Consider the following 144,179-nt stretch of genomic DNA (forward strand, 5'->3'; position numbering starts at 1 on the left):
GTGATGCTTTACGAGCCCAGCATGGCAAGTATTTCAAATAAACACAAGAAATGTGGTGATGTGTGGACTGGGGTCCATAAGTCACCATTTAAATTACCGGACTGTGGTCGGTGCCCTAACTCCAGTCCCATTAATACCTCATCTCGGCTACAACGAGAATAAAGCAGCTCAAAGCCACGCTGGTAGCATGATATCAGCGTCTCCCTTCAGACAGTAACCAGCCCTTTCACAGATACAGTGGGTGGCTCTGAAAAGAGCCTTTACATCGAGTTGCATCGAAACTACGGCACAGAAACAGGCCATTCGGCCCAACTGGTCTGTGTTGCCGTTTATGCTCCACACGAGGCTGCTCCCTCCCTACTTCATCTAACTCTATCAGAATACCCTTCGATTCCTTCCTTCCTCATGTGTTTCTCTAGCTTCCCCTTAAATGCACCTGTGCTATTTGCCTGAGCTGCTCCTTGTGGTAGCATTTTCCACATTCTAACCACTCTTTGGGTAAAGCAGTTTCTCCTGAATTCCCTATTGGATTTATTAGCGACTATTTTATATTTATTATCTTTAGTTTTGGACTCCCCACAAGTGGAAACATTTTCTCTATGTCTACCCTATGAAACCCTATCATAAGACCTCTATCAAGTCACCCCTCAGCCTTCTCTTTTCGAGTGAAAAAACCCCCAGTCTGTTCAGCATTTCCCAATAAGAATATCCTCTCATTTCTCGTATCACGAGAATCTTGTTTGCACCTTCTAAGTCCTTTATATAATATGGAGACCAGAACTGTGCACAGTACTCCAAGTGTGGTCGAACCAAAGTTCCATACTATTTTAACATAACTTCTTTGATTTTCAATTCTATCTCTCTAGAATGAATCTCAGTGTTTGATTTGCCTTTTTGTGACCTTATTAACTTGCGTCGCTACTTTCAGTAATTTTTATATCTGTACCACGAGATCCATTTGCTCCTCCAGCCCGTTTAGACTCTTATTATCCAAGCAGTGTGTGACCTCCTTATTCTTCATTCTGCAACTTTATTAATGTCCTCTTGCATTTTGATGCATTCTTCCTTTGTATTAACTACATCGCCCAATTTGTTGTCGTCCACAAATTTTGAAATTGTACTTCCGATTCTCGAGTCCCGAATTGTTCATGTAAATTGTGAACGGTGGTCCTAACACCGATCCCTGTGGAACTCCACTTCCCACCTTTTTGACAATCTGAGTAACTACCCTTAACCTCTATTCTCTGTTTTCTGTTTTGATGCCAGCTTGCAAACCATTCTATCACCTGTCCCTGAACCCACGTGCTCTGAACTTAGCCATGAGTGGACAATGCATTACCTTATCGAAGGCCTTCGGAAAATCCAAATATATTGCATCAACTACATGAACCTTGCTCTCCTTGGGTCTCTCTCAGAGTGTTTACACTGCCCGCTCACCCTCACTGATATTCTATCTTTGAACTGCTGTAATATTGTCCTTTAGTAATATTGCTGCTCCTCCTCCTTTCCCTATTTCTCTGTCCTTTCTAACGATCTTATAGACTTGAATATGAAGCTGCCATTCGTGCCCAGCTGGTAGTCAGGTCTCCATAATGATTTCATGTAATTATCTAACTTTACTCAATGGCTGATGTGAGCTGCGGCAAAATGTATTTCCAGCCGGTCAAGTATTGCAGGTATCGACTGTCTCTTCAGTCCGATATCAGGTGAAGAATTACTGGCTGTTGTGTAATTTCCATTGATTGGGGGTTGGCGTCATCGACTGTGCGGAAACGGGAACTGCAACAGAGCGAGAAAGGATCCGTCAGAATCCAGTTTAAATGAAGAACAAAATCCAACAGCCTGCAGTGTCTGTTCAGGGTCTGATGTTTGAGAGCAATTTGATCATCCCTGATTGTCAGCGATGGTGGTATAGTGGTGAGCATAGCTGCCTTCCAAGCAGTTGACCCGGGTTCGATTCCCGGCCATCGCATTCCAGTATTCTTATTAAACTATTTACATCATTAAGTTTGCCATCGAATTTGTTGCAGTTCAGCTGGATATTGTTTCCAAAACATGAACTGGTATAATTACAGCAAAATGTTTTCAACGTTAATTTATTTTTCCTATAGAAGGAATAGATGACAAATATACTGGAAATAGTGAGCTACCAAGGGTCTAACCAGAGCGAGGAAGGCAAATGATATGTCAGCTTTTATTGCAACGGTGTTGCAATATAAGGGTAATAAGGACTTGCTGCAATTGTGCTATGAGGACATATTGTGTAAAATTGGCCTATATTCGCTGGAGTTTAGAAGAATGAGAGATGATCGCATTGAAACGTGTCAATTTTTTAGACGGCTTGACAGGGTAGATGCGGAGAGGCTGATTCCCCTGGCTGGAGAGTCAAGAACTTGAGGTCAGAGTATCAAGATCAGGGGTCGGCCATTTATCATCGACATGAGGAAAAAATTCTTCACTCAAAGGGTTGTGAATCTTTGGAATTCTCCACCCCAGAGGGCTGTGGATGCTCAGTCGTTGAATATATTCAAAGCTGAGATCGATAGATTTTTGGACGCTAATGGCATCAAGGTACATGGGGATGGGGCGAGAAAGTGGAGTTGAGGTCGAAGATCAGCCATGATCTGATTGAATGGCGGAGCAGGCTCGCGTATCGTATCGCCTACTCCTGCTCCTATTTCTTATATTCTTATGTAGAGAGCCTTATATCCAAGTGTGCTGATGACACTAAGTTAGGTAGCACCGTAAACATTATAGATTGGAGCAGAAAGTTGCAAAGGGACATTGATAGATTCAGTGAGTGGGCAAAACTGTGGCAGATGGAGTTCAACGTGGGGAAGTGTGAGATCATCCACTTTGGACCATAAAAAGATAGATCAGAGTATTTTCTAAAGGGCAAGAAACTAGGAACTGTGGATGAGCAGAGGGGTTAATGAGATCAAGTACAGAATTCACTAAAAGGTGCAAAAATAAGTTAAAATGGTAATGGTATTTTGATGTTTATTTCAAGGGACAGGAAATAAAAATGAGTGGCAGTTATGTCACAGTTATTCAGAGCTCTGGTTAGAGCTTATTTAGAGTATTGTGTTCAGTTCTGGGCACCGCACCTCTGGCAGGATAAGAACATAAGGAATATGAGCAGGAGTAGGCCTTACGGCCCCTCGAGCCTGCTCCGCCATTCAATAGATCATCTGCTCTTAACTGCCCGATCCCCATATCCCTTGATTGTCTTGTCCAAAAATCTATCAAACTCAATCTTGAATACACTAAACGACTGAACATCCACAACCCTCTGGGGTGGAGAGAACCGTATCGACGAAGATAAAGGGAATGAAATGAACTGTGTCATACAGTTACATTTCGCTGCTCTGTCTGAACATTTTAGTCACTACTTCCCTGCAGAGGGATTTGAAAATTCGATGCAAAAGCGTTGGGTGAAAGATCCTTTTGCTTTCGAAAATCCTGAATCTAGAATGAAGCTAAATTTGATGCCTGATCAAGAAAACGGGCTGGTGCGACTCTCCTGTGACAGCGCACTGAAAACACGCCTCAAGTCATTCAGTTTGTCTTATTTTTGGATCAGTGCTTTCACAGATGATCCACTGTAAGTAAGATTAGTGTTCCGTTGTTCCTGTCGTTCACAAAAACCTACATCTGCGAACTGGGATTTTCGACTTTGAGAAGGTTAAAAACAAGAGAAAGAAACCGAATCAACCGTGCCTGATATGCGTGGAGCGCTTTCATCTTGTGATCCAGATTGGAACGAGATCATGAACAACAGGCCGACCCATCCGTCACCTTAAGTAAGTGAAACTCAACCTGAACTTTTTTTTATTCTATTTGCACAATATTTCAAATGTTTTTCAAGTAACGTCGATGTTTAATTTTAGTTATTACTTGAAATGAAGTGAAGAGCATGGACTGGCCTTTATTGGGATTTGATGAAAACTCCAGCCGGAAGATATTATTGTTTTGGATCCCTGGGGGAAGTGTTTCCCTTCCACTGGGTCACGAGGAAAAATGTTTGTGAAACTGGAAAAATGTTTGTGAAACACAGTTCAGTGTCTGTTTAGCAAACCGACCCTCAATTCCTCAGTCCGTATTTCTAGAAACGCTTCTGTGCGCGACGTCGGCAAAAAAACACTGACCGACCCCCGGTGACTAATGGTGGCCGGAGGCCCCACAATCCCCCGCGCCCCAGAAACCCGTCTATCTCTCCAAGGCGCTGATTTCGTAATCAGACTGCGCATGCTCCACAGGCCTGCCCTGCATTCTGGGAGCGCTTCGGTCCTGCAGTTTGTCGCGAGTCGGACTCGGTGGAAACAGGAGAAGAAACCGGGAAGCGGCGGGTGGGACGAGGGAGGCGCTGGGTGAGGGGTTTAATGGTGCTAAGGGCACCCGGGCCGCCCGTCCGCCGGGCCCCCCGGCTCTGATTCGGGTTCTGAGCCGCACTCGGTGTTGCTGAGACTCCGCTCGGCCCCGCTCAGTGTCTCGGACCACAACCGCGCATGCTCTGGCCATGGGCCCTTCCCGCGGCTGCGCGCTGCTCCCCTTCGAATTGAGATAGACCGTATTCTACCACGCGGGGCATTTTGGGTAAGATTATCGCCATTGTAAAACCCTCTTGCCGATATTTCTGTGATGGGGTGTGAAAGGGCGAGGTTCACCAATCAAAAGCAAAATACTACGGATGCTGGAAATGTGAAACATAAAGAGAAAATGCTGGAAATCCTCAGCAAGTCAGGCAGCATCCGCGGAGAATGAAACAGTTAACGTTTCAGATTAGTGTTAAGGTTTTGTCAGAACTTGAAGAAGTGAAAGAATTAACAGTTTTTAAGCAAGGAGAGAGGCAGGGAAAGAGGGGGCGGGGAGGGAAAGAACAAAAGGGAAGGTCTGTGATAGGGTGGAGGGCAGGAGTGATGAAGCAAAAAAAGGGATGAAGCTGCAAGGCAAGGTGGGTGGCAATGGGTCAAGTCAATAAACAAAGGATGACTCCAGTCGAGCTTTAAAGGGCTGCAGTCAGCTGGATGCGTGAATGAGGCCGTGAGCCAAAGGAAGCGAATTTGAAGCGGAGAGAGAGGGACACGCTGTGTAACCGGGCGCAAACACTCATCCGCAGCCCAGACATCACTTCTTTCCCACTAGGCGTGAAAGGACTATATTAATTACAATAATCCATGTTCTTTGATTTTGAATAGTTTAGTTTCTAAATTGAATCATGTTTCTCCAATTATATTTCCCAACTCAGATTCAAGGCCTCCAACCCAACCCAAATGTTGGAGATGGTGCGATGGGTTTGGGTTCCAGCAGAGGGAGGAGGGTGAGTGTGTGAGACGGGGATTTACAGTCTGGGGGAATGAGCAGGAAGAATGTTCCATAGAAACTAGAATTGCCTGTTCTGAATTTCTATTCTGTATTCACAGTGAGGACTTTTGTAAACTCCAGTGCACTGATTGTGGAAAGAGCTTTAACCAGTTCCACAACCTGTAAAAACATCGCACCATTCACAGCGGGGAGAAACCGGACACATGTTCTGTGTGTGAACGAGGCTTCAACTGATCGTCCAACCTGGAGAGACACAAGGACACCCGTAGGATGGAGAAACCGTGGAAATGTGGGGACTGTGGGAAGGGATTCAATTACCCGTCCCAGCTGGAAACTCATCGACGCAGACACACTGGGGAGAGGCCGTTCACCTGCTCCGTGTGTGGGAAGGGATTCACTCAGTCATCCCACCTGCAGGCGCACCAGCGAGTTCACACTGGGGAGAGGCCATTCACCTGCTCCATGTGTGGGATGAGATTCACTCTCTCGTCCAGCCTCATTGAACATCAACTTGTTCACACTGATAAGAGACCTCTTAAATATTTTGACTGTGACAAGAGTTTAAAAAGCAGAAATGAGCTGCTGAAACTCCAACGCACTCACACTGGGGAGAGGCCGTTCACCTGCAATGAGTGTGGGAAGGGATTCACTCAGTCATCCAACCTGCTGACACACCAGCGAGTTCACACTGGGGAGAGGCCGTTCACATGCTCCGTGTGTGGGAAGGGATTCACTCAGTCATCCAGCCTTATTGAACATCAGCTTGTTCACACTGATAAGAGACTTTTCAAATGTTCTGACTGTGAGAAGAGCTTTAAAAGAAAAAGTGATCTGCTGACACACCAACGCACTCACACTGGGGAGAGGCCGTTCACCTGCTCCGTGTGTGGGAAGGGATTCACTCAGTCATCCAGTCTACTGATACACCAGCGAGTTCACACTGGGGAGAGGCCGTTCACCTGCTCCGTGTGTGGGAAGGGATTCACTCGATCATCCCACCGGCTGAGACACCAGCGAATTCACACTGGGGAGAGGCCGTTCACCTGCTCCGTGTGTGGGAAGGGATTCACTCATTCATCCAGCCTTCTGACACATCAACTTGTTCACACTGATAAAAGACCTTTTAAATGTTCTGACTGTGAGAAGAGCTTTAAAAGAAAAAAGGATCTACTGACACACCAACGTACTCACACTGGGGAGAGGCCGTTCACCTGCACTGAGTGTGGGAAGAGATTCAGTCAGTCATCCAACCTGCAAACACACCAACATATTCACAATGGGGAGAGGCTGTTCACCTGCTCCGTGTGTGGGAAGGGATTCACTCGTTCATCCTACCTCAGTGAACATCAACATGTTCACACTGATAAAAGACCCTTTCAATGTTCTGACTGTGAGAAGAGCTTTAAAAGAACAAGGGATCGACTGAGACACCAACGTATTCACACTGGGGAGAGGCCGTTCACCTGCTCCGTGTGTGGGAAGGGATTCACTCTGTCAACCAGCCTACTAATACACCAGCGAGTTCACATGTGACTGCATTGGTTGGATTCTGCTGTTATCACTGCTGTTAATCGCATTCAGGAGTAAACCGTGTTCATTCTGGCAGTTGGGGGCTGTTTCTGATGTTAATAATCCATTTCACTGGACTGCAGTATTAGAATTCTGTACAAATGTCAAATAAATCAGCTTTCTTTTAAACACAGTTTTTCTAGTCCTTGATAGCTCGATGATAAGACAAGCAGTTTGAGGACTTATGATGAAGTGAGTGGAATCCATCTTTGAACTGAGTTCCTCCACCTTTTTAAAAGATGGATCTACAAGATGTCCAAGTCTGACAGGACAGAATATTCTATTATATCACAGGGTCCACTTCAATCAGCCTGAGCAGATTTCCACTACCCTTGATTTAAGCTTATGCCCTCTTGTTCCGAAGCATCACTTCCTCCCCTTTGTATTCCAGTCCTCGAGATAAAGGCCAACATTCCATTAGTCTGTGATTTTTTATCTGTGCCCGAGCTTTTAGTGATTTGTGTACATGGACACCCAAATCCCTTTGCTTCTGCACCGTTCCCAGTCTCTCACTTTAAGAAAATACTCCAATGTTTCCTTTTTGCATCCAAAGTGAATGATCTCACACTTCCCCACATTGTACTCGATCTGCCACAGTTTGTTCATTCACTTAAACTGTCTCTTTGTAACTTCCTGCTCCCATCTACACCACTTACTGTGCCTCCTAACTTAGTGTCACCTGGAAACTTGGATCTACAACTCTCAATTCCTTCATCCAAGTTATTGATAAATATGGTGAAAAGCTGAGTACAGAACCCTGGGGATACGATTTTTAAAATTCGCCAATCAAAGAACATTCCCTTTATCCCTACTCTCTTCTCCGACCACCCAACCAATTCCAACCCAAGTCACAAAGCAACTTTCAATTTTGTGCACTTTTATTCATTCATCTCTTGTGCTGAACCTTATCAAATGCTTTCTGGAAGTCCATATAGACAACATCCATATTCAATCCCCTGTCCACCTTGTTAGTGAGCTCAGAACGTTCAACTAGATTACTCAGACATGAGCTGCCCTTCACAATCCATCTTCACTCTCTTTGAACAGCTCATTTTGTTTCTGATGATAGATTTCAGTAATTTCCCAACAACTGACTTTAAACTGACAGGTCTATATTTTCTTGATTTCTCCCTCCCTCCTTTCTTAAATAACGGAGTGACATTTTCAAATTTCATATCCAAAAGCACAATTCCTCAGTCGAGAGAGCGATGGGAAATTATGACTAATGCATCTGCAATTTCCCCACCCGTTTCCTTTAATACCGTGAGGTGGGAACCATCAGGTCCTGGAGATTTCATTCTTTTTTTCCAGTTATTTATTTATATGACTGTGTATAACAGGACTGAGTGTTTCAGCGCTGAGTGTGTGTATAACAGGACTGAATGGCCCAGCCCTGACTGTATAACAGGACTGATTGTCCCAGCACTGACTGTGTGTATAACAGGACTGAGTGTCCCAGCACTGACTGTGTGTATAACAGACATGAGTGTCCCAGCACTGACTGTGTGTATAACAAGACTGATTGTCCCAGCACTGACTGTGTGTTTAACAAGACTGAGTGTCCCAGCACTGACTGTGTGTATAACAGGACTGAGTGTCCCAGCACTGACTGTGTGTATAACAAGACTGAGTGTCCCAGCACTGACTGTGTGTATAACAGGACTGAGTGTCCCAGCACTGACTGTGTGTATAACAAGACTGAGTGTCCCAGCACTGACTGTGTGTATAACAAGACTGAGTGACCCAGCACTGACTGTGTGTATAACAAGACTGAGTGACCCAGCACTGACTGTGTGTATTAACAGGACTGAGTGTCCCAGCAATGATTGTGCGTCGAGTGTACATGGGCTGTGGGCGGAGATAAATGGGTGGGGTAGAATCCATGATAGGGTGAAGTGACATGGGGTTATCGGTGGAGATTAATTCGGTTGGAGGAGGTTACAGAGATAGGGAGGGGGCGAGGACCATGGAGGGATTTGAATACGAGGATGAGTGTCTTAAAATCGAAGCTTTGTCGGACCGGGAGCCAATGTAGTAACACACGAACAGAAACTTACGGTTCACTGCCCGGCAGACAGGTGGAGAAGACATTGATGTCCGCGGAGGAACAGTCAGGGTCACAGCAGCAGTCGAGTTCGCAGACTCCGCCAGTCAGGTCACAGGTACAAATGGGAACGGCTGGAACAAGACACACACAGTGAGATCTTACAACAGAGCACGGACGGTCTCAAAGACCACCTACCTCCCTTGTCTGAATCCACGATCACCGTCTTCACCATCTCCCAAAATCAATCTGCAGACTTATCCTCCCACTGCTTTCTACTCACCGAATTACAGCTTCCAGATACCCAGCACAACCCACTTAATAATAATAATAATTATGTGGAGAGAATAGAGAAGCTACGATTACTCTCTTTGGAGCAGAGAAGGTTCAGGGGAGATTTACCAGAATGGTCCCGGGGATGAGGGACTTCAGTTACCGGGATAGACTGGAGAAGCTGGGATTGTTCTCCTTAGAGCAGAGACGGTTAAGGGGAGATTTAATAGAGGGGTTGAAAATGAGGAGGGGTTTTGATGGAGTCGATGGGGAGAAACTGTTGCCACTGGCGGGAGGGTCGGTAACCAGAGGACACAGATTGAAGGGAATTGGGAAAAGAGCCAGAGGGAGATGAGGAGAATGTTTTTAGGCAGCGAGTTGTTCTGATCTGGAATTCACTGCCTGAAAGGGCGGTGGGAGCAGATTCAATAATAACTTTCAAAAGGGAATCGGGTCAATCCTTGAAGGGGGGAAATTTGCGGGACTGTGGGGAAAGAGCAGGGGGGAGTGGGACTAATGGGATCGCTAATTCACAGGGCCGGCACAGGTGCGATGGGCCGAGCGGCCTCTTTCACAGAGCCGGCACAGGCGCGATGGACCGAGCGGCCTCTTTCACAGAGCCGGCACAGGCGCGATGGGCCGAGCGGCCTCTCTCTGTGCTGTTTGATTCTCGCTCACTTTTGGGCTCCGACCCACGGCCCGTTTGACGGGGAGGCGGGAGAGTGACTCCCCCCCGAGCCCAGCTCGACACCGGGCGCTGCCAGAGTGGAGATTCAGGAGGCCCCGAGTAACTTCCCCCGTCACCCCACCCTCCCCTCTCAGGCCACTCCCGGGTGCGGGCCCTCCCTCTGTCGGCCTCGCCCCCGCCCACAGCACCGCCCGCCCGCCGTCATCTTCCCGGCGCCGGCCTGTTGCTGAGGGAACGCGGCACAGGAACCGCGCGGCGCATGTGCGGCATCCCTCTGGCCCGAGCGGCACATACGCCTCGTGACGTCAGCGCGCAAAGGTGGGTGACGCTTCAGAGTGTCACGTGGTGGAAGGTGTCAGCCCAGGAGACGGGGGGAGGAGAGAGCTGTCAATCAAAGGGCCCGGATTCAGCACTCACTGCGCACAGGGTTTGGAGAATTTGCTTAAAATGCAAAATGTGCAAGAATTAAATAAAATTAGAAATGTACCAAAAAAGGAAAAAAAAACTGCAAATACAATAATCTGAATTTAAAACAGAAATGTCTAAACTCACATAAGGCTGATGGTCTGGGTCCTCCCGCCACTATTAGTCTTATCTCCCTGGGGCATAGGATGAGCAGAATGCTTGACTATAACTTTTTTAATGCAGATGGTGCTGGATGGATGGAATGGACCAGCAAGTGAGGCAGTGGGGCCTGATTGTATCAGCAAATTCCAGAGAGTTGGCGAAGTACCTGACAGCGATACGTTGGGATGCGACAGCCTCGAAATTTCAAATTATTTTGGTACATGTGCACTGGTTTTTATTGATTGCTGTACCTGGACACCTAAACCCCTTTGCTCCTCTGCAGTCCCTAGTTTCTCACCATTAAGAAAATTCTCCTAATTCTCACTTGGTGCCAAGTGAATGTACAGAAGGCCGGTGTTTATGCTCCACATGAGCCTCCTGTCACCCTTCTTCATCTAACGCTATCAGCATATCTTTCTATTCCTTGGGATATGACAGCCTCGAAATTGGGATCTTCAATGTTGTTTTTGATACATGTGCACTAGATTTCCAATCTTCGCCATCCAATAATAACAGACTTTTACTGATTGGTGCAACTGGACACCAAAGCCCCTTTGCTCCTCGACAGTCCTTACAGATGCTCTTTGTATTACTCCCCGCATTTTTACAGTCTGGCAGTGTTTACTCTCTTCACTGTCCAATAACAACAGAGACGGCGAGACTGGAACTTTTTTTTATATTTCAAAATATAGTTTATTTCATAAAAACAATGGATACACACAGATCAATGTAAATATTCCAGTTACAATTCAAAACAATCAATACAGATCGTGCACACTACGATTCTATTTTTACAATTCAACACACAGTATATGTTTTCTAAGACATGATGTACAATACAAGGTGAAATAGCCTCACACTGTGGCCTTTCCCCATAGAGCCTTTACCTGGGCCGCACCTCGCTTCACTGTGTCCCACTGCTGTCGGGGGTGAACCCCTCTTCGACTCCATGGTATAGGGATCCTGTCTCTATGGAGGGGGGTTATCACCTTTTACCCGAATACATGGATCCATTCGCCCACATTCATGTTAGTGTTTAGCAAACACTGTCTGATGTCTTTCACACACCTGTAGAAGCTTGGGGTCAGAGACGTAGGGGGTAATTTCACCTTCACTGCTTGGGCGGTAAACTGACGGAGCAGAAATTAAAATCGGGCCGGTTCTTTCAGCGGGGGGAGGGGGGGTGATCCACTCCATCGGTTCAGCCCCCAGCGATGATGAAAATTTCCCTCCACGTGTTGTGAACCGGTGCAGTTTGAGACAATGGACCAGCTTATGGGCATCGAAGATTGATATTAGGGCGGAGGTCAGGTAAGGTGTGGCCGATTTTATGCATCCCCGCCGGGCGGAAATGGGGCGGTAGAGGCGAGTAAATGGTGTCAGGTCACTTACCGCCCCTTTGCGCTGGAGTTCCTGCCTCCACCACCGTGGGTCGGGTCCTGAGAAGAGCGGCCGGAGCAACACCCACCTGTTTCCGGTCAGGCCACGTGTAATATGTAAATCAGAGTATTATTACCTACACGGGACACCATTTAATGTCAGTTACAAATGGGAGGAGGAGCCGCCCTATCGATGGGCATTGAGTGATCCAGAACACTGAGAAGTTTTTATTAACATATATTTTGTGTGGCGAGGAGGAGCAGGAGAGCTTTCCATTGGCCTGCTGCGGCCGTGAGAAATCTCCCGCCTCCTGATCGTCTCAGAAATATATCAGGAGGTTTCCTTATAGATCTGTGTAACCAGGCCCAGCCTCATGTCCCATTAAACTCCCTGCAGTGAGTAAACATTGCTGAACAGCAGCTCAGAGAGGAAACGATCTCCGGAACTCCCCACTGGAGTTTGAAATTACATTAATATTTTACCAGTCAGTAACGGTCCGGGTGTTGGTCCATTATTATTCTGTTCTGGTCAAAACAAATGTCCCAATGAACAGGACCCTGACAGCTCAACCTCAGTCCATCCCACCGGGCAGTGTGTGTGATGGGAAATTCATATTTTATTCATTTCAGGATTAAACATTTAATATTGAAATTGTATTATTTCCAGACTAATAACAGCAAACCATTTCATGTTAGAATCACATCTTGTATCATTTCACAATACCGCATTTGTCGGGTAAAATATAATTCCTGTCCGCTGTTTCCAAATTTATTTGAAGTATTGGATTGATATCAGTTACTTTAGTGAGCTCATTGATGTCAATAGATAGTAAAATCAGGCGCAGTGAATAACAGGCGGCCGATCAGCTACCGCCGACTTACACCACCGCCAAACCGGAAAATCCACTCTCATTGACGTTTTATGCAATTTCGGATGAAAAGTCTTGAGACGTTTCTATGATTTAACTAATGTAACAATTAGATTCAGTGGGTATTTCACCCCGTTCTTCAGCTCCTCTCTGAATTTAGTCTGGGTCACAGCATAAATACACGTGTTGGTGCAGGAACTGAGAAGTTGAAGCATGAATCCGGCTGACTCAATGTCACTGGCCGTATAGTACTGGGCGTTTTTTGTATGCAGAGAGATAACATAAAAAACGAATGTGCTCCATAACAATATAAAACTGCCTGATATACTGAAGAGTAAAATGATGGATTTCCTTCGGTTCTCCATCTCTGGATCCTTGTGATTCTCTCCATTGCTGCGGCCCCGGAGTCCCCTGCGGACTCTACTGGCCGCTAAAATGTGCCTGGCGGTGAGAACATTGAACAGCAAAATCAGAATGAATGGGAGACAAGGCATTAACACAAGATGAAACAAGTCAAACGCTGTCCATGTGGGTGAAGTGAAAAAGGTCGGTTTCCAGACACAACCCCGGGGTACATTGTCCATTATATATTCCGGATCAAATACAAAGTACCAGGGAATGTTTAGTAAACAGCTCAGCGCACTCACCACCCCGATAACAACAGCCGCCGTTTTCTCGGTGCAATATTTAGTTTTCAGCTTCTGACAACAAATGGCCACAAATCGATCAAAGGTGAAAACCACTGTGAACCAGACAGAGGCGACTGTGGCTGAAAAAGTCATGGTGACAATAAGACGGCACACGGGGGTAATGGTCAAGAATGAAACTGGGAAATAAATCCTACCAATCACCCTCAATATCACATCAGTGACAATGACCAGGAGATCGGCCGCCGCCATTCCCACCAGGTAGCGAGTGACACATTTGGAGAGGCCGCACTTTCCTCGGGACAGGATCACAATCGCCACCAAGTTAACTGTAAGAGAGAGAAATGGAAGGAGAGAAATTACTGATCAGACCTGGAGACAAAGCAGCAGTTTGAGATGATCTGGGGTGAAATTTCCAGCTTTGTTGCTGCATCAAACGGTGGAAACTGATTCACTGACCTGGGCAGCGCTTTCGGGCAGAGAAATGTTTTTAAACACAATTATAAACAATGAATTGGGAAATTGATACAGAAAGTGAATAAAGTGAGCACCGGATCCACTCAAAGAGACGAGAGAGGGCGCAGAGCCGGTGGACAAGGGAGAAGGGGTTTTACGGACAGTGAATCCAATAGATTAAATCCGAATTTGGGCTCCAGATGGACGGGAAAGTGACTGAGAGCCTGGAAGGTGATGAGACAGGGGGAGGTACTGCTGGTTTGTTCCTCTGGGTGAAGAGAGCCGACAGGGGCTGGCACAAGACGGGGAAGACTGACATCCATGGCGGTGAGTTTGAGGCTTCGGATCGGATTGGAAGAGGCTGTTGGAGGCCGAGCCAGTAAGTGAGATTCGGAGGGAGACAAGGAAAATGGCATAAGAACTGGAGGGGAGACAGGAGCACGTGGTTTGGAAAAGCGGATAAAATGAAAGAATTAATAAGGAGGCAGAGAATTCATTGAAGCGGGAGGAGAGGCTGGGATTCACCGGGAGAGACTGCAGTTGGAGGAAATCTAATCTACTCGTCCCAGTAACACAAGGCAATTAATGAATTCAAATTTTATTTTTTGTGGTTATTGGTTGCATAATATTTCCAATAAATTCACTTTGCACATTCAATTAAAATTAAATTAAAATCCAATTATTAAATTAACCTCGTTCTTTGAAGCTGACACATGGCTTCTAGAATACAGCATCCTAATAATTCAATGCTATCAAGAAATCACTGATTTTATTCATAAAATACATTTCAGTTTTGTTTATTTATTCAGTCAGTAAACAAGTGAACGGAATATTCACATAAACAGACTGAGGACCTGATAGTGATAAACACACCCGGAGAGAGTACAATAAAACTCTCACAATCTGACAACATCATAATAACACCTTCAATTCACATTTCATTTTCATAATTGTACTGGATTTTTCAGTAATTCATTCCGGTGAATTATTCACATCGCTGTCGCTCTGTCTCTCTCCCCCTCTGTCCCATTCTGTGTGTGTGTATCTCTCTCTCTCTCTCCCTCATTCTCCATGCGTCTCTCTCTGTCTCTCTCTATTCCTCTCGATCCTTCTCTCCCCCTTTCGTTTTCCATCTCATTCGCGTTCTCTAACGCCCATCTCCAGCTCTCCGCACTCTCTCTACTCTCTCTCTATGCCGCTTTTCACATCCGAGTAAATCCTAACATCCTGCGCCTGCTTTCTCTTCACCAGCCCCGTGTTCCAACGAGCCTATTCTTAGTGTCAGTTTGTTAAATGGTGAAGTCTCTGTGAATGTTTCTTCAGACCATCCAAGTCGCCACCTGTTCACCTACACTGTTCACTTCATCTACAATGTATGGAATAAACAGAATCGAATGCCTGTTCCAGACACACCTCACAATGATTGAAATTCCTTCTCCTGTAATTATAAAGTACAGCGTTAGATGGCGGCATTGTTCAATTAACAAAACGCCAACATCACCGCTGCAATTTATAATCTACAGATAAATAGAAAGGCTCCTGATTCCAACAGATAAAGTTCAAACTGATACAACATAACTTCAAAACATTGCATTTTACAGTGAATTCATCCACAGTGAAGCAGATATTGAGATATGAAAGAATCAGCAGCAAACTCAGTTCAGCAGCCAGACATCTGGAGCTGGGACAGACACACACATAACGAAATATTTCATAACAGTGATAAACAATAAGTAGATTGAAATCCCAGTTAAACTGAAACATGTTATTGTGGAGGGAGGACATTGCACTGCCTCCTTGCAACACTGAGACCGTGAGCTGTCTCATTATCAATCACTGAAAACACATTTATGGAAATATATTTCACAACATGAAACTGTTCCAGCTCCTGATGGTCTGATACCAGCTCTTAGCCCACACACCTGATTGCAATACATTCAGTACAGAGAATAATCCAGTAACAATGCCAGGGTTGGATAAACAGTGTTCACGGCAGAAATAATGCAATTGCGACAGGACCGAAGGATGGACCGTTATTCCACAATAAATTCAGTGCAGCGAATAATCCAGTAACAATGACTGTGTTGGATATGTAAAGATCATAACAGATATAATTCAGCTGTTACAAGACTGAACGTTTTGAAGTTAAGGACATACCATTAATCAACAGTATATTCAGTACAAAGAAGAGTTCAGTAACAGTGCCAGGGTTGGAAATACAATGTTCATTACAGATATAACACAGCTCTTACAAGACCGAAAGAGCAGAGACTTTAAACAATCTATCATTCAACTGAAATAAGAGAACGGCTGGCTGTGTAAAACATGGTGGGAGAAAAAATAATTAACCAAGTACAGCAGCACAGTTAACACCGATTTACAATATTCACAGATGATATAACGGCTTACCTGGAACTCCAATGGCTGCAAGAACAGGATAGTAAATCCGTTCAATCTGAAAAATTGCTGAATATCCCATTTCTGTGAGAAGCAGTGACTTCTGTTGAACTGAAAACCGCAGCTCCGGCAGGCACTCTGAACTGATACATTGCAACAAGCCCTGATTTATACAGAGGATGAATCTCCACTGACACGGTTATACCCTGGATCATTGCTATTACTTACAGTCACCTGAACAAATACATTGCATCAGCAGCTTTGTCTCCAATGTAAATAATGACGTGGATATATCGCAAACATCTCAATGTCCAGAACATTATCTAAATGAGACATCTCTCAGGAATAAAGTTAAAAGCTGTGCTCAGAAAGGACTGGTCCAACAACAATGAGCGGCTACATTTACAGTTTTCATATAATTGTATTGATCATGTTCACTCCTGACGATTCATCTGTAAATTTTACCGATTTCTCTGAATGTACACTGAATCCAGGGGCACAAACAGACCCGTTTCACTGTTCCTGCAGATTCTCGGTCAAAATATGAATTTTGAGCCTCTGGCACAGGTACAATTAAAGGGCACGTTGAGGATTGTAGCCGAGAAATGACAGTGGGTGATATTGGGGGTTGGACACTGAACGAGCTTTATTGCCATTCCTCTCTCCGTTATTTTACTGCAGATGTTTACCCGTTTATTTTACATTGGTTGATGGCTCCAGTAAATTGGTCCGGTGTAAACCCGCTTCCCTCACCCGCCTTCATTCATTCCTCAGCCAATTGTCATTGAAACCCTCATCAATGCCTCTGTCCCCTCCAGACCCCATTCCTCCAGTTCACTCCTGGCGGCCACCCGCCCTCCACCTTCCAACCAGCAGCAGGTCCTGCTCGGCCTCACTGACCCTCACTGACTCCTAGTTCCTGATCGCCCAATAGTTCACATTTTCATCCATGGCCCACCTCTCCCAATCTCCGCCCTCTCCTCAACACCTACAGGAAACCCACCCGTCACCTCCTCATTCATCGATCGTTGGCCTCTTTTGGTGGGACATCCCTCGCTTGGTTCCACTCACCTATCTGATCATAGCCAGGAGAAGCTTCTCTTCCCACCCTATCACCGTTATATCTGATGTCTCCAAAGGTTCAATCCTTTGCTCCCTCCTCTTCCTCATCTACATGCTGCCCTTTGGTGACATTGTCCACAGACATGGACCAGTTTTCAGCTGGACTTCCAACTTCTTTGTGTTGTCAGAGCGACATTCTGTTTAGATGAGCCACGAATTCAGCCAGTAAAAAATTGGGAAGTCATGATCTTTGACCCCACAATCTCCACATCATTTCTACTGATTTCATCCATTCTCCTCTCTTTTTGATTGGAGAGTCCATCACTAATCATCCAAATCCTCAATTGCTTCCAGTCTCCTAAGCCTGTAGTTTATTTTTATTCTTTCATACACTTAAATCCACCGGGGCCTCACCCCTCCCTATCTCTGTAACCTCATCCAGCCCCGCAGCCCCTGCCAAAGACTCTGCTCCTCCACCTGTGGCCGCTTGTGCAGCCTCAGTCCATTTGCCCTACTTTTGACAGCCGTGCCTTCAGCCATATCCACGCTCCAGGATTCCCACTCTATGCCACTCTATCTCCCTCTCCACCTTTCAGGTTTCAGCCGTGGTTCACTGGCAGCAGTCTCGCTTCTGAGTTAGAAGGTTATGAGTTCAGTCACAGAGACTTGAACACATAATTCAGGCTGACATTGCAGTGCATCACTGAGGGAGCACTGGACTGTCGCAGGTGTTCACTTTCTTAGGACATGTTAAACGGAAAACCTATCTGCCCTCTCAAGTAGATGTAAAAGATTCCACAGAAGTATTGGAAAAAGAACAGGGGAGTTATCCTGCTTTCCTGGATAATATTTATCCCTTAACCAACATTACTAATCCCTTGCTTCATGATTTTGTTATCCCTCCTAATATCTCCTTCTTTGGCCGGGGGTCCATTTTTGTCCGATTATACTTCAGTAAATCGCCTTAGGATATTAATCTATGTTAAATCCGCTGTATAAATACAAGTAGTTATTGTTATATTTTACCATCCTCCACTCTCTTCATCTCACCATTGGCGGCCATTCCTTCAGACAACTAAATTCTACTTTCAAAAACCAACCTTATTCCCTCCGTCTGTCCATTTGCTTCTCTTCATTTTACACCCTCCTTACACCCACTCTTTGACCAAGGTTTTTTCACCAGTCCTCCTGATATCTTCTTATTCCTTTAGTGCCCGTTTTTACCCACCCCTCCGTGAAGCCCCCTGGGAATGTTTATTACATTAAAGGCGGTCTGTGAATGCGAGTTGTTGTTAACTTTCATTGGACTGTGTTCATTAGTTGTCCACTGAATGAACAAATGTAATTTCTGGGCTAATATTTTTGTACCAGAAAAAGATTTATATAATAGACGGACTTGTTGAGATAAATTAACATTGGCCATTACTTGTGGACACTGTATTGTTCGAACAACATAACTCGGTTTATCTACAACCATCGCATTGCAATAGAGGGCATTCTAGTGCATGGATATCGCTGAAGGCAGGGCTGTCAAAAATGGGACAAATGGACTGCGGAGGCAGCCTTTAGGGAGTCGTCTATGTATAATGAGACCAGTTACAGTGACCAGGGTGAAGGTTTATTAGTTATTTGTCTTTTCTCTCTTTGGTAAAACCTGGTTTACTTCTGGCTCGGGCTGATAGGAACATATAAACATAGAAAACAGGAGCAGGAGTAAGCCATTGGGCCCTTCGAGCCTGCTCCGCCATTCAATATGATCATGGCTGATCCTCTCTCTCAATACCATATACCCGCTCTCTCCCCATACCCCTTGATGCCTTTTGTGTCTAGAAATCTATCGAGCTCCTTCTTTAATATATTCAGTGACTTGGCCTCCACAGCCTTCTGTGGTAGAGAATTCTGCATGTTCACCAGCCTCTGAGTGAATAAATTTCTCCTCATCTCAGTCCTAAATGTCCTACCCCGTATCCTGAGACTGTGACCCCTCAGCCAGAGGAAACATCCTCCCTGCATTCAATCAGAACTTTATACCTTTCAATGAGATCCCCTCTCATTCTTCGAAACGCTCGTGAATACAGGCCTAGTTCACCCAATCTCTCCTCATGCGACGGTCCTGCCATCCCAGGAACCAGTCTGGTGAACCTTCTCTGCACTCCCTCTATGGCAAGTATATCCTTTCTTAGGTAAGGAAACCAAAACTGCACAGTATACTCCAGGTGTGGTCTCACCAAGGACGGGTAAAACTGCTGTAAGACATCCTCGATCCTGTACTCAAATCCTCTTGTAATGAAGGCCAACATACCATTCGCCTTCCGAACTGCTTGCTGCACCTGCATGTTTGCTTTCAGTGACTGTTGTACAAGGACACCCATGTCCCTTTGTACATCAACATTTCCCAATTGATCATCATTAACATAATACTGTGCCTTTCTGTTTTTGCTTCCGTCACGTTATACTGCATCTGCCATGTATTTGCCCATTCATTCAACTTGCCTAATTCGCCTTGAAGCCTCTTTGCATCCTCCTCACAACTCACAATCCCACCAAGTTTTGTGTCGTCAGAAAACTTGGAAATATTACATTTGGTTTCCTCACCCAAATGATTGATATATATTGTGAATAGTTGGGGCCTAAGCACTGATCCCTGGGGCACATCACCAGTCACCGCCTGCCACCCCGAAAAAGACCCATTTATTCCTGCGCTCTGTTTCAAAAGACCCATTTATTCCTACTCTCTTAATATGATGCAGCTTTATGAGTGACTCTCTTTGGTTAAAGCCCGTAGATCCAGAGTACAGTCTGCAGTTTTGACGGCCATTATAGAAACTGCACTCAACGCATAGAAAGCACAATGTTCATTGCCTCGAATGAGGCCAGGGAAGGGAAGCTGTATGAGGAAAGACGTGAAATTCCGGGAATTTTTCGATGGAAATGGAGGAGAGGAAACTTAAATTTCGAATCATGAAGTTGTTTGATAGAGTAATAGAGAATGATTGTATCCTCTGGTTGTGAGGATCAGTGATAGAGTAATAGAGAATTACTGTATCGCCTGGTTGTGAGGATCAGTGATAGAGTAATAGAGAATTACTGTATCCTCTAGTGTGAGGATCAGTGATAGAGTAACAGAGAATTACTGTATTCTCTGGTTGTGAGGATCAGTGATAGAGTAATAGAGAATTACTGTATCCTCTGGTTGTGAGGATCAGTGATAGAGTAATAGAGAATTATGTATCCTCTAGTGTGAGGATCAGTGATAGAGTAACAGAGAATTACTGTATCGCCTGGTTGTGAGGATCAGCGATAGAGTAATAGAGAATTACTGTATCCTCTGGTTGTGAGCATCACTGATAGAGTAAGAGAGAATTACTGCATCGCCTGGTTGTGAGGATCAGTGATAGAGTAATAGGGAATTATTGTATCCTCTGGTTGTGAGGATCAATGATAGAGTAATAGGGAATTACTGTATCCTCTGGTGTGAGGATCAGTGATAGAGCAATAGAGATTTACTGTATCCTCTGGTGTGAGGATCAGTGATAGAGTAATAGAGAATTACTGTATCCTCTGGTGTGAGGATCAGTGATAGAGAAATAGAGAATTACTGCATCGTCTGGTTGTGAGGAGCAGTGATAGAGTAATAGAGAATTACTGTATCCTCTGGTTGTGAGGATCAGTGATAGAGTAATAGAGAATTACTGTATCCTCTGGTTGTGAGGATCAGTGATAGAGTAATAGAGAATTACTGTATCCTCTGGTTGTGAGGATCAGTGATAACGTAATCGGGAATTACTGTATCCTCTGGTTGTGAGGATCAGTGATACAGTAATAGCGAATTACTGTATGGTCTGGTTGTGAGGATCAGTGATAGAGTAATAGAGAATTACTGTATCCTCTGGTTGTGAGGATCAATGATAGAGTAATGGGGAATTACTGTATCGTGTGGTCGTGAGGATCAGTGATAGAGTAATAGAGAATTACTGTATCCTCTGGTTGTGAGGATCAGTGATAGAGTAACAGACAATTACTTTATCCTCTGGTTGTTAGTATCAGTGACAAGAGGTCAACAATTCCAGCTCATCATGAAAGAGTTTAATTTTAAATTCTTCACGCAGAGATTTTTTGGAGCATGGAATATTTTACCATCGGGAATGGAATAACCAGAAAAGGTACAATAGCAATTTTTACCATTGTATCATTTAAGAGAAAATTGAATACATATTTGAAATTGATGAAGATAAAGGGCACTTGGGAGAAAGTTTGCCATTGCATACATTTTGAATTGCTTTAACCATGAGCTGGCACTGACACGATGGGCCCCTGTTCTGTAATCCTCTAAGCTTCATGTTTCTCCTAGATTGTGATTTGTGACGTGCTTGAATGATCCTGGAGGCCGGTGTGCTGCCCCGTGTCTAACAATATGACGGTGTAACCCAGGGATGTAACATTAGTTCCCCCTTCTAATCTAAACTGGATATTCATGTTCCTGCACTGCCCAATGTCTAACAATATGATCGTGTAATTCAAGGATGTAACAATAGTTCCCCTTATGATTGGAACTGAATATTCATGTTTCTGCACTGTCGAATATCTAACAATATGACAGTGTAAGCCAGGGCTGTAACAATAGTTCCCTCCTTATAATCTGAGCTGGACATTCATGTTTCTGCACTACCGAATACCTAACAACATGATAGTGTAGCCCAGTAATGTAACAATAATATCTCTTTATAATCTGAACAGGATATTCATGTTTCTGCACTCTCCAATACCTCACAATACTATAATGCAATCCACGAATGTAACAATAGCTCCCCCTCTATTCTGGCCTGAATATTCGTGGTTCTGCACTACCCAATATCTCACAACACGACCGTGTAACCCAGGGATGTAATTATAGTTCCCCCGTGTAATCTGAACTAGATAATCATATTCTGCACTGTCCACTTTCTAACAATATGACAGTGTAACGCAAGGATGCATCAACAGATTCCTTTTTAAACTGAACTGTACATTCGTGTTTCTGGACTGCCACATAACTAATAATAACACAGTATAACCCAGGGATGTGACAGTAATTCCCCATATAATCTGAACTGGATATTCGTGTTCTGCACTGCCCAATATCTAACGATGCGATAGTTTAACCCACGGATCTAACAGTAGTCACCCATGGGATTAAACGGACAGTGGCAGCGCGGATACAAAATTGACTAGGAGACAGAAAGCAGAGAGTAATGGTGAATGGTGTTTTTTCAGACTGGAAAAGAAGTATACAGTGGTGTTCCCCAGGGGTCACTATTAGCACCACTGCTCGATATGATATATATTAATATCCTGGACTTGGATATAGAGGGTATCATTTCAAAGTTTGCAGATGAAACAAAAGTCGCAAAAGTAGTAAATAATGTGGAGGATAGTAACAGTCTTCAGGAGGACATGGACAGACTGGTGAAATGGGAAATACATGGCAGATGAAATATAATCACAGAAGTGTGAAGTGATGCATTTTGGTAGGAAGAATGTGGAGAGGCGGCTCTTCTTTTCCCAGTGAGTAGTGAGCCTCTGCAATGCGTTGCTGGCTGATGTAGTGGGTGCTGACTCTCTGTCTGCCTTCTCCAGGGAACTGGACCGGTTTTTGGCTGGGGAAGAGGTCGCAACATATAAAAAGTAAGAGGATTTACTATTAACGTGCTTCTGATCCATATGATCTCCTGGACTGATTTCGATCACTTGAGGGGATCGGGGATGAATTTTCCAGTGTATTCTATCCCCGAAAGGCACAGGATTTTTTCTCAGGATCTTTGCCTCTTCCGGGAGATTCCATGGCTGCGGGCGGGGGGAGGGGGAGTAAGTGTCAGTAATGATGCTCCAGCCATCCGGAGTGAGGGGCAGGCTTGATGGACCAGCTGGTCTTTTACTGCCCGTCATTTCCGTTTGTTCGTGTGCGTCCCCAGCTCGTCAAGGTATTTTCAATGAAGCGATCGTCACACAAACCCACTCCTGCGGCATGTCCTGCGTCTGTCTTTAGTGAAACGAGACTCAATGTCTGTGCGTCTCACGTTATTCTCCTCTGAAGCTCAAGGGCTCGAAATATTCTTTCAGGCCTCTGCTGCAATGTGCCTGAGAATTTCTCGTCCCGCCCAACCGTCCGCTACGTGACTAGGTGGCTGTTGTCTGCTTGGAGCACAAGAGGAGATGATTTTAAGCCCAGTAAATCATTGGGTGGTCTTAAGACAGTGAACACCCAGTTCTTCTACCCTTGGTTATAGGTCTATTGGATTCGGGGTTGCAGCTCAGTGGTATAGCGCCTGCTTTGCGTGTATAAATTTCTGGGTTCAATATCTAACACCTCCACCATTTATTTTCACCAGAATGTCCAACAGAAAGACGAATCGTGCTTTCAGAGGGAAGCGAGTTCCAACTTCTGAGACAAACATTCAATTGTCCCGAAGCAGGATTTCATCTCACGGTCCCCTCAGCAGCTCAGCTCATAACAGCCGCCGACTGACCAGAATTCAAAAGGTAAAGTGTTTGGGCATAGAACCTGAGACCTCACACACGCGAAGCATGCGGTCTTTCACTGAGCTCCATCACCAGATAATAACGATCTCGAACCAAGTGTAAAAGGAATGAGTGCCTCACTTTCCTAAGGAAACCCGAGGATTTAATGTGCTGAAAAGCATTTCCTCTTTTCAGCTGCTTTGAGGTATGCGGACCTGATACAAGTATTTTAATTCCAGATTTTATTTAATTAATTAATGTTAAATTCCCCAGCTGCCGTGGCGGGATTCGAATTCATGACGCCACATTATTAGTTCAGGTCTCCAGATTGCTCGTCCAGTCACCTAACCACTATTCTACCGTACCCGGTGGGTAAACAGAAGAAACCAGGTCTCGTCACTCAGAGAAATGAGAAAGGGAGCGTTGCGAAGAAAGTCTGGGAGAGAGGAGAGTCTCCTCGGGCTGTGCCGACCAGCATTTCTGTTTCAGGTCGCCGTTCTTCGAACTGCTCGCTGGACATTGCACCGTCACACATTCCCATCAGTCGGTGGCTGTTTTGAGCTGAGCTGCTGAGCAGACCGTGAGATGAAATCCTGCTCAGGGGCAATTTGATGCTTGTGGAGCCTCAGAGGTTGGAATTCGCGGCACACCGAAACCAAGATTCGCCTTTCTGTGGGTAATTCTGGTGAAAAAATAGCTTTAGAGATGCTGGGGATTGAACCCAGGACTTCATAGATGCAAAGCACGCGCTCTCCCACTGAGCTACATCCCCAGATAGGAGCACATTCCAACGAAGAGCTGATCTCCTTCATTTTATGAGACCACAAAAGGTTTTTTTTGGGCTTCAATTCATCTCCTTTTCTGCTCCAAACAGACAATTAAACATGAAGTTTGCGGACCTGATATAATTGTGGGTGAACGGAAGAAACCAGGCCTCGGCACTCAGAGCAATGAGAAAGGGGGCATTGAGAAGAAAGGGTGGGAGAGGGGGAGAGACTCCTTTGGCTGTGCTGTCACCATCATTCCGATTTCAGGGCACATTTTTCGAACGCTCCCGTTATCAGTCACTTTGCTTACGGTTGGACGGGACTAGAAATCCTCAGGCACATTGTGGCAGAGTTCGGCAAGAATATTTCGAGTCCCCGAGCTTCAGAGGAGGGTAAGGTGAGACACAGACAGCATTGAGTATAATTTCACTATAGACGGATGCAGGACTTGCCCCAGGTGTGGTTTTGTGTTTAAAGATCACTTCACTGAAAACACCTTGTCCAGCTGGGGTTACAGACGGACATGATGGTCAGGAAAAGACCAGTTGGTTCATCAATCCTGCCCCACATGCCTGGAGCATCGTGACCAGACACTTCCTACCGACACCACCCGCCCCTCCCACCGGAAACATGTAATCTCCTGGGAGCGGCGACAAACCAGAAACAAATCCAGCGCCAATAAGGAGGGGAAATTCTGGGAAATTCCTCCCCGAATCCCTCCGGCGATCGAATCGAGTTCAGTGGATCACACTGACCATGTGTAGGTTAACTGTAAAACCACTCACCTTCTATATGATGCGATCTCTGCCTCAGTCAAGAACTGGTCAAGATCCATCCAGAAGGCAAAGAGAGAGTCAACACCCACCACACCAGCCTGCACTGCATTCCAGAGACTCAGTACTCTCTGGGAAAAGAAGAACCGCCGAACATCCAGACTATTCCTACCTCTCTGTAGTCTGAACGCCTGTCCGCTGCTCCTCCCCGATCTGTGAAACTGGGAATAATCTATTTCTTCACTCAGAGGGTGGTGAACGTGTCGAATTCTCCACCATAGGATACTGTGGAGGCCAAGTCACTGAATATATTTAAGAAAGACAAATTTGTCCACACAGAAGGCAACAAAGCGTATGGAGAGAGAGCGGAAATGTGGTATTGAGATAGAGGATCAGCCATGGTCATATCGAATGGCGGAGCAGGCTCGAAGGGCCCAATGGCCGACTCGTGATCCTATTTTCTCTGTTATTATTTCTGGGCATGCTCTCCAGCCCCGGGATGGGAGCCATTTCAAAGGCGCGTGCGTGCTTCCATTGAATTTTATCGTGTGCAGAGCGTTCGGTTTTTCTCGAGGTGAAGAAACCCTTTCCTGTCCTTGTGTGTGAAGGTGAGGTGAGAACAAGAGGGTCTTTTCAAAATTCGAAACATAAAGCGTTTGGAGATGCCGGGGATTGAACCCGGGACCTCATACATGCAAAGCATGCGGTCTTCCACTGAGCTACATCCCCTACCCACAACTACTTCAAATTTAGAATAACAAAAGTGGGCTTCCCGCTCTGTCTCTCCCGGACAACGCGATGCCCAGTCGTCACACGTGCTCACAATGTTCAACCTCTGCTTCATTTCACGGGGTTTCTGCTCCTCTTGACTTTGAACTTTCCAAAAACAATGTCAGCGGAAATAAAAAATATATATAATTGCCACTACTCAGTGACGAGGTTCACATCCAAATTCTGAATCATAAAGTGAGATGGATGAATGACACAGCGTCAAACAAGAGCTGGGACTGCTCGCTCGACATTGCACTGTCACACATTCCAGTCAGTCGGCGGCTGCTATGAGCTGAGCTGCTGAGGGGACCGTGAGATGAAGTCCTGCTCCGGGATAATTTAATGCTTGTGGAGCCTCAAAAGTTGGAACTCGCTGCGCTTCGAAAGCGCGTTTCGTCTTTCCGTGCGTAATTCTGATGAAAAATATTTTTGGAGATGCTGGGGATTGAACCCAGGACCTCATACATGCGAAGCATGCGCTCTACCACTGAGCTACATCCCCACACAAGAAACCAGTCTAACCAGGGAAAGAAGAGCTGATGCATTCCAGAGACTCACTACTCTCTGGGAAATGAAGATCCGACTAACATCCAGCCTATTCTTACCTCTGTGTCGTCTAAACGCCGTGCTCCGCCCCAATCTTTGAAACTGCAAATAATCTATCACGTGGCAGATCCACCTTGGACGGGCTCAGAAAATGAGAACGGTCAGTTCTTCTTTCCTTGGTTAGCTATTTATTGCATATGGGGATGTAGCTCAGTGGTAGAGCGCATGCTTCGCATGTATGAGGTCCTGGGTTCAATCCCCAGCATCTCCAAAAAATCTTTTTTCATCAGAATTACGCACGGAAAGGCGAATCGCGCTTTCTGAGCGCAGCAAGTTCCAACTTCTGAGGCTCCACAATTGTCCCGTCGCAGGAATTCATCTCACGGTCCCCTCAGCAGCTCAGCTCACAGCAGCCGCCGACTGACCGGAATGTGTGACGGTGCAATGTCGAGCGAGCAGTCCCAGCTCTTGTTTGACACTGTGTTATTCATCCATCTCAATTTATGATTCAGAGGTTGGATGTCAGCCTCGTCACTGACTATTGGCAATTGTATTTTTTAAAATTCTGCTGACTTTTTTTTTGGAAGGTTCAAAGTAAAGAGGAGCAGAAACCCCGTGAACTGAAGCAGAGGTTGAACATGGTGAGCACGTGGAACGACTGGGCATCGCATTGTCCGGGAGAGACAGAGCGGAAAGCCCACTTTTACTCTAAAGTGGAGGGCTTGTGCCCGTGGGGATGTAGCTCAGTGGTAGAGCGCATGCTTTGCATGTATGAGGTCCCGGGTTCAATCCCCGGCCTCTCCAAACGCTTTATATTTCGAATTTTGAAAAGAGCCTCTTGTCCTCACCTCACCTTCACACACAAGGACAGGAAAGGGTTTCTTCACCTCGAGAAAAACCGAACGCTCTGCACACGATAAAATTCAATGGAAGCACGCACGCGCATTTGAAATGGCTCCCATCCCGGGGCTGGAGATCGAGCCCAGTCATAATGACAGAAAAAATAGGATCACGAGTCGGCCATTCGGCCCTTCGAACCTGCTCCGCCACGATATATGATCATGGCTGATCCTCTATCTCAATACCATATTCCCGCTCTCTCTCCATACGCTTTGATGCCTTCTGTGTGGAGAAATCTCTCTTTCGTAAATATATTCAGTGACTTGGCCTCCACAGCCTTCTTTGATAGAGAATTCCACAGGTTCACCACCATCTGAGTGAAGAAATAGATTATTCCCAGTTTCACAGATTGGGGAGGAGCAGCGGACAGGCGTTCAGACTACACAGAGGTGGGAATAGGCTGGATGTTAGGCGGTTCATCTTTTCGCAGAGAGTACTGAGTCTCTGGAATGCATTGCCGGCTGGTGTGGTGGGTGCTGACTCTCTCTTTGCCTTCTGGATGGATCTGGACCAGTTCTTGACTGAGGCAGAGATCGCATCATATAGAAGGTGAGTGGTTTTACAGTTAACCCACGCATGATCAGTGTGATCCACTGAACTCGATTCGATCGCCTGAGGGAGTCGGGGAGGAATTTCCCAGAATTTCCCCTCCTTATTGGCGCTGGATTTGTTTCTAGTTTGTCGCCGCGCCCAGGAGATTACATGTTTCCGGTGGGTGGGGCGGGTGGTGTCGGTAGGAAGTGTCTGGTCACGATGCTCCAGGCATGTGGGGCAGGATTGATGAACCAACTGGTCTTTTCCTGACCATCATGTCCGTCTGTAACCCCAGATCGTCAAGATGTTTTCAGTGAAGTGATCGTTAAACACAAAATCACACCTGGGGCAAGTCCTGCATCCGTCTATAGTGAAATTATCCTCAATGCTGTCTGTGTCTTACCTTACCCTCCTCTCAAGCTCAGGGATTCGAAATATTTTTGCCGGCCTCTACCACAATGTGCCTGAGCATTTCCAGTCCTGTCCAACCGTAAGCAAAGTGACTGATAACGGGAGCGTTCGAAAAATGTGCCCTGAAATCGGGAGGATGGTTACAGCACAGCCAAAGGAGTCTCTCCCCATCTCCCACCCTTTCTTCTCACGTGGCAGACCCACCTTGGGTGGTCTCATAAAATGAGAACAATCAGCTCTTCTTTCCCTGGTTAGACTGAATTTTCATTTGGGGATGTTGCTCAGTGGTGGAGCGTATGCTTCTGCATGTATGAGAAAGTGGGTTTAATCCCCAGCATCTCCAGCAACATTTTTCATCAGAAGTCCGCACGGTAAGGCGTATCGCGCTTTCTGAGCGCAGCGAGTTCCAACTTCTGAGGCTCCACAAGCATTAAATTGTCTCGGAGCAGGACTTCATCTCACGGTCCCCTCAGCAGCTCAGCTCACAGCAGCCGCCGACATGACTGGAATGTGTGACGGTGCAATGTCGAGCGAGCAGTCCCAGCTCTTGTTTGACGTTGTGTCATTCATCCATCTCACTTTATGATTCAGAGGTTGGATGTCAGCCTCGTCACTGACTATTGGCAATTGTATTTTTTTATTTCCGCTGACTTTTTTTTTGGAAAGTTCGAAGTAAAGAGGAGGAGAAACCCCGTGAACTGAAGCAGAGGTTGAACATTGTGAGCACGTGGAACGACTGGGCATCGCGTTGTCCTGGAGAGACAGAGCGGAAAGTCCACTTTTTATTCGAAAGTGGAGGGCTTTTTTGCGTGGGGATGTAGCTCAGTGGAAGAGCGCATGCTTTGCATGTATGAGGTCCCGGGTTCAATCCCCGGTATCTCCAAACGCTTTATATTTCGAATTTTGAAAAGAGCCTCTTGTTCTCACCTCACCTTCACACACAAGGACAGGAAAGGGTTTCTTCACCTCGAGAAAAACCGAACGCTCCACACACGATAAAATTCAATGGAAACACGCACGCGCCTTTGAAATGGCTCCCATCCCGGGGCTGGAGAGCATGCCCAGGAATAATAACAGAGAAAATAGGATGACCATTCGGCCCTTCGAGCCTGCTCCGCCATTATATATGATCATGGCTGATTCTCCATCTCAATACCATATTCCCGCTCGCTCCCCATACCACTTGATGCCTTCTGTGTGTAGAAATCTCTTTCTTAAATATATTCAGTGACTTGGCCTCCACAGCCTTCTGTGGTCGAGAATTCCACAGGTTCACCACCCTCTGAGTGAAGAAATAGATTATTCCCACTTTCACAGATCGGGGAGGAGCAGCGGACAGGCGTTCAGACTACACAGAGGTAGGAATAGTCTGGATGTTGGGCGGTTCTTCTTTTCCCAGAGAGTACTGAGTCTCTGGAATGCATTGCCGGCTGGTGTGGTGGGTGCTGACTCTCTCTTTGCCTTCTGGATGGATCTGGACCAGTTCTTGACTGGTGCAGAGAACGCATCACATAGAAGGTGAGTGGTTTTACAGTTAAACTACACATGGTCAGTGTGATCCACTGAACTCGATTCGATCGCCTGAGAGATTCGGGGAGGAATTTCCCAGAATTTCCCCTCCTCATTGGCGCTGGATTTGTTTCTAGTTTGTCGCCGCTCCCAGGAGATTACATGTTTCCGGTGGGTGGGGCGGGTGGTGTCGGTGGGAAGTGTCCAGTCACGATGCTCCAGGCATGTGGGACAGGATTGATGAACCAACTGGTCTTTTCCTGACCATCATGTCCGTCTGTAGCCCCAGACCGTCAAGGTGTTTTCAGTGAAGTGATCTTTAAACACAAAACCACACCTGGGGCAAGTCCTGCATCCGTCTCCAGTGAAATTATCCTCAATGCTGTCTGTGTCTCACCTTACCCTCCTCTGAAGCTCAGGGACTCGAAATATTCTTGCCGGCCTCTGCCACAATGTGTCTGAGGATTTCTAGTCCCGTCCAACCGTAAGCAAAGTGACTGATAACGGGAGCGTTCGAAAAATGTGCCCTGAAATCGGGAGGATGGTGACAGCACATCCAAAGAGTCTCTCCCCCTCTCCCAGCCTTTCTTCTCAACGCCCCCATTCTCATTGCTCTGAGTGCTGAGGCCTGGTTTCTTCCGTTTACCAACAATTATATCAGGTCCGCAAACTTCATGTTTAATTGTCTGGTTGGAGCAGAAAAGCAGATGAATTGAAGCCCGAAAAAAATCCTTATGTGGCCTCATAAAATGAAGGAGATCAGCTCTTCGTTGTAATTTGCACATATCTGCGGATGTAAGCTCAGTGGTAGAGCCCGTGCTTTGCATGTGTGAGGTTTTGGTTTCAATCACCAGCATCTCCAAAGCTATTTTTTTCACCAGAATTACCCACAGAAAGGCGAATCTTGATTTCGATGTGCCGCGAATTCCAAACTCTGAGGATCCGCAAGCATTAAATTGTCTCGGAGCAGGACTTCATTTCACTTTCCCCTCAGCAGCTCAGCTCACAGCAGCCGCCGACATGACAGGAATGTGTGACGGTGCAATGTCGAGCGAGCAGTCCCAGCTCTTGTTTGACGCTGTGTCATTCATCCATCTCACTTTATGATTCAGAGGTTGGATGTCAGCCTCGTCACTGACTATTGGCAATTGTATTTTTTTATTTCCGCTGACTTTTTTTTTGGAAAGTTCGAAGTAAAGAGGAGGAGAAACCCCGTGAACTGAAGCAGAGGTTGAACATTGTGAGCACGTGGAACGACTGGGCATCGCGTTGTCCGGGAGAGACAGAGCGGAAAGTCCACTTTTTATTCGAAAGTGGAGGGCTTTTTTGCGTGGGGATGTAGCTCAGTGGAAGAGCGCATGCTTTGCATGTATGAGGTCCCGGGTTCAATCCCCGGCATCTCCAAACGCTTTATGTTTCGAATTTTGAAAAGACCCTCGTGTCCTCACCTCACCTTCACACACAAGGACAGGAAAGGGTTTCTTCACCTCGAGAAAAACCGAACGCTCTGCACACGATAAAATTCAATGGCAACACACACGCGCCTTTGAAATGGCTCCCATCCCGGGGCTGGAGAGCGGGCCCAGTAATAATAACAGAGAAAATAGGATCACGAGTCGGCCATTCGGCCCTTCGAGCCTGCTCCGCCATTTTTTATGATCATGGCTGATCCTCTATCTCAATACCATATTCCCCCTCCCTCCCCATACCCGTTGATGCCTTCTGTGTGTATAAATCTCTCTTTCTTAAATATATTCAGTGACTTGGCCTTCACAGCCTTCTGTGGTGGAGAATTCCACAGGTTCACCACCCTCTGAGTGAAGAAATAGATTATTTCCAGTTTCACAGATCGGGGAGGAGCAGCGGGCAGGCGTTCAGACTACACAGAGGTAGGAATAGTCTGGATGTTAGGCGGTTCTTCTTTTCCCAGAGAGTACTGAGTCTCTGGAATGCATTGCCGGCTGGTGTGGTGGGTGCTGACTCTCTCTTTGCCTTCTGGATGGATCTGGACCAGTTCTTGACTGGTGCAGAGATCGCATCACATAGAAGGTGAATGGTTTTACAGTTAAACTACACATGGTCAGTGTGATCCACCGAACTCGATTCGATCGCCTGAGAGATTCGGGGAGGAATTTCCCAGAATTTCCCCTCCTCATTGGCGCTGGATTTGTTTCTAGTTTGTCGCCGCTCCCAGGAGATTACATGTTTCCGGTGGGAGGGGCGGGTGGTGTCGGTAGGAAGTGTCCGGTCACGATGCTCCAGGCACGTGGGGCAGGATTGATGAACCAACTGGTCTTTTCCTGACCATCATGTCCGTCTGTAGCCCCAGACCGTCAAGGTGTTTTCAGTGAAGTGATCGTTAAACACAAAACCACACCTGGGGCAAGTCCTGCATCCGTCTATAGTGAAATTATCCTCAATGCTGTCTGTGCCTCACCTTACCCTCCTCTGAAGCTCAGGGACTCGAAATATTCTTGCCGGCCTCTGCCACAATGTGTCTGAGGATTTCTAGTCCCGTCCAACCGTAAGCAAAGTGACTGATAACGGGAGCGTTCGAAAAATGTGCCCTGAAATCGGGAGGATGGTGACAGCACATCCAAAGAGTCTCTCCCCCTCTCCCAGCCTTTCTTCTCAACGCCCCCTTTCTCATTGCTCTGAGTGCCGAGATCTGGTTTCTTCCGTTTACCAACAATTATATCAGGTCCACAAACTTCATGTTTAATTGTCTGGTTGGAGCAGAAAAGCAGATGAATTGAAGCCCGAAAAAAATCCTTATCTGGCCTCATAAAATGAAGGAGATCAGCTCTTCGTTGTAATTTGCACCTATCTGCGGATGTAAGCTCAGTGGTAGAGCCCGTGCTTTGCATGTGTGAGGTTTTGGTTTCAATCACCAGCATCTCCAAAGCTATTTTTTTCACCAGAATTACCCACAGAAAGGCGAATCTTGATTTCGATGTGCCGCGAATTCCAACCTCTGAGGCTCCACAAGCATCAAATTGTCCCTGAGCAGGATTTCATCTCACGGTCTCCTCAGCAGCTCAGTTCACAGCAGCCGCCGACTGATCGGAATGTGTGACGGTGCAATGTCCAGCGAGCATTTGGAAGAACAGCGACCTGAAACAAAAATGCTGGTCGGCACAGCCCGAGGAGACTCGCCTCTCTCCCAGACTTTCTTCGCAACGCTCCCTTTCTCATTTCTCTGAGTGACGAGACCTGGTTTCTTCTGTTTACCCAGCGGGTACAGTAGAATAGTGGTTAGTTTACTGGACTCGTAATCCAGAGGCCCGGACTAATAATCCCGCCACGGCAGCTGCGGAATTCAATTTCAATTGATTAAAAATTGAATTAATTAAATAAAAGCTGGAATTAAAATACTAGTATCAGGTCCGCAGACTTCAGGTATCTCCTATGCTTAAAAGAGGAAATGCTTTTCAGCACAGTAAATCCTCGGGTGGCCTTAGGAAAGTGAGGCACTCAGTCCTTTTACACTTATGATATGGAGATGCCGGTGATGGACTGGGGTTGACAATTGTAAACAATTTTACAACACCAAGTTATAGTCCAACACATTTAATTTAAATTCCACAAGATTTCGGAGGGTTCCTCCTTCCTCAGGTGGTGTGGAAATGAAATTTTCGAATCCTTCGCATTTGAAAATCACAGAACAATGCCAGGTGATTACTGCCCGTTGCCAAGGCAATCACAGTGAGCAGACAGAAAGGTGTCACCTAAAAGGCCAGCGAATACACAAACCCCCCCCCCCCAAAAAAAGAGAGAGAGAGAGAAGGAAGACAGTAAATGACCCGTTATATCAAAAACAGATAACATTTGTTTGCTGGTGGGGTAACGTATAGTGTGACATGAACCCAAGATCCCGGTTGAGGCCGTCCTCATGGGTGCGGAACTTGGCTATCAATTTCTGCTCGACGATTTTGCGTTGTCGTGTGTCTCGAAGGCCGCCTTGGAGTACGCTTACCCGAAGGTCGGTGGCTGAATGTCCATGACTGCTGAAGTGTTCCCCGACAGGGGGAGAACCCTCCTGTTTGGCGATTGTTGCGCGGTGTCCGTTCATCCGTTGTCGCAGCGTCTGCATGGTATCCCCAATGTACCATGCTCTGGGGCATCCTTTCCTGCAACGTATGAGGTAGACAACGTTGCCCGAGTCACAGGAGTATGAACCGTGCACCTGGTGGGTGGTGTCCTCTCGTGTGATGGTGGTATCTGTGTCGATGATCCGGCATGTCTTGCAGAGGTTACCGTGGCAGGTTTGTGTGGTGTCATAGACGCTGTTCTCCTGAAAGCTGGGTAATTTGCTGCGAACGATAGTCTGTTTGAGGTTGGGTGGCTGTTTAAAGGCGAGTAGTGGCGGTGTGGGGATGGCCATAGCGAGGTGTTCGTCATCATTGATGACATGTTGAAGGCTGCGGAGAACATGGTGTAGTTTCTCCGCTCCGGGGAAGTACTGGACGACAAAGGGTACTCTGTTGGTTGCGTCCCGTGTTAGTCTCCTGAGGAGGTCTACGCGATTTTTCGCTGTGGCCCATCGGAACTGTCGATCGATGAGTCGAGCATCATATCCCGTTCTTACTAGGGCGTCTTTCAGCGTCTGTAGCTGTCCATCGCGTTCCTCCTCGTCTGAGCAGACCCTGTGTATTCGCAGGGCCTGTCCATAGGGGATGGCCTCTTTGACGTGGTTAGGGTGGAAGCTGGAAAAATGGAGCATCGTGAGGTTGTCCGTGGGCTTGCGGTAGAGTGAGGTGCTGAGGTGCCCGTCTTTGATGGAGATTCGTGTGTCCAAGAAAGAAACTGATTCTGAGGAGTAGTTCATGGTGAGCTTGAAGGTGGGATGGAACTTGTTGATGTTATCGTGTAGTCTCTTCAGTGATTCCTCACCGTGGGTCCATAGAAAGAAAATGTCATCGATGTATCTGGTGTACAGTGTTGGTTGGAGGTCCTGTGCAGTGAAGAAGTCCTGCTCGAACTTGTGCATGAAAATATTGGCGTGCGAATTTGGTCCCCATGGCAGTTCTGTGTGTTTGGATAAAGAACTAGTTATTGAAGGTGAAGACATTGTGATCCAGGATGAAGCGGATGAGTTGTAGGATGGCGTCTGGAGATTGGCTGTTGTTGGTGTTGAGTATTGATGCTGTCGCAGCGATGCCGTCATCGTGGGGGATACTGGTGTAGAGTGCCGAGACGTCCATCGTGGTGAGAAGTGTTCCTGGTTCAACTGGTCCGTGGGTACTGAGTTTTTGTAGGAAGTCTGTAGTGTCACGACAGAAGCTGGGGGTTCCCTGCACGATGGGTTTCAGGATGCCCTCGATGTATCCAGAGAGGTTCTCACACGGGGTTCCGTTGCCTGATACGATGGGACGTCCGGGTGTGTTGGCTTTGTGTATCATTGGGAGGCAGTAGAAGTCTCCCACGCGGGGATTACGTGGGATGAGAGTGCGTTGGATGCTTTGAAGGTCTGGATCGAAGGTCTTGATCAGTTTGTTGAGCTGATGGGTGTGTTCTATGGTCGGGTCTGTGGGTAACTGTCTGTCTGTGTTCCTGGTTGTCCAGTTGTCGGTATGCTTCTTTGCAATCGTCCGTTCTGTTCTGTCTGACAATTTTCTCTGTTGTTGTCACTGGGCCCGCTCTCCAGCCCCGGGATGGGAGCCATTTCAAAGGCGCGTGCGTGCTTCCATTGAATTTTATCTGGTGCAGAGCGTTCGGTTTTTCTCGAGGTGAAGAAACCCTTTCCTGTGCTTGTGTGTGAAGGACAAGAGGGTCTTTTCAAAATTCGAAACATAAAGCGTTTGGAGATACCGGGAATTGAACCCGGGACCTCATACATGCAAAGCATGCGCTCTACCACTGAGCTATATCCCCTCAGCAAAACAGCTTCAACTTTAGAATAAAAAGTGGGCTTTCCGCTCTGTCTCTCCGGACAACGCGATGCCCAGTCATCACACGTGCTCACAATGTTCAACCTCTGCTTCAGTTCACGGGGTTTCTGCTCCTCTTTACTTTGAACTTCCCCAACAAATGTCAGCGGAAATAAAAAAAAATGCAATTGCCAATAGCCATTTGCGAGGCTGACATCCAACTTCTGAATCATACCGGGACTTGATGGTTTGACTTGCAGGGAGAGGTTAGACAGACTGGGACTTTTTTCCCTGGAGAGTGGGAGGTTAAGGGGTGATCTTATAGAAGTCTATAAAATAATGAGGGGCGTAGATAAGGTCGATCGTCAAAATCTTTTCCCAAAGATAGGGGAGTCTATAACGAGGGGGCATAGATTTAAGGTGAGAGGGGAGAGATACAAAAGGGTCCAGAGGGGCAATTTTTTCACCCAAAGGGTGGTGAGTGTCTGGAACGAGCTGCCAGAGGCAGTAGTAGAGGCGGGTACAATTTTGTCTTTTAAAAAGCATTTGGACAGTTACATGGGTAAGATGGGTATAGAGGGATATGGGCCAAGTGCAGGCAATTGGGACTAGCTTAGTGGTATAAACTGGGCGACATGGACATGTTGGGCCGAAGGGCCTGTTTCCGTGTTGTAACTTCTATGATTCTATGATACTATGATATGATAAAGTGAGATGGATGAATGACACAGCGTCAAACAAGAGCTGGGACTGCTCGCTCGACATTGCACTGTCTCACATTCCAGTCAGTCGGCGGCGGCTCTGAGCTGAGCTGCTGAGCGGACCGTGAGATTAAGTCCTGCTCCGGGATAATTTAATGCTTGTGGAGCCTCAAAAGTTGGAACTCGCTGCGCTTCGAAAGCGCGATTCGCCTTTCCGTGCGTAATTCTGATGAAAAATATTTTTGGAGATGCTGGGGATTGAACCCAGGGTGCTGACACTTGGTATACTTGGCTTAAAATCGTCTCGTTTTCCGCTGCAAGCAGACAATTAAAGATGAAGTATGCGGACCTGATAAAACTGTGGGTGAACGGAAGAAACCAGGCCTCGGCACTTAGTCTAATGAGAAAGGGGGAGTTGAGAAGAAAGGCTGGAAAAGGGGGGAGAGCCTGCTTTGGCTGTGCTATCAACATCCTTCCGATTTCAGGGCACATTTTTCGAACGCTCCCGTTATCAGTCACTTTGCTTACGGTTGGACGGGACTAGAAACCCTCAGGCACATTGTGGCAGAAGCCGGCAAGAATATTTCGAGTTCCAGAGCTTCAGAGGAGGGTAAGGTGAGACACAGACAGCATTGAGGATAATTTCACTGTGGACGGAGGCAGGACTTGCCCCAGGTGTGGTTTTGTACGAAAAGATCACTTCACTGAAAACACCTTGACGATCTGGGGTTACAGACGGACATGATGGTCAGGAAAAGACCAGTTGGTTCATCAATCCTGCCCCACATGCCAGGAGCATCGTGACTGGACACTTCCTACCGACACCACCCGCCCCACCCACCGGAAACATGTAATCTCCTGGGAGCGGTTACAAACTCGAAACAAATCCAGCGCCAATAAGGAGGGGAAATTCTGGGAAATTCCTCCCCGACTCCTTCAGGCGAACGAATCGAGTTCAGTGGATCACACTGACCATGTGTAGGTTAACTGTAAAACCTCTCACCTTCTATATGATGCGATCTCTGCCTCAGTCAAGAACTGGTCCCGATCCATCCAGAAGGCAGAGAGTCAGCACCCACCACACCAGCCGGCAATGCATTCCAGAGACTCAGTGCTCTCTGGGAAAAGAAGAACAGCCTAACGTCCAGACTATTCCTACCTCTGTGTAGTCTGAACGCCCGTCCGCTGCTCCTGTGAAACTAAGAATAATCTATTTCTTCACTCAGAGGGTGGTGAACCTGTGGAATTCTCTTCCCCAGAAGGCTGTGGAGGCCAAGTCACTGAATATATTTTAGAAAGACAGATTTCTACACACAGAAGGCATCAAGGGGTATTGAGAGAGAGCGGGAATATGGGGTATTGAGATAGAGGATCAGCCATGATCATGTCCAATGGCGGAGCAGGCTCGAAGGGCCGAATGTCCGACTCGTGATCCTATTTTCTCTGTTATTATTACTGGGCCCGCTCTCCAGCCCCGGGATGGGAGCCATTTCAAAGGCGCGTGCGTGCTTCCGTTGAATTTTATCGTGTGCAGAGCGTTCGGTTTTTCTCGAGGAAAATAAACCCTTTCCTGTCCTTCTGTGTGAAGGTGCAGTGAGGACAAGAGGGTCTTTTCAAAATGTGAAACATAAAGCGCTTGGAGATGCCGGGGATTGAACCCGGGACCTCATACATGCAAAGCATGCGCTCTTCCACTGAGCTACATCCCCTCATCAAAACTACTTCAAATTTAGAATAAAAATGTGGGCTTTCCGGTCTGTCTCTCACGGACAACGCGATGCCCAGTCGTTCCACGAGCTCACAATGTTCAACCTCTGCTTCAGTTCACGGGTTTCTGCTCCTCTTTACTTCGAACTTTCAAAAAAAAAAGTCAGCGGAAATAAAAAAATACAATTGCCAATCGTCAGTGACGAGGCTGACATCCAACCTCTGAATCATAAAGTGAGATGGATGAATGACACAGCGTCAAACAAGAGCTGGGACTGCTCGCTTGACATTGCACCGTCACACATTCCGGTCAACCAGCGGCTGCTGTGAGCTGAGCTGAGGGGACCGTGAGATGAAGTCCTGCTCCGGGACAATTTCATGCTTGTGGAGCCTCAGAAGTTGGAACTCGCTGCGCTCAGAAAGCGCGATTCGCCTTTCCGTGCGTAATTTTGATGAAAAATATTGTTGGAGATGCTGGGGATTGAACCCAGGACCTCATACATGCGAAGCATGCGCTCTACCACTGAGCTACATCCCCAGATAAAATAAATAGGTAACAAAGCAATGAAGAACTTATTGTTCTCATTTTATGAGACCACCCATGGTGGGACTGCCAGATGATAGATTATTTCCAGTTTCAAAGATTGGGGAGCAGCAGGGAACAGGCGTTTAGACCACACAGAGGGAAGAATAGTCTGGATGTTAGGCGGCTCTTCATTTCCCAGAGGATAGTGAGTCTCTGGAATGCATTGCCGGCTGGTGTGGTGGGTGCTGACACTTTGTATACTTGGCTTAAAATCATCTCGTTTTCTGCTCCAACCTGACAATTAAAGAGGAAATTTGCGGACCTGACACAACTGTGGGTGAACGGAAGAAACCAGGCCTCGGCACTTAGTCTAATGAGAAAGGGGGATTTGAGAAGAAAGGCTGGGAAACTGGGGAGAGACTCCTTGAACCGTGCTGAAACCATCCTTCCTATTTCAGGGCACATTTTTCGAACGCTCCCGATATCAGTCACTTTGCTTACGGTTGGACGGGACGAGAAATCCTCAGGCGCATTGTGGCAGAGGCTGGCAAGAATATTTCGAGTCCCTGAGTTTCAGAGGAGGGTAAGGTGAGACACAGACAGCATTGAGGATAATTTCACTATAAACGGATGCAGGACTTGCCCCAGGTGTGGTTTTGTGTTTGAAGATCACTTCACTGAAAACACCTTGACGATCTGGGGTTACAGACGGACATGATGGTCAGGAAATGACCAGTTGGTTCATCAATCCTGCCCCACATGCCTGGAGCATCGTGACTGGACACTTCCCACCGACACCACCCGCCCCGCCCACCGGAAACATGTAATCTCCTGGGAGCGGCGACAAATAGAAACAAATCCAGCGCCAATAAGGAGGTGGAATTCTGGGAAATTCCTCCCCGACTCCCTCAGGCGATCGAATCGAGTTCAGTGGATCACACTGACCATGTGTAGGTTAACTGTAAAACCACTCACCTTCTATATGATGCGATCTCTGCCTCAGTCAAGAACTGGTCCAGATCCATCCAGAAGGCAAAGAGAGGTTCAGCACCCACCACACCAGCCGGCAATGCATTCCAGAGACTCAGTACTCTCTGGGAAAAGAAGAACCGCCTAACATCCAGACTATTCCTACCTCTGTGTAGTCTGAACGCCGGTCCGCTGCTGCTCCCCGATCTGTGAAACTGGGAATAATCTATTTCTTCACTCAGAGGGTGGTGAACCTGTGGAATTCTCCACCACAGAAGGCTGTGGAGACCAAGTCACTGAATATATTTAAGAAAGATAGATTTATACGCACAGAAGGCATCAAATAGTATGGAGAGAGAGCGGGAATGTAGTCTTGCGATGGAGGATCAGCCATGATCATATATAATGGCGGAGCAGGGTCGAAGGGCCGAATGGCCGACACGTGATCCTATTTTCTCTGTTATTATTACCGGGCCCGCTCTCCAGCCCCGGGATGGGAGCCATTTCAAAGGCGCGTGCGTGCTTCCATTGAATTTCATCGAGAGCGTTCGGTTTTTCTCGAGGTGAAGAAACCCTTTCCTGTCCTTGTGTGTGAAGGTGAGGTGAGGACAAGAGGGTCTTTTCAAAATTCGAAACATAAAACGTTTGGAGAAACCGGGGATTGAACCCGGGACCTCATACATGCAAAGCATGCGCTCTACCACTGAGCTGTATCCCCTCAGGAAAAAACGCTGCAACTTTAGAATAAGAAAGTGGGCTTTCCGCTCCGTCTCCCCGGACAACGAGAGGCCCAGTCCTCACACGTGGTCCAAATGTTCAACCTCTGCTTCAGTTCACGGGGTTTCTCCTCCTCTTTCCTTTGAACTTTCCAAAAAAAAAGTCAGCGGAAATAAAAAAATACAATTGCCAATAGTCAGTGACGAGGTTGACATCCAACCTCTGAATCATAAAGTGAGATGGATGAATGACACAGTGTCAAACAAGAGCTGGGACTGCTCGCTCGACATTGCACCGTCACACATTCCAGTCAGTCGGCGGCGGCCATGAGCTGAGCTGCTGAGGGGACCGTGAGATGAAGTCCTGCTCCGGGGCAATTTAATGCTTGTGGAGCCTCAGAAGTTGGAACTCGCTGCGCTCAGAAAGCGCGATTCGCCTTTCCGTGCGTAATTCTGTTGAAACTTTTTTTGGAGATGCTGGGGATTGAACCCAGGACCTTGCGCTCCACCACTGAGCGATATCGCCAGATGAAATGCTTTTTTAAACAGGGAAAGAAGAACTGATTGTTCTCATTTTATGAGACCATCCAAGGTGGGTATGCCAGGTGGTAGATTATTTCCAGTTTCAAAGAAGTGGAAGTGTCCGGGGGTATGCTTCTGACAGGCAACATGTCAGAGTCCATGAGGAAAGGCATCATCATCCTAATCGACAAGCGGAAGGGCGAGACGGAAGAAATCAGAAATTAGGCACCCGTTTCCATGCTAAATGTTGACTACAAGATTCTGTCTGAGGTCCTCCCAACCGGTTCTGCTCTGGAGCTGCTGATCCACCCGGATCATACCTGTACTGTACCTGGCAGGAAGATGCCTGATAGCCTGGCACTACTCAGTGATACGATCGCCTACGTGCAGGATGCGGGGTGAACACCTGGCTCATCAGCCTGGACCAGCAGAAGGACTTCGACTGAATATCCCACATGTACATGATGGACGTGCTCTTTAAAATGTAGTTTGAGGAGGCAATCTGCGATTGGATCCGACCGCTCTACACAGAAATCTATAGCGCAGTCCTAATCAATGGTTGGGAGTCCGAGAGCTTTCCATTCACATCTGGAGTCAGGCAGGGCTGTTTCTCTCTGTGGTCTTGTTTGTGTGTTGTATCGATCCGTTTGCTGCATCCATCAGGAAGGTCGCAGGCATGGGGGAGGGGGGGGGGTGGGGTTGGTGACGATCCCAGGCAGTGGAGGCTCTCAGGTTAAAGGTTTCCGCTACATGGACGACGTCACCGTCTTCTTCTCTGATCAGCGGTCGGTTCACAGACTGATGGGCATCTGCGACCGTTTCGAGCTGCCCTCGGGGGCTAGAGTGAACCGAAATAAAAGCGAGGCCATCTTATTTGGCAAGTGGAGGCCAAGTCCTTTGTCCCCTTCACTGTTAGGTTCGACTATATGAAGGTGCTGGGCATGTGGTTCGGGGGGTCCCTGGCCTGCACCATGAAACGGGGAGAGCGGGTCGCCAAGTCCAAACAGAAGCTTGTTATGGAGGTGGGGCTCTCCCTCTCCATAACCGGCAGGGACCTGGTGATAAGGTGTGAGGTACTCGCAGTTTTGCTCCACGTGGCCAGGGTCTGGCCCATACCCCGCTGATCCGCCGTCACAGTCACCCGAGCTATCTTGCACTTTGTCTCGAGGTCCAAGGCAGAACTTGTCCGCAGGGACACCACGTCCAAGACCCCAGACAAAGGGGGGAAGACTGTCCCCAAAACTACTCTGATGCTGATTGCCACCTTTGTGTGTGGCTGCCTGGGGATATGTGTAGAGCCCCAGTACGCAAACACCAAGTGTCACTACGTGCTGCGTTTTTACCTGTCCCCCACACTGAGAAGGCTGGGTCTGGCCACGCTGGCCGAGCAGACGCAAGACGTCTCGGCCAACTGAACCGTAATCCCCCAACCCCACCTGTCCCAGGTGGAGAGGATCCTGACGACCACAAGGCCGCCAGACAGTGGGAGTCCTGCAGGTAAAGGAGAGGGCGGATCTGATCCAGCAGTTCCCCGACCAGACGGTCGATGCCATTTGGCAGAATGACTCATTGCCAGAACTGACCAACCGGCGCCAGGATGTAGCCTGGATGATGGTGAGAAGGGCCCTGCCACTGCGGTCCTTCCAAAACTCACGCAATCTCAGAACCACCGCGAGCTGCCCTCGAGACTGCAGCAAGGAGGAGACCATCGTCCATCTCCTGGTGGGCTGACCCTTGGTGCAGAAGATGTGGAGACAGATGTATTTTTATCTGTCCGGGTTCATCCCCAACACCTCAGTAACACAGGACATTGTGCTCTACGGGCAGTTCCCCAGGACGCACACCAAGACAGAAATCAACTGCTTCTGGAAAACCATCAAGTCGGTGAAGTTGGCCCTTTGGTCCGCCCGAAACCTGCTGGTCTTCCAGCTGAAGGAGCTGTCCATGATCGAGTGTTGCCGACTGGCACACTCCAAGTTCCAGGAGTACGTGCTGAGGGATGTAATGAAATGAGGTGCAGCCTACATAAATGCTCTATGGGGAAAGGCCACTGTATAAGGCCATTTCACATTGGATTGTACAGCATGTATTCGAAGATATGTACTGTGATTTGAATTATAATAATGAGGTCATTGTGTGAACGATCTGTATTGTTTTGAACGGTAATTGTGATTTACATTGAAATGTGTATATCCTTAAATTTTAAGAAATGAAGTATACTTTGAAATTTTAATAAAATCTTGGGGCACAAATACACAAATCACGAAAAGTAGCGACGCAGGTTAAAAAAAGGCAAATCAAGCACTGGGATTCAATTCTAGAGAAATAGAATTGATAAGCAAATAAGTTACGTTAAACCTGTATGAAGCCTTGGTTAGGCTACACTTGGAGTATTGTGCACAGTCTGGTCACCATATTATAGGAAGGATATAAAGGCATTGGAGATGGTGCAAAAAAGATTCACAAGGATGATGCCATAACTGAGAGGTTATCCTTATCAAGAAAGGCTGAACAGGATGGATCTCTTTTCTGTAGAAAAGAGAAGACGAGGGGTGACCTGATAGAGGTCATTAAGATGATGAGGGAGACGAAAATTAGAGGTCATAAATATAAGATAGTCTCGAATCAATCCAGGAATTCAGGTGAAACGTCTTTACCCAAAGAGTGGTTAGAACGTGGAACGCGCTACCACAGGGAGTGGTTGAGACAAATAACGTAGATGCATTTAAAGGGAAGCCACATAAGCACAAGAGGGAGAAAGAAATAGGGTGTCCTGAAAGGGTTAGATGAAGTAGGGAGGGAAGAGGCTCGTGTGGAGCATAAAAGCTGGCATAAACCAATTGGGCCGAATGGTCTGTTTCAGTGCTGTAGTTTCGATGTAACTCAATGTACTGTTTTGAGGACGGTGGAAGAGCAGTCGGACCTGGGGGTGCATATTCACAAATCTTTGAAAGTGGCAGGGCCAGTTGATAAGGTGGTTAAGCAAGCGTATGGGATACACGGGTTTGAACATAGGGGCATTGAATACACAAATAGGGAAGTCATGTGAAACCTTCACAAAAAGACTGGTTAGGCCTCAGCTGGAGTATTGTGTACAGCACTGAGCATCACACTTTAAGAAGGATGTAAAGGCCTTGGAGAGGGTACAGAGGAGACTTACCAGGGAGATGCCAGGGATGAGTGACTTCAGTTATGTGGAGGGATTGGAGAAGCTGGGATTGTCCTCCTTAGATCAGAGAAGGTTAAGGGGAGACCATGAGTGGTGTTCAAAATAATGAGGGTTTTTTATAGAGCAAGTAGTGGAAACTGCATACTCTGGCAACTGGATTGGTAATCAGAGGTAATAGGTTTAAAATAATTGCCAAAAGAATAGAGGGGAAATGTGGAGCATATTTTTTACACAGAGGGTTGTTAAGCACTGCCTGAAAGGATGGGGTCCCTTTTAGAGACTGTCTTCGTGTCAGAGACTCAAAATTCATACTTTAACTGGGGAACTGCAGGAACAGAGTGAAACGGGTTTACTTGTGTCCCTGGATTCAATGCACATTGTGGAGAAATCTGTAAAATTTATAATTGAATCGGCAGGAGTGAACATGGTCAATACAATTATATGAAAACTGTAAATGAAGCCGCTCATTGTTGTTGGACCAGTCCTTTCTGAGCACAGCTTTTAACTTTATTCCTGATGTGGAGATGCCGGTGATGGACTGGGGTTGACAATTGTAAACAATTTTACAACACCAAGTTATAGTCCAGCAATTTTATTTTAAATTCACAAGCTTTCGGAGATTTTCTCCTTCCTCAGGCAAATGTTTCAAGATCTCCTTGAAGCCTACGCATTTATACATATTGAACAATAATACATGGTGTTTACAGACTGCCCCTGCAACTGCCCGTTGCCAAGGCAATCACCGTGTTCAGACAGAGAGGTGTTACCTGCAGAACCTCCGAATACACATTCAACAAAAAAACAAACAGGGAAAAAAAACAGAGAAAAAAAAACACAGAGAGAGGCAGAAACATCCGGAAGGCAGAGAGAGCCAGCAAATGACCCATTATATTAAAAACAGATAACATTTGTTCGCTGGTGGGGTAACGTGTAGCGTGACATGAACCCAAGATCCCGGTTGAGGCCGTCCTCATGGGTGCGGAACTTGGCTATCAATTTCTGCTCGACGATTTTGCGTTGTCGTGTGTCTCGAAGGCCGCCTTGGAATACGCTTACCCGAAGGTCGGTGGATGAATGTCCATGACTGCTGAAGTGTTCCCCGACTGGGAGGGAACCCTCCTGTTTGGCGATTGTTGCGCGGTGTCCGTTCATCCGTTGTCGCAGCGTCTGCATGGTCTCGCCAATGTACCATGCTCTGGGGCATCCTTTCCTGCAACGTATGAGGTAGACAACGTTGGCTGAGTCACAGGAGTATGAACCATGCACCTGGTGGGTGGTGTCATCTCGTGTGATGGTGGTATCTGTGTCGATGATCTGGCATGTCTTGCAGAGGTTACCGTGGCAGGGTTGTGTGGCGTCGTGGACGCTGTTCTCTTGAAAGCTAGGTAGTTTGCTGCGAACGATGGTCTGTTTGAGGTTGGGTGGCTGTTTAAAGGCGAGTAGTGGAGGTGTGGGGATGGCCATAGCGAGGTGTTTGTCCTCATTGATGACATGTTGAAGGCTGCGGAGAACATGGCGTAGTTTATTCCTGAGAGAGGTCTCATTAAGACAAGGTTCTGAACTTTGAGATGTTTGTGATATATCCACGTCATCACTTACATTTGGGCAAAGCTGCTGAAGAAATTTGTTTGTTCAAATGACTGTAACTAATAGCAATGATCAGGGGTATAACCGTGTCAGTGGAGATTTACCCCCTGTATAAATCAGGGATCGCTGTAATGAATCCACACAGAGTGCCTGCCGGAGCTGCGGTTTCCAGGCCAACAGACATTACTGCTTCTCACAGAAATGGGATATTCAATAATGTATCAGATAGAATGTATTTATTATCCTGTCCTTGCAGCCGTTGGAGTTCCAGGTAAGCCATTATCTCAGCTGTTCATGGTCTAAATCGGTATTAACTCTGCTGCTGTACTTGGCATTATTTTTCTCCCATCGTGTATTACACAGTGGACTGTTCTGTTCTATCAGTTGATCGATTGTCCTAAGTCTCTGCTATTGTTGTCTTATAGCAGCTGCATTGTATGCCTTATGATCTTGTATATCTAACCCTGGCATTGTTACTGGATTATTCTCTGTACTGAATGTATTGGAATCAGGTGTCTGGGCTAAGAGCTGGTCTCAGACCATCAGGAGTTGTTCACAGTTTCATGTTGTGGAACTAACCTGTCCTGGAATATTTTGTCATCAATGTGTTTTCAGTGATTGATAATGAGACAGCTCACGGTCACTGTGTCACAAGGAGGCGGCGCAATGTCCTCCCTCCCCGATAACATGGTACGGTTTAACAGGGATTTCAATGTATTATTGGTTATCACTGTTATGAAAGATAATTTCATTGTGTGTGTATCTGACACCGCTTCAGATGTCTGGCTACTGAACTGAGTTTGTTGCTGATTCTTTCACATCTCATTCTCTGCTTCACTGTCGATGAATTCACTGTAAAATGCAATGTTTTGAGGTTATGTTGTATCAGTTTGCACTTTATCTGTTGGAATCAGGAGCCTTTCTATTTATCCGTGGATTATAAGTGGCAGCGGTGATGTCGGCGTTTTGTTCATTGAACAATGCCGCCATCTAACGCTGTACTTTAAAGTTACAGGAGAAGGAATTTCAATTGTTGTGAGCTGTGTCTGGAAGAGGGTTTCAATTCTGTTTATTCCATGCATTGTAGGTGAAGTGAACAGTGCAGGTGAACAGGTGGAGATTTGGATGATCTGTAGAAACATTAAACTGTTCACAGAGGCTTCACCATTTAACAAACTGACACTAAGAACAAAATCGTTTGAACACGGGGCTGGTGAAGGGAAAGCAGGCGCAGGATGTTCGGATTTACTCGGATGTGAAAAGGGGCATTGAGGAATAGAGTAGAGAGAGTGCGGAGAAATAGAGAGGAGCGATTGAGAAAGAAACTGAGCAGGAAAACGAGAGATAGGGGGAGAAGGAACAATAGAAAAAGAGAGACAAGGAGAGAGATACACAGTCAGAGAAGGAGAAAGAGGGGAGAGAGAGAGAGCAGCAGCGGTGTGAATAATTCATCGGAATGAACTGCTGAAACTTCCAGTACAATTATGAAGTGGAAATGTGACTTGAATTTTTTATCAGGATGTTGTCAGATTGTGAGAGTTTTATTGTACTCTCTCTGGGTGTGTTTATCACTATCAGCTCCTAGTTCTGTTTATGTGAATGTTCCTTTTACTTGTTTACTGATTGAATTCATAAACATAATTGAAATGTATTTAAAGAATAGGATCAGTGATTTCTTTATCGCTTTGAATTATGGGGATATTGTATTCCAGAAGCTATGTGTCAGTTTTATTCAATAAAGAACGAGGCGAATTCAATGATTGTGTTTTAATGTAATTTTAGTTGAATATGCAAAGTAAATTTATTGAACACATTATGTAACCAACGAACAGTTCATTGACACCAATAACCAAAGAAATTAATGGTTGAATTCATTAATTGGATTGTGTGAGCTGGACCTTTAGATTAGATTTCCTCCAACACCCTCCTGCAGTCTCTCCCTGTGAATCCCAGCCTCTCCTCCCACGGCATCGAATCCTGCATTTCCTCATCCGTTCCCTCAGTTCATTCGCTTTCCCAAACTATCAGCTACTGATTCCCCTCCAGCTCATACATGTCCTTTTCCTTGGTCTCCCGCCCAAACGCACTCGCTCGCTCGGCCTCCAGTTGCCTCTTCTAATCCAATCCGAAGCCTCAAACTCACCCCCACGGATCACGGTCTTTCCCGTTTTGTGCCAGCTCCAGTCGGCTCTCTCCACCCAGAGCAACAAACCTCCCCCTGTCCCCTCACCTTCTCGTCCCTCGCTCACTTTCCCGTCCATCTGGAGCCCAAATCCGGATTTAACCTGTTGGAATCCCGGTGTTTAAATCCCTCCTCCCTTCCCCACTGGCACTGCCCCCTCACTCGGCCCTTCCAGTGGATCTGGTGCTCACTTTATTCACTCTCTGTATCAATTTCCCAATTCATTATTGATTATTGTGTTTAAAAACATTTATCTGTCCGAAAGCGCTGCCCAGGTCAGTGAACCAGTTTCCACCGTTTGATGCAGCAACAAAGCTGGAAATTTTACACCAGATCCTGTCACACTGCCGCCTTGTCTCCAGGTCTGATCAGTAATTTCTCTCCTTCCGTTTCTCTCTCTTACAGTTAACTTGGTGGCGATTGTGATCCTGTCCCGAGGAAAGTGCGGACTCTCCAAATGTATCACTCGCTACCTGGTGGGAATGGCGGCGGCCGATCTCCTGGTCGTTATTACTGATGTCATAATGTCGCGCATTGTTGAGATTTATTTCCCAGTTTTATTCTTGAACATTACCCCCGTGTGTCGTCTCATTGAAATACTGAGTTTAATTAACACAGCGGCCTCTGTCTGGTTCACTGTCGCTTTCACCTTTGATCGATTTGTGGCCATTTGTTGTCAGAAGCTGAAAACAAAATATTGCACCGAGAAAACGGCGGCTGTTGTTATCGGGGTGGTGAGTGCGCTGAGCTGTTTACTAAACATTCCCTGGTACTTCGTATTTGACCCGGAATATATAATGGACAATATACCCCGGGGTTGTGTCTTTAAACCGACCTTTTTCACTTCACCCGCATGGGCAGCTTTTGACTTGTTTAATCTTGTGTTAATGCCTTGTCTCCCATTCATTCTGATTTTGCTTTTCAATGTTCTCACCGCCAGGCACATTTTAGCGGCCAGTAGAGTCCGCAGGGGACTCCGGGGCCGCAGCAATGGAGCGAATCACAAGGATCCAGAGACGGAGAACCGAAGGAAATCCATCATTTTACTCTTCAGTATATCAGGCAGTTTTATATTGTTATGGAGCGTAGCAGTTTTTTATGTTATCTGTCCACGTGTAACCAACGCCCAGTCCTATACGGTCAATGACATTGAGTCAGCCGGATTCATGCTTCAACTTCTCAGTTCCTGCACCAACACGTGTATTTATGCTGTGAACCAGACTAAATTCAGAGAGGAGTTGAAGAACGGGGTGAAATACCCACTGAATCTAATTGTTAGATTTGTTAAATCATAGAAGCACCTGATGACTATTCATTCGAAAATAAACAAAAGGTCTTTGAAAGAGATTCTCACGTTTGTCGATGTCGTAAGACGGACGGTAATGGATTAATTTACATCAATGAATTCACTAAAGTGACTGATATCAATCCAATATTTTAGATTAATTTGGAAACACCAGACAGGAATTATATTTTCCCCATCAAATGCGATGTTGTGAAATAATACAAGATGTGATTCTAACATGAAATGGTTTGCTGTTATTAATCTGGAAATAATATGTAAGGAATCTTACAAAACCAGGTTATAGTCCAACAGTTTTCTTTGAAAATCACAAGCTTTCGGAGGATTTCTCCTTCGTCAGGTGAAGTGTGGGATTCCTTGAAGGTTACCGCATATATAGTCAGAGAACAATGCCTGGTGATTACAAATAATCTTTCCATCTGCCCGTTGTAAAGGCAATCAAAGTGTTCAGACAGAGAGATATTACATACAGGACCACCGAATATACAAACGGCCAGAACAAATGACAGAGAGAGAGAGAAACATCCGAAAGGAACAGAAAGAGAGAGAATGACCCGTTATATTAAAAACAGATAACATTTGTTCGCTGGTGGGGTTACGTGTAGCGTGACATGAACCCAAGATCCCGGTTGAGGCCGTCCTCATGGGTGCGGAACTTGGCTATCAATTTCTGCTCGATGATTTTGCGTTGTCGTGTGCCTCAAAGGCCGCCTTGGAGAACCACCTTTGGAAAAGTTCTTGAAGGGGAACCCTTTCCATCATAAGGCCGTCAGACAGTGGACGGCACGGAATGTTCTGAGGCTCCTGCAGGTAAATGAGAGGGTGGATCCGATCGGGAAGTTCCCCCAAAAGGCGGGCGAAACCATTTAGTGGAACGTCACGTCACCGGAACTGACTAACAGGCACCAGAATGTAGCTTGGATGATGGTGAAAAGGGCCATCCCAATACAGTCTTTCCTGCACACAGCATCTCATCACCACCGTGAATTGCCCTCGAGGCTGCAGCAGAGACAAGGCCATCGTCCATCTCCTGGTGGACTTTCCCTTGGCACAGAAGGTGTGGAGAGAGATGCGTTGGTATCTGTCCCAGTTCATCCCCAACAGATTGGTAACACAGGACCCTGTGCCCTATGAGTAGTTCCCCAGGACGCACACCAAAACAGATATCAACTGCTGCTGGAAGACCATCAACTCGGTGAAGGAGGCCCTTTTGTCCGCCCGAAACTTGCTGGTCTTCCAACTGCAGGAGCTATCCACGACCGAGTGTTGCCGACTGGCACACTCCAAGGTCCAGGAGTACAAGCTGTGGGACGCACTGAGGCACGCTCCGGCTTAAACAAAGGCTCTATGGGGAAAGGCCACTGTGTAAGGCCATTTCACCTTGCATCGTACAGCACGTATTTGAAGATATCTACTGTGTTTTGGATTGTAATGGTGAGATCGTAGTGTGTACGATCTGTATTGTATTGTGTTGAATTGTAATAATGGAATGGTAGTGTGTATGATCTGTATTGTATTGTATTGTTTTGAATTGTCATGATGGAATGGTAGTGTGTCTGATCTGTATTGTATTGTTTTGAATTGTAACTGTGATATTTACATTGAACTGTGTGGATCCATAAATTTTATGCAATAAAGACTATTTTGAAATATCAAAAAAAAACTGTCTCACCGTGGCTGTTTGTACTGGACAGTTAACAGTGGAAATACAGCCGGACAGTAAAGATGTGGGGAGTTATACAAAGAGCATCTATTGCAGGCACCAGGTGAGAAATATGAGTATTTTCTTAATGGTGAAAATCTAGTGACCGTAGAAGAGTAAAGGGATTTGGGTGGCCAGGTACACCAATCACTAAAAACTAGTGCACATGTTAAAAAAAAAATTAAAGATCCCAATTTCTCGGCTGTCATATCCCAAAGTACCCGCTTTCAGGTGCTTCGCCAACTCTCTGGAATTTGCTGATACAATCAGGCCCCACTGCCTCCCTCGCTGGTCCATTCCATACATCCAGCACCCTCTGCATTAAAAAAGTGACATTCAAACATTCTGCTCATCCTGTGCCCCATGAAGAGAAGACTAATCGTGGCGGGAGGACCCAGACCATCAGCCTGATCTGAAATTGGACATTTCAGCTTTTAATTCCGAATTTTTCATTTACAGTTTTTTCCTTTTTTTGTTCAATTCTATTTTGATTTCATTCTTGCAGATTTTGCATTTTTAAACAAATTCTGTGCGCAGTGAGTGTTGAATCCGGGTCCTTTGATTGACAGCTCTCCCCTCCCCCCATGCTCCTGGGCTGATTCCTCCCATCACGTGACAGGCGGCGGCGTCATTCACATTTGCGCGCTGATGTCACGACGCGTACGTGCCGCACCGGCCCCAGGGACGCCGCGCATGCGCCGCGCTGTCGCTGTGCCGCGTTCCCCCAGCAACAGGCCGACGTCGGGAGAATGAGGATGGCGTCCTCGGGCCGTCGGGCGGGCGGGCGGTGCTGTGGGCGGAGGCAAGGCCGATAGAGGGAGGGCCCGCACCCGGGAGTGGCCTGGGAGGGGAGAGCAGGGGTAGAGGGGGGGGGGGTGCGGGGGAGACGGGCGGAGTTACTCGGGGCCTCCTGCGGGCCCCGTGAATCTCCACTCTGTCAGCGCCCGGTGTCGAGCTGGGCTCGGGGGGGAGTCACTCTCCCGCCTCCCCGTCAAACGGGCCGTGGGTCGGAGCCCGAAAGTGAGCGAGAATCAAACAGCACAGAAAGAGGCCGCTCGGCCCATCGCGCCTGTGCCGGCCCTGTGAAAGAGGCCGCTCGGCCCATCGCGCCTGTGCCGGCCCTGTGAAAGAGGCCGCTCGGCCCATCGCGCCTGTGCCGGCCCTGTGAAAGAGCGATCCCATTAGTCCCACTCCCCCTGCTCTTTCCCCACAGTCCCGCAAATTTCCGCCCTTCAAGGATTGACCCGATTCCCTTTTGAAAGTTATTATTGAATCTGCTCCCACCGCCCTTTCAGGCAGTGAATTCCAGATCAGAACAACTCGCTGCCGAAAAACATTCTCCTCATCTCCCTCTGGCTCTTTTCCCAATTCCCTTCAATCTGTGTCCTCTGGATACCGACCCTCCCGCCAGTGGCAACAGTTTCTCCCCATCGACTCCATCAAAACCCCTCCTCATTTTCAACCCCTCTATTAAATCTTCCCTTAACCCTCTCTGCTCCACCGGGAACAATCCCAGCTTCTCCAGTCTCTCCCGGGAACTGAAGTCCCTCATCCCCGGTACCATTCTGGTAAATCTCCCCTGAACCTTCTCTGCTCCAAAGAGAGTAATCGCAGCTTCTCTATTCTCTCCACATAATTATTATTATTTATTAAGTGGGTTGTGCTGGGTATCTGGAAGCTGTAATTCGGTGAGTAGAAAGCAGTGGGAGGATAAGCCTGAAGATTGATTTTGGGAGATGGTGAAGACGGCGATCGTGGATTCAGACAAGGGAGGGAGGTGGTCTTTGAGACCGTCCGTGCTCTGTTGTAAGATCTCACTGTGTGTGTCTTGTTCCAGCCGTTCCCATTTGAACCTGTGACCTGACTGGCGGAGTCTGCGAACTCGACTGCTGCTGTGACCCTGACTGTTCCTCCGCGGACATCAATGTCTTCTCCACCTGTCTGCCGGGCAGTGAACCGTAAGTTTCTGTTCGTGTGTTACTACATTGGCTCCTGGTCCGACAAATTCTCGCTTTTAAAATCCTCATCCTCGTTTTCAAATCCCTCCATGGTCCTCGCCCCCTCCCTATCTCTGTAACCTCCTCCAACCGATTTATTCTCCACCGACAACCCCAGGTCACTCCAACTTATCATGGATTCTGCACTATCCGTTTATCTCCTCCATAGCCCATGTACACTGGAAGAACAGTCAGTGCTGGGACACTCAGTCCTGTTATGTGCACAGTCGGTGCGGGGACAGCCAGTCCTGTTATGTACGCAGTCGGTGCTGAGACATTTTGTCCTGTAAGACACACAGTCAGTGCTGGGACAGTCAGTCCTGTTCTACACACAATCAGTGCTGGGATACAGATTCCTGTTATATAGTCAGTGCTGGGACACTCAGTCCTGTTATTCATACAGTCAGTGCTGGGACACTCAGTCCTGTTATGCACACAGTCGGTGCTGTGACGCTCAGTCCTGTTATACACACAGTCAGTGCTGGGACAGTCAGTCCTGTTATACACACAGTCAGTGCTGGGACACTCAGTCCTGTTATACACACAGTCAGTGCTGGGACACTCAGTCCTGTTATACACACAGTCAGTGCTGGGACACTCAGTCCTGTCATACACACAGTCAGTGCTGGGACACTCAGTCCTGTTATACACACAGTCCATGCTGGGACACTCAGTCCTGTTATACACACAGTCAGTGCTGGGACACTCAGTCCTGTTATACACACAGTCAGTGCTGGGACACTCAGTCCTGTTATACACACAGTCCATGCTGGGACACTCAGACCTGTTATACACACAGTCAGTGCTGGGACATTCAGTCTTGTTACGTACACAGTCGGTGCCGAGACACACAGTCCTGTTATGCACACAGTCGGTGCTGGGACACTCAGTCCTGTTATACATACTGTCAGTGCTGGGACACTCATTCCTGTTATGCACACAGTCAGTGCTGGGACATTCAGTCTTGTTATACACACAGTCGGTGCTGGAACACTCAGTCCCGTTATACACAATCGGATAAATAAGTCTATATGGACTTCCAGAAGGCATTTGATAACTTTCAGCGCAAGAAATTAAAAGAATAAATAAAAATGCACAGAATTGAAAGTGATCTTGTGACTTGGGTTGGAATTGGTTGGGAGGTCGGAGAAGAGAATAGGGATAAAGGGAACGTTCGTTGATTGGCGGGATGTGACCAGTGGTTTCCCCAGGGTTCTATACTGGAGCCTCAGCTTTTCACCATATTTATCAATAACTTGGATGAAGGAATAGAGAGTTGTAGATCCAAGTTTCCAGGTGACACTAAGTTAGGAGGCACAGTAAGTGGTGTAGATGGGAGCAGGAAGTTACAAAGAGACAGTTTAAGTGAATGGACAAACTGTGGCAGGTGGAGTTCAATGTGGGGAAGTGTGAGATCATTCACTTTGGATCCAAAAAGGAAACGTTGGGGTGAGAGACTGGGAACGGTGGAGGGGCAAAGGGATTTGGGTGTCCATGTACACAAATCACTAAAAGCTAGAGCACAGATACAAAAATTAACCACAGACTAATGGAATGTCACTCCGTTATTTAAGAAAAGAGGGAGGTCGAAACCAGGAAAATACAGACCTGTCAGTTCAACGTCAGTTGTGGGGATGTTACTGAAATCTATCATCAGAGTCAAAATTAGCTGGTCAAAGAGAGTCAACATGGATTTGTGAAGGTCTGACTAAGCTGGTTGAATTTTTTGAGGTCACTAACAAGGTGGACAGGGGAGTGTCTATGGATGTTGTCCATATGGACCTCCAGAAGGCAGTTGATAAGGTTCAGCACAAGAGATTGATAGAATGAATAAGAATGCACAAAATTGAAAGTGATCTTGTGAATTGGGTTGGAATTGGTTGGGAGGTCGGAGAAGAGAGTAGGGATAAAGGGAAAGTTCTTTGATTGGTTGGATATGACAAGTGGTATCCCCAGGGATCTGTACTCGCGCCTCAGCTTTTCACCATATTTACCAATAACTTGGATGAAGGAATAGAGAGTTGTAGATCCAAGTTTCCAAATGACATTAAGTTTGGAGGCACAGTTAGTTGTGTAGATGGGATCAGAAAGTTACAAAGGGAGAGTTTGAGTGAATGGGAAAACTGTGGCAGGTGGAGTTCAATGTGTGAGATCATTCACTCTGGATGCAAGAAGGAAACACTGGAGTATTTGCTTCAAGTGATAGACTGGGAGCAGTGGAGGAGCAAAGGGATTTGTGTGTCCATGTACACAAATCACTAAAAGCTAGTGCACAGATGCAAAAATTAATCACAGACTAATGGAATGTTGGCCTTTATCTCGAGGGCGGGAATTCAAAGGGGAGGAAGTGACGCTTCAGTTCTACAGAGCCTTGGTCAGAGCCCATCTGGAGTACTGATCCTCACCAAGGATATATTGGCCTTGGAGGGGGGACAGTGCAGATTCACCAGAATGATACTGGGGCTTGAAGGGCTCGATTATGAGGACCTGTTGCATAAACTTGGTTTACATTCCCTTGAGTTTCGAAGGTTGAGAGGTGATCTGATCCAGATATTTCAAATTATAAAGGGATTCGATAGGGTAGAAATAGAAATGCGCATTTTCCACCAGCGGGGTGTGGGTGGGGGGGGGGGGGAGTGGCTCCTATCTCTTAAAGGGAGGGTGTCTCTTAAAGTCTCTTAAAGGTAGCCGGTACCTGTTACTTGCTAATAATAAGTCTGCTGTCTGCACGGATATCAGACATCACACATGTAAAGCACAGATGCTTTACCCTATGTTACCCTAACCCTATGTTTACAAACTGATTAATTATGTAAAAACATTGAATAAAGGTTGTGCACTACTAAATCCCACATTCTCCAATCTGTATGACAGACCTCTCCGATCTGCCAATCTGAGCCTGCAAAGAGTGCGTGCACCAAGGCTCTCTGCTGATGCACCTTGGTGCAGGAGGTGGACAGAAGGAGGGACATCCTATATCCGCAGGACGGGGTGCAAGACGCCCTCTGGACAAATGCCCAAAAGGCAGTGGGAGGCAGCAGGGGATGAAGTCAATGCCAGGCGCACAGCACCACGAACATGGATGCCGTACAGGAAGAAGTTCAATACTTTGACACGAGTGGTCAAGTTGAGTGAGGTCAACGGTCAAGTGGCGTCTCCTACCAACTGCACCAGGCACTGCACCCCCCATCACCCACATACCAACAAATAATTTCAATCAGTACTCAACTCTTCCAGCCAGATGCTTCCTCTCACCCTTACACATTACCACTGTTGCAAGCCACAGGACACACATACTGGTAGCTATTCACCAATGACAGGCACATCACCCAGATACATGTCCCGCTTTCTCGCAGGAGAAGGTGGCGCAAACAGGAGGCAATAAGTGGCAGTGGCATTTAGCCCCTCGAGCCTGTTCCGCCATTCAATGAGATCATGGTGGACCTTTGACCTTACTCCATATACCTGCCTTAGCCCCATATCCGTAATACCCTTGGTTCACTGAAATCTATCAATCTCAGCATTAGAATTCACAATTGAGCTTGCATCAACTGCAGTTTGCAGAACAACGTTCCAAACTTCTCCCAACCTTTGTGTGTAGAAGTGTTTCCTTACTTCACTCCTGCAAATCCTGGCTCTAAATTTTAGATCATGTCCCCACGTCCTAGTATTCAAGCATAGGAGACCTCCAAAAACAGTCACAAATGCATCAGCCGCCAGATTCAATAATCCAGCCGCTCGGCTGTACATCCTGCATGGACCCTTTAAAAGCGTTGGTCGGGGGTCCTCCAAGCACTCTAAGCCATGTTCAGATGGTCATGGTTATGACTGCATTGAGTTGAGCCTTAATTTCCAAAATGGTGTCTATCACTTTAAATCAGCGTTGCACACTGATTGTATCCATTTTCTCCTTACTTTACAGGCTGCCGGCGTTCGGTATTTGCGCATGTGCGAATACCGAGTCCAAGACGGCGACCGGCGCACGTCACGCTGGGAATGTGCGCACGCAGCCTTGACGCTATCCTGGCACTTCGAGACGCCACGGAGCGCAGAAACAAGGGGCGCGACACGAGCCAATTTTGAGCCCATTGTGTTTAAAGGAAAGCTGATTTATTTGACACTTTTACAGAATACCAAACTCCAGCCCAGTTAAAGGGATTATTAACATCAGAAACAAACCCCAACCGTCAGAATGAACGTGGTTTAGTCCTGGATATGATTAACAGCAGAATCCAACCCCTGGACTCACTCATGAACTCTCTGGTGACTCAGCAGGTGGGATGATCGAGTGAATCCCTTCTCACACACGGAGCAGGTAAACGGCCTCTCCCCAGTGTGAGTGCGTTGATGTCTCAGCAGCTCCCCCATTCTTTTAAAACTCTTTTCACAGTCAGAACACGTAAAGGGTCTCCTATCAGTGTGAGCAATTTGGTGTTCAATGAGGTGGGATGACCGAGTGAATCGCTTCCCACACACAGAGCAGGTAAACGGCTTCTCTCCAGTGTGAGTACGTTGGTGTGATAGAAGATGTCTTTTACTTTTAAAACTCTTCTCACAGTCAGAACATTTAAAATGTCTCTCACCAGTGTGAACAAGTTGATGTTCAATGAGGTAGGATGAACGAGTGAATCTCTTCCCACATTTGGAGCAGGTGAACGGCCTCTCCCCAGTGTGAACTCGCTGGTGTGTCAGCAGGTGGGCTGACTTGGTGAATCTCATCCCGCACTCAGTGCAGGTGAACGGCTTCTCTCCAGTGTGAGTACGTTGATGTGTCAGCAGGTTGAATGTCAAAGTAAATCCCTTCCCACACTCAGTGCAGGTGAACGGCCTCTCCCCTGTGTGAATCCGTTGGTGTGCCAGTAGATCCTTGGTACTTTTAAAGCTCTTCTCACAGTCAGAACATTTAAAAGGTTTCTTATCAGTGTGAACAAGTTGATGTGTCAGAAGGCTGGATGAACAAGTGAATCCCTTCCCACACACAGAGCAGGTGAACGGCTTCTCCCCAGTGTGAACTCGTTGGTGTGTGAGCAGGTTGAATGACTGAGTGAATCCCTTCCCACACTCAGTGCAAGTGAACGGCCTCTCCCCGGTGTGAACTTGCTGGTGTGTTAGCAGGTGGGATGATCGAGTGAATCCCTTCCCACACTCATTGCAGGTGAACGGCCTCTTCCCATTGTGAACTCGTTGGTGTTTCAGTCGGCTGGATGACGCATTCAATCCCTTCCCACACACGGAGCCGGGGAACGACCTCTCTCCAGTGTGTCTGCGTCGATGAGTTTCCAGCTGGGACGGGTAATTGAATCCCTTCCCACAGTCCCCACATTTCCACGGTTTCTCCGTGGTGCGGGTGTCTTTGTCTCTCTCCAGGTTGGACGATCAGTGGAAGTCTCGTCCACACACACAACACGTGTATGGTTTCTCCCTGCTGTGAATGGTGTGATGCTTTTTTCAGGCTGTGTAACTGGTTAAAGCTCTTTCCACAGTCAGTGCACTGGAACACTCTCATTCGGGTGTGTGTTTCTCGGTGCTTTTCCAGTTAAACTGATTTATGAAATCTTTTCCCACAGACAGAACAGACAAACATTGCTCCTTCTATATTCAAAGCCCGATGATCTTCAGGTGCTGGTGAATTGAGTGACTGTCTTATCTTGACGTGATGTTTAGTTTGAGTTTCCTGTCTGCAAATCCTCCCCTTCTAATACCCTGTAAAAGGATTTACACTGTGAATACAGGATAGAAATTCAGAACAGGCAATTCTAGTTTCTATGGAACATTCTTCCCGCTCATTCCCCCAGAGTGTAAATCCCCGTCCCACACACTCAGCCTCCTCCCTCTGCTGAAATCCAAACCCATCGCACCATCTCCAACATTTTTCCTTCTATTTAAGCTTTTCTTCTCCCCTGAAAGCCTTGACTCTGACTGGGTTCCGTTCCACACTCACTGGTTCCCCTCCCTCTCCTCCCCTGAAGGTCCTGACTCTGGCTGGGTTCAGTTCTACACTCACTGGTTCCCCTCCCTCTCCTCCCCTGAAGGTCCTGATTCTGGCTGGGTTTAGTTCTGCACTCACTAGTTCTCCTCCCTCTCCTCTCCTGAAAGTGCTGGCTCTGTCTGGGTTCAGTTCCACACTCATTGGTTCCCCTCCCTCTCCTCCCCTGAAGGAGCTGACTCTGACTGTGTTCGGTTCTACACTCACTGGTTCACCTCCCTCTCCTCCCTTGAAGGTGCTGACTCTGACTGGGTTCAGTTCTACACTCACTGGTTCCTCTCCCTCTCCTCCCCTGAAGATGCTGACTCTAGCTGGGTGTCTATCCTCGACCCCTCATTTCGATACTATATCCCTCCCTAGTGCTGCCTGTCAGCAGTCCATCTGTGATATCTCCCAATTTTGGCGACGGACTCTCTCTGACCAGTCACCATTTCTCCTCCATTTAAAGACGGCCCCTGATCTGTCACTATTTCTCCTTCATTTGCAGATTCTCCCTGACCTGTAACTATTTCTGCTTCATTTACAGACACTCGCTGACCCGTCACCATTTCTCCTTCATTTACAGACACTCCCTGACCAGTCACCATTTCTCCTTCATTTACAAACACTCCCTGACTAATCACCATCCCTCTCAGCATCTCCCTCGTCCGTTCAATTGTGAACAAGGCCCTTGCCTCCCACAGTCTTATTGCGGATGGCTGCATTAACAATACTAGAACAGCAGTCGGCCATTCAACCCCAGGAGCCTGTTCCGTCTTTCAATTAGACCATGGCTGATCTGTATCTTAACTCTATCTACCCTCCTTGGTATCATAAACCTTAATACTCTGGCCAAACAAAAATCTATCAGTCTCAATTTTCAAATTTACAATTGACCCCCAGTTTCAACAGCTTTTTGGAGTGAAGAGAGTTCCAGATTTCCACTCCCCTTTGTGTGAAGAATTGCTTCCTGACATCACCCCTCAATGGCCAAGATTTAATTTTAAGGTGATCCCAGCATTGGTCCAGACTCTCGCACCAGAGTAAGTGGTTTACCTCCATCTACTCTATTAAATCCTTTAATCATCTTAAACACCTCAAATAGATCACCCCTTAATCTTGTATATTCAAGAGAATACAAGCCTTGTCTGTGCAATCTATCCTCATCATTTACGTAAGTGATCTATGTAAGCACGGGATAGAAATTCAGAACAGACAGTTCGAGTTTCTCTGAAACATTATTTCTCCTTTGACCATATTGCGCTGTAAATCCCCCATCGAACACACTCTCGCTCCTTGCCCTTATTAAACTGTAAATCCCCCGTCCCACACTCTCTCACTCCTTGCCCCTATTAAACTGAAAATCACCAGTCCCACACTCTCACTCCTTGCCCCTATTAAGCTGCAAATCCCCCGTCCCACTCTCTCCCTCCTTGCACCTAATAATCTGTAAATCCTCCGTCCCACACGCTCTCCCTCCTTGCTCCTATTAATCTGTGAATCCTCCGTCCCACACTCTCCCTCCTTGCCCCTATTAAGCTGTAAATCCCCCGTCCCACACACACTCCCTCCTTGCCCCTATTAAGCTGTAAATGCCCAGTCCCACACACTCTCCCTCTTTGCCCCTATTAATCTGTAAATCCCCAGTCCCACACACTCTCCCTCCTTGCCCCTATTAATCTGTAAATCCCCCTTCCCACACACACTCCCTCCTTGCCCCTATTAAGCTGTAAATGCCCAGTCCCACACACTCTCCCTCTTTGCCCCTATTAATCTGTAAATCCCCCGTCCCACACACTCTACCTCCTTGCCCCTATTAAGCTGTAAATCCCCCGTCCCACACACTCTCCCTCCTTGACACGTCCTTACTGTTTGAAATCCAGATTCATCGCAGCCTCTATTTTTCTCCCTTTCTCTCCTGAAGGTGCTGCGTGATGGTGGGGTTCGGGCCCAGTCACTGTTTACCCTCCAGTACCCGGCCAAGTGTTAATTCTGCACCTGTGAACCTATACACCGAGCTGTCGGTATTTCAACCATGGGGAGCAGCACAGCCAGAGTCCCTGTCTGATTCCGTCCGCCAAAGCTGAGGCCAATGGGAGCAGATCAACAACAACCTGCATTTGCACTGAGCGGAGTTTCAGCAACACCCAGTGCGGCTCAGGCCCCGAATCAGAGCCGGGGAACCGGGGGGACGGGCTGGCGGGCTCCCCGGGCTCCATCAAAACCCTCATCCAGCGCCTCGCCCGTCCTACCCGCCTTTTTCCGGTTTCTTCTCCGGTTTCCACCGAGTCCGACTCGCGACAAGCGACAGGGCCGAGGCGCTCTGGAATGCAAGGCGGGCCTTGGGAGCATGCGCAGTCTGATCAGGAAATGAGCGCCTTGTAGATATGGAGGGGTTCCTGGGGCGCGGGGGATTGTGGAGCATGCGGTCGCCATTACTCACCGGGTATTGGTCAGTGTTTTATTGCCGGCGTGGCCCACAGAACCGTGTGGAGAAATACAGACTGAGGGATTCAGAACCTGTTTGGTGAACAGACACTGACCGTGGAACAGTGTTTCTCAAATTGTTTTCCTCGCGACCCAGTGGAAGAAAAACACTTCTCCCAGGGTCCCAAAACAATAATATCTTCTGACTGGAGTTTTCATCAAATCCCAATAAAGGTGAATCCATGCTCGCTCTTCACTTCACTTAATTCAACTTAAAGTCATAACTTAAATTAAACATCGACGTTGCTTGAAAAACGTTTTAAATACAGTATAAATACAGTAAGAAAGAGGTCTGGTTGAGTTTCATTACTTAATGTGACGGATGGGTCTGCCTGTTGTTCATAATCTCGTTCCAATCTGGATCACAAGATGAAAGCGCTACACGCATATCAGGTGCGCTCTTCAGTCGGTTTCTTTCTCTTGTTCTCAAAGTCGACAATCCCAGTTCGCAGATGTAGGTTGTTGTGAGCAGCAGCAACAACAGAACACTAATCTTACTCAACAGAGGATATTCTTTGAAAGCACTGATCGAAAAAGATGACAAACTGAATGACTTGTGGCGTGTTTTCAGTGTGCTCACAGGTGAGTCGCATCAGCTCGTTTTCTTGCTCAGGCATCAAGTTTAGCTTCATTATGGATTCAGGATGTTCGAAAGCAAAAGGATCTTTCACCCAACGCTTTTCCATCGAATTTTCAAATCCCTCTGCAGGGAAGTAGCGATCAAAATGGTCAGACAGAACAGCGAGATGTAACTGTATGACACATTTCATTGCATTCCCTTTATCTTCGTCGAGGCTGTTCTCTCCACCCCAGAGGGCTGTGGATGTTCAGTCGTTTAGTGTATTCAAGCTTGAGTTTGATACATTTTTGGACAAGGCAATCAAGGGATATGGGGATAGGGCGGTAAAGTGGAGTTGAGTTAAAAAATCAGCCATGATCTATTGAATGGCACAGCAGGCTCGAGGGGCCGTATGGCCTACTCCTGCTCACATTTCATATGTTCTTATCCTGCCAGAGGTGCGGTGCCCAGAACTGAACACAGTACTCTAAATGAGGTCTATCCAGAGCTCTGTATAACTGTGACATAACTTCCACTCCTTTTTATTCCAGATCCCTTGAGATAAAGATCAAAATTCCATTACCATTTTAACTTTTTTTTGCACCTTTTCGTGAATTCTGTACTTGGTCCCATAAATTTCGCTGCTCATCCGCAGTTCCTAGTTTCTTGCCATTTAGAAAATACTCTGTCTATCTTTTTATGGTCCAAAGTGGATGACCTCACATTTCCCCACGTAGAACTCCATCTGCCACAGTTTCAATCACTCACTGAATCTATCAATGTCCGTTTTCAACTTTCTGCTTCCATCTATAATGCTTACTGTGCCACATAACTTAGTGTCGTCAGCACATTTGGATATAAGGCTCTCTACATAAGAACGTAAGAAATAGGAGCAGGAGGAGGCCATACGGCCCCACGAGCCCACTCTGCCATTCAATCAGATCATGGCTGATCTTCGACCTCAACTCCACTTTCCCTCCCGATCCCCATATCCCTTGATTCCCCGAGCGTCCAAAAATCTATCGATCTCAGCCTTGAATATCCTCAACGACTGAGCATCCACAGCCCTCTGGGGTAGAGACTTCGAAAGATTCACAACCCTTTGAGTGAAGAAATTTTTCCTCATGTCGATCCTAAATGGCCGACCCCTTATCTTGAGACTATGAGCTCCAGTTCTTGACTCTCCAGCCAGGGGAATCAGCCTCTCAGCAGCCACCCTGCCAAGCCGACTAAGAATGTGATACATTTCAATGAGAATACTTCTCATTTTTCTATCTCCACAGAATATAGGCCAATTTTACACAATATTTCCTCATACAGGAAGACCTCCTTACTCTGATATTGCAACACCCTTACAATAAAGGCTAACATATCATTTGCTTTCCTCACTCGCATTAGACCCTTTGTAGCTCACTATTTCCAGCATATTTTTCCTCTATTCCTTCTGCAGGGAAAAGAAATGAAGACTGAAATCATTTTACTATAATTACACCCGTTTATGTTTTGGAAACAATATCCAACTGAACTGCATCAAATTCGATTATAAACTTTAGAGTTTCTGAAGGAAACAAACTAATAAGAACACTTAATTGCGATGACCGGGAATCGAACCCGGGTCAACTGCTTGGAAAGCAGCTATGCTCACCACTATACCACCATCGCTGACAATGCACGTTACTAAAATAGTTGATAAACATCAGACCCTGAACAGACTGCAGGCTGTTGGATTTTGTTCTTCATTTAAACTGGTTTCTGACGGATCCTTTCTCGCTCTGTTGCAGTTCCCGTCTCCGCCCAGTCGATGTCGCCAACTCCCAATCAATGGAAATTACACAACAGCCAGTGAACCTTCACCTGATATCGGCCTCATCACCCATTCAGTGAGGTTAAATAATTACATTAAATCATTACAGAGACCTGACTACCAGTTGGCACGAATGGCTGCTTAATATTCAAGTCTATAAGATCTTTCGAAAGGACAGAGAAGTCGGGAAAGGAGGAGGAGCAGCAATATTGCTAAAGGACAATATTACAGCAGTTCAAAGATAGAATATCAGTGAGGGTGAGCGGGCAGTGTAAACACTCTGAGAGAGACCCATCACAAATGTCCCCACTGTACTACTCCAGAAGGTGTAAGAAGGGCGAGTGGGGGAGGATTTCTTCATTCTTTGTGAAAGTGTTTGTGAGATTGTGGAAATGTCTGGAAGAGGAAAAACCGGCGGTAAAGCTCGGGCCAAGGCCAAGTCTCGCTCATCCCGAGCCGGACTGCAGTTCCCTGTGGGCCGTATTCACAGGCTCCTGCGAAAGGGGAACTATGCTTAACGTGTGGGTGCCGGAGCCCCGGTCTATCTGGCTGCTGTGCTCGAGTATCTGACGGCTGAAATCCTCGAGCTGGCCGGCAACGCGGCCCGCGACAACAAGAAGACCCGCATCATCCCCAGACACCTGCAGCTGGCCATCCGCAACGACGAGGAGCTCAACAAGCTGCTGGGACGGGTGACCATTGCTCAGGGTGTTGCCTGATATCCAGGACGTGCTGCTGCAAAAGAAAACCAGCAATGTGAGCTCCAAGAGCAAGTAAAGCGGCCAAGAATTAATCTGATAACCCAAAGGACAGGACCAACTTTATAGAAATCTTTGTAGAAGGAAAAGAAATTGAATACGAGATTAATGCAGTAGATGCAATATATTTGGATTTTCCGAAGGCCTTCGATAAGATACCGCATTGTAGATTCATGGCTAAGTTCAGAGCACGTGGAGTCAGGGTCAGGTGGCAGAATGGATAGTCAGTTGGCTACAAAACAGGAAATTGAGAATGGAGGTTACGGGTCGCTACTGAGACTGGCAAAAGGTGGGAAGTGATGTTCCAGTTGCTGGGACCACTGTTGTTCACAATTTACATTAACAATTTGGATTCGGGAATCGGAAGAACAATTCCAAAAGTTGTGGACGATATCAAATTGGGGGATGTAGTTAATACAAAGGAAGATGCAAAGAGGACATTAATAAACTTGCAGAATGAAGAATAAGGAGGTCACACACTGCTTAGATAATAAGAGTCTGAACGGGATAGAGGAGCAAAGGGATCCAGTGGTACAGATATAAATATTACTAGAATTAGCGACGCAGCTCAAAAAGTTCATAAAAAGGAAACTCAAACACTAGGATTCACTTATTGAAAGATAGAATTGAAAAGCAAAGAAGTTATGTTAAACTTGTATGGGACCTTGGTTCGACCAAACTTGGAGTATTGTGCACAGTTCTGGTCTCCATATTATAGAAAGGACGGAGAGGGATTGGAGAAGGTGGAAAATGAATCTCATGATACGAGAAATGAGAGAATATTCTTATGAGGAAATGCTGATCAGACTGGGGGTGTTTTCTCTGGAAAAGAGAACACTGAGTGGTGACCTGATAGAGGTCTTACGATAGGGTTTCATAGGGTAGACATAGAGAAAATGTTTCCACTTGTGGGGAGTCCAAAACCAGAGGTAATAAATATAAAATAGTCGCTAATAAATCCAATAGGGAATTCAGGAGAAACTGCTTTACCCAAAGAGTGGTTAGAATGTGGAAAACGCTGCCACAAGGAGCAGCTCAGGCAAATAGCACAGGTGCATTTAAGGGGAAGCTAGATAAACACATGAGGAAGGAAATAATCAAAGGGTATCCTGATAGAGTTAGATGAAGTAGGGAGGGAGGAGGCTCGTGTGGAGCATAAACGCCGGCATTGACCAGTTGGGCCGAATGGCCTTTATCTGAGCCGTAGTTTCGATGTAACTCGATGTAAAGGCTCTTTTCAGAGCCACCCACCGCATGTGTGAAAGGACTGGTGACTGTCTGAAAGCAGACGCTGATATCATGCTACCAGTGTTGCTTTGAGCAGCTTTATTCTCGTTGTGGACGAGATGAGGTATTAATGGGACTGGAGTCGGGGCACCGACCACAGTCCGGTAATTTAAATGGTGACTTATGGACCCCAGTCTGCACATCACCAGATTTCTTGTATTTATTTAAACTACTTGCCATGCTGGTCTCTAAAAGCATCACCAGAACTGATCAACTAACCTTTCTACATCTGTGGAATTCAGCGCTTCGCTCCATTTCTGTTCTATTTTGTTGGATTATTTACATAACGCATCAAACTCACTGGGAATCACTGAAATGTAAATATGCACAGAAACAAATAACAGTGAATTGTCTGGTGCCCAGGAGATCAGAAACATTACTCGCCTTTCGTCCTGTTAACAAGTAAACCGTGTTTACAGTCCACCTACCCGCGTTGGTTCCATGTGGGGGATTAAACAGAGAAAGCGGGAGGGGAGGAGTCAGAGTGACGGACAGAGAGGAGAGCGGCTTCTGATCTGCCGGCTCCACCTCCAGCTTTCGCCACCCGCCAATTTCAAACCGTTTATCGATAATAGAACCGAAACACAGCGCCCCGCACAAACCCTTACAGACTCGGGCTTCATATTCAAGGATTCCCAGAAACCCGGAGCTTTTAAATAAACCCCGTTACAATTAACAGTCAGTAATATTCCTGCCTAAATACAGTCCCTTCTATAACAAGTCAACCCGCCTCCTTCCATTTCAGTCCCAGACCCGATTCGATCTCCCCACACATCCCCTCCCAGACGGGTTCAGCAGTTTACAAACACTTTATTCCAGCTGATTTGGAGAATCTCATGTGTCGGGGTTTGAGTTGTGACGCGGAGTTTCTCCGCCAGTGTTACCGTCTCACAGAGACGCTCACCCTGAATCTGTGAAAAGATAATGACCACGAACTGGAACTGGAGACGAACACACCCCCAGTTACAGTGAAGCCCGGCCCGGCTGTTTTATATCAGACAGAATCCCACCATCATTTCCAGCACAAGAGAGAGACACACACATTCTGTCAGTATTACACTTCCTATCAGTGTGCTCATATCACGCGCAATAGCAGTGTCATCCTTAATATATAGCACCAGAGAGAGAGGGGACGACAGACACGGTGAGAGAGAGCGGAGAGACACAGTGCCACAGTATCAGACTGACCTGCAAAGTTAAGCTTTATCCAGAAAAAAAAATTTGGAGAGAGAGAAGATGTAATCTAATCTCTCACTGATATTGTACCAGAGACAGAAACACTATTAAACCCACACTCAGGGACAGTGCAGAGAATGACAAAAACAATGGGCAACATTTAACCCTCTCTTGCCTCTTCTACTATATTCGGTTTTGCAGCACAGGGACGTTCGGTGTTACACTCAGTAATCGAGAGTTTCAGTCTGATTAAATTAATCTCGGACTGTTGCTGTCTGATATTAATCCTACACGGTACCAACAGACACACCGACTCACACTTTCCTCCCATGTTTCTCCAGGATTGGTTTGAGAAATCCTCCCTCCAGTTTCGTAGCCACGCGTGAGTTTGATCACGAAAGAGTCCAAGAATGAACAGAACCCATTGGCTCATTTCAGAGCCGCCCACTTTATCTCTGAAAGACTCTTTACCATCAAAAGATACCGAGAGAAACAGCAGGGATGGAAACATCTAGTTTAATAGTTAGAGATTGTAAAGTCAGTCTGGATTCCAGCGTTTGGCACTGGTGGAATCCCATCTGTTTTCCATTCTGGTGCCTGTTCCTGCACTGCCTGTGGACCCCATTCCCTCTGACCTTTCCCCCAGACCCACTTCCTTTGCTCAGACTCTGAAAAATTCCAATTGGGGAAAGTTTCCATCGATTTCTGTATTGGGAATTAAACCAGATATCTGCGCATGCGTGACTCAGCCCCGCCCCCAGCGCTGGCCGTTGGTGAGCAGAAGAGCGCATGCGCGCTCCCCTCCCCCAGCTCGGCCTGTGGACGCCATTCCCTCAGTGAGCGGAAGAAGATGGTTTAAAACAGCCGGGAATGGAGAGATCACGGCCCCCGGGGGAAGGGAGCAAAGAGCAGCCTCGTTACAGCAGCTCATCGCTTCGGGACCGTGTCCGCAGATGGGCTCAGAGATCGGCATTGAGTCCGGGGGAAGGTCAGGGGGAGTCCGGGGGCTGTTTGTAAGAGGCGGAGTGGATCAGGAACTGGTCCCGGAACATGGAGTGAGCGGGGGAAGGGAGAGGTCATTCTCGGGCTGTGTGTGTCCAGGGTGTGTCCAGGGTAAGGGAGACAGAATGGGAAGAACCTGCTATTTAAAATCATTGCTGCTTTCTCTCCCCAAACCAGAAGTGAATGTTCCTGGTTTAGTTCCAGTCTCACCCTGTTACTGGACAGTGAACAGTCAGGATGTGGGGAGTTTTTCAAGCAGTATCTATTGCAGGCGTCAAGTGAGAAGTGTGAAGGACACATTTTAAACAGCGGTTGTTTGGTTTCGGGTGAACGGTTAGTCCCATGGGAGAGGAGTTGAGAAACCTGACCGGTAAAAAGGTCCCTGCCCCATCGGGTGGTCCCATTCACGGACCAGTGCAGGGGTTGGGTTGTGTCTGGATGTCACTAAATTGTTTTAAAATCGTCCAGCACACCTGGTGTGCAGAAGCTGAGTGCTGCAGTGCTGCAGTGGAGTCAGACATTGACACCGTTTCTATCACTGGTTTTCATTTGTGGATATTCAAAATGATCATTAACAGAGATATTAAACTGATCACTTTTGTATTTTCTACCTCACCTGTTCCTGAGTAACAAGAGATAATTTTCTTTCTACAGGCAAATCCGAGAAGGATCCAGAATAAATGTGATGTTTCCTCCACCCGAGGCACTGGAAACAGTGCAGCCAGCTCCTTCTCACACACAGTAAGTACATTATCACTCACAGAGCACAGAGACACAGACAGGTCATCAGTTCCACAGTCTCAGAGAGCAGAAGTAGTCAGTCCCACAGTGATCTTAAATTCCAGAGACACATTTTCAATCCAACCATTAAACAGAGCAGGTGAAGTCGATACTGTTCCATTTCCCCCAAACTCAGTCCCGCTGACAGGGAAATACAAAAATCCCAGTCAAAATCACACTCTCAGATTGAAAGGCACTGTGTCAATCTCACAATAGGGCAACATTAAATACCAGATAGAAATCACACATGGTACCCGATTGAAAGGGACAGAATGAATCCCAATAATGTACCCTGAGATTCCAATTGAATACCACCCCACAACTCACACATGTGAGTTTAATACATGCAGTATCCATTCGATTAATGTATCATGAGGTACAAACTGCAGACATGTCCAGAACTCATGTCGAGTATCAGACTGAGAAATGCTGTGACAGTGCAACCTGAGAAACAAATTAGAAACCAGTTTATAATACACTCATAGTATGAGATGTAAAGATACAGTACCAATTCTATTGGTGCACACTGAGATACACATTACATACCAGTCCAAAAATCTCATACAATATTAGACTGAAAGACACAGTATCGATTACAATAGAACAGACTGAGCTACACATTATACACCAATTCAAAAATCACTATCAGTTTGAAATATATATTATCATTCACAATAGTACACAAAAAAATTGATTTAATATTAGTCCAAAAAGCACACAAATTATCTGATTAAAAACCTCCAGCACGAAATCCTAACGTTTATCCATATTTATCAATAAAATGAGAAAAACTATTTAAACATGAAGATATTAAAGCTACAGTATTGAACACCGTAATGTAATCTGAGAGAATAATTACAGACAGATACAGAATAAATCCCATCCTCATGTATGGTACCACAGTTGACAGAGAATGAATCCCACACTCACATAATGTACCAGAAACTGGCAGATAAAGTATGAATCCCACACTCACACAGCATCAGAGACTGCATATATCGAATGAATCGCAAACTCAAACACACTACTGACAAGATACACAATGAATCCCACACAGTATCACGGACTGAGAGATACAAAATGAATCTCACAGTCATCTACATTAGTGCAGGCTGAGTTACAAATTAGGGACCAGTCCACAAATCTCAGTGTCAGATTGAAAGATACAGTACCAATTCCATTAGTGCAGACTGAGCTACATATTAATTACCAATACAAAAGACCAATGCAGATTCAGACTGAAATATACAGTATTCCATTGATGCAGACTGAGCTGCACATTGTATATAAGTTCAAAAATGTCACCATATCAGTTTGGAAGATACACTAAATCACAATTGTGTTCACATTGATGCAGATTTAATAGTAGCCAAAAAGTGCAGTGATTCTCTGATTATAACCAACAGCCTCACATTTTAAAGTATATAATTATCTACCACTTAAACACTGGGAAAAATTATTTATACATTTAGGTATTAAAGATACAGGTTTGAACGCCATGCTGTAAACTGAGATACAAATTAGATACAGATAAAGAATGAATCTCATACTCAGATCCAGTGCCAGAGACTGACATACAGAATGAATCCCTCACTCACACAATGTACCACTGACTGACAGATACAGTATATATATATATCACTCATATACAGTATCAGAGATTGATGGAAATGGAATGAATGTCTCACTCACATACAGCACCAGACACTGACAGATATGGAATTAATCCCAAATTCACACACGGTGCCAGAGACTGACAGGAACAGAATGAACCTCATTCAGATACAGTACAAGGGACTGACATATATAGAATGAATCCCACACTCACACAAAGTACCACAGGCTGACAGAATCAGAATGAATCACTAAGTCAAATCACTGCAGACTGAGTTACACATAACATGCCAGTCCAAAAATCTTAGTGTCAGATTGAAAGATAATGTATCAATTTCATTAGTGCAGACTGAGCCAAACATTATATAGCAGTCCAACACTGTCAGACCTTATCAGACTCAAAGATACAACATCAATTCCATTAGCATGTACTGAGCTACATGTTACACACCAGTCCAAAAATCTCATACAGTAACAGACTGATAGATACATTATCAATTCTATTAGTGCAGGCTGAGCTATATATTACATTCCAGACCAAAAATCTCACAGTGTCAGACTGAGATACAGAATTAATTCCATTATTATAGACTGAGCTACACATTATATACCAGTTAAATAATTTCACCATGGACAGATTGAAAGGTACATTATCATTCACAACAGAGTTCAGAGATGAAGATGTAATACTACTCCAAAACTCACACACATTGTTTGATTAAAGAAAATCCAAAAGTGTATCAATATTTACAAATTAAACACTTGATAAAAAACTGTATATCCTTTAAAGTATTAAAGATATAGTTTCATATATAATAATATAAACTGAAATAAGAATACAGAATGAATCCAGACTTGCACATTGTCTCATAGACTGAATTATAGAATGAAACCCAGACTGAGATAAATTAGCTGAGACTGACAGATACAGAATGTATCCTAAACTCATATACAGTATCAGAGACTGACAGATACAGAATAAACCCCACATTTGCATGCAGCACCAGAGACAGACAGAAACAGAATGAATCCCACACTCACATACAGTACCAGAGACAGACAGATACAGAATAAACCCCATACTCATGTACAGTACCAGATACAGACAGGTACAGAATAAACCCCACACTTATATACAGCACCAGAGACAGACAGAAGCAGAATAAACCTGACATTCGCATACAGTACCCGTTACAGACCGATACAGAATAAACCTCACACACGTACAGTACCACAGACTGACAGGCACAGAATGAATCCCACAATCACACACAGTACCAGAGACTGACAGATACAGAATAACCCTCATTCATATACAGTACCAGAAACATTCAAATAAAGAATAAACCCCACACTCATTTGCAGTACCAGAGACAGACAGATACAGAATGAATCCCAAATTCACATACAGTACCAGAGACTGACAGATACAGAATGAATCCCAAATTCACACAAGGTACCAGAGACTGACATATACTGAATAAACCCCACATTCACATACAGTACCAGAGACAGACAGATACAGAATGAATCCCAAATTCATACACAGTACCAGAGACTGACATATACTGAATAGACCCCACATTCAAACAGTACCAGAGACAGAGAGACACAGAACAAAAAACACACTCATTTCCAGTATCAGAGACAGACAGATACTGAAAAACTCCAAACTCATGTACAGTGAGACTGACAGACACAGAATAAACCCCACACAGGTACAGTACCACAGACTGACAGGCACAGAATGAATCCCACACTCACACAGTACCAGAGACTGACAGATGCAGAATAAACCCCACACTCATGTACAGTATCTGAGACTGACAGAAACAGAATAAACCCCACACTCACACACAGCACCAGAGACTGATAGGCACAGAATGAATCCCACACTCACACACAGTACCAGAGACTGACAGATACAGAATAAACCCCACACTCATATGCAGCACCAGAGACTGACAGATGGAGAATAAACCCCACACTCACACACAGCACCAGAGACTGACAGATACAATATATACCCCCCACTCATATGCAGCACCAGAGACTGACAGATAGAGAATAAACCCCACACTCATATGCAGCACCAGAGACAGACAGATACAGTATATACCCCCCACTCATATGCAGCACCAGAGACTGACAGATACAGAATAAACCCCACACTCATATACAGTACCAGAGACTGACAGATACGGAATGTGTGAATTTGGGATTCACAGTATCAGAGACAGACAGATACAGAATAAACCCCAAACACATCTACAGTATCAGAGACACACAATTACAGAATAAACCCCACACTGACACACAGTTCCAGAGACTGACAGATACAGAATAAACCTCACACTCATGTACAGTATCAGAGACTGACTTATACAGAATGAATCTTATACTCACACACAGTACCAGAGACTGACAGATACAGAATAAAGCCCAACCTCATATACTGTACCAGAGACAGATAAATACAAGATAAACAACAAACACATCGACAGTATCGGAGATAGATGGATGCAGAATAAATCCCACACTGACACACAGTACCAGAGACAGACATAGACAGAATAAACCCCACACTCATATACAGTACCAGAGACTGATAAATACAGAATAAACCCCACACTCACACACAGTACCAGAGACAGACAGATACAGAATGAAAGCTGCACTCACACACAGTACCAGAGACAGACAGATACAGAATAAAACCTACACTCACACACAGTACCAGAGACTGACAGATACAGAATAAACCCCACACTCACACACAGTACCAGAGACAGACAGGCACAGAATAAACCCCACACTCATACACAGTACCAGAGACTGAAAAATACTGAATAAACACCAAACTTTTGTACAGTATCAGAGACTGACAGATACAGAATAAACCCCACAATCATGTAAAGTGCCAGGAAAAATTGTTTGGTTCGTGAGTGTCTGTAAATGAAGGAAACATGGTGTCTGGTAAGGGAGTGTCTATACATGAAGGAAAAACGGTGAAGGGTCAGGGAATATCTATAAATGAAAGAGAAATGGTGACAGGTCAGGGATTGTCCATGAATGAAGGTGAAATGGTTTCTGGTGAGGGAGTATTATAAATGGGAGAAGACATGGTGACAGGTCAGGGAGTGTCTAAAAATGAAGGCGAAATGGTGACGGGTTACGGAGTGTCCATAAAGGAGGGAGAAATGGTGACAGGAGGCAGAGTCTGTAAATGATGGAGAAATCGTGACTGGTCAGGGGGTGTCTGTAAATGGAGGAGGAATGTTGACTGGTCCGGGAGTGTCTGTAAATGAAGGAGAATTGTTGACAGGTCAGGTAGTGTCCATATCTGAAGGAGAAACAGTGATGGGTCAGGGAGCGTCTATTAATGAAGGGAAATGCTGACGGGTCAGGGAGAGTTTGTAAATGAAGGAGAAATGCTGAAGGGTCAGAGAGCGTCTATAAATGTAGGAGAAATTGTGTTTGATCAGAGAATGTCTGAAAATGAAGGCGAAATGGTGACTGGTCAGGGGGTTTCTGTAAATGAAGGAGGAATGGTGATTGGTCAGGGGGTGTCTGTAAATGAAGGCGAAATGGTGACTGGTCAGGGGGTGTCTGTAAATGAAGGAGGAATGATGATTGGTCAGGGAGTGTTGTAAATGAAGGCGAAATGGTGACTGGTCAGGGAGAGTCTGTAAATGAAGGAGGAATGGTGATTGGTCAGGGAGTGTCTGTAAATGAAGGCGAAATGGTGACTGGTCAGGGAGAGTCTGTAAATGAAGGAGAAATGGTGACTGGTCAGGGGGTGTCTGTAAATGAAGGAGGAATGGTGATTGGTCAGGGAGTGCTTGTAAATGAAGGCGAAATGGTGACTGGTCAGGGGGTGTCTGTAAATGTAGGAGAAATTGTGTTTGATCAGGGAGTGTCTGAAAATGAAGGAGAAATTGTGATAGGTCAAGGAAAATCTTTAAATGAAGGAGAAATGGTGACTGGTCAGGGAGAGTCTGTCGCCAAAATTGGGAGATATCACAGATGGACGGCATACAGGCAGCTATGGGGAGGGACATTGTGTGGAAATGAGGGGCAGAGCATATACACACAGCCAGAGTCAGCATATTCAGGAGAGGAGAGGGGAATCAGTGAGTGTAGAACTGAATCCAACCAGAGTCAGCAACTTCAGGGGAGGAGAGGGAGGGGAACCAGTGAGTGTAGAACTGAACCCAGTCAGAGTCAGCACCTTCAGGGGAGGAGAGGGAGGGGAACCACTGAGTGTAGAACTGAACCCAGTCACAGTCGGGATCTTCAGGAGAGAGAGAAAACTTAAATAGAAGGAAAAATGTTGGAGGTGGTGCGATGGGTTTGGGTTTCAGCAGAGGGAGGAGGGTGAGTGTGTGGGACGGGGATTTACAGTTTGGGGGAATGAGCGGGAAGAATGTTCTATTGAAACTAGAATTGCCTGTTCTGAATTTCTATCCTGTATTCACAGTGAGAACTTTTGTTATCTCCTATTACAGGGTATTAGAAGGGGCGGATTTGCAGACGAGAAACTCAAACCAAACATCACGTCAAGATCTGACTCCATTCACCAGCACCTGAAGATTATCGGCCTTAAAATGTCGGACAAATGTTGATCTGTTCTATCTGTGGGAAAAGATTTCAAACATCACTGTAATTGGAATAGCAGCGAGACACACACACCTGATTGAGAGTGTTCCAGTGCACTGACTGTGGGAAAAGCTTTCACCAGTTACACAGCGTGAAGAAACATCATACCATTCACAGTGGGGAGAAACGAGACACGTGTTCTCTGTGCAGACGAGACTTCCACTGATCTCCAACGTGGAGAGACATGAGGACACCCGCAACATGGAGAAACTGGGGAAATGTGGGGACTGTGGGAGGGGATTCAGTTACTCATCCCGGCTGGAAACTCATCGACGCAGACACACTGGAGAGAGGCCATTCACCTGCTCCGTGTGTGGGAGCGGATTCACTCAGTCATCTCACCTCATTGAACATCAACTTGTTCACACTGATAAGAGACTTTTTAAATGTTCTGTCTGTGAGAAGAGCTTTAAAAGAAAAAGTGATCTGCTGACACACCAACGCACTCACACTGGGGAGAGGCCGTTCACCTGCTCCGTGTGTGGGAGCGGATTCACTCAGTCATCCCACCTCATTGAACATCAACTTGTTCACACTGATAAGAGACTTTTTAAATGTTCTGTCTGTGAGAAGAGCTTTAAAAGAAAAAGTGATCTGCTGACACACCAACGCACTCACACTGGGGAGAGGCCGTTCACCTGCTCCGTGTGTGGGATGGGATTCACTCAGTCTTCCCACCTGCTGAGTCACCAGCGGGATCACATGTGATTCCAGGAGTTGGATTCTGCTGTTATTGCTGCTGTTAATCACATCCAGGACTGAACCGTGTTCATTCTGACAGTTGGGGTTTGTTTCTGATGTTAATAATCCCTTTAACTTGGCTGGAGTTTAGTATTCTGTACAAGTGTCAAATGAATCAGCTTTCTTTCAAACAAAGTGTTTCTAGTCCTTCATATCTTGATGATAAGAATCATAGAAGTTTGCAACATGGAAACAGGCCCTTCGGCCCAACATGTCCATGTCGCCCAGTTTATACCACTAAGCTAGTCCCAGATGCCTGCACTTGGCCCATATCCCTCTATACCCATCTTACCCATGTAACTGTCCAAATGCTTTTTAAAAGACAAATTTGTACCCGCCTCTACTACTGCCTCTGGCAGCTCGTTCCAGACACTCACCACCCTTTGAGTGAAAAAATTGCCCCTCTGGACCTTTTGTATCTCTCCCCTCTCACCTTAAATCTATGCGCCCTCGTTATAGACTCCCCTACCTTTGGGAATAGATTTTGACTATCTACCTTATCTATGCCCCTCATTATTTTATAGACTTCTGTAAGATCACCCCTAAACCTCCTACTCTCCAGGGAAAACAGTCTCAGTCTATCCAACCTCTCCCTATAAGTCAAACCATCAAGTCCCGGTAGCATCCTAGTAAATCTTTTCTGCACTCTTTCTAATTTGAGGACTTATGATGAAGTGTGTGGAATCCTGAGTTCCTTCACCTTTTCAAAAGATGGATCTACAAGATGTCCAAGTCTGACAGGACAGAAAATTGTATTATATCACAGGGTCCACTTCAATCAGCCTGAGCAGGTTTCCAATACACTTGTGTGAAAAAGAGATTCCTAATTTCAATCCGAGACGCCCTAGCTCTAAATTTAAGGTTATGTCCTCTTGTTCTGGATTCCCCCACTGGAGAAAATAGTTTCTATTTCTACCCTATCGAGCCCCTTTATAATTTTAAATCCCTGGATCAGATCACCCTTCAACCTTCTAAACTCAAGTGAATGCAAACCAAGTTTATCCAGCCCGAGTATCATTCTGGTGAATCTGCACTGTCCCCCCTCCAAGGCCAATATATCCTTGGTGAGGATCAGTACTCCAGAGGGGCTCTGACCAAGACTCTGTAGAATTGAAGCATCACTTCCTTCCCTTTGTATTCCAGCCCTGGAGATAAAGGCCATTAATCTGTGATTGCTTTTTGTATCTGTGCACTAGCCTTTAGTGATTTGTGTACAAGGACACCCAAATCTCTTTGCTCCTCCACCGTTCCCAATCTCTCACTTTAAGAAAATACTCCAATGTTTCCTTTTTGCATCCAAATTGAATGATCTCACTCTTCCCCACATTGAACTCCATCTGCCGCAGTTTGTCCATTCACTTAAACAGTCCCTTTGTAACTTCCTGCTCCCATCTGCATCACTTATTGTGCCTCATAACTTTGTGTCATCTGGAAACTTGGATCTACAACTCTCTATTCCTTCATCCAATTTATTGATAAATATGGTGAAAAGCTGAGGCCCCAGTGCAGATCCCTGGGAACACCACTTGTCATATCCCACCAATCAAAGAACTTTCCCTTTATCCCTACTCTCTTCTCCGACCTCCCAATCAATTACAACCCATGTCACAAGGTCACTTTCAATTGTGTGCATTTTATTTATTCTATTAATCTCTTGTGCTGAACCTTATCAAATGCCTTCTGGAAGTCCACATGGACAACATCCAGAGACACTCCCCTGTCCACCTTGTTGGTTTCCTCAACAAATCCAGCTAAATTAGTGAGACATGACCTACCCTTCACAAATCCAAGTTGACTCTCTTTGACCAGCTCAATTTGTGTCTCATGATAGATTTCAGTAAGTTCCCCACAACCGACGTTAAAATGACAGGTCTGTATTGTCCTGGTTTCTCCCTCCCTCCTTTTTTAAATAACGGAGTGACATTTTCAACATTTATATCCAAAGGCACAATTCCTGAGTCCAGAGAGCTTTGGGAAATTATAACTAATGCATCTCTAATTTCCCCAACTGTTTCCTTTAATACGATGGGGTGGATACCGTCAGGTCCGAGAGCAGTCTCCGTGGAGGGGGGTTATCACCTTTTACCTGAATACACCGATATTTTCGCCCACATTCATGTTAGTGTTTGGCGAACACTGTCTGATGTCTTTCACACACCTGTCGAACCTTGGGGTCAGAGGCATGGGGGGTAATTTCACCTTCACTGATTGGGCGGTAAACTGACGGAGCAGAAATTAAAATCGGGCCGGTTCTATAAGGGGCGGGTGATCCGCTCGACCAGTTCAGCCCCCAGCGATGGTGAAAATTTCCCTCCACGTGTTGTGAACCGGTCCAGTTTGAGACAATGGACCAACTTGTGGGCTTCGAAGATTGATACTAGGGCGGAGGTCAGGAAAAGTGTGGCCGATTTTAACTATCCCCGCCTGGCGGAAATGGGGTGGTAGAGGCGAGTAAATGGTGTCAGGTCACTTACCGCCCCTTTAACGTTGGAGTTCCTGCCTCCACCATCGTGGGTCGGGTCCTGAGAAGAGCGGCCGGAGCAACACCCACCTGTTTCCGGGTCAGACCACGTGTAATATGTAAATCAGAGTATTATGACGTATCTGGGACAGTATTTAAATTTGGTGACGAATGGGAGGAGGAGCCGCCCTATCGATGGGCATTGAGTGATCCAGAACACTGAGAAGTTTATTTTTAACTTATATTTTTTGGAGTAAGGATGAGCCGGAGAGCTTTCCCTTGGCCTGCTGCGGCCGTGAGAAATCTCCCGGCCCCTGATCGTCTCAGAAATGTATCAGGAGGTTTCCTTATAGATCTGTGTAACCAGGCCCAGCGTCATGTCCCATTAAACTCCCTGCCGTGAGTAAACATTGCTGAACAGCAGCTCAGAGAGGAAACGATCTCCGGAACTCCCCACTGGAGTTTGAAATTACATTAATATTTTACCAGCTAGTAACGGTCCGGGTGTTGGTCCATTATTATTCTGTTCTGGTCAAAACAAATGTCCCAATGAACAGGACGCTGTCTGACACTGACAGCTCACCCTCAGTCCATCCCACCGGGCAGTCTGTATGATGGGAAATAATCGTCAATCGAAAAGGAGGATTTGATTTTATTCATTTCAGGATTAAACATTTAATATTGAAATCATATTATTTCCAGACTAATAACAGCAAATAATTTCATGTTAGAATCACATCTTGTATCATTTCACAAACACCGCATTTGTCGGGTAAAATATAATTCCTGTCTGCTTTTTTCCAAATTTATTTAAAGTATTCGATTGATATCAGTTACTTTAGTGAACTCATTGATGTCAATAGATAGTAAAATCAGGCGCGGTGAATAACGGGCGCCCGATCCGCTACCGCCCGTCTTAGGCCACCGCCAAACGTGAAACTCTAATTGACTCTAATTGACTTTTTATTTAATTTCGGATGTAAAGTCTTCAGACGTTTCTATGATTTAACTAATGTAACAATTAGATTCAGTGGGTATTTCAGCCCGTTCTTCAGCTCCTCTCTGAATTTCGTCTGGGTCACAGCATAAATACACGTGTTGGTGCAGGAACTGAGAAGTTGAAGCATGAATCCGGCTGACTCAATGTCACTGACCGTATAGAACTGGGCGTTTGTTATCCGCAGAGAGATAAAATAAAAAACTTCTGCGCTCCATAACAATATAAAACTGCCTGATATACTGAAGAGTAAAACGATGGATTTCCTTCGGTTCTCCATCTCTGGATCCTTGTGATTCTCTCCATTGCTGCGGCCCCGGAGTCCCCTGCGGACTCTGCTGGCCGCTAAAATGTGCCTGGCGGTGAGAACATTGAACAGTAAAATCAGAATGAATGGGAGACAAGGAGTTAACACAAGATTAAACAAGTCAAACGCAGCAAATGTGGGTGATGTGAAAAAGGTCGGTTTAAAGACACAACCCCGGGGTACATTGTCCATTATATATTCCGGGCCAATTACAAAGTACCCGGGAATGTTCAGTAAACAGCTCAGCGCACTCACCACCCCGATAACAACAGCCGCCGTTTTCTCGGTGCAATATTTTGTTTTCAGCTTCTGACAACAAATGGCCACAAATCGATCAAAGGTGAAAACCACTGTAAACCAGACAGAGGCCACTGTGACTGCAAAACTCAGGTTGAGAATGAAACGACACACGGGGGTAATGGTCAAGAATGAAACTGGGAAATAAATCTCAACAATGCGCCACATTATGACATCAGTGATAACGACCAGGAGATCGGCCGCCGCCATTCCCACCAGGTAGCGAGTGATACATTTGGAGAGTCCGCACTTTCCTCGGGACAGGATCACAATCGCCACCAAGTTAACTGTAAGAGAGAGAAACGGAAGCAAAGAAATTACTGATCAGACCTGGAGACAAAGCAGCAGTTTGAGAGGATCTGGGGTGAAATTTCCAGCTTTGTTGCTGCATCAAACGGTGGAAACTGATTCACTGACTTGGGCAGCGCTTTTGGACAGAAAAGAAGTTTTTAAACACAATTATCAATAATGCATTGGGAAATTGATACAGAACGTGAATATAATGAGCACCGGATCGACTGGAATGGCCGAGTGAGGGGGCAGTGCCGGTGGGGAAGGGAGAAGGGGCTGTCATGTTCGGGAATCCAACGGGCAAAATTCGGATTTGGCTCCAGAGGGACGGGAAAGTGAGCGAGGGCCGGAAAGGTGAGGGGACAGGAAGAGCTGCTGCTGGGTTTGTTGCTGTGGTTGAAGAGAGCCGACAGGGGCTGGCACAAAACGGGAAAGACCGAGATCCGCGGCGGTGTTTTTGAGGCTTTGAATCGGATTGGAAGAGGCAGCTGGAGGCCGAGCCAGTGAGAGAGAGGGAGGGATACGAGGAAAAGGACATGGACGAGGTGGAGGGGAGTGAGGAGCAGATGGTTTGGGAAAGGGGATGAACAGAAGTAACGGATGAGGAGACAGAGGATTCAATGCAGTGGGAGGAGAGGCTGGGATTCACAGGGAGAGACTGCAGCAGAGTGTTAGAGGAAATCTATTTTATAGGTCCCACTCACACAATCCAAACAATAAATTCAACCATTGATTTCTGTGGTTGTTGTTGTCAGGGAATATTTCGTTCATTACATAATGTTTCAATAAATTGACTTTGCACATTCGATGAAAACTCAATCAAAATGCATTAATTGAATTAGCTTCGTTCTTTAATGAATTAAGCTGACACATAGCTTCTAGAATAGAGTATCCTAATAATTCAATGCGATCAAGAAATCACTGATTTTATTCTTTGAATGCATTTCAATTAAATTCAAGTAAATTGAACATTCACAAAAACAGACTGAGGACCTGATAGCGATAAGCACATCCGGAGCGAGCACAATAAAACTCTCACAATCTGACAACATCCTAATAACACCTTCAAGTGACATTTCCTTTACATAATTGCACTGGAAGTTTCAGCACTTTATTCCGATGAATTATTCACAACGCTGCTGCTCTCCAGCTCTCTCTCATTCTCTGTGTGCCTCTCTCTCTCTCCCTTTCTCACGTTCCTTCTCCCCCTCCCTTTCGTTTTCCTTCTCAGTCACGTTCTCTTTCGCACCTCTCTATCTCTCCGCACTCTCTCTACTCTCTTTCTCAATGACCCTTTTCACATCCGAGTAAATCCTAACATCCCGCGCCTGCTTTCTCCTCACCAGCCCAGCGTTCCAACGATCCTATTCTTAGTGTCAGTTTGTTAAATGGTGAATCCTCTGTGAACAGTTTAATGTTTCTACAGATCATCCCGTTCTCCACCTGTTCACCGACACTGTTCACTTCATCTACAATGCATGGAGTGAACAGAATCGAATCCCTCTCCCAGACACACCTCACAACAATTGAAATTCCTTCTCCTGTAATTACAAAGTACAGCGTTAGATGGCGGCATTGTTCAATTAACAAAACGCCAACATCACCGCTGCTGCTAAAAATCTACAGATAAATGGAAGGGCTCATGATTCCATCAGATAAAGTGCAAACTGATACAACATAACCTCAAAACATTGCATTTTACAGTGAATTCATCGACAGTGAAGCAGAGAATGAGGTGTAAAAGTATCAGCAGCAAACTCAGTTCAATAGGCAGACATCTGAAGCGGCGTCAGATACACACACAATTAAATAAACTTTCAGAATAGTGATAACCAATAAATACATTGAAATCCCAGTTAAACTGAACCGTATTATTGTGGAGGGAAGGCATTGCGCTGCCTCCTTGTAACACTGAGACCGTGAGCTGTCTCATTATCAATCACTAAAAACACGTTTATGAAAAAAATATTCCAGGACAGGTTAGTTCCACAACATGAAACTGTGAACAACTCCTGATGGTCTGATACCAGCTCTTAGCCCAGACACCTGATTCCAATACATTCAGTACAGAGAATAATCCAGTAACAATGCCAGAATTGGATAAACAAAATCGTAAAGCATAAAATGCAGCTGCTCCAAGACCAAAAGAGCAGAGACTGAGGACAGAACAGTCCACTGTGTAATACATGATGGGAGAAAAAAAAAGTATCAAGTACAGCAGCAGATTTAATAACGATTTACACCTTGAACAGCTGAGATAATGACTTACCTGGAACTCCAACGGCTGCGAGAACAGGATAATAAATACATTCTATCAGATACATTACTGAATATCCCATTTCTGTGAGAAGCAATGATTTCTGTTGGCCTGGAAACCGCAGCTCCGGCAGGCACTCTGTGTGGATTCATTACAGCGATCCCTGATTTATACAGGGGGTAAATCTCCACTGACACGGTTATACCCCTGATCATTGCTATTAGTTACAGTCATTTGAACAAACAGGCCACATCAGCAGCTTTGACTCCGATGTAAATGATGACGTGGATATATCACAAACTTCTCAAAGTTCAGAACCTTGTCTTAATGAGACCTCTCTCAGGAATAAAGTTAAAAGCTGTGCTCAGAAAGGACTGGTCCAACAATGAGCGGCTCCATTTACAGTTTTCATATAATTGTATTGACCATGTTCACTTTTACCGATTCAATTATAAATTTTATAGATTTCTCCACATTATACATTGAATCCAGGGACACAAGCAGACCCGTTTCACTCTGTTCCTGCAGTTTCCCAGTGAAAATATGAATGTTGACACGAAGACAGCCTCTAAAAGAGACACCATCTTTTCAGGCAGTGCTTAACAACACTCCGTGTGAAAAATGTTCTCCTTATTTCCCCTCTAGTTGTTTTGCCAATTATTGAAAACCGATGACCTCTGGTTATCAATCCAATTATTTAATTACCCCTATTTGCTCTATAAAAACGCCTCATTATTTTGATCACCTCTTTTTTAATTCCCCTTAACCTTTTCTGCTCTAAGGAGAACAAGCTCAGCTTCTTCAATCCCTCCACATAACTGAAGTCCCTCATCCCTGGTATCACCCTGGTAACTCTCCTCTGTACCCTCTCCAAGGCCTTTACATCCTTCTTAAAATGTGGTGCCCAGTGTTGGATACAATACTCCAGCTGAGGCCTAACCAGTCTTTTGTAAGGGTTTAACATGACTTCCCTATTTTTTTATTCAATGCCCCTCTTTTACAAACCCATGTATCCCATCCGCTTGCTTAACCACCTTATCAACTTGCCCTGCCACATTCAAAGATTTGTGAATATGCGCCCCCTGGTCCCTCTGCTCTTCCAACACCCCCAAAATATTACATTGAGTTCCATCGAGTTACTTCGAAATTACAGCACAGAAACAGGCCATTCGGTCCAACTTGTTTATGCCAGCATGTATGCTCCATACGAGCCTCCTCCCTCCCTACTCCATCTAACCCTATCAGGATACGATATTCCATTATGCCTCTTGTGCTTATCTACCTTCCCCTTGAATGCATCTACGTTATTTCCCTCAACTACCCCTTGTGGTAGCGCATTGCACATTCTTACCACTCATTCGGTAAAGAAGTTTTACCTGAATTCCATATTGGATTTATTAGTGACAGTCTTTTATTTATGAACTCTAATTTTATACTCCCTCCCAAGTGGAAGCATTTTCTCTTCGTCTACCCGAACAAATTCTTTCATTATCTTAAAGACTTCTATCAGGTCACCCCTCAGCCTTCTCTTTTCAGAAGAAAAGAGTCCCAGCCTGTTCAGCCTTTCCTGATTAGGATATCCCCTCAGTTCTGGTATCATCCCTGTGAATCTTTTCTGCACCCTCTCCAATCCCTGTATATCCTTTCTATAATATGGAGACCAGACTGTGCACAATAATCAAAGTGTGGCCGAACCAAGGCTCCACACAAGTTTAACATAACTTCTTTGTTTATCAATTCTATCCCTCTAGAATTGAACCTCAGTGCTTGACTCGACTTTTTGTAAACCTGCGTCGCTACTTTTAGTGATTGGTCTATTTGTGCCAGAAAATTTTATTAAAATTTCAAAATATGCTTTATTTCATAAAATTTAATGATGCACACATTTCAATGAAAATGTCACAATTACCGTTCAAACAATACAATACAGATCGTGCAAACTAAGATCTCATGATTACAATTCAAGACACAGTACAGATCTTCTAATACATTCTGTACCGTACAAAGTGACATGTCCTTACATGGTCGCCTTTCCTCAAAGAACCTTTACGTAGGCAGCAACTCACTTCATTGCGTCCCTCAAAACATACTCCTGGACCTTGGAGTGTGCCATTCGGCAACAGTCGGTCGTGGACAGCTCCTTCAACTGGAATCCAAGGAGGGAGTGGCCCTGGGAGTCCTCAACATTGAATCTGGACCCCATGAAATCTCATGGCATCAGGTCAAACATGGGCAAGGAAACCTCCTGCTGATTACCACCTACCGTCCTCCCTCAGCTGATGAATCAGTCCTCCTCCATGTTGAGCACCACTTGGAGGAAGCACTAAGGGTAGCAAGGGCACAGAATGTACTCTGGATGGGCGACTTCAATATCCATCACCAAGAGTGGCTCGGTAGCACCACGACAGACTGAGCTGGCCGAGTCCTAAAGGAAATAGCTGCCAGACTGGGCCTGCGGCAGGTGGTGAGCGAACCAACACGAGGGAAAACCTGCTTGACCTCGTCCTCACCAATCCACCTGTCGCAAATGCATCTGTCAATTACAGTATTGGTCGGAGGGACCACCGCATCGTCCTCGTGGAGATGAAGTCCCGTGTTCGCACTGAGGACACCATCCAACGTGTTGTGTGGCACTACCAACGTGCTAAATGGGATAGATTCAGAACATAGAATCAGAGAATCATAGAAGTTTACAACATGGAAACAGCCCCTTCGGCCCAACATGTCCATGTCGCCCAGTTTATACCACTCAGCTAGTCCCAGTTGCCTGCACTTGGCCCATATCCCTCTCTACCCATCTTACCCATGTAACTGTCCAAATGCTTTTTAAAAGACAAAATTGTATCCGCCTCTACTACTGCCTCTGGCAGCTCGTTCCAGACACTCACCACCCTTTGAGTGAAAAAAATTATCCCTCTGGACCCTTTTGTATCTCTCCCCTCTCACCTTAAATCTATGCCCCCTCGTTATAGACTCCCCTACCTTTGGGAAAAGATTTTGACTATCGACCTTATCTATGCCCCTCATTATTTTATAGACTTATATAAGATCACCCCTTAACCTCCTACTCTCCAGGGAAAAAAGTCCCAGTCTATCGAACCGCTCCCTATAAGTCAAACCATCAAGTCCCGGTAGCATCCTAGTAAATCTTTTCTGCACTCTTTCTAGTTTAACAATATCCTTTCTATAATAGGGTGACCAGAACTGTACACAGTATTCCAAGTGTGGCCTAACTAATGTCTTGTAGAACTTCAACAAGACATCCCAGCTCCTGTATTCAATGTTCTGACCAATGAAACCAAGCATGCCGAATGCCTTCTTCACCACCCTATCCACCTGTGACTCCACTTTCAAGGAGCTATGAACCTGTACTCCGAGATCTCTTTGTTCTTTCACTCTCCCCAACGCCCTACCATTAACGGAGTAGGTCCTGGCCCGATTCGATCTACCAAAATGCATCACCTCACATTTATCTAAATTTAACTCCATCTGCCATTCATCGGCCCACTGGCCCAATTTATCAAGATCCCGTTGCAATCCTAGATAACCTTCTTCACTGTCCACAATGCCACCAATCTTGGTTTCATCTGCAAACTTACTAACCATCCCTCCTAAATTCTCATCCAAATCATTAATATAAATAACAAATAACAGCGGACCCAGCACCGATCCCTGAGGCACACCGCTGGTCACAGGCCTCCAGTTTGAATAACAACCCTCGACAACCACCCTCTGTCTTCTGCCGTCAATCCAATTTGTATCCAATTGGCTACCTCACCTTGGATCCCGTGAGGTCTAACCTTATCTAACAACCTACTATGTGGTACCTTGTCAAAGGCTTTGCTAAAGTCCATGTAGACCACGTCTACTGCACAGCCCTCATCCATCTTCTTGATCTTGCAGCTCAAAACTGGGCATCCGTGAGGCAATGTGAGCCAGCGGCAGCAGCAGAATTGTATTTCAGCACAATCTGTAACCTCATGGCCCAGCATATTCCTCACTTTACCATTACCAACAAGCCAGGGGATCAATCCTAGTTCAATGAAGGGTGTAGAAGAGCATGCCAGGGGCAGCACCAGGCATACCTCAAAATGAGGTGCCAACCTGGTGAAGCTACAACTCAGGACTACATGCATGCTAAACAGCGGAAGCAACATGCTACAGACAGAGCTAAGCGAGTTCACAACCTACGACTCAGATCAAAGCTCTGCAGTCCTGCCACATCCAGTCGTGAATGGTGGTGGACAATGAAACAACTAACGGAAGCAGGAGGCTCTGTGAACATCCCCATCCTCAATGATGGTTGAGTCCAGCACATGAGTGCAAAAGACAAGGCTGAAGCGTTTGCAACCATCTTCAGCCAGAAGTGCCGAGTAGATGATCCATCTCTGCCTCCTCCTGATATCTCCACCATCACAGAAGCCAGTCTTCAGCCAATTCGATTCACTCCACGTGATATCAAGAAACGGCTGAGTGCACTGGATACAGCAAAGGCTATGGGCCCCGACAACATCCCAACTGTCGTGCTGAAGACTTGTGTTGCAGAACTAGCTGCGCCTCTAGCCAAGCTGTTCCAGTGCAGCTGCAACACTGGCATCAACCCCACAATGTGGAAAATTGCCCACGTATGTCCTTTCCACAAAAAGCAAGACAAATCCAATCCGGTCAATTACCGCCCTATCAGTCTGCTGTCAATCATCAGCAAAGTGATGGAAGGTGTCATCGACAGTGCTATCAAGCGGCACTTACTCACCAATAACCTGCTCACCGATGCTCAGTTTGGGTTCCGCCAGGACCACTCGACTCCAGACCTCATTACAGCCTTGGTCCAAATATGGACAAAAGAGCTGAATTCCTGAGGTGAGGTGAGAGTGACTGCCCTTGACATCAAGGCAGCATTTGACCGAGTTTGGCACCAAGGAGCCCTAGTATATAGAAGTCAATGGGAATCAGGGGGAAAACTCTCAAGTGGCTGGAGTCATACCGAGCACAAAGGAAGATGGTAGTGGTTGTTGGAGGCCAATCATCTCAGCCCCAGGGCATTGCAGCAGGAGTTCCTCAGGGAAGTGTCCCAGCCCCAAGCATCTTCAGTTGCTTCATCAATGACCTTCCCTCCATCATAAGGTCAGAAATGGGGATGTTCACTGATGATTCCTCAGTGTTCAGTTCCATTCGCATCCCCTCAAATAATGAAGCAGTCCGAGCCCGTTTGCAGCAAGACCTGGACAACATCCAGGCTTGGACTCATAAGTGGCAAGGAAAATTCGCGCCAGACAATTGCCAGGCAATGACCATCTCCAACAAGAGAGAGTCTAACCACCTCCCCTTGACATTCAACGGCATTACCAGCGACGAATCCCCCACCATCAACATCCTGGGGGTCACCATTGACCAGAAACTTAAATGGTCCAGCCACGTAAATACTGTGGCGACAAAAGCAGGTCAGAGGCTGGGTATTCTGCAGCGGGTGACCCACCTCCTGACTCCCCAAAGCCTTTGCACCATCTACAAGGCACAAGTCAGGAGTGTGATGGAATACTCTCCACTTGCCTGGATGGGTGCAGCTCCAACACTCAAGAAGCTCGTCACCATCCAGGACAAAGCAGCCCGCTTGATTGGCACCCCATCCACCACCCTAAACATTCACTCCCTTAACCACCGGTGCACTGTGGCTGCAGTGTGTACAGTCCACAGGATGCACTGCAGCAACTCGCCAAGGCTTCTTCGACAGCACCTCCCAAACCGGCGACCTGTACCACCTAAAAGGACAAGAGCAGCAGGTATATAGGAACAACAGCACCTGCACGTTCCCCTTCCAAGTGACACACTATCCCGACTTGGAAATATATCACCGTTCCTTCATCGTCGCTGGGTCGAAATCCTGGAACTCCCGTCCTAACAGCACCGTGGGTGAACCTTCACCCCACGGACTGCAGCGTTTCAAGACGGCGGTTCACCACCACCATCTCAAGGGCAATTAGGGATGGGCAATAGATGCCGGCCTCGACAGCGATGCCCACATCCCATGACCGAATAAAAAAACACACGTAGCGTTGTAAATAAAGTTCGTGAGCTGCAGGCTCAAGTCGCCAGATGGGACTATGATCTAGTGGCAATAACAGAGACGTGCTTCAAAGAAGGGGAGGATAATATTTAAAAATATTTATTTAAAAAGTCAAGTCACCTTGTAGCTCGGTTGAAAATGTAGTCAACTTGAAATTGTAGTTAGCAGTGAGGAGGATAGTAGCAGACTTCAGACAGACTGGTAATAAAATGGGCAGACACATGGCAGATGATATTTAATACAGAGATGTGTGAAGAGGTGCATTTTGGGAGGAAGAATGAGGCGAGGCAATATAAACTAAATAGTGCAATTTTAAAGGTGTTGCAGGAACAGACAGACCTGGGGGTGTATGTGCACAAATCATGAAAGTTGGCAGTACAAGTCAATAAATCTGTTAAATAAAACTTATAGGATCATTGGCTTTAAAAATAGAGGTATAGGGAAAAGAAGCAAAGAGGTTATGCTAAACCTTTATAAATCATTGTTTTGAACGCAGCTGAAGTGCTGCGTCCAATTCTGGGCACCACATTTTAGGAAGGATGTCAAGACCTTACAGAAGGTACAGAGGAAATTTATTGGAATGATATCAAGGATAGGGAACATCAATTAATTGGAGAGACTAGAGACTCTGGAATTGTTCTCCTTCGAGCAGAGAATGTTAAAGGGCCATTTAATAGAGGTGTTCAAACTCATGAAGGGTTTTGATAGAGTAAATAAGGAGAACATGTTTCCACTGGCAGAAGAGTCGGTGGCCAGAGGGTCAGATTGAAAATTATTGGCAAAAGAACCAGAGGCGAGATGAGGAGAATTTGTGTACACAGTGAGGCCTATCAAGATGTCCGTTTGCAAATAATTCCAATAATCCATGGTCACTTTCAAAAGGTGGCCTTGAGCCTATTGACACAAAACAGCGTGAAAAGTTCTTCAAAATGCACAAAAGCCGCGGTTTGGGACAGAGTGAAACCGTCACTGAAAGATAAAGGAAAGCAGCTGGGTTGGGTGTGTGTCCAAACATTGTGCATTTTTACAGATTCCCACATCTCCACACCATGAAACAGAATTGCATTAGAAGTGTCGGAGCTCTATTATGGGATGGATGGATCGATGCATTAACGGTGGGAATTGATATGGAAATATTGGGGATTAAAAGCTTCATGCTGATCCCAACGGGCAACTGCAGCACTGAGTTTATTGAAGGACATTAGTCTCCACCCACTGTGCAGATCTAGATCTCCGTGATATGGTCAGCTCTAGCATACTGAAAGAGGAAGTGGAGTCTAAATAATGAGAACCGAATGGTGTTAGAATCCACTGGAAACCGGTACTTTGAGAGACACTTTACTCACTGTCACGAACATCATAATATGAGTGTCATCGCTTTGGAGGGCGGACTAAAAATACAAGATAAATAAGTAAAGAATTTGAAAGTATTATATGGTACATTTTGGTAGAAGGATTAAGGAGGCCACGTACTCCCTGGAAAATAAGAGTCTAAATTGGACACAGGAGCGAAGCAATGTCGGGGTCCAGATTCACAAATCATTAACAGCAGCAAATAAAGTTAACAAGGCCATAAATTGCAAACAAAGCACTGGGGTTCATTTCTAGAGCAATAGAATTGAAAAGCAGATGAGTTATGTTAAACTTATATAGAACCTTGGTTGGACCACACTTAGAATACTGTGCACACTTTTGGTCGCCATATTAAAAAAAGGATGCAGAGGCAGTGTAGAAGGTGCAAAAAAGATTTACAAGAATGAAACCAGAACTGAGTGGTTACGCCCATCAGGAAAGATTGAACATGCTGGGGATCTTTTCTCTGGAAAAGAGAAGGCTGAGGGGTGACATGATAAAGGTTTTAAACATTATGAAGTGGTTCGATAGGGTAATCGTAGAGAAAACACTCCCACTTGTGAGACAGTCCAAATCCAGGAGCCCTAAATATAGAATAGTCACAATAAATCCAATAGGGAATTCAGGAGAAACTTCTTTACACAGAGAGTGGTGAGAATGTGAAACTTGTTACCACATGGAGTAGTTGGGGCGAATAGTATAGATGCCTTTAAGGGGAGGCGAGATAGGTACATGAGAGATAAAGGTGTAGAAGGAAATGCTGATCGGGTTAGCTGATGTAGGATGGGGCGAGACTCGCGTGGAGCATAAACACCGGCACAGACCATTTACGCCGAATGGCCTGTTTCCATGCTGTAAATTCTATATAACATCAGGTTGAAGTTACCAGTGAGAGCAAATACATAAACAGGAAACCTGAGGTTAAACATTTTGAACGTAAATTCACTGTGTTAATCTTTCTGATATGCTTTCAACTGAAAGTTAATTTCAAATAATTATTTAATTATTTGAAAACCACCAATATTCGAGGTGTAGTAACAGACTTATTCATGGTCATTGATTTATTAATAAATTCAATTCAATTCACTTGAAATACGTAGACATATTTAATATTGCAACTAATATCGCCTAAGCCATGAATAAGTAGATGTATTTAGGTACAGCATTCAATCAGAATAGGAGAAAGCAGAGGAAACAAACAGTCTCACGGCAAGAGGAGGACAGTACCTGAGGAAACTGACCATTCACAATTTCACCTGGTTTGGGGCCCGGAATGGAAGTTGGGTAGTCAGCTGTTTCCACCGAATAAGGTCAAGGGAGCAGGAGGTTGGTCTAATGGGCAAGCTCAGCTCGGAAAGTACATGCGTGGAGATCGGAGGGAAACTCGAAAAAGGCTCAGGATCAGGGCTGGATGATGGGGGAGCCTGAGGAGAGGTTGGGCTTGGTGATATTGGGAATTGTGGGATGCAGCACAGGCATCTGAATGGATGGTCTTAATCTTAGTGACTTCGGTTATGTGGAGAGACTGGAAAAACTGGGATTGTTCTCCTTAGAGCAGAGAAGGTTAAGTGGAGATTTAATAGTGTTGTTCAAAATTATGAGGGGTTTTGTTCGAGTGTGGAGTGAGAAACTGTTTCCACTGGCAGGAGGGTCGGGAATCAGAGGATACAGATTTATGTTAATTGGCAAAAGAATCAGAAGGAGATGAGGATAAATTTTGTTACGCCACAAGTTGTTATGATCTGGAATGGTGGTGGAAGCAGATTCAATAGTAACTTCCAAAAGTGGATTGGATAGAAAGTTGTAAAGGGAAAGAATGCAGAGCGATGTGGAAAGATCAGGGGAGTGGGATTAATTTGATAGCTCATTTAAAAGCTGGCACATGCATGACGAGCCGAAAGGCCTTCCTCTGTGCTGTAAGACTTCATGAAGTTCACTAGGTCCTCGTATTTGTTGTTGGAGGAGAGTGTGGAGGGGGCTGGGAAAGAGATTTATGGAGATTGTGTGTTGTGGGCAAAAGAAGCTGGAGGTTATCTTTGGTACCCAGGGTCATTCTGGAGCAGCAGGCGGTTTTCAGAGAGGACATAGTGCTTGTTCTAATTCTGGGTCAGCCATATCTGGTGATGGATGGCTGAACCAGTTGTGATCCAGATATGCTCAAGTCTGCACCCCTTGGAATTAAACCAGCAGGAACGATCAGGATAGAAGAGAGTAAACGTTTTACTCGGGGCAAAGGCATCAACGGTTGAAGAACGGGAGTGGTTGAGAAGTTCCACAGCCGCAGAAGTATGATGACAAATGGCGGGTCAAAGTCGAGGCAGCAGGGAGTGTGAAAGTGTTTATTCCAAAGTTGGAACGCAGAAGTAATTTGATTTGAAGTAAGTAAGGAGATGTAGGTCATGATGGTTGCAAGGAAGTGACTAATGCCTTGGCAGTGTACAACTCTGGGCACCACACTTTAGGAAGGATGTCAAGGTCTTGGAGAGGGTAACGAGGAGATTTACCCGGATGATACCAGGGAAGAGGGACTTCAGTTGTGTGGAGAGATTGGAGAAGCTGGGGTTGTTCTTCTGAGACCAGGTAAGCGTAAAGGCAGACCAATTAGAGGTATTCAAAATAATGAGGGGCTTTGATCGAGAAACTAGAGTGAAACTTTTTCCGCTGGCAAGTGGTCTTCAACCAGAGGTCACAGATTTCAAAGAGTTGGCAAAAGAACTAGAGGGAAATGAGGAGAAATGTTTACATAAAGAGGTTTGCGAAGATCTGGAACACACTACCTGAAAGGGTGATGGAAGCAGATTCCATAGGAACTTTCAAAGGGCAATTGGACATGTACTTGAAGGGGACTAATTTGCAGGGTTATGGAGAAAATAATTGGGGTGTGTTACTAATTTGGATAGCTCGTTCAAGGAGCCAGCATAGACTCGACGGGCGGAAAGGCCTCCTTCCACGTTGTAAGATTCTATGATTCTATGATTCTTGTCAACTTGAAATTTAAGTAAGCAATGAGAAGGATATTGGCAGAGCTCAGGAGGACATTGGTAGATTGGTGAAAAGGGGAAACACGTGGCAGATGACATTTAATGTAGAGAAGTGTGAAGTGATGTATTTTGGAAAGAAGAGTGAGAAGAGGCAATATTACCTAAATGATCAAATTGCACAGCGGGAGCATTAACAGAGAGACCTGGGGATACACATACACAAATCTTTGAAGGTGGTAGTTGGAGATTAAATGCCGACCCTCCTGCCAGTGGAAACAGTCTCTCCCCAACTTCTCGATTAAAACCTTTCATTATTTTTTTCTGAGCAACGGGCAGCAGTAGCACTGTGTTTATTTCAGGACATTAGTCTCACACACTGTGCAGATCTACATCTGTGATATGGTCAACTCCAGCACACTGAAGGAGGAGGTGGAGTCTAAATAATGAGAACAGAATGGTGTTTGAACTCACTGGGAACCGATACTTTTACAAACAGTTTATTCATTGTTACAAATGTCACAATTCGGGTGAACGGTATGGAAGGAGGAAGTAAATTGAACATGAATAAGTAAATAATCTGAAAATATTGCAGGCAGAATTTAACAGTGATATCAAATACTTAGAACGGAAGCCAATGGTTTCAGCTCAGAAGCGCTTCACCTCGGACAAAGAGGAAGTTTAACCGCTGACAGTAAGGACAGTCAGCAGAACAAGAGTGTGTTTAAACACACTGAATGAAAATTCATTGTGCCAATCTATCTGATTTTCTTCCAATCGATGGTTATATTCATTAATTCTTTGAAAGCAACCACTATTAGAGGTGCAGTAACGGATATATTCTCAGGCATTCATTTATTAATAAAATATAATTCAAGAAACTTAAAATGAATAAAAATATTTAACATTGCAACTAACATCTCCGAAGCTTTCATTAAGGGAATCTATTTAGGGACAGCACTCAAACAGAATGGGAACCCCTGACAGTAAGAACATTGTAGCAGAACCAAGAATGTGTTGAAATATATTGAATGAAAATACATTGTGGCAATCTCTCTGATAGGCTTTTAACCGAGTAATTAATTAATTCTTTGAAATCCACCCCTAATAGTGGTGCAGGAGCACACTGATTATCAGGCATTCATTTATTAATGAAATTGAATTGAATTCACTTGAAATTGATGGAGATGTTTAATATTACACCTAATATCTCCTAAGCTAGCAATAAGGGGATATATTAGATTGTGCCCCCTTGTTCTCCATTTCACCACCATAACTAAATAAGGTCTATCGAGAGGTGTAAATTTGTAACTAATTCCATTAATCCATGGTAATTATCAATAGGTGCACTTGGGTCTAATTACAAAAAACAGCATTAAAAGTTGGAGATAAGGGGTTAATGCTGAGCCCAACTTGCAGCTGCAGCACTGTGTTTATTGAGGAACATTAATCTCCACCCACTGTGTAGATCTGTATCTTAGTGACATGGTCAATTCTAGCACACTGAAGGAGGAAGTGGAGTTAAAATAAATTCCTTGAGCTGAATGCCGTCAGAATTATTCACCAGAAACATTTAGTTGTACAGACAGTACACACACGCACATAAATATCACAAAACCCCTAAAATCGAGATGCAAGATGGAATAGAGGACGAAAAATAAGCAAGCAAACTGAAAATGGCCAGTACTGAAGAGAACAGTAAGAGCAGTTGGCTTCATGGCGGAAGACAGCGGTTTCAACTTAGCGGTGGGTTAGTTCAAAGAAAGAGGAACTTAAACTCTGACAGAGGGAACAATGTCTCAACACCAACTGAGTCGCTAAAAATATATTTACCAGATTATCCACTGAATGTGTTCAAATGTTTCTTCTCCCCTTTTTTTTCTCTCTATCTCCCCCAAAGACGTGTATTCACGAAGGGAGTTGCTCAGGGCCGCCCTCCAATACCCCATCGCATTATCTGCTCATGTCTGAGTGCAGGGGGTTGATTGACCTGAGGTCAGCCGTGGTGACCCCTGGATAACTGCACCCTCCTAACGCGCATGCTCACTTCCAAGCATGGAACATTTCGTATCAGAGAATCAGAGAAGGTGACTGCACGGCAGGAGGTCATTCGGCCCATCGAGTCCGTGCTGGCTCCATGCATGAGCAATCCAGCTAGTCCCACTGCCCCGCCAAAAATAGCAGGGCTCGTTCGAGATGAAATAAGATGCGATAAGGCGACACTTGGCCGATATTTCATTCAATGGCTTTGGGGCTCTGAGCCCAATGGTATCGCTGCTATCACCCATCGCCCCCACTCCACCCCGCCCCTCCCCCCCGCCTTGATAGAGATCAGCAAACTCAGCGGATGTTGATCGTGGAATTTTCCTTTTATTTTCATCTTACTTCTACACTGTAGACAGTAACTGGGCTATCGGGAGACCAATATCTCCCCTTTTCACCCCGTATCAAGGCGCTTCACGGGAGCGTTATCAAACAAAATGTGACACCGAGCCGCTAAATGAGATATTAGGTCAGGTGACCAACAGTTGGTCAAAGCTGTCGGTTTTAACAGACAGATTCTCATAGATTCAATTGTCAAAGAAAAACTAGATCCGAGATACTTTAATACCGATATGAAGAGAGATTGTCCCCTCACCGTTACACTCCCCTCACCGTTACCCGCAGAGAATTCAGCACAAGCAAGCAACCGCTCTGAATGCTTTCCAATGTCGAGGGCTCCACGCCAAATTATGAGTTGCTTTCATCCACTGAGATACCGGAGTTCGGACACCGCCTGGTTCAGTCGCACTCTCCCGCTTACAGTTGCCCACTCAGACCGGGAATTGGTATAAAATTGTTTCACGACTCACCAAACAGCAGTAAAAAGCCGGTTGTATCCATTTTCGAAGAAGTGCTACTTTGAGGTATGAGAGCTGCAAGGAACGGCGACTGAATCACTTGCTCCAACTCACAGAAGGACAAACCCGGAAGGGTTGAGAGACATGAGAGCGGATATGGAGGATGAATGGGAATGAGTTGGTCCCCACAATTAAAGCAACAGCACCGAGTTTTGTGCAACCTGAAATAAGATGTGGTTTGGAACATTGCAATGATCCAATATGGCGGCCTTTGACTATTAGACGGTGATCATAGGATGAAGGGGTTAGAATGGACCATTTACCCAGAACAACACCGTAATTCATTTGTGTTCAGTTAGAACGATTGCTCCCATCATGGTCAAGATCTCCATTGCTGGGAAGGGACTGTGTCCCACTTCAGGCACTCGGTGTCAGCATCAAGCACCCAAAATTCAGGCGCAGCAAAATGTAACAACAAAGTGCCTCAACCCAAACCTCAGAAGAGCTACTGTATCGATCATTGCTTTTCTATTTCCCAAAACAGCCCTCCCGTGGGCTTGTTTAGTGAAGTGTTTTCCTTATTACATTACAGACGATTAAAAATAAAACTGGAACATCCAAACCCGGTAGCAATTTAGTTCCACGGATGTCTGGTATAATGAATATAGATGGATATGTTCAATGTGACTCTGATATTGAGTTGGTTTACTCTCTCATATCGCCCTGGTAACGACTGTGAGAATGAAAATACCACCTCCAGCTTTCTCCAACCGCCAATTTCAAACCGTTTCTCGACAATAGAACCAAAACACAGCGATCCGCACAAACCCTTACAGACTCGGTCTTTATATTCAAGGATTCCCAGAAGCCTAGAGCTTTTAAATAAACCCCGTTACAATTAACGGTCAGTAATATTCCTGCCTAAATACAGTCCCTTCGATAACAAGTCAACCCGCCTCCTTCCATTTCAGTCCCAGACCCGATTCTATCTCCCCACACATCCCCTCGCAGACGGGTTCAGCAGTTTACAAACACCTTATTCCAGCTGATTTGGAGAATCTCGTGTGTTGGTGTTTGAGTTGTGGCGCAGAATTTCTCCGCCAGTGTTACCGTCTCACAGAGACTCTCGCCCTGAATCTGTTAAAAAAAAATGAGCATGAACTGGGACTGGAGCCGAACACATCCCCAGTTACTGTGAGGCCCGGCCCGGACATCTCATTCTCTCTGTTTTATATCAGACGGTCTCCCACCTTCATGTTCAGCACTAGAGAGAGACAAACACACACTGTCAGTCTTACACTTCCAATCAGTGTGTCTATATCACACTTGCCAACAGTATCCAATATACGTATACAGCACCAGAGAGAGAGAGAACGACAGACATATACAGTATTTGTTCCAGACTGATCTGTAAAGTTGCGTTTTATCCAGAAAGATCCCGTTGGAGAGACAAAAGATGCGGGCTCATCTCTCACTGTTATTGTACCAGAGACAGGCACGCTTTTAATCCCACACTCAGGGACAGTGCAGAGAGTGACAAAAACAATGGGCGACATTTAACCCTCTTTTGCCTGTTCTACCATCTGCAGTTATGCAGCTCAGGTCCTTTTGGTATTACTCTCAGTGACCGAGAGTTTCACTCCGGTTAAGTTAATCTGTGACTTTTACTGTCAGATATGAATCCCACACGGTCCCAACAAACACACCGACTCACTCTTACCTCGGATGTTTCTCCAGGATTGGTTTGAGAAATCATCGCATCAGTTTTATCAGTAAAGGGGCCAAGAATGAACAGAATCCATAGGTTCATTTCAGAACCGCTCACTTTATCTCTGAAAGACTCTTTACCATCAGAAGATTCCGAGAGAAACAGCAGGGATGGAAACATCCAGTTTAATAGTTAGAGATTGTAAAGTCAGTCTGGATTCCAGCGTTAGGCACTGGTGGAATCCCATCTGTTTCCCATTCTGGTGCCTGTTCCTGCACTGCCTGTGGACCCCATTCCCTCTGACCTTTCCCCCAGACCCACTTCCTTTGCTCAGACTCGGAAAAATTCCAATTGGGGAAAGTTTCCATCGATTTTTGTATTGGGAATTAAACCAGATATCTGCGCATGCGTGACTCAGCCCCGCCCCCAGCGCTGGTTGTTGGTGAGCAGAAGAGCGCATGCGCGCTCCCCTCCCCCAGCTCGGCCTGTGGGCGCCATTCCCTCAGTGAGCGGAAGAAGATGGTTTAAAACAGCCGGGAATGGAGAGATCACGGCCCCCGGGGGAAGGGAGCAAAGAGCAGCCTCGTTACAGCAGCTCATCGCTTCGGGACCGTGTCCGCAGATGGGCTCAGAGATCGGCATTGAGTCCGGGGGAAGGTCAGGGGGAGTCCGGGGGCTGTTTGTAAGAGGCGGAGTGGATCAGGAACTGGTCCCGGAACATGGAGTGAGCGGGGGAAGGGAGAGGTCATTCTCGGGCTGTGTGTGTACAGGGTGTGTCCAGGGGAAGGGAGACAGAATGGGAAGAACCTGATATTTAAAATCATTGCTGCTTTCTCTCCCCAAACCAGGAGTGAATGTTCCTGGTTTAGTTCCAGTCTCACGCTGTTTATTGTTATTGGACAGTGAAGAGTGGAAACAGAGCCGGACAGTAAGGATGTGGGTAGTTTTCCAAAGAGCATCTATTGCAGGCACCAGGTGAGAAGTGTGAAGGACACATTTTGAACAGCGGCTGTTTGGTTTCATTTGAACGGTTAGTCCCATGGGAGAGGGGATTAGAAACCTGACTTGTACAAAGGTCCCTGCCCCATTTGGTCGTACCATTCATGTGTTAGTGGAGGGGTTGGGTTGTGTCTGGATGTCTCTAAATTGTTGTAAAACAGCCCAACACACCTGGTGTGCAGAAGCTGAGTGCTGCAGTACTGCAGTGGAGTCAGACACTGACACTGTTCGAATCGCTGATTTATATTTAAGGATATTCAAAATAATTATTTACAGATATTAAACTGATCACTTCTGTATTTTCTTCCTCACCTGTTCTTGAGTTAACAGACATACGTTTCTTTCTACAGGCAAACCCGTGAAGGATCCACAATGAATGTGATGTTTCGTCCACCCGAGGCACAAGGAACAGTGCAGCCAGCTCCTTCTCACACACAGTAAGTACATTATCACTCACAGAGCACAGAGACACAGACAGGTCATCAGTTCCACAGTCTCAGACAGCAGAAGTACTCAGTCCCACAATGATCCCAAATTCCAGAGACACATTTTCAATCCACAGTCAAACAGAACAGGTGAGGCAGACACTGTTCCATTTCCCCCTAACTCAGTCCCACTGACAGGGAGATACAAAAATCCCAGTCCAAAATCACACTCTCAGATTATCTATTTCACAAAGGGGCAACATTAGCCATGAATTAAATACCAGATAGAAATCACACATGGTACCCGATTGAAAGGTCCAGAATGAATCTCAATAATGTTCCTCGAGATTCCTATTGAATTCGAGCCCAGAACTCTCACACACATGTGAGTTTAATACTTGCAGTATCCATTCAAATAGTGTAGCATGAGATACAAATTGCTGGTCCAAAACTCACGTACAGTATCAGATTGAGAAATGCTGTGACAGTGTAACCTGAGAAACAAATTAGATATCAGTTTATAATACACTCATAGTATGAGATTTGAAGATACAGTATCAATTCTGTTAGTCCAGACTGAGATACACATTACACACGAGTCCAAAAATCTTATAAAATAAAATTTAAAGTTACAGTATCAATTCCTTCAGTGCAGATTGATCTACACATTATATACCAATTCACCATATCATTTTGAAAGATTCATTATCATTCACAATAGTAATCACAGAAATACACATTCAATACTAGTCCAAAAAGCACACAAATTATCTGATTAAAACCTCCAGCATCAAATCCTAAAGTGTATCCATTTTTACCAATTAAATAATGAGAAAAACTACTTAAACATTAAGATATTAAAGCGACAGTATTGAATACCATAATATAATCTGAGAGAATAATTGCATAGAGATACAGAATGAATCTCACACTCAGATACCGTACAGAGACACACAGACACAGAATGAATCCCACACTCACCATACTGTACCAGAGACTGACAGATGCAGAAGGAATCCCAAACACACATACAGTACTAGAGGTTGCCAGACATAAATTCAATCCCACACTCAAGTATGGTACAAGAGATGACAGATGCAGAATGAATCGCACACAGGCATACAGTACCAAGGACTGACACATACCGAGTTCATCCCACACGATCATAAAGCACCAGAGACTGACAGGTAAAGTATGAATCGCATACTCACACACAGTACCTGAGACTGACAGATACAGAATGAATCCCACACTCACACACAGTACCTGAGACTGACAGATACAGAATGAATCCCACACTCACACACAGCAACAGAGACTGACAGATACAGAATGAATCCCACACTCACACACAGTACCAGAGACTGACAGACACAGAATGAATCCCACACTCACACACAGTACCAGAGACTGACAGACACAGAATGAATCCCACACTCACACACAGCAACAGAGACTGACAGACACAGAATGAATCCCACACTCACACACAGGACCAGAGACTGAGAGATACAGAATGAATCCCACACTCACACACAGGACCAGAGACTGAGAGATACAGAATGAATCCCACACTCACACACAGTACCTGAGAATGGCAGATAGAGAAGGAATCCCACATCCACACACAATACCAGAGACTGACAGATACAGAATGATTCCCACACTCACATCGAGTACCAGGAACAGAATGAATTTCACTCACATACAGTAGCAGAAACTGACAGATACAGAATGAATGTCACAGTCACATTACTGCAGACTGAGTTACACTTTACAGACCAGTCCAAAAATATCCTGGTGCCAGCTTGAAAGGTACATTATAAATTCCATTAGTGCAGACTGAGCTACATATTAGATATATTGGTAAATACTCATAGAGTATTATACTGAAATAAACAGTATCAATACCATTGGTTCAGACTGAGCTACACATTATATACCAGTCCAAAAACCTCATAAATGATCAGACAGTAAGATACAGTTTCAATGCTATTAGCACCACCTGAGCTGTACATTACATACAAGACTGAAAATCCCATACAACATTAGACTGAAAGATACAATATCAATTCCATTAGCACAGACTGAGCTACATGTTACTCACCAGTCCTAAAATCTCAGAGTATCAGATTGAAAGATTCAGTATCACTTCCATTATTGAAGACTGAGCTACACATCACATTCCAGTCCAAAAATCTCATACAGTTTCAGACTGATAGATACAGTATCAATTCCTTTAGTGCGGGATGAGCTGCGTATTACATACCCGTCCGAAAATCTCATACAGTGTTAGACTCAGATACAGAATTAATCCCATTATTGCAGACTGAGCTACACATTACATACCAGTCCAGTAATTTCACCATGAACAGATTCAAAGGTACATTATCATTCACAATTGTGTTCAGAGATTAAGATGTAATCCCACTCCAAAACTCACACACATTGTTTGATTAAAGAAAATCAAAAAGTAATCCATATTTACAAATTAAATAATCAATGGAGAACTATATATAATTTAAAGTATTAATGATACAGATTCAAATAAGATACTGTAAACTGAAATAAGAATACAGAATGAATTCAGACTTGCACATTGTCTCAGAGACTGAATTACAGAATGAATCGCACAATGAGATAAAGTAGCAGAGAATGATAGATACAGAATGAATCCCACACTCACATATAGCACCAGAGACTGGCAGATACAGAATGAATCCCACATTCAGATATAGCAGCAGAGACTGGCAGATACAGAATGAATCCATCACTTATATATAGTACCCCTCAGACTGACAGATGCAGAATATACACCAAGCTCACAGTCAGTACCAGGGGCTGACAGATAAAGAATGAATCTCAAACTCACAAACAGTACCAGAGACTGACAGATGGAGAATGAATCGCACAATCACATCACTGCAGACTGAGTTACGCATTACATACCAGTCCAAAAATCTCATAGTGTCAGATTGAAAGATAAATTGTCAATTCCATTGGTGCAGACTGAGCTACATATTCGATATATTGGTAATACTCATGTTATACTGAAATAAACAGGATCAGACTGAGCTACACATTACAGACCAGTCCACGAATCACATTAATGATTAGACTGGAAGGTATAGTTTAAATTCCATTTGCACCACCTGAGCTAAAATTATATAACAGCCCAACAACCTCATACAATATTAGACTGAAAGATACAGAATCAATTCCTTTAGTGCAGAATGATCTATATGTTACTCACCAGTCCAAAAATCTCTCACAGTGTTAGACTCAGATCTGAATTAATCCCATTATTGCAGACTGATCTACACATTACATACCAGTCCAGTAATTTCAACGTGAACAGATTGAAAGGTACATTATCATTCACAATAGAGTTCAGAGATTAAGATGTAATACTACTCCAAAACTCACATACATTGTTTGATTAAAGAAAATCGAAAAGTGCATCCATATTAACATATTAAATACTCGACAAAGAACTGTATATACTTTGAAGTGTTAAAGATACAGTTTCAAGTACGATACTCTGAACTGAAATAAGAATATGGAATGAATTCAGACTTGCACATTGTCTCAGAGACTGAATTACATAATGAATCCCACACTGAGATAAAGCAGCAGAGAATGGCAGATACAGAATGAATCCCACACACACAGACAGTACCAGAGACTGACAGGTACATAGTTAATTCCACACTCACATACAGCACCACAGACTGACAGTTTTGGAATTAATCTCACACTGAAATAAAGCACCAGAGACTGTCAGATACAGAATAAACCCCACTCTCAAATACAGTATCAGAGACTGACCTCTACTGGACGTAAGCGACAACTGTAATGAGGGAACAAATTCACATTATCTGTGCAATGTGAGGAAAGTTTCTGTCTGTAACTTTTACTCTCCTATTTTTGGACATTTTGACGGTGAAACATGAAGACAATTGATTCATAATAAAGTTTTTGTTTCATTCATTCGACGGTTGTGAATTTGCCCCATTATATTTCACTGTACATTGTGCAGTATTTCTCTCTGATTTCTCAGGACACGATTTACATTGCTCCTCTACCCCATTTAGACTCTTATTTTCCAAACAGTATGTGGCCTCCTTATTCCCCGTAGCGAAATGCCCCACCTCACACCTTTCTATATTGAAATTCAATGGCCATTTACACGGCTGTTCTGCAAGTTTATTTTGTCCCAGTCTTCCTCAGTATTGACTATACCCCCGAACTCAATTACAAGAATTTAACACAGCATTACAAGTAGTGTTTGGTCAAACAAAATGTACTTGGAGCTCGTCTCCATTCCCAGTTTTTCTAAATCCCACTCGTGCAATATAATATGAAGAATGAGTTTATCTTCTGTCCCTCTCTCATCTGTAAACTTCAATGACCCGGGGTTTGGGGACATCTACTGGCCGGAAGCAGAACTGCAACAGTTCGGAACAAATTGCTCAAACCGGACAATGTGCAGTGTGAGCGTGTTTGTGATTGGTGGCAGGTATTAAATCTGATTTTTTAAAACCCAACCATTAAACTTTAGTGTTTGTTATTGAACAGTAAACAGAGCCGGACAGTAAGGATGTGGGGAGTTATACAAAAAGCATTTATTGCAGGCCTCAGGTGAGAAGTTTGAAGGACTCATTTTAAGCAGCGGCAGTTTTGTTTTGGTTGAACGGTTAGTCCCAAGGGAGAGGGAAATATCAATCTGATATGTGCAAAGGTCCCGTCCCCATCGGGTAGTCCCATTCATGGATCAGTGCAGGGGTTGGGTTTTGTCTGGATGTCACTAAATTGTTGTAAAACGGCCCAACACACCTGGTGTGCAGAAGCTGAGTGCTGCAGTACTGCAGTGGAGTCAGACACTGACACTGTTTGTATCGGTGGTTTTCATTTGTGGATATTAAAATGATTATTAACCGAGATTCAATTGATCACTTTTGTATTTTCTACCTCACCTGTTCTTGAATTACAAGAGATACTTTTTCTTCCTTCAGTTAAATCCTCGAAGGACCCAGAATCAGTGTGATGTTTCCTGCACCCGAGGCACAAGGAACAGTGCAGCCAGCTCCTTCTCACACACAGTATGTACATTATCACTCAGAGCACAGAGACACAGACAGGTCATCAGTCCCACAGTCTCAGACAGCAGAAATAGACAGTCCCACACTGATCCCAATCCAACAGTCAAACAGAGCAGGAGAGACAGACGGAATTTCCATTTCACAACAACTCAGTACCACTGACTGGCAGATAAATAATTCCCAGTCCAAAATCACACCCACTATCAGATTGAAAGGCACTGTGTCAATTTCACGTTATTTCAGCCAAATTAAATACCAGATAGAACTGACACATTGTACCGATTGATAGGTACAGAATGAATCACAATAGTGTAATCCAAGATTCAAATTAAATACCAGCCCACAACTCACACACATTATGAGTTTAAAGATGCAGTATTCATGACAATATTGTACACTGAGATACAAATTAGATACCATTTCAGATGTCACCCATATTTGACTCACATATATGTCCAAATTCCTCATAGTGTCAGAATGAAATCTACATTTTCAATTCCTTTACTGTAGACTGAGGTACACATTCGATACCAGTCTAAAATTCTCATACAGTATCAGATTGAAAGACACAGTATCAATCCCATTAGAGCAGACTGAGCAACACATCACATACCAGTCCAAAAATCTCAGTGTCAGTTTGAAAGATACAGTATCAATCCCATTAGTGCAGATTGAGCTGCACATTATATACCAGTCCAAAATTCGCATGCAGTATTAGACTGGAAGATAAAATATCAATTCCTTTACTGCAGACAGAGGTTCACATTAGATACCTGTCCAAAAATCACGTACAGTATCAAACTGAAAGATATAGTATCGATTTGATTAGTACAGACTGACCGACACGTTACATACCAGTACACAAATCTCACACAGTATCAGACTGGAAGATACAGTATCAATTCCATTAGTGCAGACTGAGCTACACCTTCCAAACCAGTCTAAATATATTACACAGTGTCAGACTGAAAGGTAAATTATGAATTCCATAAGTGCAGACTGAGCTACACATTATATACAGTCCAAAATTCACATACATGATCATACTGAAACAGACAGTGTGAGTCCTATTAGTGGAGACTCAGCAACACATTAGAAACCAGTCCAAAAATCTCTCGCAGTGTCTGACTGAAAGTTAGAGTGTCAATTCCATTAGTACAGACTGAACCACACATTGCATACCAGTCCAAAAATCTCATACAGTGTCAGACTGAAAGATACAATAACAATTCCATTAGCCCAGACTGAGCTACACAATAAATATCAGTCCAATAATTTCACAGTAAAAGATTGAAATGTACATTATCTTCACATAAATTAAGATGTAATCCTAAAACAAAACTCACACACGTTGTTTGATTAACATAAAATCCAAAAGTGTATCTATATTTACAAATTAATGGTAGATGAAAGATTTGCATATATTAATGAATTAAAGATACAGTTTCAAGCAACATACTGTAAACTGAAATAACATTACAGAAGAAATCCAGACTTGCACTTTGCCCAGAGACTGAGTTTCAGAATGAATCTCACACTGTGATAAAATACCAGAGACTGCCAGTCACAGAATGAATGCACCACTCATGCACATTCCCAGAGATTGACTGATGCAGAATGAATCCCACACTCACAGAATGTATTGGAGACTGATGGATATAGATTGAATATCACACTCATATACAGTACCAGAGACTGACAGGCAGAGAATTAATCCCACACTCACGTATAGTCTGACATCTACTGGCCATAAGTGAGAACTGTAACAGAGTGGAACAAATTCACATTATCTGTCGTTGTTGCAGATTCAGGACAATGTGCAATGTGAGGAAATAGTTTCTCTCTGTAACTTCTACTCTCGTATTTTTTCATATTTTGTTAGTGAAAAATTAGACAATTGATTCATAATAAAGTATTTGTTTTGCTCATTCGAAAGTTGCCCCATTATGTTTCACTCCACATTGCGCAATATTTCTGTCTGATTTCTCAGGACACGATTTATATTAATTCAAATAAACCGAACTGAAACACAAATAAAGACAGAGCGCAAATCTGGAAGTTTCAATGACGACCGTCAGAAGTGAAAGGGATAAAACATAGAAAAAATTAAAACTGAAAATGCTGGAAAGACTCAGCAGGTCCGGCAGCATCTGTGGAGAAGGGAAGCTCGGGTTAACGGTTCAGGACTATGAACCTTCTAAATATCAGAAAGGTTAATCCGACATAATTTAAATAATGAACGGGAATCAGCAGAGGAAAAGACTGCAGAAAATCAATTAATTTCACTGAATCTGGGCAATTGTGTCCCGCATCCACTGTACAGATCAGCATAAATAATAATACAAAGGATCAGAGTTAAATTCAACGTTATGGGGGAAATACATCAATTTAAAACATTTTTTAATGTAAATTAGACCCGTTTGTGTTTTGGAAACACTATCCCTCTGAACATCATCAAATTCGGTTCCAGTCTTGGTGTTTCTGAATTCAGCGTGCTGGGATTCAAACCTGTTGTCATTAATTGCTTGGAAGGCAGCTATACTCACCATTATAGCGCCTTATTTTACAAGGAGGGAGAAATGGAATGTTTCTGTGGAGTTTGGGACTGAATTGCTCCCTTTGGGTTTCTGGCACTATAAACATAGACAATAAATATTTCCCAAACATCAGCCCCTGAACAGACACAACAAGCTGATGGAATTTCTCATTTATAGATATTAAATAAGAGGATGGCAAAAGCGAATAGGAAGAGGTTGGGAAGAAGTCACAAAAACAATTAGGGAAGGAAACAGGAACCACGAAATCAAATTATCAAGGAATATCAAAAGAAATAGTAAATTATTCCACAGACACAAAAATAACAAAAGGAAAATCAGAATATCTTGAGGGTCACCCGGGGATTCACAAGATAAACTCACAGGTAACGTCAGCGAAACGCCAGAAATATTGAGGTTTGGGGACATCTACTGGCCGGAAGCAGAACTGCAACAGTTCGGAACAAATTGCTGAAACCGGACAATGTGCAGTGTGAGCGTGTTTGTGATTGGTGGAAGGTATTAAATCTGATTGGATATCTGAAGAAACCAATCCGAGAGTGAAAGAAAATGTGTTGTGTCATCACGACCAATCGTCCAATCACAATCATTGCCTTCTCCATACCCTTATTACCATAGGGCTGTGGGGCTGCCTATTTAATCCGAGCTCGGAGCGGATTTGGGTCATTTCTGGGTCTGAAATTGATTTTGAAAATGCCTGAGGACAAGAAAGCAGCTCCCAAGAAGGGCGCCAAGAAAACCTTGAGTAAAGCACCAGCCAAGGGCGGCAAGAAGCGGAGAAAGTCGAGGAAGGAGAGTTACTCCATCTACGTCTACAAAGTGATGAAGCAGGTTCACCCAGACACCGGCATCTCCTCCAAAGCCATGAGCATCATGAACTCCTTTGTGAACGATATTTTCGAGCGCATCGCTGGTGAGGCTTCCCGCCTGGCCCATTATAATAAACGGCGCACCATCAGCTCCCGGGAGATCCAAACTGCCGTGCGCCTGCTGCTGCCCGGGGAACTGGCCAAGCACGCTGTGTCGGAAGGGACAAAGGCGGTGACCAAGTACACCAGCTCCAAGTAAAACTCCACAATGTACTGAAAAAAAACAACGGCTCTTTTAAGAGCCACCCACAACCTCTCTGAAGGAGCTGCATTTCCTATATATTTACGTAGGATTGTTCTAATACTGTAATATTATTCCAATCTTATTATGAAGTGATACTGTAACTGCCCCGTTGAAATCCCTAACCCATAAACTGATCCGCTCCTTCCCCTTTGCTTCGCTCTTAAAGCGTTACAATTCTGTCTCACTCCCTTCGTGTTTCATTTAACTGTAAGAATCCAGTCTCCGAATGTTTACTAGCTGATGTGAAAATCCTCACATCAACAACAAACCCACCCCTTGCAGAAACACAGCGGAATCGGGGCAGAATGAGAGCTCCGTCCGGGTCCGTCTTTTCACAGAAACACTCCCGGCCCTGTGAGAAGGGACCAATCTATAACGTGTCACTTTTATAAAGACTAAATTGAAATGTGTCCCTTCACGGAATGCTGTGAATGGGGATTTAGTCCCGTTCGGTACAGTTTGAAAGCGATGGTAGAATGAGACATAATTTAAAGCAGGTTTTAAAATAGCGCCAGCGATTGGTGACGGGTAGCGCTGAATAAGACAAGATAAAAAGAACGGGTTTAAAATCTTGTGCTCAGGGCGACATTGATCGAAATCCGGTCCTTTACTACACTGAAATTGGCGGGCTTTTTGAAATTCATCAAATTCCTGGTCTGACCGTTGAGGCCGGTAAATCCCGCCCTCTTCTGTTTCTCAGCTATCTGATTGGTTAATGAAATAGGCAAATGAGGTGTATTAAAGAACAACCAATCAGATGATCTTTCTGTCTATAAGAAGGGTAAATACGGAAATCATTCTTCATTCTTTGTCAAAGTGTTTGTGAGATTGTGGAAATGTCTGGAAGAGGAAAAACTGGCGGTAAAGCTCGGGCCAAGGCCAAGTCTCGCTCATCCCGGGCCGGACTGCAGTTCCCTGTGGGCCGTGTTCACAGGCACCTGCGAAAGGGAAACTACGCTGAACGTGTGGGTGCCGGAGCCCCGGTCTATCTGGCTGCTGTGCTCGAGTATCTGACGGCTGAAATCCTCGAGCTGGCCGGCAACGCGGCCCGGGACAACAAGAAGACCCGCATCATCCCCAGACACCTGCAGCTGGCCATCCGCAACGACGAGGAGCTCAACAAGCTGCTGGGACGGGTGACCATCGCTCAGGGTGGGGTGCTGCCTAATATCCAGGCCGTGCTGCTGCCGAAGAAAACCAGCACTGTGAGCTCCAAGAGCAAGTAAAGCGACCAAGATTTAATCTGATAACCCAAAGGCTCTTTTCAGAGCCACCCACTGTATTTATGAAAGGGCTGGTCACTGTCTGTCAAAGGACTTGATTCCGATTCGAGAAACTAACAATAACTTGTTAAATACAAATGATCCATATCGGTCTGCTGCAGTACTCGCTTCCGGACCGCAGATGTCGCCAACCTCCAATAGATTGAATTTTGCAGTTTGTCTGGTGAATGAGACAAAATACCAGAACCGTCAGAATTGTCAACTGGGCGGGTGGGATAGAGAAATACCAGGGTCGCTTAATATTATGGACAGTCCCATTCTCGGACAACACTGGTTCAGTCTGTGTTATTTTACGCAGATTTGTACAACAGATGCTGACTAATGTGCTGTTTATTGTATCAGCGATTGCTGAATTAAGAATGTGAGTGAAATTTGTGTTTGGATGTGAGTGAGGTATTTATTCTGTCCCTGTCCGTCTGACATCTGCTCCCTCCCCTTTATACATTTCCCGTTTAAGCAAATTGCTCACGTCCCTGCCATATCAACCCAGGAGATCACAGCTCTTTCCATCGCCGATTTGGTGGCTCTGAAAAGAGCCTTTGTTGCACTTGGTGCTGAAGCCGGGTCGGGTTTAGGCGCGCTCCCCGCGGATGCGGCGGGCCAGCTGGATGTCTTTGGGCATGATGGTGACTCGCTTGGCGTGGATGGCGCACAGGTTGGTGTCCTCAAACAGCCCCACCAGGTAAGCCTCGCTGGCCTCCTGCAGGGCCATGACGGCCGAGCTCTGGAAGCGCAGGTCTGTCTTGAAGTCCTGAGCGATCTCTCGCACCAGGCGCTGGAAGGGCAGTTTGCGGATCAGCAGCTCGGTGGATTTCTGGTAGCGGCGGATCTCCCTCAGAGCCACAGTGCCGGGTCTGTAGCGATGAGGCTTCTTCACTCCGCCCGTGGCTGGAGCGCTCTTCCTGGCCGCTTTCGTCGCCAACTGTTTGCGAGGAGCTTTCCCGCCGGTCGATTTGCGCGCCGTCTGCTTGGTCCTGGCCATTTTCTGAACAGATCTCAACACAACCTGAGACACAGAGACTGTTAATACGGAGCCAGCTCTGGGGCCGCCTTTTAAAGTGTCTAAGAGGATCCGCCCCTGGCCTCTGATTGGCTTCAGTCCCACACCCAGTCAGGGAGGGATCGCCCCTGGACGATGATTGAACCGAGCTCAGTCAGTCAGACAGAAACGGCGGGAGATATTGGGCCCCAATTGGCTGAGCTGAAATTAATCTTCAATTTCAAAAAGCCCGCCAATTTCAGAGCATCAAATAACAGTTTCAAGAAAATCTCATTTCCCTCCAGCAATTTAAGAATCTCTCTCTTTATAATCTCGAATATTTCCTCGCCCTCAGCTCAAATCTCAGGCTGTTTCACATTCCGGTTCATTCTCTGATCTGTCTGTAAACGGGCGGGAATAAAGCCCCGGTCATTGCTTTCCGGAACGGGACAAAGTCCAGCTTCAATTTCAAAAATCCCGCCAGTTCCGGCCCGGTGAACCGCTCCTCAAACAGAAACTTCACATCGAACTGATAATTGAATGAGGGCAGGAAATAAAGACCGAGCAGAGAGGACACAGCGGGAGAGGGAGTGAGGAGGGATTTTACTCTGAGCCGAGAATGTAATGTCTGGGGAAAGAGCCTGTATCCCCGCCTGTTCATTTATACCGTGAAACCGGGAATTCCGCTCCTTCTCTCGGGATGGCCGAGAACCCGGGCCGTTGTTTCTGATCTCCCTGTACCGAGTGTTGGGGAATCTCCCTATTCTAATTAAATATCAGAAACTGATTCCCCATCCCGAGACCTTTCCTCTCCCCGTTCCCAGGTCAGTGCTCTCTCTGTGAGGCGGTAGGTGGCTCTTAGAAGAGCCTTTGTTTTGTGTCCGGTTTGAAAGGGTCGAGTTGTTCAGCCGCCGAATCCATAGAGAGTGCGGCCCTGCCGTTTCAGAGCGTACACCACATCCATGGCAGTGACCGTCTTGCGCTTGGCGTGTTCAGTGTAGGTGACCGCGTCCCTGATCACATTCTCCAGGAAAACCTTCAGCACCCCGCGGGTTTCCTCGTAGATCAGACCCGAGATCCGCTTGACACCGCCACGGCGAGCCAGGCGGCGGATGGCTGGTTTGGTGATCCCCTGGATGTTATCACGAAGCACTTTACGGTGCCGCTTGGCTCCGCCTTTGCCCAGTCCTTTGCCTCCTTTACCTCTGCCAGACATAATTATTCTTCACTCAAATCGCTGCTGAATGAATAACAAACTTATGCTGCTTCCGTTTTTATGCAGCCTGCCCCGACCTGACTGAAACAGGCACAGGGAGGGGAGGAGACAGAGTGAGATATTAAACAGGGAGGGGAGGAGACAGAGTGAGAGATCAAACAGAGAGGGGAGGAGAGATTCAGAGTGACGGACAGAGCGGAGAGCGGCCTCTGATCTTCCAGCTCCACCTCCAGCTTTCTCCGCCCGCCAATTTCAAACCGTTTATCGATAATAGAACCGAAACACAGCGCTCCGCACAAACCCTTACAGACTCGGGCTTCATATTCAAGGATTTCCAGAAACCCGGAGCTTTTCAATAAGCCCCGTTACAATTAACAGTCAGTAATATTCCTGCCTAAATACAGTCCCTTCTATAACAAGTCAACCCGCCTCCTTCCATTTCAGTCCCAGACCCGATTCGATCTCCTCGATCTCCCCACACATCCCCTCCCAGACGGGTTCAGCAGTTTACAAACACTTTATTCCAGCTGATTTGGAGAATCTCATGTGTTGGGGTTTGAATTGTGATAGCTGCGGATCTCCGCCAGTTTTACCCTGTCACCGACTCTCGCCCTGAATCTGGAAGAAAAAATGAACTGTGACTGGAGCCGAACACACGCCAGTTCCAGTGAGGCCCGGCCCGGACATCACATTCTCTCTATTTTATTTCAGACAGTGGGGGTGGGGCGGGGATAGCGAATGTCAGCAAGTCACCAGGACCCTGGGTTTATTTGAAATGATTTCTATCTGAAATCTGAGCCAGGACCCGGGACAGGAATCATCTGATTCCGGGATCAGCTCTTTTCTGAGAGACGTGGGTGGCTCTGAGAAGAGCCGTTGGGTTCAGATGGTCACAAGTTGCACTTGATTTTTTATTTCTTTTTGCCCGCTGCTTTCTTGGGCTTTGCTGACTTCGGCTTGGGCTTGGCCCTCGGCTTTTCCACCTTCTTCGCCTTCGCTTTCACTGTCTTGGGGGTCTTGGGCTTCTTCGCCGCCGCTTTCTTCTTAATTGGTGATTTCGCCGCCTTTTTCGTGGTCGATTTCTTGACCGCTGGTTTCTTGGCCGTTAATTTCTTGACGGCTGTTTTTTTGGCCGCTGGTTTCTTTCCGGGAGATTTCTTGGTCACTTGTTTCTTCACCTTCTTTACCACTTTTGTCTGGGTTTCCTTCTTAGCGACTCTGAAGGAGCCCGAGGCGCCCGTGCCCTTGATCTGCACCAGGGAGCCTTTTTCCACATTTCTCTTGATACTTAATTTGATCTGGGACCGGAGCTTCTCCACATCCAGGCCTTTGGTCGCCAGAACCTTCTTTATCGCGGCCAGGGATATCCCCTTGCGATCCTTGCAATCCCCCACAATCTTGAGGATCTGTTCTCCCAACGGGGGACCGGTGGTCTTGGGTCGGGGAACATCCTTCTTCTTCTTCGGAGCCTTGGGTGGAGCGGCGGCGGCAGGAGGTGCCGTTTCGGCGGCTGCAGTGTCTGTCATGTCCGGGAATCTGCAGAAAACCTCTCTTCCAGTCAGAGCTGGGTGAGAAATGAAACGAGAGGCGGCGGCACAGAACAACTTAAAGGCACAGAGCGGACGGGGCGGAGACATCCTGCTCTCAGCTCCCGGCCCCTCCAGCCTCTCTGTGTTTCTCTCTCCTCTTAAACTCCCCGATTCCAATTCAAATCGGGCACTCCAGAGTCCCAGACTAGCCCCTTCCCATCTCTAACACCGGTATGTTTGCTGTCGATAAACTTGCACCGGAATTAAAAGCACCAGTTTCGATTGAAACCCGTTTCATTGCTGCACTGATCGCGCTCTCTCACCCGATCGCTGACATGATCTCCGTTTTTCGGCTGAAATCTTGAATTGATCTGAAACTTTACCTTAAATTTCCACTTCGGAGCTCGGCAGTGGAGGAGGGTTATCCTTTGACAGGGATTTTTAAAAATTTTACTCAAAAGGGACTCGGAAATCCGGCGATGAGACCGGCCACACAAACACAGTGACATTAATCTAACCCGCCCGCCCCTTCAACACACTCTCTCTGACACACTGTTCACATCTTCACATTCACAGGACAAACTGTTCGCCAGATTGACAATTCCCGGGACAGGCTTTCCTCCCCGCTCGGCCTGTGCTGCAGATTCTCGGGGGTTAGTTGTCGTTTCCCAGCTCAGTAATTGTTAAACACTCTGAGGCCGGCGCTCCTCACAGTGTCTGATCCCCAGATTCAGGGACAGGAGCCAATCACAGCTGTGGATCTGATTATCCATATCTGGTTTTACATTATTATATTATTCACACTCAGCAATATGTTTGGTTGAGACGATAATACAAATTATCCGCTCTGGGCTCCTCCAGTCTCTCTGTCTTTCTCTCCCTCCTCCTGAACTGACTGACAGACAACAGTAACTGGTGTCCTATCCATCCCATTCTCAACACCCAGAGACGGCCAGTTACTGAATAAATTCAACATTCATAGGCAGTCCAGTGTCAGACAGTTACAGACTGTTTCTCTCCACCTTTCCTTACTGGACTGGAGACTGATAAATGCACCGTCAGACCGGCTCATACAGAATAGAAGGGACAGTGACCGTCTCACCAACAGCACCGGAGGTCTGTTCACAGACACAGAATTAGTCTTTACCTTCCAACAGGGTGTTCATGTTACGCTCAATAACACTATCCCGCTCTCATGTACAGCGCTAGAGATAGAGAAATACAGACGGACAGATAAAGAGACAGACAGAGACAGGGACACAGACAAAGTATCATTCTCACACTTCCTCTCAGTGTGTCCGTTTCACACTCAGCAAACAGTATCCCACCTTCGTGCACAGCGCCAGAGAGATACAGACAGGCAGAGTATCAGCCATACGCTTCCCATCAGTGTCTCTGTCGCACGCTCAGCAGCAGTATTCCACCTTCATATGTTGTACAAAAGAGAGAGAGAAACTGACCTGCAATGTCCCGTTTTCACCCAGTAACAAATTGGAAAATTCTCCATTCCAATTGCCATTCCAAGCTGGAGTGACAGAAGATGCAGTCTCATCTCTCACTGATATTATTTCAGAGACAGACACATTATTAATCCCACTCTCAGGGACAGTGTCACGCATTTAACCCTCTCTTGCATGTTGTACCCTCTGCAATTTTGCAGCTCATGGCCCTTCTGCATTTCTCTCAGTGACCGAGATTTTCACTCCGATTGAAATAATCTGGGACTGTTGCCGTCAAATATTAATCCGACACGGTCCCAGCAAATACACCGACTCCCACTTTCCTCCCATGTTTCTCCAGGATGAAATCCTCTCATTTCGAGGATTTCATTTTCACATCGTTCACCTGACGAAGGAGGAAGCCTCCGAAAGCTTGTGAATTTAAAATAAAATTGCTGGACTATAACTTGGTGTTGTAAAATTGTTTACAATTCTCCAGGATTGGTTGGAGGAATCCGGCCTCCAGATAGGGAGTCACAAGTTTCTTTATCAGTAAAGGGACCAAGAATGAACAGAACCAATTGGCTCATTTCACAGCCGCCCACTTTATCTCTGAAAGACTCTTTTCCATCAAAAGATACCGAGAGAAACAGCAGGGATGGAAACATCTAGTTTAATAGTTAGAGATTGTAAAGTCAGTCTGGATTCCAGCGTTAGGCACTGGTGGAATCCCATCTGTTTCTGATTCTGGTACCTGTTCCTGCACTGCCTGTGGACCCCATTCCCTCTGACCTTTCCCCCAGACCCACTTCCTTTGCTCAGACTCTGAAAAATTCCAATTGGGGAAAGTTTCCATCGATTTTTGCATTGGGAATTAAACCAGATATCTGCGCATGCGTTACGCAGCCCCGCCCCCAGCCCTGGTCGTCGTTGAACGGAAGAGCGCATGCGCGCTGCCCTCCCCCAGCTCGGCCTGTGGGCGCCATTCCCTCAGTGAGCGGAAGAAGATGGTTTAAAACAGCCGGGAATGGAGAGATCACGGCCCCCGGGGGAAGGGAGCAAAGAGCAGCCTCGTTACAGCAGCTCATCGCTTCGGGACCGTGTCCGCAGATGGGCTCAGAGATCGGCATTGAGTCCGGGGGAAGGTCAGGGGGAGTCCGGGGGCTGTTTGTAAGAGGCGGAGTGGATCAGGAACTGGTCCCGGAACATGGAGTGAGCGGGGGAAGGGAGAGGTCATTCTCGGGCTGTGTGTGAACAGGGTGTGTCCCGGGTAAGGGAGACAGAATGGGAAGAACCTGCTATTTAAAATCATTGCTGCTTTCTCTCCCCAAATCAGTAGTGAATGTTCCTGGTTTAGTTCCAGTCTCACCCTGTTACTGGACAGTGAACAGTCAGGATGTGGGGAGTTATACAAGCAGTATCTATTGCAGGCATCAGGTGAGAAGTGTGAAGGACACATTTTAAACAGCGGTTGTTTGGTTTGGGGTGAACGGCTAGTCCCATGGGAGAGGAGTTGAGAAACCTGACCTGCACAAAGGTCCCTGCCCCATCGGGTAGTCCCATTCACGGATCAGTGCAGGGGTTGTGTTGTGTCTGGATGTCACTAAATTGTTATAAAATCGTCCAACACACCGGGTGTGCAGAAGCTGAGTGCTGCAGTACTGCAGTGGAGTCAGACATTGACACTGTTTGTATCACTGGTTTTCATTTGTGGATATTCAAAATGATCATTAACAGAGATATTAAACTGATCACTTTTGTATTTTCTACCTCACCTGTTCCTGAGTAATAAGAGATAATTTTCTTTCCACAGGCAAATCCTTGAAGGATCCAGAATAAATGTGATGTTTCCTCCACCCGAGGCAAAAGAAACAGTGCAGCCAGCTCCTTCTCACACACAGTAAGTACATTATCACACACACAGAGCACGGAGTCACAGACAGGTCATCAGTTCCACAGTCTCAGATAGCAGAAGTAGTCAGTACCACACTGATCCCAAGACCCAGAGACACATTTTCAATCCAACCATCAAACAGATACTGTTCCATTTCTCCCAAACTCAGTTCCGCTGACAGGGAAATACAAAAATCCCAGTCAAAATCACACTCTCAGATTGAAAGGCACTGTGTCAATCTCACAATTGGGCAACATTAAATACCAGATAGAAATCACACATGGTACCCGATTGAAATGGACAGAATGAACCCCAATAATGTACCCTGAGATTCGAATTGAATACCACCCCACAACTCACAAATGTGAGTTTAATACATGCAGTATCCATTCGATTAATGTATCATGAGGTACAAACTGCAGACATGTCCAAAACTCATGTAGAGTATCAGACTGAGAAATGTTGTGACAGTCGAACCTGAAAAACAAATGAGAAACCAGTTTATAATACACATAGTATGAGATGTAAATACACAGTATCAATTCTATTAGTGCACACTGAGATACACATTACATACCAGTCCAAAAATCTCATACAATATTAGACTGAAAGGCACAGTATCGATTACAATAGTACAGACTGAGCTGCACATTATAAACCAATTCCAAAATCACTATATCAGTTTGAAATATATGTTATCATTCACAATAGTACACAAAGATATAGATTTAATAGTAGTCCAAAAAGCACACAAATTATCTGATTAAAAACCTCCAGCACCAAATCCTAAAGTATATCCATATTTACCAATTAAATGAAAAAAACTATTTAAACATGAAGATATTAAAGCTGCAGTATTGAACACCATAATGTAATCTGAGACAATAATTATAGACAGATGCAGAATAAATCTCACACTCTTATGGTACCAATGTTGACAGAGAATGTATCCCAAACTCTCATAATGTACCAGAGACTGGCAGATAAAGTATGAATCCCACACTCACACAGCATCAGAGACTGTATATATCAAATGAATCGCAAACTCAAACACACTACTGACAAGATACACAATGAATCCCACACAGTATCATGGACTGAGAGATACAAAATGAATCTCTCAGTCACCTACATTAGTGCAGGCTGAGTTACAAATTAGGGACCAGTCCACAAATCTCAGTGTCAGATTGAAAGATACAGTACCAATTCCATTAGTGCAGACTGAGCTACATATTAATTACCAATACAAAAGACCAATGCAGATTCAGACTGAAATATACAGTATTCCATTTATGCAGACTGAGCAACACATTGTATATAAGTTCAACATGTCACCATGTCAGTTTGGAAGATACACTGTATCACAATTGTGTTCACATTGATGCAGATTTAATCGTAGCCAAAAAGTGCAGTGATTCTCTGATTATAACCTACAGCATCACATTTTAACGTATATAATTACTTACCACTTAAACACTGGGAAAAATTATTGATACATTTATGTATTAAAGATACAGGTTTGAATGCCATGCTGTGAAATGAGATACAAATTAGATACAGATAAAGAATGAATCTCATACTCAGATCCAGTGCCAGAGACTGACATAAAGAATGAATCCCTCACTCATACAATGTACCACTGACTGACAGATACAAAATGAATCCCACACTAACATACAGTAGCACAGACTGACAGATACAGTATATATATCACTCATATACAGTATCAGAGATTGATGGAAATGGAATGAATGTCTCACTCACATGCAGCACCAGAGACTGACAGATATGGAATTAATCCCAAATTCACACATGGTGCCAGAGACTGACAGGAACAGAATGAATCTCATTCAGATACAGTACAAGGGGCTGACATATATAGAATGAATCCCACACTCACACACAGTACCACAGGCTGACAGAATCAGAATGAATCACAAAGTACCACAGTCAAACAAATACAGAATGAATCTCTAAGTCAAATCACTGCAGACTGAGTTATACACAACATGCCAGTCCAAAAATCTTCGTGTCAGATTGAAAGATAATGTATCAATTCCATTAGTGCAGACTGAGCCAAACATTATATAGCAGTCCAACACTGTCAGACCATATCAGACTCAAAGATACAACATCAATTTCATTAGCATGTACTGAGCTACATGTTACACACCAGTCCAAAAATCTCATACAGTAACAGACTGATAGATACATTATCAATTCTATTAGTGCAGGCTGAGCTATATATTACATTCCAGTCCAAAAATCTCAGTGTCAGACTGAGATACAGAATTAATTCCATTATTATAGACTGAGCTACACATTATATACCAGTTAAATAATTTCACCATGGAGAGATTGAAAGGTACATTATCATTCACAACAGAGTTCAGAGATGAAGATGTAATACACTCACAAACATTGTTTGATTAAAGAAAATCCAAAAGTGTATCAATATTTACAAATTAAACACTTGATAAAAAACGGCATATACTTTAAAGTATTAAAGATATAGTTTCAAATACAATAATATAAACTGAAATAAGAACACAGAATGAATCCAGACTTGCACATTGTCTCAGAGACTGAATTATAGAATAAAACCCAGACTGAGATAAATTGGCTGAGACTGACAGATACAGAATGTATCCTAAACTCATATACAGTATCAGAGACTGACAGATACAGAATAAAGCCCACATTCACATGCAGCACCAGAGACAGACAGAAACAGAATGAATCCCACACTCACACACAGTACCAGAGACAGACAGAAACAGAATGAATCCCACACTCACACACAGTACCAAAGGCAGACAGATACAGAATAAACCCCATACTCATGTGCAGTACCAGATACAGACAGGTACAGAATAAACCCCACACTTATATACAGTATCAGAGACTGAAAAATACAGAATAAACCGCACACTCATATACAGCACCAGAGACAGACAGAAGCAGAATAAACCTGACACTCGCATACAGTACCCGTTACAGACAGATACAGAATAAACCCCACACACGTACAGTACCACAGACTGACAGGCACAGAATGAATCCCACACTCACACACAGTACCAGACACTGAAAGATACAGAATAATCCTCACATTCATATACAGTACCAGAAACAGACGAATAAAGAATAAACCCCACACTCATTTGCAGTACCAGAGACAGACAGATACAGAATGAATCCCAAATTCACACACAGTACCAGAGACTGACAGATACAGAATGAATCCCAAATTCACACAAGGTACCAGAGACTGACATACACTGAATAAACCCCACACTCATTTCCAGTACCAGAGACTGACAGATACAGTATATACCCCCCACTCATTTGCAGCTCAAGAGACTGACAGATACAGAATAAACCCCACACTCATATACAGTACGAGAGACTGATAGGCACAGAATGAATCCCACACACACACAGCACCAGAGACTGACAGATACAGAATAAACCCCACACTCACATGCAGCACCAGAGACTGACAGATACAGAATAAACCCCACACTCATATACAGTACCAGAGACTGACAGATACGGAATGTGTGAATTTGGGATTCACAGTATCGGAGACAGACAGATACAGAATAAACCCCAAACACATCGACAGTATCAGAGACACACAATTACAGAATAAACCCCACACTGACACACAGTTCCAGAGACTGACAGATACAGAATAAACCTCACACTCATGTACAGTATCAGAGACTGACTTATACAGAATGAATCTTATACTCACACACAATACCAGAGACTGACAGATACAGAATAAAGCCCAACCTCATATACTGTACCAGAGACAGATAAATACAAAATAAACACCAAACACATCTACAGTATCGGAGATAGACAGATAGAGAATAAACACCACACTCACACACAGTACCAGAGACAGACACAGAATAAAAGCTACACTCACACACAGTGCCAGAGACAGACAGATACAGAATAAAACCTACACTCACACACAGTACCAGAGACAGACAGGCACAGAATAAACCCCACACTCACACACAGTACCAGAGAGTGAAAAATACAGAATAAACACCAAACTCTTGTACAGGATCAGAGACTGACAGATACAGAATAAACCCCACAATCATGTAAAGTGCCAGGAAAAATTGTTTGGTTAGTGAGTGTCTGTAAATGAAGGAAACATGTTGTCTGGTAAGGGAGTGTCTATACATGAAGGAAAAACGGTGAAGGGTCAGGGAATATCTATAAATGAAAGAGAAATGGTGACAGGTCAGGGATTGTCGAAAATGAAGGTGAAATGGTTTCTGGTAAGGGAATATTATAAATGGGAGAAGACATGGTGACAGGTCAGGGAGTGTCTAAAAATGAAGGCGAAATGGTGACGGGTGACGGAGTGTCCATAAAGGAGGGAGAAATGGTGACAGATGAGGCAGAGTCTGTAAATGATGGAGAAATGGTGACTTGTCAGAGGGTGTCTGTAAATGAAGCGGGAATGGTGACTGGTCCGGGAGTGTCTGTAAATGAAGGAGGAATGGTGATTGGTCCGGGAGTGTCTGTAAATGAAGGAGGAATGGTGATTGGTCCGGGAGTGTCTGTAAATGCAGGAGAATTGTTGACAGGTCAGGTAGTGTCGATATCTGAAGGAGAAACAGTGATGGGTCAGGGAGCGTCTATTAATGAAGGGAAATGCTGACGGGTCAGGGAGAGTTTGTAAATGAAGGAGAAATGCTGAAGGGTCAGGAAGCGTCTATAAACGTAGGAGAAATTGTGTTTGATCAGGGAATGTCTGAAAATGAAGGCGAAATGGTGACTGGTCAGGGGGTTTCTGTAAATGAAGGAGGAATGGTGATTGGTCAGGGGGTGTCTGTAAATGAAGGAGGAATGGTGACTGGTCAGGGGGTGTCTGTAAATGAAGGAGGAACGGTGACTGGTGCGGGAGTGTCTGTAAATGAAGGCGAAATGGTGACTGGTCAGGGGGTGTCTGTAAATGAAGGAGAAATGGTGAGTGGTCCGGGAGTGTCTGTAAATGAAGGCGAAATGGTGATTGGTCCGGGGGTGTCTGTAAATGAAGGAGGAACGGTGATTGGTGCGGGAGTGTCTGTAAATGCAGGAGAATTGTTGACAGGTCAGGGAGTGTCGACATCTGAAGGACAAAAGTGATGGGTCAGGGAGTGTCTATTAATGAAGGGACATGCTGACGGGTCAGGGAGAGTTTGCAAATGAAGGAGAAATGCTGAAGGGTCAGGGAGCGTCTATAAATGTAGGAGAATTTGTGTTTGATCAGGGAGCGTCTGAAAATGAAGGAGAAATTGTGATAGGTCAAGGAAAATCTTTAAGTGAAGGAGAAATGGTGACTGGTCAGGGAGAGTCTTTTGCCAAAATTGGGAGATATCACAGATGGACGGCATACAGGCAGCTATAGGGAGGGACATTGTGTGGAAATGAGGGGCAGAGCATATACACACAGCCAGAGTCAACATATTCAGGAGAGGAGAGGGGAATCAGTGAGTGTGGAACTGAATCCAACCAGAGTCAGCAACTTCAGGGGAGGAGAGGGAGGGGAACCAGTGAGTGTAGAACTGAACCCAGTCAGAGTCAGCACCTTCAGGGGAGGAGAGGGAGGGGAACCACTGAGTGCAGAACTGAACCCAGTCACAGTCGGGATCTTCAGGAGAGAGAGAAAACTTAAATAGAAGGAAAAATGTTGGAGGTGGTGCGATGGGTTTGGGTTCCAGCAGAGGGAGGAGGGTGAGTGTGTGGGACGGGGATTTACAGTCTGGGGGAATGAGCGGGAAGAATGTTCCACAGGAACTGGAATTGCCTGTTCTGAATTTCTATCCTGCATTCACAGTGAGGACTTTTGTTATCTCCTTTTACAGGGTATTACAAGGGGCGGATTTGCAGACGAGAAACTCAAACCAAACATCACGTCAAGATCTGACTCCATTCACCAGCACCTGAAGATTATCGGCCTTAAAATATAGGAGAAATGTTGATCTGTTCTATCTGTGGAAAAGATTTCAAACATCACTGTGACTGCAATAGCAGCGAGACACACACACCCGATTGAGAGTGTTCCAGTGCACTGACTGTGGGAAGAGCTTTCACCAGTTACACAGCCTGAAGAAGGACACCCGCACCATGGAGAAACCGTGGAAATGTGGGGACTGTGGGAGGGGATTCAGTTACTCATCCCGGCTGGAAACACATCGACGCAGACACACTGGAGAGAGGCCGTTCACCTGCTCCGTATGTAGGAGCGGATTCACTCAGTCATCCCACCTCACTGAACATCAACTTGTTCACACTGATAAGAGACTTTTTAAATGTTCTGTCTGTGAGAAGAGCTTTAAAAGAAAAAGTGATCTGCTGACACACCAACGCACTCACACTGGGGAGACGCCGTTCACCTGCACTAAGTGCGGGAAGGGATTCACTCAGTCATCCAACCTGCTGACACACCAGCGAATTCACACTGGGGAGAGGCCGTTCACCTGCTCCGTGTGTGGGAGCGGATTCACTCAATCTTCCCACCTCATTGAACATCAGCTTGTTCACACTGATAAGAGACTTTTTAAATGCTCTGTCTGTGAGAAAAGCTTTAAAAGAAAAAGTGATCTGCTGACACACCAACGCACTCACACTGGGGAGAGGCCGTTCACCTGCTCCGTGTGTGGGAAGGGATTCACTCGGTCATCCAGCCTACTGACACACCAGCGAGTCCACACTGGGGAGAGGCTGTTCACCTGCTCCGTGTGTGGGAAGAGTTTCACTCGATCATCCCACCTGCTGAGACATCAGCAAGTTCACACTGGGGAGAGGCCATTCACCTGCTTCATATGTGGGAAGGGATTCGCTCAGTCATCCACCCTGCTTACACACCAGCGAGTTCACACAGGGCTGAGGCCGTTCACCTGCTTCATATGTGGGAAGAGATTCACTCAATCATCCACCCTGCTGACACACCAGCGAGTTCACACTGGGGAGAGGCCATTCACCTGCTCCGTGTGTGGGAAGGAATTCACTTGTTCCTCCGGCCTCATTGAACACCAACTTGTTCACACTGATAAGAGACCCTTTCAATGTTCTAACTGTGAGAAGAGCTTTAAAAGAACTTGGGATCTGCTGAGACATGAACGTATTCACACTGGGGAGAGGCCGATCACCTGCTTCGTGTGTGGGATGGGATTCACTCAGTCTTCCCACCTGCTGAGTCACCAGCGGGATCACATGTGACTGCAGGGGTTGGATTCTGCTGTTATTGCTGATGTTAATCACATCCAGGACTGAACCATGTTCATTCTGACAGTTGGGGTTTGTTTCTGATGTTAAACTCCAGCCCAGTTAAAGGGATTATTAATATTCTGTACAAGTGTCAAATTAATCAGCTTTCTTTCAAACACAGTGTGTCCAGTCCTTGATATCTTGATGATAAGAGAAGCAGTTTGAGGACTCATGATGAAGTGAGTGGAATCCATCTTAGAACTGAGTTCCTCCACCATTTTAAAAGATGGATCTACAAATGTCCAAGTCTGACAGGACAGAAAATTCTATTATATCACACGGTCCACTTCAATCAGGCTGAGCAGATTTCCACTACCCTTGTGTGGGAAAGAGTTTCCTGATTTCAATCCAAGACACCCGAGCTCTAAATTTAAGTTTATGTCCTCTTGTTCTGGATTCACCGACGAGAGAAAATAGTTTCTATTTCGACCCTATCGAATCCCTTTATAATTTTAAATATCTGGATCAGATCACCCCTCAACCTTCTAAACTCAAGGGAATGCAAACCAAGTTTATGCAACCGGTCCTTATAATTGAACCCTTCAAGCCCCAGTGTCATTCTGGTGAATTTGCACTGTACCCCCTCCAAGGTCAATATATCCAATATGTCCCAGCACTGACTGTGTGTATAACAGGACTGAGTGTCCCAGCACTGACTGTGTGTAGATCAGGATTGAGTGTCCCAGCACTGACCGTGTGTATTCACAGGACTGAGTGTCCCAGCACTGACTGTATGTTTAACAGGACTGAGTGTCCCAGCACTGAATGTGTGAAGAACAGGACTGAGTGTCCCAGCACTGACTGTGTGTAGATCAGGATTGAGTGTCCCAGCACTGACCGTGTGTATTCACAGGACTGAGTGTCCCAGCACTGACTGTATGTTTAACAGGACTGAGTGTCCCAGCACTGAATGTGTGAAGAACAGGACTGAGTGTCCCAGCACTGACTGTGTGTATAACAGGACTGAGTGTCCCAGCACTGAATGTGTATAACAGGACTGAGTGTCCCAGCACTGACTGCATGTATAACAGAACTGAGTGTCCCAGCACTGAATGTATTGAAAAAGGACTGACTGTCCCAGCACTGACTGTGTGTATAACAGAACTGAGTGTCCCAGCACTGACTGTGTGTATAACAGGACTGAGTGTCCCAGCACTGACTCTGTGTATAACAGGACTGAGTGTCCCAGCACTGACTGTATTGAAAAAGGACTGACTGTCCCAGCACTGACTGTGTGTATAACAGAACTGAGCGTCCCAGCACTGACTGTGTGTATAACAGGACTGAGTGTCCCAGCACTGACTCTGTGTATAACAGGACTGAGTGTCCCAGCACTGACTGTGTGAAAACAGGACTGAGTGTCCCAGCACTGACTGTGTGTATAACAGAACTGAGTGTCCCAGCACTGACTGTGTTGATAGCAGGACAGGGTGTCCCAGCACTGAATGTGTGTATAACAGGATTGATTGTCCCAGCACTGAGTGTGCGTACAACAGGACTGAATGTCCCAGCACTGAATGTCCCAGCACTGACTGTATGTATAACAGGACTGAGTGTCCCAGCACTGACTGTGTGTGTAAAAGGACTGACTTTCCCAGCAATGACTGTGTATAACAGGATTGAGTGTCCCAGCACTGACTGTGTGTATTCACAGGACTGAGTGTCCCAGCACTGACTCTGTGTGTAACAGAACTGAGTGTCCCAGCACTGACTGTGTGTATAACAGGACTGAGTGTCCCAGCACTGACTGTGTGTATAACAGGACTGAGTGTCCCAGCACTGACTGTGCGTATAACAGGATTGAGTGTCCCAGCACTGACTGTGCGCAGAGTGTAGATGGTGTGTGGGAGGAGATAAATGGGTGGGTTCGATTCCATGATAGGTTGGAGTGACATGGGGTTGTCGGTGGAGATTAAATCGGTTGGAGGAGGTTACAGAGATATGGAGAGGGCGAGGACCATGGAGGGATTTGAAAACGAGGTCGAGGGTCTTAAAATCGAAGCTTTGTCGGACCGGGTGCCAATGTAGTAAAACATGAACAGAAACTTACGGTTCACTGCCCGGCAGACAGGTGGGGAAGACATTGATGTCCGCGGGGGAACAGTCAGGGTCACAGCAGCAGTTGAGGTCGCAGACTCCGCCAGTCAGGTCACAGGTACAAATGGGAACGGCTGGAACAAGACACACACAGTGAGATCTTACAACAGAGCACGGACGGTCTCAAAGACCACCTCCCTCCCTTGTCTGAATCCACGATCACCGTCTTCACCATCTCCCAAAATCAATCTGCAGACTTATCCTCCCACTGCTTTCTACTCACCGAATTACAGCTTCCAGATACCCAGCACAACCCACTTAATAAATAATAATAATTATGTGGAGAGAATAGAGAAGCTGGGATTACTCTCTTTGGAGCAGAGAAGGTTCAGGGGAGATTTACCAGAATGGTACCGGGGATGAGAGACTTCAGTTACGGGGAGAGACTGGAGGAGCTGGGATTGTTCTCCTTCGAGCAGAGACGGTTAAGGGGAGATTTAATGGAGGGGTTGAAAATGAGGAGGGGTTTTGATGGAGTCGATGGGGAGAAACTGTTGCCACAGGCGGGAGGGTCGGTAACCAGAGGACACAGATTGAAGGGAATTGGGAAAAGAGCCAGAGGGAGATGAGGAGAATGTTTTTAGGCAGCGAGTTGTTCTGATCTGGAATTCACTGCCTGAAAGGGCGGAGGGAGCAGATTCAATAATAACTTTCAAAAGGGAATCGGGTCAATCCTTGAAGGGGGAAAATTTGCGGGACTGTGGGGAAAGAGCAGGGGGGAGTGGGACTAATGGGATCGCTCTTTCACAGGGCCGGCAAGGGCGCGATGGGCCAAGCGGCCTCTTTCACAGAGCCTGCACAGGCGCGATGGGCCGAGCGGCCTCTCTCTGTGCTGTTTGATTCTCGCTCACTTTCGGGCTCCGACCCACGGCCCGTTTGACCGAGAGGCGGGAGAGTGACTCCCCCCCGAGCCCAGCTCGACACCGGGCGCTGACAGAGTGGAGATTCACGGGGCCCACAGGAGGCCCCGAGTAACTCCGCCCGCCACCCCTCTCAGGCCACTCCCCGGTGCGGGCCCTCCCTCTGTCGGCCCCGCCCCCGCCCACAGCAGCGCCCGTCCGCCCACCGGCCTTGGGCGGCAATCATCATCCTCCCGGCGCGGGCCTGTTGCTAAGGCAACGCGGCGCAAGGACGTCAGCGCGGTAAGGTGAGTGACGCTGCTGCGTGATGCGTGTTACGTGGTGGGAGGAGTCAGCCCGGAGTCGTGGGGATTGGGGTGGAGGTGGTGAGAGCTGTCAATCAAAGGGCCCGGAGTCAGCACTCACTGCGCAAAGGGTTTGGAGAATTTGTTCAAAAATGCAAAATCTGCAATGATGAAATTAAAATATAAGATACAAAAAAGGGAAATAATTGCAAATTAAATAACCTGAATTAAAAACAGAAACTTCCAAACTCATATAAGGCTGATGGTCTGGGTCCTCCCGCCACTATTAGTCTTCTCTCCCTGGGGCAGAGGATGAGCAGAATGATTGAATGTAACTTTTTAATGCAGAGGGCGCTGGATGGATGGAATGGACCAGCGAGGGCGGCAGTGGGGCCTGATTATATCAGCAAATTCCAGAGAGTTGGCGAAATACCTGACAGCAATACCTTGGGATATGACAGACTAGAAATTGGGACCTTTAAATTTTGGATATGTGCAGTAGCTTTTCGTGATTGGTGCACCTGGACACACAAATCCCTTTGCTCCTCTACAGCCCCGAGTTTCTCATCATTAAGAAATTAATCCTATTTCTCACCTGGTGCCTGCAATAGATGTTCTTTTTATAACTCCCCACATCTTTACTGTCCGGCTGTGTTTCCACTGTTCACTGTCCAACACAGCACACACGGTGAGACTGGAACTTTTAAAAAATATTTCAAGATGTACTTTATTTCATAAAATTTATGGATGCACACAGTTCAATGTAAATACCACAATTGCAATTCAAAACAATAGAATAGATATCATACACGCTACGATTCCGTTATTACAATTGAAAATATAGAACATATTTTCAAATACATGCTGAACAATATAAGGTAAAATAGCCTTACAATGTCGTCTTTCCCCATAGAGCCTTTGGTCAGGCCGCATCTTAGAGTCATAGAGTTATACAGCACGGATAGAGGCCCTTCGGCCCATCGTGTCCGCGCCGGCCATCAGCCCTGTCTACTCTAATCCCATATTCCAGCATTTGGTCCGTAGCCTTGTATGCTGTGGCATTTCAAGTGCTCATCCAAATGCTTCTTGAATGTTGTGAGGGTTCCTGCCTCCACAACCCTTTCAGGCAGTGAGTTCCAGACTCCAACCACCCTCTGGGTGAAAAAGTTCTTTCTCAAATCCCCTCTAAACCTCCCGCCTTTTACCTTGAATCAATGTCCCCTTGTTATAGAACCCTCAACGAAGGGAAAAAGCTCCTTAGTATCCATCCTATCTGTGCCCCTCATAATTTTGTACACCTCAATCATGTCCCCCCTCAGCCTCCTCTGCTCCAAGGAAAACAAACCCAATCTTCCCAGTCTCTCTTCATAGCTGAAGCGCTCCAGCCCTGGTAACATCCTGGTGAATCTCCTCTGCACCCTCTCCAAAGCGATCACATCCTTCCTGTAGTGTGGCGACCAGAACTGCACACAGTACTCCAGCTGTGGCCTAACCAGTGTTTTATACAGCTCCATCATAACCTCCTTGCTCTTATATTCTATGCCTCGGCTAATAAAGGCAAGTATCCCATATGCCTTCTTTACCACCTTATCTACCTGTTCCGCCGCCTTCAGGGATCTGTGAACTTGCACACCAAGATCCCTCTGACCCTCTGTCTTGCCTAGGGTCCTCCCATTCATTGTGTATTCCCTTGCCTTGTTAGTCCCTCCAAAGTGCATCACCTCGCACTTTTCCGGGTTAAATTCCATTTGCCACTGTTCCGCCCATCTGACCAACCCATCTATATCGTCCTGCAGACTGAGGCTATCCTCCTCGCTATTTACCACCCTACCAATTTTTGTATCATCAGTGAACTTACTGATCATACCTTTTACATTCATATCCAAGTCATTAATGTAGACCACAAACAGCAAGGGACCCAGCACCGATCCCTGTGGTACCCCACTGGCCACAGGCTTCCAGTCACAAAAACAACCTTCGACCATCACCCTCTGCCTTCTGCCACTAAGCCAGTTTTGTATCCAAAGTGCCAAGGCACCCTGGATTCCATGGGCTCGTACCTTCTTGACCAGTCTCCTGTGCGGGACTTTATCGAAGGCCTTACTGAAATCCATGTATACCACATCCACTGCGTTACCCTCATCCACACGCCTAGTCACCCCCTCAAAAAATTCAATCAAATTAGTCAGACATGATCTTCCCTTGACAAAGCCATGTTGACTATCCCTGATTAATCCTTGCTTCTCCAAGTGGAGACTAATTTTGTCCTTCAGAATTTTTTCCAATAATTTTCCTACCACTGATGTTAGGCTCACTGGCCTGTAGTTCCCCGGTTTTTCCCTACTCCCCTTCTTGAATAATGGTATTGCATTAGCGGTTCTCCAGTCCTCTGGCACATCCCCTGTGGCCAGAGAGGTTCTGAATATATGTGTCAGAGCCCCCGCAATCTCCTCCTTTGCCTCACACAGTAGCCTGGGATACATTTCGTCCGGGCCTGCTAAAACCGCCAATACCTCCTCCCGCTCGATGTTAATATGTTCGAGTATATCACAGTCCCCCTGCCGTATTTCTATGTCCACATCGTCCTTCTCCATAGTGAAAACAGATGCAAAAAAAATCATTTAGAACCCCTCCTACATCTGCCGGCTCCACACACAGATTGCCATTTTTGTCCCTAATGGGCCCTATTTTTTCCCTAGTCATCCTCTTACCCTTAATATACTTATAAAACATCTTAGGATTTTCCTTTATTTTGCTCGCCAGTGTTATTTCATGGCCCCTCCTTGATCTCCTAATTTCTTTTTTAAGTATCCCCCTGCACTTTTTGTACTCCTCTAGGGCTTCCTCCGTCTTTAGCCTTTTGTATCTGCCAAAAGCCCTCCTTTTTTTCCTAATCCATTCTCGTATATCCCCTGACATCCAAGGTTCCCTGGAGTTCTTGGAACCACCCTTGACCTTTACAGGAACATGTTGCCATTGTATGGACTCAATCTCCCTTCTGAAAGACTCCCATTGCTCCAATGCGGATTTTCCTACAAGCAGCTGATCCCAGTCCATTTTGGCCAGATCCTGCCTTATCCTATTAAAATCGGCCTTCCCCCAATTTAGAACCTTTATTTCCGGCCCCTCCCTGTCCTTTTCCATGACCACCTTAAATCTCACCAAATTATGGTCACTGTCACCAAAGTGCTCACCTACCAGCACTTCTTCCACTTGGCCGGCCACATTCCCTAGAATTAGGTCCAGTACCGCCCCCTCTCTTGTTGGACTTTCTCCATGCTGGCTCAAAAAGCTCTCCTGGATGCACGTTAAGAATTTTGTACCCTCTAAGCCTTTTACACTCTGAGTATCCCAGTTAATATTGGGGAAGTTGAAATCCCCCACTATTATTACCCTATTATTTGCACAATTTTCTGAGATTTGCCTACATATTTGTTCCTCTATCTCCCCCTGACTGTTTGGGGGCCTATAGTACACTCCCATCAAAGTGCTTGCCCCCTTTTTGTTTTTAAGCTCCACCCATATGGCCTCATTAGAGGAACCTGCTAATATATCATCCCTCCTTGTGGCAGTAATTGATTCTTTAATTAATATTGCGACCCCCCTCCTCTTATACCTCCCCCTCTGTCTCGCCTGAAGATTCTGTACACCGGAATATTGAGCTGCCATTCTTGCCCCTCCCTCAACCATGTCTCTGTGACAGCAACAATATCATACTCCCATATGTTTATCAACACCTTCAGTTCATCCACCTTATTCGCAAGACTCCTTGCATTAAAATAGATGCCATCCAGCCCTGCCCTCACATATTTGCCCTGTCTTCCAAGCTGACTTGTTTTTTTCTATATATTTGGCTGCACATCACCCCCTATTGTAGCTCCACTCTGTATCCCATCCCACTGCCAAGTTAGTTTAAACTTCAGTGCTTCCCACAGCACGGACTCCTGGGCCTTGGATCGTGAACAGCTCCTTCACCTGGAAGACCAGCTGGTTTTAGGAAGACCATCGGGCCTCCTTCACCGAGTTGATGGCCTTCCAGCAGCAGTTCATATCTATCTGGAGGTGCATTCCAGGGAACTGCCCGCAGTGCACTGCATCCTGTGTTACCGAGCTGTTGGGGGTGAACCCCCACTTCGACTCCACGGTATAGGGATCCTGTCTCTATGGAGGGGCGGGGGGTTATCACCTTTTACCTGAATACATGGATCGATACGCTCACATTCATGACAGTATTTAGCAAACAGTGTGTGATGTGCTTCACACACCTGTCGAACTTTGGGATCAGAGACGTAGGGGGTAATTTCACCTTCACTGCTTGGGCGGTGAACTGACGGAGAAAGTAAAATCGGGCCTGTTCTATAAGGGGCGGGTGATCCGCTCTTTCAGCTCAGCCCCCAGCGATGGTGAAATTTTCCCTCCACGTGTTGTGAACCGGTGCAGTTTGAGACAATGGACCAGCTTGTGGGCTTCGAAGATTAATACTAGGGCGTAGGTCAGGAAAGGTGTGGCCGATTTTAAGTATCCCCGCCTGGCGGAAATGGGGTGGTAGAGGCAAGTAAATGGTGTCAGGTCACTTACCGCCCCTTTAACACTGGCGTTCCTGCCTCCACCATCGTGGGTCGGGTCCTGAGAAGAGCGGCCGGAGCAACACCCACCTGTTTCCGGGTCAGACCACGTGTAATATGTAAATCAGAGTATTATGACGTACACGGGACACCACATAATGTTAGTTACAAATGGGAGGAGGAGCCGCCCTATCGATGGGCATTGAGTGATCCAGAACACTGAGAAGTTTATTTGTAACTCATATTTTGTGTGGCGAGGAGGAGCATTAGAGCTTTCCCTTGGCCTGCTGAGGCCGTGAGAAATCTCCCGCCTCCTGATCTTCTCAGAAATGTATCATGAGGTTTCCTTATAGATCTGTGTAACCAGGCCCAGCCTCATGTCCCATTAAACTCCCTGCAGTAAGTAAACATTGCTGCCCAGCAGCTCAGAGAGGAAACGGTCTTCGGAACTCCCCACTGGAGTTTGAAATTACATTAATATTTTCCCAGTTAGTAAGGTCCGGGTGTTGGTCCATTATTATTCTGTTCTGGTCAAAACAAATGTCCCAATGAACAGGACGCTGTCTGACCCTGACAGCTCACCCTCAATCCATCCCACCGGGCAGTGTGTGTGATGGGAAATAATCATCAACCGAAAGGGAGCATGTTTGATTTTACACGTTTCAGGCTGCAACATTTAATATTGAAATCATGTATTTCCAGATTAGTAACAGAAAACCTTTTTCACGTTCAAATCAACTTGTATCATTTCACAAACACCGCATTTGTCGTATAAAATATAATTCCTGTCTGGTATTTCCAAATGTTTTTAACGTATTGGATTGATATCAGTTAAGTTAGCGAACACATTGATCTCAATGGATAGAAAAATCAGGTGCGGTGAACAACGGACGCCCGATCCGCTACCGCCAGTCTTACCCCACCGCCAAACGTGAAAATCTACTCTAATTGACTTTTTATTTGATTTTCGATGAAAATTCTAAGACGTTTCTATGATTTAACGAATGTAACAATTAGATTCAGTGCGTATTTCACCCCGTTCTTCAGCTCCTCTCTGAATTTAGTCTGGGTCACAGCATAAATACACGTGTTGGTGCAGGAACTGAGAAGTTGAAGCACGAATGCGGCTGACTCAATGTCACTGACCGCATAGTACTGGGCGTTTGCTGTATGCAGAGAGATAACATAAAAAACGACTGTGCTCCATAACAATATAAAACTGCCTGATATACTGAAGAGTAAAATGATGGATTTCCTTCGGTTCTCCATCTCTGGATCCTTGTGATTCTCTCCATTGCTGCGGCCCCGGAGTCCCCTGCGGACTCTACTGGCCGTTAAAATGTGCCTGGCGGTGAGAACATTGAACAGCAAAATCAGAATGCATGGGAGACAAGGCATTAACACAAAATAAAACAAGTCAAACGCTGCCCATGCGGGTGAAGTGAAAAGGCTCTGTTTCCAGACACAACCCCGGGGTACATTGTCCATTATATATTCCGGGTCAATTACAAAGTACCAGGGAATGTTTAGTAAACAGCTCAGCGCACTCACCACCCCGATAACAGCAGCCGCCGTTTTCTCGGTGCAATATTTTGTTTTCAGCTTCTGACAACAAATGGCCACAAATCGATCAAAGGTGAAAACCACTGTGAACCAGACAGAGGCCGCTGTGACTGCAAAAATCATGGTGACAATGAGACGGCACACGGGGGTAATGGTCAAGAAGGAAACTGGGAAATATATCCTACCAGTCACCCTCAGTATCACATCAGTGATAATGACCAGGAGATCGGCCGCCGCCATTCCCACCAGGTAGCGAGTGATACATTTGGAGAGTCCGCACTTTCCTCGGGACTGGATCACAATCGCCATCAAGTTCACTGTAAGAAAGGGAAAGGAAGCAGAGAAATTACTGATCAGACCTGGAGCCAAAGCAGCATTTTGACACGATCTGGGGGGACATTTCCAGCTTTGTCGCTGCATCAAACGCTGGAATCTGATTCACTGACCTGGGCCGCGCTTTCGTGCAGAAAAATGTATTTAAAGACAATTATCAAGAATGACTTGGCAAATTGACACAGAAAGTGAATAAATTGAGCACCGGATCCACTGAAAGGCCCGAGAGAGGGGGCAGTGCCAGTAGGGAAGGGAGAAGGGGTATTACGGACCGGGAATCCAACTGGTTAAATCCGGATTTTGGGCTCAAGGTGGACGGGAACGTGAGCGAGCTGGGGGGTGGGGGACAGCGGGAGGTGCTGCTGATTTGTTGCTCTGGGTTAAGAGAGCCGACTGGGGCCGGCCCAAAACGGGAAAGATGGAGATCCGCGGTGGTGTGTTTGAGGCTTCGGATCGGATTGGAAGAGGCAGCTGGAGGTCGAGCGAGTGAGTGAGATTGGGAGTGAGACAAGGAAAAAGACATGCAGGAGCTGGAGTGGAGCCAGGAGCAGATGGTTTTGGAAAGTGTATAAACAGAAGCAACGGATGAGGAGACGGAGGATTCAATGCAGTGGGAGGAGAGGCTCGGATTCACAGGGAGAGACTGCAGCACAGTATTAAAAGGAATCTAATCTATTGGTCCCAGAAACACAACACAATTAATGAATTCAACCCGTAATTTCTGTGGTTATTGGTGTCAGGGAGCAGCTTGTTAGTTACAGTCCCCCTACCGTAACGACCCTCGCTCACTTTCCCGTCCATCTGCATCCCAATGCCTTTTTCCTGCATCATCCCCATATCCCGTGATGCCTTTAATATCCAGAAATCAATCGATCTCTGCTTTGAATGTACTCAATGACTGAACCTCCACAGCCCTCTGGGGTAGAGAATTCCAAAGATTCACCACTCTTTGATTGAAGAAACTTCTCCTCATCTTGATTTTAAATGACCTACCCCTTATTCTGAGACTGTGATCCTGCCTCTAGACTCCCCAACCAGGGGAAACATCCTCCTTGCATCTACCCTGTCGAGCCCTGTAATTAAAATGCATTCATTAAATTAGCCTCGTTCTTTATTGAATTAAGCTGACACATCGCTTCTAGAATACAACATCCTAACAATCCAATGCGATCCTTTTTCTTTAAATACATCTCAATTATGTTTATGTATTCAGCCGGTAAACAAGTAAAAGGAACATTCACATAAACAGACTGAGGATCTGATAGTGATAAACACACCCGGAGAGAGTACAATAAAACTCTCACAATCTGACAACATCCTAATAACGCCTTCAAGTCACATTTCCTCTTCATAATTGTATTCCAAGTTTCAGCAATTGATCCCGCTTTCTCCCTCCATCTCGCTCTCCTTCTCTCTCATTCTGCTTATGTGTCTCTCTATCTCTCTCTCCCCCATTCTCTCTCTCTCTCTCTGTCTTTCTCTTTCTCTCGTTCCTTCTGCTCCTCTCTCGCGTTTTTCTTCTCAGTTGCGTTCTCTATCGCTCCTCTCTATCTCTCCGCACTCTCTCTACACTCTTTTTCAATGCCCCTTTTCACATCCGAGTAAATCCTAACATCCTGCGCCTGTTTTCTCTTCACCAGCCCCGTGTTGCAAAGATCCTATTCTTAGTGTCAGTTTGTTGAATAGTGGAGCCTCTGTGAACAGTTTAATGTTTCTGCAGATCTTCCAAGTCTCCAGCTGTTCACCTACACTGTTCACTTCATCTACAATTCATGGAATAAACAGAATCGAATGCCTCTTCCAGACACACCTCACAATAATTGAAATTCCTTCTCCTGTAATTACAAAGTACAGCGTTAGATGGCGGCATTGTTCAATTAACAAAACGCCAACATCACCGCTGCTGCTAAAAATCGACAGATAAATAGAAGGGCTCATGATTCCAACAGAAAAAGTGCAAACTGATACAACATAAATACAAAACATTGCATTTTACAGTGAATTCATCCACAGTCAAGCAGAGAAGGAGATATGAAAGAATCAGCAGCAAATTCTGTTCAGTAACCAGACTTCTGGAGCTGCGTCAGATACACACATAATGAAATATCTCATAACAGTGATAACCAATAAATACAATGAAATGCCACTTAAACTAAACCATGTGATTGAAGAGGGCGGGCATTGCGCTGCCTCCTTTTAACACTGAGACCGTGAGCTGTCTCATTATCAATCACTGAAAACACATTAAAAGAAAAATTTTCCAGGACAGGTTATTTCAACAACATGAAAATGTTAACCAATCCTGATGGTCTGATACCAGCTCTTAGCCCAGACAACTGATTCCAATACATTCAATACAGAGAATAATCCAGTAACAAAGCCAGGGTTGGATAAACAACGTTCACTACAGAAAAAATGCAATTGCTACAGGACCGACCATTTGGAATGATAGACCATTATTCCACGATAAATTCAGTGCACAGAATAATCCAGTAACAATGCCAGGGTTGGAGATGTAATGATCATAATAGATATAATGCAGCTCCTTCAAGACCGAACGTTTTGAATTTAAGTACATACCATTATTCAACATTATATTCAGTACAGAGAACAATCCAGTAACAGTGCCAGGGTTGGATATACAATGTTCATTACAGATATAATGCAGCTCCTACAAGACTGAAAGAGCAGAGACTGTAAACATTCAATCATTCAACTGATATAAGAGGTGACTGCGCAAAACATGGTGGGAGAAAAAATAATTAGCCAAGTACAGCAGCACAGATAGCACCGATTTGCAATATTCACAGATGAGATAACGGCTTACCTGGAACTCCAATGGCTGCAAGAACAGGATAGTAAATGCGTTCGATCTGAAACAGTACTGAATATCCCATTTCTGTGAGAAGCAGTGACTTCTGCTGATCTGTAAACCGGAGCTCCAGAAAGCACTCTGAGCCGATACATTGCAACGAGCTTAATTTATACAGGGGATTAATCTCCACTGAGACGGTTATACCCCTGATCATTGCTATTAGTTACAGTCACCTGAACAAACACATTACATCAGCAGCTTTGTCTCCAATGTAAATAATGACGTGGATATATCAAAAACATCTCAAAGTTCAGAACCTTGTCTTAATGAGACTTCTCTCAGGAATAAAGTTAAAAGCTGTGCTCAGAAAGGACTGGTCCAACAACAATCAGCGGCTTCATTTACAGTTTTCATATAATTGTATTGACCATGCTCACTCCTGCCGATTCATTTATACATTTACAGATTTCACCGCGTCTACACTGAATCCAGTGACAAAAGCAGACCCGTTTTACTCTGTCCCTGCAGTTTCCCAGTTAAAATATGTATTTTGAGTCTCTGACACGGGGACAGTTGATGGTCATGCTTAGGCCTGTGCGTGATATCAGGGGTCACTAAACGAGTTTCATTGCCATTCCTCTCTCCGTTATTTTATTGCAGATATTTCCCCGTTTATTTTACATTGGTTGAAGGCTGCAGTAAAATTGCTCCCGTGCAACCCCGAGCTGAGCTCATGACCCGATTTGACCTCCTTCACAAAGGCCCCGTGCTTCCCTCACCCGCCTCCATTCCTTCCCCAGCATATTGCCATTAAAACCTTCATTAATGCCTCTGACCCTCCAGACTCCATTCCTCCAATGCACGCCTGTCCGGTCATTCAGCCTCCTCCTTCCAACCATCACCAGGTCATGCTTGGCCCCACGGACCGTCACTGACTCCCACTTCCCGATCGTCGAACTTTTAGCATTTTCAGCATGGGGGTTAAATCCCTCCATGGCCCACCCCTCCCCATCTCCGCCCTCTCCTCCTCACCGACAGGAAACCCACCCGTGACTTCCTCATTCATCGTTCATTGGCCTCTTTTGGTGGGACATCCCTCGCTTGGTTCCACTCACCTATCTGATCGTAGCCAGGAGAAGCTTCTCTTCCCACCCTATCGCCGTTATCTCTGATGTATCTAAAGATTCAATCCTTGGCTGCCTCCTCTTCCTCATCCACATGATGCCCTTTGGTGACATTGTCCGCAGACATGGACCAGCTTTCAGATTTACGCTGACAAAACCACCGCCTCTCTTGACCCTTCCAGTGTCTTTGAGTTGTCATAGCAACATTCTGTTTTAGAGGAGCCATAATTTACTCCAGTTAAAAATTGTGAAGTCAAGATCTTTGACCCCCTCCCAATCTCCACATCCTTGCCACTGATTCAATCTCCACCCCTCTCTTTTTGATTGGTGAGTCCCTCACAAATCATCCAAACTTCACTGAACTGCATTGGTTTCCAGTCTCCAAAGCCTGTAGTTTATTTTTATTGTTCCTTACACTTAAATCCACTAGGGCCTCACCCCTCCCTATCTCTGTAAACTCCTCCAGCCCTGCAGCCCCTGCCAAATATTCCATTCCCCCACCTCTAGCGCTTGTGCATCCACAGTCCATTTGCCCTACTTTTGAGAGCCGTGCCTTCATCCATATCCACGCTCCAGAATGCCCTCCCTCTGCCCCTCCATCTCCCTCTACCCCTTTCAGGTATCAGGCGTGGCTCAGTGGTAGCGGTCTCACTTCTGCGTTCGAAAGTTGTGAGTTTTAGTCCCACTCCAGAGACTTGAACACATAGTCCAAGCTGACACTACAGTGCAGTACTGAGGCAGCACTGCACTGTCGGAGATATCGACTTACGTAAGACACGTTAAACGGCCTATCTGCCCTCTCAGGTAGATATAACAGATCACACGGCAATATTCAAGAATAAACAGAGGAGTTCTCCCCATTGACCTGGGCAATATTTATCCCTCAACTAATATAACTGAAACCGATTTTCTGGTAATTCATCTCATTGCAGTTTGTATGAGCTTGCTGTGTGCAAATTTGCTGGCCCGTTCCCCACATTACACAATGACTACACTTCAACATGCACTTCATTGACTGTAAAGCATTTTAGGACGTCCTGTGGTCTTGAAAGGCGCTGTATAAAGGCAAGTCCTTTCCTTCTTTCAGACCTTCCATGAAAGCCATCTCTTGTGTTATGATTTTCTCATGGCGCCTAACATCTCCTTCTTCAGCTGGAGTTCCATATTTGTCTGATTATACCTCAGTAAATCGGATTGGTCTATTTATCTGTGGGGGGTTAAATGCGCTGTTTAAATGCAGGTAGTTATATCTATGAGTTGTAAATTTTCAGTGACTTTGCTTCTAACAGCCAATTGAAAACTTATAATAGTGTCGTCACTGTTGCCCAGGTGTTCCCCCACATGGAAGCATGATAGGAGCTCAGGCTCATATTAAACACTTGATTAAATATATGGTTACCCCATTAAGGACTTTGGACTTTTAAATATGGATCTTTCACTTGCTAAAGGAGCAGAGTTTGGTTCAACACAGAATTGAACACAGAACTGTTGGACTTGACTGTTCAAGACTACATTCTGAGAAGATTGAGCAAGTTCGAAAGGTTTTATTATTGCTTCAGATTGTTTAGAAGTCTAACTGAGACGATGTACTTGCACTGAGGTAAGCGGCGAGGTTAAAGTTAAGACAGCTGCCGAGCTAGGAATTGAAACTCTGTGGGAAACTGTCGTAAACTTCAGATGCTGCAGCATCAGTTTGTTTGAACCATGGGAAAGAGAGACAGGGAAAGGAGAGAGAGTAAAAAGCTCCAGCAGCTTGTTTTTACCAGCGAGGATGGGAAAACATTTCTCCTCATTTCCCCTCTAGTTCTTTTGCCAATTATTTTAAATCTCTGACCTTTGGTTACTGACCCACTTGCCGGTGGAAACAGTTTCTCCCTATTTGGCTGCCCAAACCCCTCATTATTTTGAATACCTCTATTAGTTCTCCCCTCAAGCTTCTCTGCTCTAAGGAGAACAAACCCAGATTCTCCAACCACTCCACATAACTGAAGTCACTCTTCCCTGGCATCATCCTGATCAAGCTCCTCTGTACCTTTTCCAAGGCCTTGACATCTTTCATAAAGTGTACTGTCCAGAATTGTACACAACACTCAAGCTGAGGCCTAACCAGTTCAGCGTGACTTCCTTGTGTTTGTATTCAATGCCACTATTTAGAAAGCCAAGTGTCCCATTCACTTTCTTAACCGCCTAATCAACTGGCCCTGTCACATTCAACGATTTGTAAATATGCACACCCAGGCCCCTCTGCTCTTGGATCCACTGAAAATAGTACCATTTATCAACTTGCACTGTCACCTTCAAAGATTGGTGAATATACACCCCCAGGTCCCTCTGCTCTTCCACCCACTCAAAATAGTACCATTTAGATGCTACTGCCTCTGCACGTGGTTCCTCCAAAAGTGCATGAATTCACTCTTTTCCGCATTAAATTGCAACTGCCATGTGTCTGCCCATTTTGTCAGTCTGCCTCTGTGCTACTGAAGTCTGCTACTATCTTGCTCACTGTTTATGTTTCGAATTTTGGCTACAGTTGTGAAAAGATCCTCTGATGCTCACCTCACCTTTAAACACAAGGCCAGGCAAGACTTTCGTTACCTCGAGAAAAACCTAATGCTCGGCACAGGATAGCATTCAATGGAAGAGCGCACGCACCGTATCAAAGGTTCCGAACCCAGGGCTGGATTGCGGGCCCAGTGAGAGATTATTCCACTTTAACAGATTGGGGAGGACCTGGGACAAGTGTTTTGAGTACACAGAGGTAGGACTAGGCTGGATTTTAGGCGGTTCATCTTTTCCCAGTGAGTCCTGCGCCTCTGTAATACGTTGCTGGCTGGTGCGGTGCGTGCTGACTCTCTGTCTTCCTTCTCCAGGGAGCTGGACCGGTTTTTGGCTGGGGCAGAGGTCACAACATATAAAAGGTAAGAGGATTTACATTTAACGTACGTACATTCCATGTGATCTCCTGGACTGGTTTCGATCACTTGAGGGGGTCAGGGAGGAATTTTCCAGTGTATTCTATCCCTTAAAGGCCCTGGATTTTTCTCAGGATCTTTGTCTCTCCCAGGAGATTCCATGGCTGCGGGCGGGGGAATGGAAAGTAAGTGTCAGTAATGATGCTCCAGCAATCCCGAGTGAGGAGCAGGTTTGATGGACCAGCTGGTCTTTTACAGCGCATCATTTTCGGATGTTCGTCTACATCCCCAGCTCGTCATGTTGCTTTCAAGGAAACGATCTTCGCACAAACCCATACCTGGGGCATGTCCTGTGTCTGTCTTTAGTGAAACGAGACTCAATGTCTCTGCTCCTCACGTTATTCTCCGCTGAAGTTCAAGGGCTCGAAATATTCTCGTGGCCTCTGCTACAATGTGCCTGAGAATTTCTAGTCCCGTCCAACCGTCCGCTACGGGACTACGTGGCTGTTGTCTGCTTGGAGCACAAGAGGAGATGATTTTAAGCCCAGTAAATCATTGGGTGGCGTTAAGACAGTAAGGACTCAGTCCTTATACCCTTGGCTATAGGTCGATTGGATTTGGGGTTGTAGCTCAGTGGTATAGCGCCTGCTTTGCGTGTATAAATCTCTGGGTTTAATATCTAACACCTCCACCATTTATTTTTACCAGAATGTCCCACAGAAAGACGAATTGTGCTTTCAGAGGGAAGCGAGTTCCAACTTTTGAGACAAACATTCAATTGTCCAGAAGCAGGACTTCATCTCACGGTCCCCTCAGCAGCTCAGCTCATAACAGCCGCCGACTGACCGGAATTCAAAACATAAAGTTGTTGGGGAACTTGAGACCCAATACACGCAAAGCGTGCGGTCTATCACTGAGCTACATCAACAGATAACCACGATCTCTAACCAAGTGTGAAAGGACTGAGTGCCTCACTTTCCGAAGTCCACCCGAGGATTGACTGGGCTGAAAAGCATCTCCTCTTTTAATCATAGGAGACAACTTTCCCTGAGGTTTGCGGACCTGACACAGATGCAGTTGAACAGAAGAAACCAGGTCTCGCCACTCAGAGAAATGAGAAAGGGAGCGTTGCGAAGAAAGTCTGGGAGAGCGGGAGAGTCTCCTCGGGCTGTGCCGACCAGCATTTCTGTTTCAGGTCGCCGTTCTTCGAACTGCTCGCTGGACATTGCACCGTCACACATTGTGATCAGTCGGCGGCTGCTGTGAACTGAGCAGACCGTGAGATGAAATCCTGGTCAGGGGCAATTTAATGATTGTGGAGCCTCAGAGATTTGAATTCGCAGCACACCGAAATCAAGATTCGTCTTTCTGTGGGTAATTCTGGTGAAAAAATAGCTTTGGAGATGCTGGGGATTGAACCCAGGACCTCATACATGCAAAGCACGCGCTCTACCACTGAGCTATATCCCCAGATGGGAGCACATTCCAACGAAGAGCTGATCTCCTTCATTTTATGAGGCCACATAAGGTTTTTTTTTGGGCTTCAATTCATCTCCTTTTCTGCTCCAACCAGACAATTGAACATGAAGTTTGCAGACCTGATGTAATTGTGGGTGAACGGAAGAAACCAGGCCTCAGCACTCAGAGCAATGAGAATGGGGGCGTTGAGAAGAAAGTGGTGGGAGAGGGGGAGAGCCTCTTTTGGCTGTTCTGTTACCATCCTTCCGATTTCAGGACATAATTTTCGAACGCTCCCGTTATCAGTCACTTTGCTTACGATTCGACGGGACTAGAAACCCTCAGGCACATTGTGGCAGAGGCCGGCACGAATATTTCGAGTCCCTGAGCTTCAGAGGAGGGTAAAGTGAGACACAGACAGCATTGAGGATAATTTCACTATAGACGGAGGCAGGACTTGCCCCAGGTGTGGTTTTGTGTTTGAAGATCACTTCACTGAAAACACCTTGACGATCTGGGGTTACAGACGTACATGATGGTCAGGAAAAGACCAGTTGGTTCATTAACCTGCCCCACATGCCCGAAGCATCGTGACTGGACATTTCCTACCGACACCACCCGCCCCTCCAACGGGAAACATGTAATCTCCTGGGAGAGGCGACAAACTAGAAACAAATCCAGCACCAATAAGGAGTGGAAATTCACGGAAATTCATCCCCGACTCCTTCAGGCGATCGAATTGAGTTCAGTGGATCACACTGATCATGCGTGGGTTAACTGTAAAACCACTCACCTTCTATATGATGCGATCTCTGCCTCAGTCAAGAACTGGTCCAGATCCATCCAGAAGGCAAAAAGAGAGTCAGCACCCACCGCACCAGCCGGCAATGCATTCCAGAGACTCAGTACTCACTGGGAAAAGAAGAACCGCCTCACATCCAGATTATTCCTACCTCTGTGTCGTCTGAACGCCTGTCCGCTGCTCCTCCCCGATCTGTGAAACTGGGACTAATCTATTTCTTCACTCAGAGGGTGGTGAACCTGTGGAATTCTCTACCACAGAAGGCTGTGGAGGCCAAGTCACTGAATATATTTAAGAAGGCGATAGATAGATTTCCAGACACAGAAGGCATCAAGGGGTATTGAGAGAGAGCGGGAATATGGGGGATTGAGATCGAGGATCAGCCATGTTCATATCCAATGGCGGAGCAGGCTCGAAGGGCCGAATGTCCGACTCGTGATCCTATTTTCTCCGTTATTATTACTGGGCCCGCTCTCCAGCCCCGGGATGGGAGCCATTTCAAAAGCGCGTGCGTGCTTCCGTTGAATTTTATCGTGTGCAGAGCGTTCGGTTTTTCTCGAGGTGAAGAAACCCTTTCCTGTCCTTGTGTGTGAAGGTGAGGTGAGGACAAGAGGGTCTTTTCAAAATTCGAAACATAAAGCGCTTGGAGATGCCGGGGATTGAACTCGGGACCTCATACATGCAAAGCATGCGCTCTTCCACTGAGCTACATCCCCTCATGAAAATTACTTCAAATTTAGAATAAAAAAGTGGGCTTTCCGGTCTGTCTCTCACGGACAACACGATGCCCAGTCGTTCCACGAGCTCACAATGTTCAACCTCTGCTTCAGTTCACGGGGTTTCTGCTCCTCTTTACTTCGAACTTTCCGAAAAAAAAGTCAGCGGAAATAAAAAAAATACAATTGCCAATCCTCAGTGACGAGGCTGACATCCAACCTCTGAATCATAAAGTGAGATGGATGAATGACACAGTGTCAAACAAGAGCTGGGACTTCTCGCTCGGCATTGCACCGTCACACATTCCGGTCAACCAGCGGCTGCTGTGAGCTGAGCTGCTGAGGGGACCGTGAGATGAAGTCCTGCTCCGGGACAATTTCATGCTTGTGGAGCCTCAGAAGTTGGAACACGCTGCGCTCAGAAAGCGCGATTCGCCTTTCCGTGCGTAATTTTGATGAAAAATATTTTTGGAGATGCTGGGGATTGAACCCAGGACCTCATACGCTCGACCTCTGAGCGACATCCCCAGTTAAAATAAATAGATACCAAAGCAATGAAGAACTTATTGTTCTCATTTTATGAGACCACCCATGGTGGGACGGCCAGATGATAGATTATTTCCAGTTTCAAAGATTGGGGAGGAGCAGGGAACAGGCGTTTCGACCACACAGAGTGAAGAATAGTCTGGATGTTAGGCGGCTCTTCATTTGCCAGAGAATAGTGAGTCTCTGGAATGCATTGCCGGCTGGTGTGGTGAGTGCTGACACTTTGTATACTTGGCTTAAAATCATCTAGTTTTCTGCTCCAACCTGACAATTAAAGATGAAATTTGCGGACCTGATACAACTGTGGGTGACCGGAAGAAACCAGACCTCGGCACTTAGTCTAATGAGAAAGGGGGAGTTGAGAAGAAAGGCTGGAAAAGGGGGGAGAGACTCCTTGAACCGTGCTGTAACCACCCTTACTATTTCAGGGCACATTTTTCGAACGCTCCCTTTATCAGTCACTTTGCTTACGGTTGGACGGGACTCGAAATCCTCAGGCACATTGTGGCAGAGGCCGGCAAAAATATTTTGAGTCCCTGAGCTTCAGAGGAGGGCAAGGTGAGACACAGACAGCATTGAGGATAATTTCACTATAGACGGATGCAAGACTTGCCCCAGGTGTGGTTTTGTGTTTAAAGATCACTTCACTGAAAACACCTTGACGATCTGGGGTTACAGACGGACATGATGGTCAGGAAAAGACCAGTTGGTTCATCAATCCTGCCCCACATGCCTGGAGCATCGTGACCAGACACTTCCTACCGACACCACCCGCCCCACCAACCGGAAACATGTAATCTCCTGGGAGCGGCGACAAACTAGAAACAAATCCAGCGCCAATAAGGAGGGGAAATTCTGGGAAATTCCTCCCCGACTCCTTCGGGCGATCGAATAGAGTTCAGTGGATCACACTGACCATGTGTCGGTTTACTGTAAAACCTCTCAACTTCTATACGATGCGATCTCTG

The 144,179-nt window shown here is 45.7% G+C and overlaps 1 protein-coding gene, 2 long non-coding RNA genes, 14 other non-coding genes and 1 pseudogene across 17 annotated transcripts; 8 read left to right on the forward strand and 10 right to left on the reverse strand.

Annotated features, from left to right (window-relative positions):
- Positions 1–1,900: 1,900 nt before the first annotated feature.
- trnag-ucc (transfer RNA glycine (anticodon UCC)) lies at positions 1,901–1,972 on the forward strand. Its single transcript has one exon. It is a non-coding gene; the product is annotated as a tRNA-Gly (tRNA).
- Positions 1,973–25,971: 23,999 nt separating this feature from the next.
- Positions 25,972–26,043, reverse strand: trnaa-ugc (transfer RNA alanine (anticodon UGC)). Its single transcript has one exon. It is a non-coding gene; the product is annotated as a tRNA-Ala (tRNA).
- Positions 26,044–26,515: 472 nt separating this feature from the next.
- trnaa-cgc (transfer RNA alanine (anticodon CGC)) lies at positions 26,516–26,587 on the reverse strand. Its single transcript has one exon. It is a non-coding gene; the product is annotated as a tRNA-Ala (tRNA).
- A 243-nt stretch (positions 26,588–26,830) lies between these two features.
- Positions 26,831–26,902, forward strand: trnaa-cgc (transfer RNA alanine (anticodon CGC)). Its single transcript has one exon. It is a non-coding gene; the product is annotated as a tRNA-Ala (tRNA).
- Positions 26,903–27,363: 461 nt separating this feature from the next.
- Positions 27,364–27,435, forward strand: trnaa-ugc (transfer RNA alanine (anticodon UGC)). Its single transcript has one exon. It is a non-coding gene; the product is annotated as a tRNA-Ala (tRNA).
- Positions 27,436–29,287: 1,852 nt separating this feature from the next.
- On the forward strand, positions 29,288–29,359 carry trnaa-ugc (transfer RNA alanine (anticodon UGC)). Its single transcript has one exon. It is a non-coding gene; the product is annotated as a tRNA-Ala (tRNA).
- A 1,958-nt stretch (positions 29,360–31,317) lies between these two features.
- trnaa-ugc (transfer RNA alanine (anticodon UGC)) lies at positions 31,318–31,389 on the forward strand. The gene has a single exon. It is a non-coding gene; the product is annotated as a tRNA-Ala (tRNA).
- A 4,398-nt stretch (positions 31,390–35,787) lies between these two features.
- trnaa-ugc (transfer RNA alanine (anticodon UGC)) lies at positions 35,788–35,859 on the reverse strand. The gene has a single exon. It is a non-coding gene; the product is annotated as a tRNA-Ala (tRNA).
- A 2,334-nt stretch (positions 35,860–38,193) lies between these two features.
- trnaa-ugc (transfer RNA alanine (anticodon UGC)) lies at positions 38,194–38,265 on the reverse strand. Its single transcript has one exon. It is a non-coding gene; the product is annotated as a tRNA-Ala (tRNA).
- A 464-nt stretch (positions 38,266–38,729) lies between these two features.
- Positions 38,730–38,801, reverse strand: trnaa-cgc (transfer RNA alanine (anticodon CGC)). Its single transcript has one exon. It is a non-coding gene; the product is annotated as a tRNA-Ala (tRNA).
- A 1,603-nt stretch (positions 38,802–40,404) lies between these two features.
- Positions 40,405–40,476, reverse strand: trnaa-ugc (transfer RNA alanine (anticodon UGC)). The gene has a single exon. It is a non-coding gene; the product is annotated as a tRNA-Ala (tRNA).
- Positions 40,477–57,033: 16,557 nt separating this feature from the next.
- LOC137316671 (zinc finger protein 135-like) lies at positions 57,034–60,790 on the reverse strand (annotated as a pseudogene).
- A 2,747-nt stretch (positions 60,791–63,537) lies between these two features.
- Positions 63,538–63,609, reverse strand: trnag-ucc (transfer RNA glycine (anticodon UCC)). Its single transcript has one exon. It is a non-coding gene; the product is annotated as a tRNA-Gly (tRNA).
- Positions 63,610–68,076: 4,467 nt separating this feature from the next.
- Positions 68,077–75,903, forward strand: LOC137316767 (uncharacterized). Its single transcript, XR_010961589.1, has 2 exons — positions 68,077–68,715; positions 74,877–75,903. It is a non-coding gene; the product is annotated as an uncharacterized lncRNA (long non-coding RNA).
- Positions 75,904–98,094: 22,191 nt separating this feature from the next.
- Positions 98,095–105,782, forward strand: LOC137316771 (uncharacterized). Its single transcript, XR_010961593.1, has 3 exons — positions 98,095–98,296; positions 98,671–98,757; positions 103,761–105,782. It is a non-coding gene; the product is annotated as an uncharacterized lncRNA (long non-coding RNA).
- Positions 105,783–115,271: 9,489 nt separating this feature from the next.
- Positions 115,272–123,252, forward strand: LOC137316717 (zinc finger protein 271-like). The gene is made up of 2 exons (XM_067980566.1): positions 115,272–115,861; positions 121,732–123,252. The coding sequence occupies exon 2, from the start codon at positions 121,994–121,996 to the stop codon at positions 123,086–123,088; it is 1,095 nt and encodes a 364-aa protein (XP_067836667.1). The 5' UTR covers positions 115,272–115,861; positions 121,732–121,993; the 3' UTR covers positions 123,089–123,252.
- A 17,835-nt stretch (positions 123,253–141,087) lies between these two features.
- trnaa-ugc (transfer RNA alanine (anticodon UGC)) lies at positions 141,088–141,159 on the reverse strand. Its single transcript has one exon. It is a non-coding gene; the product is annotated as a tRNA-Ala (tRNA).
- A 1,434-nt stretch (positions 141,160–142,593) lies between these two features.
- On the reverse strand, positions 142,594–142,665 carry trnaa-ugc (transfer RNA alanine (anticodon UGC)). Its single transcript has one exon. It is a non-coding gene; the product is annotated as a tRNA-Ala (tRNA).
- Positions 142,666–144,179: the final 1,514 nt, after the last annotated feature.

The sequence above is a fragment of the Heptranchias perlo genome, unplaced genomic scaffold (genome assembly GCF_035084215.1).
Source record: "Heptranchias perlo isolate sHepPer1 unplaced genomic scaffold, sHepPer1.hap1 HAP1_SCAFFOLD_60, whole genome shotgun sequence".
Classification (NCBI taxonomy): Eukaryota; Metazoa; Chordata; class Chondrichthyes; order Hexanchiformes; family Hexanchidae; genus Heptranchias; species Heptranchias perlo.

Excerpts from the sequence above, each read along its gene's own strand:
- LOC137316717 (XM_067980566.1), top strand. The coding sequence starts at position 121,994 with ATGGAGAAACCGTGGAAATGTGGGGACTGTGGGAGGGGATTCAGTTAC.